This window comes from Eubalaena glacialis, chromosome 13 (assembly GCF_028564815.1).
Source record: "Eubalaena glacialis isolate mEubGla1 chromosome 13, mEubGla1.1.hap2.+ XY, whole genome shotgun sequence".
NCBI classification, from domain to species: Eukaryota; Metazoa; Chordata; class Mammalia; order Artiodactyla; family Balaenidae; genus Eubalaena; species Eubalaena glacialis.
This window is the reverse complement of record NC_083728.1, coordinates 87,617,267-87,729,332: the sequence shown is the minus strand read 5'-3', so window position 1 is coordinate 87,729,332 and position 112,066 is coordinate 87,617,267. Positions and strand designations below refer to the sequence as shown.

The window sequence follows — 112,066 nt, the reverse complement described above, 5'->3', positions numbered from 1 at the left end:
AACCCCATGAGGAAGGCAGAGACAGGAGAGGATCCCCATTTTGCAGAGGAGGAAACCGAGATCCGGAGAGATTATGAATGGGTCTAGCCCAGGTCGTAAGACACTGAGAGGAAGCGTCAGGACCAGGAGCCAGGCTCTCGGACTCTGGGTCCCTCTTCTACTAGAAGCAAGGATCACGGGGAGAAGAGAAAGCAGAGGGAGTGGACAGAGGGGAGGAAACAGCTTCAGTCAGCGAGGCATGAGTCCCATCCATTTCTCGCTACCAAGTCTTTCCCGCTCCATCCCCTGCCCCTGGTGCCCACTTCCTCCCTGGAAAGGCAGAAAGTGCCTATGACCCTCCCCACCACCAAATCTCCCAGCACTGGGGCCCACCTCATCTGCCTCCTGCAGCGCCAGCTCCCACCTTGACTGCAGCCTCTTGGCTTTGGGTACCACTGGCCCGAACGCTCTTCCTGGGCCTGAGCATCAGGCTGACCAATGCATCCGCCTGACCCCAGCCTCCAGGCCACCTGGGATTCTCCTGGGACTACTCAGTCTACTGGTCTCCCACAGTAGGTGATTGTTGCTACAGCTGAGTTAGCTAAATGAGGCCTCTCAGACACTGGAATCTAGGCTGACTGTTAACTACATTATTTCCAGCTGGTCAAGGCTCATTCCTCTTAAAATTCCATCATAAAACTGTGACATTATAAAAGATTATTGGCAACAGAAAAACAGATAGCAGGATGGTTTCCCAGCCTATGTGAGTCATGCCCAAATGTCTATAAACTCCCTCCTCGATTCTAAAAAATGAGTTATTAAAAAAATTATACCACCCACACACAATTTCTGGTTTTTAAAAAACCTTAGCTGTGCTGGTCTCTCTATCTTACCGATGAGGAAACTGAAGCCCAGAGCAGATGAGCAAAGTGCCCAAGGACGCACAGGGAAGCCAGGACTGGCTGCAGTTTCCTGGAGTGATTCCCAGGTTCTTCCACATCCCAGGGTCCCTCACACCTATTCCTGCCAGTCTTGTCAGGTGACAAAGCCTCTGGGGCCTTGCCCGTTCCGGACTCCCCAAAAGGCAGAGCCCGTGGCTCCCTCCCACACCACATTCCTTCCTGTCCTGCCTGAGCACCACCCCCCCACCCCCAGACAGGCTGGAAGCGGTGACCGTCCAGCTCTGCGGCGCCAGAGGGAGGTCAGCAAGAGCAGCCTTCAGAGGACTTATTGCCTAACCTGGAGGGGCTGGGGATCAATTGGCTTCCGCTGCTCTTCCCTGGGTTAACCCTTTCCTGGCTCTGTCCCTCTGTTGAATGCTCTCCTAACCTGTTCTGGAGGAAGGGGAGATAGGGGTTTGGGCTCGGCATCCTTTATACCCCCAGCTTTGATATAAAGGGGCAGAGGATCTCTCTTTTTAGGGGTTGACCCTTGCGTGGGCTCTGTGGGTGCTCACTTGGGCAGAAGGAGTCCCCAGGACTCCGAAGGGGGTGGGGACTTCCCGCTCCGACACCTGGGGCATGACAGCACCGGCCCCTCCCTGACAGCTCATGAGAATGGCTGGCCCAGACAACCCTGTCACATGTCAGGGGCCAAGGCCAGGCACCCTGGGCATAGATTTGATAGTAGGGACGGGGGCTGCCAAAGTAAAGGGAATGAAACTGAAGATTTCTAGGAACACCTGGGTGTGGGATACAGGAACTCTGGATTCACGGTAGTTCAGCTTGCTGCCAGGCCAGCCCACCAGCCAAGATAGAGCCATGAGCAAGCGTCAATGCTGTTTTTAAAAAGCGGCAAAACCACCCTCTTAGCTGCATTCTCATGTAGACTTGCTATTGATGAAACTGATAAAGGCAGATCTGCTCTGGCTGGGATGGGACCCCGCCCCCATTTGGATGCACTTCAGGGAAACATGGGACTTGGCAGGACACCACGTAGGGACCGTCAGCACCATGCCTTTCTGCTGGGCAGTTGACATCATTTCTCTAGAGCTCAGTTTCCACATGCGGAAAATGAGGACAAGAATTTTGCGATGAAGAGAACATGAGATTGGCACATGAAACAGGCACGTGAAAATATGCTCAACATAGCTAATTATTAGAGAAATGCAAATCAAAATTACAAGGAGGTATCACCTCACACTGGTCAGAATGGCCATCATCAAAAAAATCTACAAATAGCAAATGCTGGAGAGGATGGGGAGAAAAGGGAACCCTCCTACACTGTTGGTGGGAATGTAAACTGGTGCAGCCACTATGGAAAACAGTATGGAGGTTCCTCAAAAAACGAAAAATAGAGTTGCCGTATGATCCAGCAATCCCACTCCTGGGCATATATCTGGACAAAACTATAATTCAAAAAGATACATGTGCTCCTATGTTCATAGCAGCATTATTCACAATAGCCAAGACATGGAAAGCACTTAAATGTCCACCGACAGATGAATGAATAAAGAAGATGTGGTACATATATACAATGGAATACTACTCAGCCATAAAAAAGAATGAAATAATGCCATTTGCAGCAACATGGATGGACCTAGAGATTATCATGCCAACTGAAGTAAGTCAGAAAGAGAAAGACAGGGACTTCCCTGGTGGTCCAGTGGTTAAGACTCCAAGGCAGGGGGCCTAGGTTCAATCTCTGGTCAGGGAACTAGATCCTGCATGCCGCAACTAAAAGATCCCGCATGCCGCAACTAAAGACCTGGCGCAGCTAAATAAATAAATATTATTTAAAAAAGAAAGAAAGACAAATACCATATGATGTCATTTATATGTAGAATCTAAAATTTGACACAAATGAACTTATCTATGAAACAAAAACAAGTGAAACAGACTCACAGATATAGAGAACAGACTTGTGGTTGCCAAGGGGGAGGGGGGTGGGGGAGGAATGGAGTGGGAGTTTGGAAGTAGCAGATGCAAACTATTATATATAGGATGGATAAACAACAAGGTCCTACTGTACAGCACAGAGAACTATATTCAATAGCCTGTGAAAAAGCATAATGGAAAAGAATATGAAAAAGGATATATATATGTACAACTGAATCACTTTGCTGTACAGCAGAAATTAACACAACATTGTAAATCAACTATACTTCAATAAAATACATTTTTTAAAAAAAGAGGGAGAACATGAGATTCAGTTAGGTGAGCGGGCAAGAATTGCTGTTTCTGGCTCCTGGAAAGCTCTCGATCCACTTGCATCCCCACTCCTGCTACCTTGACATCAGCGTCCATCGGTCCCTCCCATCTCTCACCTTCCACAACCTCCTCTCCCGTCTCCCTAGCTCTGCCCAGCCCCTCCTTGATCCATATCCACCTGGGGATGCTGGAGCAGCCTTTTGAAAATGCAAGTGGAATCAAGTCACCCCCACTGCTTCAAAACCTTTGGTGGCTCCACAAAGCTATGGCATTCAAGGTCCTCCAAGACAGGGCCCCTGCCTACACACACACACACACACACACACACACACACACACATGCTCAGCTATCCTCCAAGTGTCATGCTCCCTCTAAGCTTGAACATTCCCTCTTCCTGGAATGTGCCTTCCCAACTTCTTTGCCTAGTTACCATCTCTTGGTATTTTTTTTTTTTGGCCACACCGCGTGGCATGGGGGATCTTAGTTCCCCGACCAGGGATCGAACCTGCGCCCCCTGCAGCAGAAGCTCAGCGTCTTAACCGCTGGACCGCCAGAGAAGTCCCTCTTGATACTTCAGAAAGCCCCTCAGGTGTCACCTCTTGCCAAAAGCCTTCCCTAACCACCTCCCTTCCCTTCCTGTCACCAGTGACCTGAGTCACGGACTCCTTTTCCACGCTCCGCTCCGTAGCAAAGCACTTATCTGCCCAGCCCCAGGAAGGCACATTGATACAAGTGTCAAGCCTGGCAGAAGGTGGGAAGGGGTGGGCAGCGCAGAGAGGGCTAGCGTTGGCAGGGCTGGGAGGTAGGGACTTGCTGGCTGTGGGCAGCACCAGCAGGGAGCTCGCGTGGGAGGGGCACTCCTGTGACCTTCTTGCCACCAGAACGTTCTCCATTCACCTCCTGCTTCACAGATAAAACAGAAGCTGCTACATGTGCATCGGCATGGTGCATCCCCCCACCGCCCCCCATCACAGAGCTGGCTTGCCCCTCCTGCTGTTTTCCTTCTGGACTCTTCCCACCCACCTTCCCATGAGTATTTACACTGGCTCAAATTTCTCTTATTTTGAAAAGGCCTTACCTCGTCCTAACTTCGGCACCTGCCCTCCGAGTCTCCTCTAGATGGCCAAACAGCCCCAAAACGCTGTCCCCTCCTGGTGGGATTCCTTCTTCAACTTGCGCTCCCTCCTTGAACCCTCCAGTCTGATTTCCTCCCAACCAGGCCCCTCAAATGGCTCTCACTAAGGTCCCTATAATGAACCACATCTGTTACACAGGAAGGCCTGGAAACATCTTTGTCGTGCGCATAAGTATGTAGAATGCATGGAGAGCCCGGCCACCCCCTCCCGGAGGGAACCACCATGAACAGCTGTCTGTGTGTCCTAGTTCCATCTCTACACCTCTACTCAAAACACGTGCATATGAAATTAACACAACATTGTAAATCAACTGTATCTCAGTTAAAAAAAAAAACAAACACATACATAAACATATACCTTTGTTTGGGGAGTTTACATTAATGGGATCATACTATAATTTTTTTTTTCCTGTGACTCACCTCTTTCACTTAATAATACATCCAGATGCTCTTTCCACTATCAGAATATATGACCTACCATGATTCCTTTTTTCCTTTAAGTCAGGAATGAACTTTAATAAACAGTATCATATTATTAGGTAATATTTTTATGTTATTTTTTAAATTGTGGTAAAATATACATAACATGAAATTTATTTTCTTAACTGCTTTTAAGAGCACGGTTCTGCAGCTTTAAGTACATTCATATCGTGCAACCACTACCACGGTCCATCTCCAGAACTTGTTCATCTTCCCAAACTGAAACTCTGTCCCCATGAAACAGTAACTCCCCATTCCCCCTTTCCCCGGGGCACCCACCATTCTACTTTCTGTCTCTATGAGTTTGACTGTCCTAGATACCTCATATAAATAGAATCATGCAGTATTTGTCCTTCTGTGACTGGCTTATTTCATTAGCATAATGTCCTCAAGGATCATCCAGGTTGTATCAGGTACCAGAATTTCCTTCCTTTTCAAGGCTAGTATTCCATCGTATGTATATACCACATTTTGTTTATCCACTCATCTGTCTATGGGCCCTTGGGTTGCTGTCACCTTTTGGCTATTTTGATAACGCCACTATAAACATGGGTGTACAAGTATCTGTTCAAGTCCCTGCTTTCAATTCTTTTGGGCATATACCCAGAAGTGGAATTGCTGAGCAATATGGTAATTCTCCTGTCAATTTTTTGAGGAGTGCCATTCTTTTTAATACCTGTATAATATTCCTTCATAGAAATAATATTCCTTGAATACGATCCAAACACACATCTCCTGGCAAACATTTAGGTAACCTCGATTTCTTTTCCTACTGTAAATGATGCTGCAATTAACGTCTTTAAGGTAGGTACATCTTTGTGAAAATACGCACGTATTTCTGTGGGAAGACTCCTACAAAGGTAATGCTGTGTCAAAGGTAAGCACATTTGAAAGTTAAACCGTCATTGTCAAATTATCTTCTAAGACGTTTTCACCAACATGCAGTCTTAGCATCAATGTATTTGAGTGTGTCTACCTGCATCCTGGCCAACGCTCAATGCTTCAATCTTTTAAATTGTTGTCAACATGAAAGTTGTAGTTTTGATTAGCATTTCCCTTCTTATAACAGAAGCAGAACATTTTTAAAATGTTTAATTTAATATTTATTTATTTATTTTTATTTGGTTGTGTCAGGTCTTACTTGTGGCTTGCTGGCTCCTTAGTTGCCGCATGTGGGCTCCTTAATTGTGGCTCACCTGCTCCTTAGTTGTGGCATGCAAACTCTTAGTTGCGGCATGCATGTGGGATCTAGTTCCCTGACCAGGGATTGAACCCGGGCCCCCTGCATTGGGAGCGTGGAGTCTTAACCACTGCGCCACCAGGGAAGTCCCAGAAGCAGAACATCTTTTCCAGTGTTTACTGGCAGCTTGTAGGTCTTCCTCTGTGACTTGTCTTTTCAATTCTTTGCCAAGAAGCATTTTCAGTCCTCACTTTACTCCATCTTTCCATCGCCTTCGACACTGTTGCTAGCTATAGAACTTTAGGTTTGAAATGGTTTTCTGTTGGAATTCTGCAGACAATGTTCCACTGCCTCATAGAATCCATGGTTGCTATTGAAAAGTCCCGTGTCATGCTGATTCCGGATCCTTAGTATGTGACCTGCTTTCTTCTGTCTGAAAGTGTTTAGGATCTTCTCTTCAGCCCTGATGTTCTGAAATTTCATGACATGCCTTTCATGGGTCTCTTTGCATTCATCGTACCAGACCCCTTTTAATCAAGAGACTCATACATCTGTTCCGGGAGATCTTCTTCTGTGGTTTTTCTTAAGTAATTTCTTTTCCTTTGTTCTTTCTTTCTTGAACTCTTCTGGTTGAATGTTAGGCTTCCTGGACCAACCCTCCAAGTCTCTCTCTTCTTTCTTTCTTTCCTTCTCTCTTGCTCTCATTTTTATTTCTCTTGATTTCAATGTATAACTCTTCTACTGGATTTTAAATTTCAGCCCTCATAGTTTTCATTTCCCAGAGCTTTCTTGTGTTCTCTGTCCAGTTTTCATGGCATCCTCAGGAGGATGCCAAGTGAGGAGGGGCGGGGGTGTATAAGGTGGCCTGGGCTCCTCACTCTGCTTTCCTCCTCTCCCCTGAGAGCTGCCTCTGAGGTCCCGCATGGCTCCTCCAGTCTGGACTCTGGTGCTGCTGCTGGCGGCTGCCTGGGGCCAGGGCCACATGCCTGCCCCTGCCCGGTAAGCTGGGCTCAGGGGGCAGTTGGGGGTGGCTCTGAGGAAGAGCGAGGGGCAAAGCTGGGAGGGGCAAAGCTGGAAGGGGCAAGTGGGCTAGCGATGAAGGGCACAGCCCTGGGGAGGAAGGCGGGAGCCTGATGGGTGTGAGAAGGATGCTGAACAGGAGTGGGTGGAGCCCCGCAGCCCACAAGCCTGGACCTGAGACGTGTGAGCAGCTCAGTGAGAGCAGGACAGAGCTGAAGTGCGAGGAGAGAGGAAGCAGGTGCAGAGCCCGGGAGACAGGTCTGAGGATGGCAGGGGAGGAGAGAGAGGTCGGGCCCGCAGAAAATGGACAAAACCCAGAGCAGACTCAGCGGACAGAGAGACAGCAAGTAGGAAGCAGCAAGAAATGATGGGTGGCTTGGTGTCCCGGAGCTTGTTTGAGGGGATTTGAACAAGCAGGACTTGAACTATTAAAACAAAGGGCTGTTATACGTGGCCCACACCACCTGGAAAAGGGCAGCTGGCTTCTCTGTGGAATTTGTAAGGTGTTGCGCATCTGTGTGTTCAGTTGGGGCAACAGCATCCCTGACACCCACCTGGCAACATGGGACCCATACAGTCCCTACTCTATGGGGAAAACTTGGGCGATAGCACAGGAAGACCTCGACCGGAAGGAAGGAGATTGTTCAGGTTCAAATGCTTAGGCGCTGCAGTGAGAATTCCCGTACAAAGAAACTGGTTCTTTCTCATGCGAGAGAACCCCGTGTGACATCCAGGGCATAGAGGGGTGGAGGGAGCCAGTGGGGATGTGAGGAACCTGGAGGGGAGATGCTTTTTAGGAGACAGATGACAACTTAAGGTGAGAAGGCTGTGAGTGACCTTTTTGAAAACCTTCAAGTAAATATATGTCACTGCATACACGTGGACACAATATGGATAAAAAGAAAGGAACAATCCTCCAGAAAGCTCACAATCCTGGAGGCTTAACAGTTTTTGGTAATGACAAGGATCACATTTTTTTTTTTTTCTCTCTGTCTCCAAATCAACGCCAAGGAAAGAGAAGCCTCTGGATTGGAAGCCCGTCTCTCGCAGCTCGAGGGAAAACTGTGAGTTGGAACCCAGGGCTGCTCAGTCCCTCCCAGGGGTGGCCACCCCAGGTGCCCTCAGGCAGGGTGATGACATAAATATGTAATAAATGTGTGAAGGGCAGCCCTCAGAGGATGGAGGGTGGAGGGAACCGGGGAGGAGTAGAGTACAAGTCCCGCCTGAAAGATCCACATTCAAATGAACAACAACAAAATGTATGCTGCCCAGACAAGCCTGCCTGACTGGAACATCCGTTTGCAACCCCTGACCTAGTCATTCTGCCCCTCACCGACCCCAGCCCTGAATTTCTCCTGAGAGGACTTATTTCTCAGCTTCTCTTTCCCAAATCTCTGCTCTGGACCCTAAATCTTAGTGGCCACCTTGCAACCCTGCTCTGCTTCCCTCCCCCCACCTCCTACCCCCCCAGCCCCATTGGCTCTGCAGCCGACCCCCTCCCCTCTGCCCTCTCCTGGCCTCATAGTGGCCCTTTCTTCCCAGCCGTTCTCACCCAGTGTGATTTTGAGGATGACTCCAGACCCCTCTGTGATTGGAGCCAAGTGTCCAAAGATGACGGGGCCTGGACTCGGGCCAGTGAGCCCTCCCCCAACAGCAGCACCGGGCCCCCCGGCGGGTACCCCAGTGGAGGTGAGGAAGCCGAAGGTTTAGGGAGGCATCTGGGAGGTGGACGCTGGCGGATCTGGGTGCAGGGAGGCAGCTGGAAGTGATACCTGGGCTCTGGGAAGGGGGGGTGCACAGGGCCTCACCATCCCTGGCTCTGCCTCCCCCAGAGGGCTACTTCCTGCACATGGACTCCAACACCTTCCGCGCGGGTGGGGTGGCCCGCCTGCGCAGCCCCCCCGTATGGGAGCAAGGCCCCCTCTGCGTGCGCTTCGCCTACTACATGTTCGGGCTGTCGTGGGGAGCCCAGCTCAAGCTGCTGCTGACCACGGGCCCCAAGGGCAAGCGCCCCAACGTGCTCTGGAAACACATGAACACGCAGAGCCCCTCCTGGATACCCACTGCCGTCACGGTGCCCATCGGGCTCATCCTGCCTAGTTGGGTGAGGCCGAAGGCACAGCCTGGGGTCCCAGTGGGAATCTGGCTGTGGGGAGTCCAGGAGGGGCTGGGCTGGGACAAGGCGGGGGCACAGGGGCTGGACCACCTGAATTCAGGCAGGAAAGTGGGAACCCAAGGCAAAGGGGCTCACAGGGTGGGTCATCCCCTCCTCCCTCCCACAGCTGACATTTGAAGGAGTCAGGGGCAGCACGGCTTATCTGGACATCGCTCTGGATGCCATCTCTATCCGTCGGGGCTCCTGCAATCAGGGTGAGCCCCCGTCCCTCCTCCTCTTTCTCCCCACGCCTGTACATCTGCCCAGGTGGCAGGAGTAGCTCAGGGACCGTGATCCTGGTTTCTTCCAGAGTTGGGGCGACTTGCTTCCCTTTACCTCCACACCCCACACCTTTGACCCCTGAAGCAGCCACATCTAAAGAGAGGTTCTCCTGGAACACAGAATTGTGGTGACACCTGTCCTAGAGTGACCAGCCATTCTGGTTTGCCCTGGGCGGTCCCTCTTTTAGCACGAAAGTGCTGCATCTCAGGAAACCCCTCAGTCTCTGGCAAACCTGGACATTTGGTCAACCTGGCTGTTTCCCCAGATCCATCCAGAATTAGCACTCTAGGCTGATGTTAGAGATTTGAGGGGAACAAATTCAAGGGAAGGAACATTCCAGAAGCTGCATGCCAGGAGCCAACACTTACTGAGCACAGGAACTGTGCTAGATCTGAAGTTTGGGCAGCCTAAGTAATCTGTGCCAGGAACACGCCGCTGGGGAGCAGGACCATATCTGGCTTGCAAGCCAGCCATGCCTCACATTAGGACCCAGCCTGGGACTCAGAATTCTGACTCCAGACAGAGGCATACTTTTCTTTTTTAAAATTTTTATCTTATATTGGAGTATAGTTGATTAACAATGTTGTGTTTGAGGCATACTTTTCTGCCTCCCCTTAGAAAAAGCTAAATCCTTCCTCTTTTCTTTTCCCTCAGTCTGCATGATGCAAACGTGCAGTTTTGACACTCCAAATGATCTCTGCGGCTGGAGCTGGATCCCGACGGCCTCTGGGGCCAACTGGGTCCAGAAGAAGGGGTCAACAGGGGTGCTGAATGTGGGGCCTGAGGATGACTTTTCTAGCCCTGGTAGTGAGTAATGGCCATGCTTCTTCCGTCCTTTGACTTTCTGAGCTTCTAGTGACCTTTGCGGGAGTTTACGATGCTTGCCTGACCACCCTACAATAACTCTCTTGGGATGGCCTGGGGTGAATATCAGCAACCTCAGACCTCCATCAGCTTAAGTTACAGGACAGAAAACAGATTCTAAGCACCCAGCCAGCTTCCCCCACTGCCAACCCAAAAGCCCTACCCGGTAGACCCAACACGGCCGGCTCCTCACCTCTTTTCCCTGGCACCCTTCCTTCTTCATTCATCCAACAAATATTTATTGAGCACCTACAATATGCCAAGTCCCAGGCCCTTGAGATGCATCAGCTTACAAAACAGACAGAGAACGGTGGGGGACAAGGAGGAGACAGTTCCTGAAACAATAAAGAAGTAAATTATATAGCTTTAAGATGACCAGTGCTATCAGAAAAAAAAAAAGTTGAACAAAGTAAGGGGATCGGGAGAGCAGGGTAGGGTGGGTTGTAAGTTTTAAATAGGGTGGTCAGAGTAGATCTCATACAGGTCACATTTGAGCACAAACTTTTAGGAGGTGAGGAAGTGAGGCATGAAATTATCGAGGGGAAGAACAGTCTAAGCAGAGGGGCCAGCCATGCAAAGACCCTGAGGTAGCAGTGGGTTGGGGGGTGGGTGTTGAAGTACAGCAAGGAGCCACATGGCTGGGATGGAGAGAATGAGCTCAGACGGGTCCTAGGAGGGGCAGACCATTGTCAGGACTGATTGTGGCTTTTATTCTATGTGGATGGGGAGCCTTTGCAGGATTTGGAGCAGAGGAGTGACCTTATCTGACTTACGTTTAAAAGGATCACCTGGGGCTTTTTGTATGAGAATCCACTGAAGGGACGGGGCAAGGACAGAGGCCATTCTTCTCCATCTTTCCCTCCCCCCAAATCCTTGCTCTCCTTCCTCTGATCTTTCCTGCTGCCTGAGGTTTGCTTTCCAGAAAGACCTGGTGAAAACCCCACCCCACGTTCATTCTAAGCCCCTGGAGAGCAGGGCAGGGCCAGCCCATCCCTGCATCCCCCTTAGTATTTAGCACCAAATCCCATGCCCAGCAGTTTCAGTAAATGTTGTTGGGTTTGTTTGTTTGTTTTTTCCATTTTCTCTCTCTTCCTTTTTCCACCTTGCTCCCTTCCTTTTGTTTTTCCATCTTTCCTCTTTTTCTCCCACATCTCCTTTTCCATTTCTCAGACGTCCCAGTATCGACACTGGTTGCGTTCTTTCACCATTTTACCCTTTCCCTCCTTCTTCCCTGTTGGTTCCTCTCTTTTCTCTCGCAGTTCTGCCCACTTCCTCCTCTTCAGCCGTCTTCTCTCCCTTTCAGAAGCCCACCTTTCCGGGCTTCACTCTCCAGGCAGAACCCAGTGGGGCGTCCGGCACGTGCGTGCGCGCGGTCGGAGGCCTCTTTAATTCCCCCCCACCCCTTCCCCCGGCTACCAGTTGCGTCACGGAGCGAGGTCCAGGCTGATTGGCTGCCTGAGCTGGCGGCAGGCGGGAGGGGATCCCTGCCGGTCAGCATCAGATCGGGACTCTCACCGCTTTGCGTGAATCAGCTGTGTCCAGTGGGTTAAGAAAAGGAAGAGGATGTGACTGTGGGGGGACCTCAAAAGTCTGAATCCAAAGAACAAGATTCTGGCTGCTTCTGAGAGGATGCCGCGTTTCCTGGGCCGCGCCCGCGTCCTCACCCAGAACTGCCAAGCACTTCTGGAAGGATCCAAGGCCTCAGCCAGTCGTGTGATGGGTTTAGGCCCATCTCAGTGCCGGCTGATCCTAGGCAACTGTTAGGGCTCCCCAGGGCCAGGCTCCCTGCCCTCGCAGCCCCTATGCCTGTGCCACCCCCCACTTTACTGGCCTTTTCCTTCCCAGGTGGCTTCTACATGCTCCTGGACCCCAAGAATGCAAAACCAAGGCAGAGATCTGCCCTCCTGAGCCCTCTGATCCAGTCCTCCGGCTGCCTGAGCCTGTCCTTTCACTACACCCTACATGGCCAGTCTCCTGGTGCAGCCCTCATGGTCTATGCTTCTGTCTTGGGTGAGAGTGACAACGTCATGGCATTTACACTGTCCTGAGGCTTTTCTTCCAGGGTTGGGTTGACGAGGAAACGTGGGGGCATCTCTCGGGGTCTAGGGAAATCTGGGATACTTGCAAGATGATTCTGCGGAGTGGAATTGGGGAGCGGAAGGCACAGGGTTCTGGAAAAATAGATAAAAACGCCAGGAGAGTGAGAGAGAGAAGGACGTGCTTGCACTTGGGGGAGGGGAATCCACTCCAAGTAATCCCTCTGCTACTCAACCTTCTGAGTATAGGTTTGAAGTCATTTTCCAGCCCCCATCATCTCACTGCTCTCTTGGCCTCCTTCCATTGTAGGCAGCATCCGGAAACACACACTCTTCTCAGGACAACCCGGACCCAACTGGCAGCCTGTTTCTGTCAATTACACAGGCCAGGGACAGATTCAGGTACAGAGGAGCAAGAAAGGGTCAGGTCTCCTTGGACATGGGAGGCGCACCTGATATTGACAAGGATTGAAGGTCTGGGCCCTGGAAGCCGGGTGCCTGGGTCCCTGAAGAGAGTAAAATCAAATGGAGGGGGGGCTGAACATTTGGGCTGTTTCCTCACTCCCAACCCCTTCTCCCTCTCTCTTCAGTTCACCGTGGTGGGCGTGTTTGGAAAGATCCCAGAGCCAGTGGTGGCGGTGGATGCAATCAGCATTGCTCCCTGCGGGGGTGAGAGCAGCTCTGAGAATGGGGGTTGGGGATGGGGGAGGAATAGAGAGCATGGCCCAGATTTCTCACATCTCCCATTTTGATCCCCCAGAGAGCTTTCCTCAGTGTGACTTTGAAGATGAGGCCCATCCCTTCTGTGACTGGGTCCAGGCATTGCAGGATGGCGGACACTGGACCCAGGGAAGTAAAAATACGCTCATCCAGGGTACAGGCCCCTTGGGAGTCTCCCTTAATGGAGGTGAGGAGATGGAGGACCCCTCAAGCCAACGAGTTACTGAACCTGCTCCCAGCTAGGGGGTGGGCTTGTGTGGTTGATGCAAGATGTAGGTGGTGAGGACGAGCCAGCGGGTGTTTACTGGGAAGCCGCCATGGGGCCAGAGCTGTGGAGGCGACAGAGGTAGAGTGAGTTGAGGATTCTCGTGGTTCTGGGGTCACTTGAAACCCCCAGAAGATCCAGGTATAGTGCTTCATTGAGCCCAAGGCCTCAAAATCCACTGGGTCATTTTCAGTCAAGACATTTACTGGTGCAGCCAACAAAGGAATCTGAGTTGCTGGCTTGGTTTTCCCTTTCTTTCTGATCCTGCCTTCTTCAGTTAGAAGTCTAAAATGAGCAGAGAAAAAAACAAAACAAACAAACAAAAAACCCACTGCAATGTGGGGAGTTTGGGTGTTTGCATCAAATCCCCATTTGGAAAGCAAGATGTCACTCAAGAAAGCACCAGACTTGTCCTCTGGAGGTTTCTCACCTTGCCTGTTCCCTTCTTTTGCCCAGAGGGTCACTTTGTCTACCTTGAGGCTGACAAGTTCTCCCAGGCAGGCCAGTCTTTCCGACTGGCGAGCCGGACCTTCTGTGCCCCGGGTGTGATCTGTGTGGAGTTTACCTACCACATGTACGGCCTCGGAAACGGCACGAAACTCAGGCTTCTGTTGGGGAGCCCTGCGGACAGTTCCCCAACTTCTCTCTGGGAACGAGTTGGGTCTCAAAGCGCTGACTGGCTGAACGACTCCATCACCGTCCCTTCGGGACGTCAACAGCCCATGCAGGTGAGAGACAGAGAGAGTCGCTCTTTAAGTGTCACTGTGAGGCCAGGTGAGGGGGACATAACGCCTGGGATCAGGGAGCACAGCCAGGGCTGAGAGGACGGAACACTGGATAAGCAGCAGAGCAGAGGGCGCTCTGTGTTCCCTGTGAGGCTCTCTGGCTCCTGGAAGGGGCCCGGGCCCCCGTTGCACTGTTGAGGCCAGAACAAGGCGACATCTTAGCAGAGGACAGACCCTCTGCCCAGAGAGTTGCTGAGTTGACGGGGATTCACTTTCATTTCTTTCTTGCTTCTTTCTCCCTCGTACCTTCAGCTGATGTTTGAGGCCGAGAGGGGCACCAGCACCGCCTTCGTTGTTGCTCTGGATTTCATCTTGATCAGTCACGGGACCTGTCAAGGTAAGACAAAACCCCAGGTCCCGGAGAGGGGGCCGTGCTCCAGCGTGACCATCTCTCGGGCTTCTCTGTGTGAGCTGCTTAAAATGCAAGTCCTCTTTTGTGCTGAGTCCTCAAGCAGCTTTGTTTTCTATATTATGCCCACCCGTACCTTCCCAGCCCCATCAGAATGCTTGCTTGAGTGAATGTGACTTTGATGCCGTGGATTTCTGTGGTCGGACCCTTTACCTAGTGAATGGTGATCCTGAAGGGAAGGCCGATATCCTATTTGTTATGTGTTTCCTGTACCTGGCGCAAGATCAGACATATGTTAGGAACGATGTTTGTCAGTGTTACCTGAGTGGAGGCTGGGGCGGGGAGGAGAAGGAGAGGTGTGAATGAGTTACTGCTTTGAGCGCACCCATTCCAATTAGCTGTGAGTCAAGGGGGTGGTGGTACGATTCTGACTAAATTCCAGGGATTTATTTTCTTTGCAGGATCTGCGTCAGTAGCGCCTCCTTCCAAACCTCCTGTTACCCGCACTGGCCCTCCTGAAACCCCTGTCCGCACAGAGAAACCTGTGGCCCCTGAGGAAACACCCACCGTCCCCACTGAAATATCCACTGTCCCCACAGAGAAGCCTGTGGCCCGCACAGAAAAACCGACTGTCCCTAGTGAAATATCCACGGTCCCCACAGAAAAACCCACGGTCCCCACCGAAAGGACCACCATCCCCACAGAAAAACCCACGGTCCCCACCGAAAAGACCACCATCCCCACAGAAAAACCCACGGTCCCCACCGAAAGGACCACCATCCCCACGGAAAAACCCACGGTCCCCACCGAAAGGACCACCATCCCCACTGAAAGGACCACCATCCCCACGGAAAAACCCACGGTCCCCAGTGAAAGGCCCACAGTTCCCACGACACCCCAGCCCAGCCCAACTCTTGTACCCACCTGGCCAGCAGCTTTCGTGATGCCAAGTACCTCCATGACCACTGTGACCCAGGCCACCACTGCAACCCCGAGACCTACTCCAGGTGTGTGGTGGAGCATCGGACAAAGAGCTAGAGCTGAAAGTCAGAGACAGTGATGAGGAGAGAGGGCGGGGGAAACGGATGCTTCCAGTAGAAAACTGCAGTCTCAGAGAAGAGAGGAACCAGACACGATGACTTTAGAAAGAATGATGAGGACGACCCTGAGTGAGAGGGCCGGGGGGGTGGGGCATGGGGGAGTGGGAGTTGTTGGGAACCAGGCACTAGACTTACTATTGCTTTTTTTTTTTAATTGAGATATAATTCACTGCCGTAAAAATTCATCCTTTCAAAGTGTACGATTTGGTGGTTTTAGTATATTCACAAGACTGTGGAGCCATCCTCACTTTTCCATTTCAGGACATTTGCATCACCCCATAAAGAAAGCCCGTACCCATTAGCGGTCACTCCCATTCCCCCCACCCCCCAGCCCCTGGCAACCACGCATCTGCTTTCTGCCTGTTCGGTACATTTCATACCGTGGAATCATATAATCGGTGGTCGTTTGTGACTGGCTTCTTTTTTCTGAGCATATGTTGTTGTCAAGGTTCATCCAGATTGTAGTTTGTGTCAGGACTTCCTTCCTTTGAATAGCTGAGTAACGTGGGCCTCCTTCTTCAAGAAGAACGGGAGTGGGGGGTAGAGGGGAGACAGGAGGAAAGCCGGGGGCTTGACGGAGGCTGTTTTCCCCTCAGTGAGCTGCCCGCCGAACGCCCACTACGAGCACTGCGCCTGCCCGGCATCCTGCCAGAGCCCCACGCCCAACTGTGGGCTCCTTTGCAAGCCCGGCTGTGTCTGCGAGCCTGGCTTTCTGTTCAGCGACTCCCGCTGCATCAATGCCTCTTCCTGCAATTGCTTCTACAACGACAATTACTATAAGGTGAGACCCCAGGATGCCCAGGTCCTCTGAGGGAGACTGCGAGCCGAACACCTGGGGTCCGGCGCCACCTGCTCCCCAGGTGACATAAATTTGGATCCATGGGACATTCCCAAGGGGTCAGCTCTCGGGCAGCTGTGACACGGTGGTGGAGTCATTCATTCGGTGTGTGTTTTTTTTGCCTTAATTTTATTATTATTTTTTCTTGGCCACGCCACACGGCATGTGGGATCTTAGTTCCCCGACCAGGGATTGAACCTGTGCCCCTTGCAGTGGAAGGGCAAGAGTCTTGACCACTGGACCGCCAGGGAAGTCCCTTGGCTCTGTTCACACAGTAAATACTTGTTAAGCACCTGCTTTGGCCCAGCCTGACACTAGGCTGTGCGGAAGATCCTGTCATCCCGTGGCCCTGTCCTCGGTGCTCCTGGCAACTTTGATATTTCTGTATTTCTCCGTCCTGCACTGGCAGCCATGATGAATTAGACCGTAGACCAGCCAGGTGGTGCAGGGCCCTTATCTCCATCCTGAGGAAAGTCAGGGGTCCCTGAGTATACAGAGAGCCCTGGACACTGAATGTGTTCAGGCATTTTCAAGGCAGAATGAGGCATTCCAGAACCTTCTTCCAAAGGAACTTGCAAATTTTGATAGGCTAGGTCAAAGGAGAGGAGATAACTGTTCTTGTCTCTCCTAATTGATGCCCACCCCCATCCCCCCGGGAGATTCTGGAGGAGCACAGGCTCTGGGCCAGTGCTGTCCAAAAGGGATGGCGTGCAAACCTCACACAGCATTTACTTGTCCTAATAGCCACATTAAAAAAAAACTACAAGGAGGGAATTCCCTGGCTGCCCAGTGGTTAGGGCTCCACACTCTCACTGCTGAGGGTCCAGGTTCAATCCCTGCTCGGGGAACTAAGATCCCGCAATCCGCGAGTGAGGCCAAAAAAACAAAGAAAAGAAAAGAAAAGAAAAAGTACAAGGAAACAGGTTAAGTTAACTCCAGTCATCTACCCGTTTTAGCATGTAATCAATGGTTATCAATGAGATCATTTACGTACCTTTTTTTTTTTCTACTAAGTCTTCAAAATCCAGTGTGTATTTTACACTTACAGTCTATGTAAGTTTGCACCGGCCACATCTCAAGAGCTCAGTGGCATGTGGCTGGTGGCCATTGTATTGGACAGAGCCGCCCGAGAGTCAGGCCAATCTGAGCTCAAATCCCCGCTCCGCCACACGTTTGCAGTGACCCTGGGCGAGGTTCTTTCTTGACTTATTCAAATCTGTTCCCATGTCTATAAAATGGGCACAACAAGATTTTCTACCTCATTAGGTTGTTGTGAAGGTGAAATTAGATCCTGACACAGAGCAATTACTTAATAAGTGCTAATTATTATTGTTAGCAATTTATGGTAAATATATGTGACCTGTTAATTAAAAGTTCAGTCAGCTATTCATTAGCATCCAGTTCCTCTTCTCAGCTCCAGCGTTCTCCCCATGGGGCGTCCGAGTTTCTTGCTTGCCTCTTCGGGGGCCCCTTCCTCCTCCAGCCCTCTTGACCCGTCTCCCGGGCATCCCTGCGTCAGTGTTGGGAGTAGCTTCAGCTGCAGCCCGGGTAGAACTATCTGTCACAACCATCAGCACCAAGCATCTCTTCCCTCTGCCCCGGGAGACACATATGAACTTATTGTATGTTCACTTATGCATTCAGTAAACGTTTATTGGGTACCTTCAACCCTCTCGGCATTGGGGTCACCACAAATAGGGCATGTCCTTGCTCTCCTAATGCTGTCAGATTCCGGGGGGCACATAGGATGTTGGTTCGTTCTTTCGTTCCGTAAGTATTTATTAAATGAGAACTCTTTGCCAGGCACTGTGCTACGTGTTGGGGCTGAGATAGTGAGTAAAGATAGACATGGTCCCTCGCAGGGGCGCTTATCAGATAATCACAAAGATGAATATAAAAGTGCAGTTGTGGTAAGTCCTGGGAAGGAAAGGTACCCAGAGGTAGTCAAGGAGGTCTGGAGAGTCTTCCTGAGAAGGTAGCAACCCTTGAGCTGAACTCCGCTAGTTGCACAGGAATGGGTTAGAGAGAGGGAGAGGGACACGTTCCAGCACAGCATGTGCAAAGGGCCTGGGGTGAGCAGGAATATCTGGTAGGTGATGAGGAGAGGCGTCTGAGCAAGGTGAGGTCTGCAGGAGGAGAGGGGGCTACAGCACGGGGTGACAGAGGCTGCCCAGGAGCTACGGCCTCGTGACTCCGGCCCCCTTGCCCCCAGCCAGGGACAGCGTGGTTCAGCCCCAGCTGCACAGAACGTTGCCGCTGCCAGCCTGGCAGTCGGACGGAGTGCCAGCCCTATCAGTGCGGGACACGTACAGCGTGCCAGCTGAAGAATGGCCAGTACGGATGCCACCCCTATGGTGAGACCCTCCCCTCAGGCTGTTCCCGCCTGTCCACGTGGGTGTGACACCAGGGTCCCCATCCCTCGCTCGACCAGGGGAGCCCGGGCAGGCCACTGGGTGGGTGAGGTGGCCCTGGGGCCTGGCCTGGTGAACCAGCTTCACATGTCCCCGGCGTCCCCTCGGCAGGCACTGCCACCTGCTTCATCTATGGAGACCCTCATTACTTCACTTTCGACGGGAGGCACTTTACCTTCATGGGCAAGTGCACCTACATCCTGGCCCAACCCTGTGGCAACTCGACAGGTAGGACCCTGGAGATGCCCCCCCACGGCCTGGGCGTGGGGTCTGAGATCAGAAGAGCTGGGCATGGGTTGCACTGGCCGGCAGGAAAGGGCCAGAGCCGCTGGCAGGGGCAAGATGGGAGCAAGGCCGGCGGTAGAGCAAGAGATGACACGTCCATCCCCAAGCAGGACTTTGTGAGGACCAGACTATGGGGAAAATGTGGGTTAGGACTCCTCTCTGTATCCATCGCTTCCTTGGCCGGCTTGGACTAGGGCGCGCCTGGCAGAGGAGGTCCCCGTCCCCTGGGGGGACAGATTTGCGGCATGCAGCCCCACGCTGTTCTGGACGACGCCCCACTCCTGCCAGGGTCCTTCCTCCCCTCTTGAACCGTAGAGCCGCCACCTCTGTGGCCCTTTATCCTGGCAGGGCGCAGGGCCGGTTGGGGGTGGCACCCTCAGTGGGCGCTCAGAAATGCTTCTGGAATGAGCCCCTGGGCGCTCTCCACCCCTCTCCCCGCCCAGAGCCATTCTTCAGGCTGACGGTGAAGAACGAGGAGCGAGGACAGGAGGGCGTGTCCTGCCTGAGCAAGGTCTACGTGACTCTGCCCGAAACCACCATCACCCTGCTCAAGGGCAGACACACGCTGGTGAGTCTGTTCTCCACTCAGCCCTGCAGGGCTGCCGGCCTGGGCTGTGGCCTTGTCCCGCCCAGCTCCTCCGGCCTCCCAACCCTCCAGAGCATTCCACGTGGAGCAGAAGAGGTCATTAGCGTTGCGGTGGGGATGTGGGAGTCGGCTGGGGGTCCTCCTTGACCCCCGGATCTGTCTCTCTGTCTCCTCCCTCGGCCCCGCCTTCCAGGTTGGGGGTCAGCGGGTCACCCTCCCAGCCATACCTTCTAAAGGCATCTTCCTGACTCCAAGTGGGCGATTTGTGCAGCTGCAGACGGCATTCGGGCTGCGGGTGAGATGGGATGGTGACCAGCAGCTGTCTGTGAGCGTGCCCAGGTGAGGGGGCGACCCAGCGAGGCAGCTACCACTCCTCCCACTCTGCCCCTCCCTCTCCCGGGACCCTCCCATCCCCGGCCCCTGCCATCCCAGGCGCTAATTCCCAGTCGTGGGTAGGAGACACCTAGCTCAACGGGCAGGCCTCCCTTTGGTTGAGGAGGGGGAGGAAATGGTTTCAGGGCAGTGTGATAGTAGCAGGATATATACACAAGGCTTTGGGAATGTTCTAGAAGGAGTTGCTAATGAGTCGTGGGAGCCTTCAGAAGAGTGGTCCCTTGACTGCAGTCTTCAAGGATGAGTAGCTCCCCAGATGGCCAAACAAGGGAAAGAAACACTATAGAAATAGTGAACAGTCATTGCAAGGGAAATAGTAGAATGTCTTAGGGCCACCTTCTTAGGGCAAGAAGTTTGTTATGGCTGGAAGATGAGGTGTGAGCAGAAGCGGACGAGGGGAGGCGTAAAGATGGCTCGAGAGTGAGAGCTTGCAGTCCTTGCGCGCCTGGTGCCTGGCGTGGAACCCGTGTTCCGAGTCTGCACCACTTCATCCGCCACTCGCCTCGTGCCAGTGGCCTCCCCGACTCATCCCCTCTCTGCTGTGGTCCCTCAGATGCCGGAGGCCCCTTCTCTCCACTAACGCCTCCTCCTCCTCCTCCCTCCCCACCCCGGCCCCCCGCAGCACCTACTCCAGCAAACTCTGCGGTTTCTGTGGCAACTATGATGGCGACAGTAGCAACGACAACCGGAAGCCGGATGGCAGACCAGCGCGAGACGAGACGGAGCTGGGTAGCAGCTGGCAGGCCTCGGAGGATGAGGACCAGGAGTGAGGACCTCCCCGCCTCCGTCTCCGCCCTCCTGCTCCTTTGCCCCTTCGAGGAACCAAGAACCCCGACTGGCATCACCCCTTTTCTCCTCTCTCCTCTGCTGCACACCCCCACGTCTGTCATTCTTCTCCCCGCTCCCGTTCCCAGCAGAGTTCATTGCCACCACGTTCACCCCCAGCCCCACCATCAGTCAGTCATCCCCAGGCGATTCTGAGCAGCCCCGCCTCTTGCTCGTCCGGCTCCAAGTTTTCCCACCTCTTGGTGTTCAGATGTCCTCCACTAGGGGGTGCCGAGAGCCGGGAAACTGCTGGGGCGGGGTGGGCATGGAGGTGAGCCTCGGTCCTTGGGGCGTTTGGGGTGGGTCTCTTCCAGGTGCCAGGAAAAGCAGGCATCTCCCCCACCTTGCGACACTGCCTTGCAGAACACTGTGTCGGGGCCAGAGTTCTGTGGACGGCTCACGGTCGCTCACGGAGCTTTTGAGTATGTGCGGGGTGGGGGTGGGGGGCAGGAAGGGCCATAGGGGAGCACCAGGTCCTCCGTGGCAGGAGGTGGGAAGTTCTGCCCCCTCATTCCTTCTGACCTGGCCTCTCTCCTCAGGGCCTGCCTGCCTCACCTCAGGGCCTCTTCCTTCTTCGACAACTGCGTGTTTGACATGTGTAATTTCCAGGGGCTACAGCAGATGCTGTGTGCCCACATGTCGGCCTTGACTGAGACCTGCCAGGATGCCGGCTACGTGGTGAAGCCCTGGAGAGGACCCCAGTTCTGCCGTGAGTTGTACCAAGGTGCAGGGCCCCTTCCTTCCGACGCAGACGCAGTGGAGGGCCGGCAGCATCTGAGAGTGGTGGCACAGGCTGGGGCGGGCGCCCTGGTGGAACCCCTTTGCCTCCACACTGGGACAGGGAGATCTGCAGAGTCAGAAACATCCACTGAGAAAATCACACGGTCACCTGCAAACTCAGAAAACCTTCCCAGGGTTTGCTCCCAGCTGTGGATTTGCCAGGCAACGTTTTCAGCCTGGATCCAGCTTGGTTTTGTTACCTCTGATTTGGGCTCTGACTACACTTTGACCTCTTTTTGCTCTATTAAAGTCTTAATTAAAGCTCTTTGGGGAAAAAAAAAAAAAAGAAAGAAAGGTTTCCCAGCTACCTGAAGGTACGGGTATGCAGAGCAATGCATATGTGTGTAAATGCACATCCAGGTCGAGGGATGCACATGTAAAATACACAAAATGTGCATACAGTACAGACTGGTGGGTGGGATGGCGCATCATGACGGCCCCACAGCTCCTGGTCGTGGCCCAGCCCTCTGGGGAGCCTGCTTTGGGGCCTTGATGGGGCCACCTGGGTTCCCTCTGCTCCCCTCCACCCTCCACAGCAGTGCTGCTGAGGCTCCTGGGTCAGTCTGCTCCCGTGGTCCTGCCTCTTGGCAGTTCCCTGCAGGCCCCCTTCCAGGCCCAGGAGGTGGAAGCTGAGTTCCTCGGTGGTTTCTCCCACTCACTGTCTTCTTCTCAAGATGGGGCGGAAGCCTCTAGCCGCCGGCCTTCTGAACTCTGGGCTGGCAACTACCTCTTTCCTCTTCTCCCCATCCCGCCTCACCTGTGCTCCCCCCTCTGCCAGCGCTGGCCTGTCCCCCCAACAGCAGGTACACCCTGTGTGCCAAGCTGTGCCCCGACACCTGCCATTCCGAGTTCTCGGGCATGGCCTGCCAGAACCGCTGCGTGGAGGGCTGTGAGTGCGACCCGGGCTTCGTCCTCAGCGGTCTCCAGTGCGTCCCCAGGTCCGAATGTGGCTGCCTTGACCCCACGGCCGGCTACTTCAAGGTGAGCCGCTGGGGCTGGGCCTCTCTCAGCCCTGCAGCCAGAAGACACTCGTCCCAGTTCTGAAGTCTACGGCCAGCTTGTGGGCAGCAGAGAAAAGGCAGGGTGGGGTGGGGGGGTGGGGGGGTGGGGGTGGGGGGGCTGGGATTAAGGAACTTCGGGCTTAGGTCTAATTTCCCTTTTTCTTGCTTCAGTTCTAGTACTTTTCATCCCTGCAGACCGGGATGGAGTCATAGCACAGTTATTTCCCACGCTGCCCAGCAGAGCCTGGGACCCCCTAGTTCTCTCCCCTCCTATCTTCCCTGCCCGTCACATCCCCGAGTCACTTTCCCGGTTTCTCATCCTCTGAAGGCCCAGGCATGTCTGCATCTCACCTGCACTCTTTCTCTCCTACTGAGGGTCCCTTTCTCTGCTGAAGGATTTCAGCCGCTACCTGGGCCCCATCTTCACCATCTTCTCAGAGGCAGCACTTGAAGCTAGACCCTCATCCGTGAAACTTCTCTCCCTTCCTTTGCCTGTCCCTCACCCAAGGCCTGGGGATGACACTGACGTCCATCCCAGCCCCCTCCCACCTGGTGTCCACTAGGCTCTCCCTGCTCGGTGCCGCGTTCCAGGCTGGCCCGCGGAACTCTCCTCGTCTGCGCTTTGCTCTCTCAGTTTCACCTTCTTTTCAGCCCCTCCCCACTGCTCTGCCTCCCAGGCACTATGCCTATTAGCCACTTTCACCTCCTTTGAGGCCCTGTTGAAATGCTGCTTCCTCCTTGAAGCCCTCCTGAGAAGCATCTCTAAACTCTTGTGGCGAGTGCCGATTGTCTGTGTCAATGGCACGAAACTCTCCCTGGGTGCCCTGATTATCGTCTTTGGGTACAGAATGTGTTGAACCATGTGATCTATCTGTTTGCATGTTGACTGCCCTCTCTGGGCTGTGAGTTCTGTTAGGGCAGGGACCTCGTCCATCCAGCTCATTACTGAATCCCTCACGCCTGGCACAAGGCAGATGATAACTATCTGTTGAACTAGTGAACAAACAAATAATGGAGTGACTGAACGAGTGAGCGAATGCCAGAGTTTTGCAACTAAGCCTGGAGCTTTGGGATGACACGAATGCCTTCCTGGTGAGCAGGTCGGTGATCTGAATAGCAGTGCTAACAGATCAGGGGATAACTTCTTTTCCTTCCTTCGGTCCGTCCGCCAGGTAGGGGAGCGGTGGTTCAAGCCAGGCTGCAGACAGCTCTGCATCTGTGAGGGCAGCAACAGAACTCGCTGTGTGCAGTGGAGGTGCCAGGCCCAGGAGGTGTGTGGTCGGCAGGATGGCATCTACGGCTGCCACGCTCAAGGTGAGCAGTCGAAAGCAGGTGAGCATGGGGGCTGCCCATGTGGCCTCGAGCAAAGGCGTGGTCCTGTCCTAAAGCAGAGAGCTGGAGCGTAACCAGGGGTCTGGAAGGCAATTGCCCAGAGCCAAAGCAGCGTCTTCAAGGACCCAGAGAGTGAGGCTGGGGCAGTCCCTGACCTTGACCTCTCCAAGTCACACCGACCACCCCGATGAGCCATGGGTACCATTCCAATGTGGACTCGCCAAGATGGCAGCTCAGGGTCAGTGCCTCTCTGAACGCCATCTCCTCCTGCCCAGGGTCTGCCACCTGCACTGTCTCGGGGGACCCGCATTACCTGACATTCGACGGAGCCCTGCACCACTTCATGGGCACCTGCACCTACACCCTGACCCGGCCTTGTTGGTTGAGGTCCCCAGAGAATTACTTCATCGTGAGCGCCACCAACGAGTTCCGCGGTGGAAACCTGGAGGCCTCCTATGTCAAAGCCGTCCAAGTGCAGGTCTTCAACCTCAGAATCTCCATGATCAAAGGCCGCAAGGTCGTGGTGCGTGCCTGCGCCGGCCTCCCCGGCCCCACCCCCAGCCCACGCTGCGTCTCTTCTCCGCGTCTCCTTGCCTGCAGGCCCACCTGTCTGGCAGACGCAGCCCCAGTTTCTGAGACACACCCGCCACCCCCCCTCCTGCTCCCTGGTCTTGGCCTCGATGTCCTTGTCCCAGGTGCCTTTCCCTACAGTGTCTTCCCTGCCTCTGTAGCTGGACGGTCGCCGGGTGGCCGTGCCCGTGTGGCCTGCACAAGGCCGGGTGAACGTGAGGTCCAGTGGCTCCTTTATCCTCCTCTACACGGACTTTGGGCTTCAAGTTCGCTATGACGGGAACCACCTGGTGGAAGTGACCGTGCCCTCCTCCTACGCCGGCCGGCTCTGCGGGATGTGCGGTGAGTTCCTAGGGCACCTGCAGGTGAAGCCGGGGGAATGGGCTGGAGCCTATCCCGGTCCTGCTCATCCACACATCTGATTAGCCGTCCTTGGTGCTTGTCGACCTCTTACTTGGTTGAAGGCGTCGTGCGCTAGGGTAGGCATGAAGGGAAGCGGAAGATGAAGGAAGAGAAAGGGCTCATCTTGGTTGGTTGCGTGAAGAGGGAGGGATGCTTCTTGGTCCTGGGGCTGAGTTCAAGGCCTCTGCTGACTGCTCCGTCCCCCAGGGAACTTCAACAACAACAGCCTAGACGACAATCTGCAGCCTGATAAAAGGCCTGCAGTCAGCTCCGCGCACCTGGGGGCCTCCTGGAAGCTAAATGAGTTATCTGAACCTGGGTGAGCCGGAACGGGGCGGGGCGGGGGGGGGGAGGGGAGGAGCTGGACCACGGGAGGAGGCTTGGCGGGCAGCCTGGAGGTGTTCCCTGTGCGTCCCCAGTCTTTCCTGGAGTTGATGACTGATCTGTCTCTTGGGAAGTCCACCCTGAGATCTAACCTTTTGCTTTCCTGCTGCACCTGCTGACCTTACTACTTGAGGCCATCACTCTGTTCTCCTCTCCTGTCCTTATTCCCCTCCCTGTTTCCCTCTCCACTTTTGCTTTGGCTTTTGGAAAGCTTCCTCCAATCCTAAACTCCTGTCCTTTCCCCTCCTCCTCTGTCAGCTGCTTTGCTGCGGGTGGCAAGCCCCCCAGGTGCCTGGGGAAGAAAGTGACGGACGCCTGGAATAAAAACTGTGATATCTTAATGAACCCTCAGGGTAAGCCACGCTCCCCCGGGGCTGGAGACAGAGGAGGGGCACTGAGCAGGGAGGGAGGAAGGGTGAGACAGGAAGTAGTGGCCCTCAAGAGGCAGGCAGAGGGAATGCAGAGGCAGTGGTCACCTGGGAACGCTGACGGACGTGTGGGGTTTTTTGCATCTCAGGCAGTAGGTTCTCAATAATTGTGGGTTTTGATGGAAATGGATGTTGAATTTGCCCCAGAGCAGCCGCGTGGTTCTGCTCCCTCCCCAAGCTTAGCCTCACCTACGTTTCATCCAGGACCCTTCTCCCAGTGCCACGGGGTGGTGGCCCCGCACTCCAGCTTCACCAGTTGCGTGTACGGCCAGTGTGGGACCAAGGGCGACGCCTTGACCCTGTGCCGCTCCCTGCAGGCCTACACGTCCCTGTGTGCCCGCGCAGGCCAGGCCCTCGCCTGGCGGAACCCCACCTTCTGCCGTGAGTGACCTGACAGCCAGGAGGAGTCCCCGAGCCCTGCCCTCTCTTCCTCTCCCCGAATTCTGCTCCTTCACTCTTCCCTTCGCAGCCTGGGCCCCCGGGCCCCATGTGGGACCCTCCTCTGTTCCCCTCTCCCCAGTCTCTCTGAGCCCAGCCCCCATCCTCTACTTGTCTCCCTCTTCTGGGAGCCTCCATCCGATTCTCACTTCACCAAAAAGTTCTGATCTCCCAGGAATTCCCTGGTGGTCCAGTGGTTAGGACTCCAGGCTCCCACGGCAGGGGGCACCGGTTCGATCCCTGGTTCAGATCCCACATGCCATGGGGCGTGGCCCCAAAAAAAAGTTCTGATCTCATTTGGTTACTGCCTCCTCCCCTTCTTCCCTGGGCCAGCTCTGTGACCTTTCTTCTTTCCCAGAAACGCTTTTTTTTTTAATTGTAGTAAAACATACAGAACATAAAAATTACCATTGTGACAATTTTTAAGTGTCCAGTGGCATTAAGTGCATTCACCTTGTTGTGCAACCATCACCACCATCACCCCCAGAACTTTTTCATCTTCCCAAGCTGAAACTCTGTCCACATCAAACACTGTAAGTCCCCTTCCCCTCCCCCAGCCCCTGGGAGCAACCACCATCTACTCTCTGTCTTTGTGAATTCGACGACTCTAGGGACCTCATCTAAGTGGAATCACACGGTATTCCTCTTTTTGTGACTCGCTTATTTCACTTAGCATTATATCCCCAGGGTTCACCATGTTGTAGCAAGTGCCAGAATTTCCTTCTTTTTAAGGCTGAATCATATTCCGTTGTCTGATTGGACCCCATTTTGTTCATCCGTTCGTCTGATGGACATTCCCAGGAACTCTTTTTTTTTTTTTAAGATTTTTTTGATATGGACCATTTTTAAAGTCTTTATTGAATTTGTTACAGTATTGTTTCTGTTTTATGTTTTTGGTTTTTTGGACTTGAGGCATGTGGGATCTTAGCTCCCCAACCAGGGATGAAACCCTACCTCCTGCAGTGGAAGGCAAAGTCTTAACCACTGGACCCCCAGGGAAGTCCCTCCCAGGAACTCTTGATGCCCCAAGGTCAGAGAGCTGGAAATCACTCTTCCTTCCTAAACACCAATTTCTTCTTAGCTCTGAACTGCCCACTGGGCAGCAGCTACAGCACCTGTGCCAACCCCTGCCCGGCCACCTGCCTCAGCCCGAGTACTCCATCATACTGCCCGTCCTCGCTGCCCTGTGCCGAGGGCTGCGAGTGCCAGAAAGGCCACATCCTGAGTGGGACCTCCTGTGTGCCCCTCAGCCAGTGTGGCTGCACCAGCCAGAGGGGCTCCTACCACCCGGTGAGAGGCCAGACCACAGGGGGTGCCCTGCCCTTCCCAGCTCCCCGAGTTTGGGGGCCAGAGGGCTCAGAGCCAGCAAAGGGGTAGGGTGGACCAGTGCTGGGGGCTGAGGAGCAAATCCAGAAGCCAAGAGCCTGAGAAAGGCTAGCGATGGAGGCGGGCAGCCAAGGGAAGCGAGCCTCATGGGGGCCCTGGGATGCGGGGGGCTCCGACCATCTCTGGCTTCCAAGTTTCTGTCGGCTCCATTGATGCCTGCGCCCCACAGGTCGGGGAGAGCTGGTACACGGACAACACCTGCTCCAGGCTCTGCACCTGCTCGGCTCACAACAACATCTCCTGCCTCCAAACCGCCTGCAAGCCTGGCCAGATGTGCTGGTCCCAGGATGGGCTGATACGGTGCCGGGCGGCAGGTAAGCCTCCACTGAGCGTGGAGGAGGACCTTCAGCCACCAAGACGAACTCTCCCCAACTCCCCCTCTGTCAAGAAGGGCTCCTCGGGGTTCACTCATGGTTCCCGTGGCAGCCGTGGACTTAGACGGGATATTATAAGTCTCTCCCTGGCCGAGTGACACCTGCTTCACCTCCTCACGTCTTGACTCTTTTCTCTGTCTCCTTCCCTTCGGAGGTTCCCTCTCCTCCACATCCTTTCCTTGAAGCAGGGGAGAAGGCCTGTTCTTGCTAGAGGCTGGACCACTCCTCAGCCACCTGTCTGTCCTCCAGGGATGGGAGAGTGCCGCATCCGCGACACGTCCCACTACGTAAGCTTTGATGGCAGTTACCATGTGGTTAGGGGCACCTGCACTTACGTCTTGGTGAAAATATGCCACTCCACCATGGACCAGCCTTTCTTCAAGATCAGTGGCAAGAATGGGAAGCGGAAAGACCAACCCCACACTTTCTACCTCCGCCAGGTCCACGTGGACATCTTTAATACCCTGGTCACCCTGAAGAAGGACCAAGTGCTGGTGAGAGAGGCAGGCGGGGAGGACGTGGGCTCTGGGGACGGGGCTCTGGTCCTTCTTCCTGCTCACGGGTCCTGCCCTCCTCTGTAGATCAATGGCACACAGGTCACCCTCCCGGCGACCACCCAGATCCGGGGAGTCAAAGTCATTTCCAGGGACGGCTACACCGTGCTCACCATCAACATCGGGGTGCAAGTCAAGTTTGACGGCAGTGGTTTCCTAGAGGTCGAAATCCCCAAAGCCTATTATGAAAAGGTGAGGAAAACACCTGGGTCTCTTCGTAGGGGAGTCAGCCTGCAGGGAGGGGGGCGCCTTTCTCTTTAAGGGGATGCCAACAAAAAATGCCCTCTGCCATCCCTGGCGCTGAGGATCCCTCGATCCCCTCTGCCCACCCAGACCTGCGGCATGTGCGGGAACTTCAATGGTGAGGAAGAAGACGAACTATTGATGCCTAATGACGAACTAGCCCTGGATGACGTCACGTATGTGGATAGTTGGCAAGACAAGGAGATCGACCCAAAGTAATTGCCCCCGAAGACTCTCTGCCTTTGCACAGGAACAAGAGTTGGGATTCTAGACTGTATGGCCCACCTGGGATGGGAAGACTAGAGTGGTCCTTTGTGCGTGTAACTTGACAGGCGATGGCGTCTGGGTCCCAGGAACCTATATGGGGAAACGAGAAAGTCTTCCTGTCTTGGCTTCGAAACGTGGGAGGAGACCGAGGCCACGTGGAAGGCTGGCCAGAGCCCAGGCCAGCTTCCCGGTGAAGACAGGAGGGGTCTTCAGGGTGGTTTGGGAGCGCCAAGTCATTATCATAGATGAGGCAGTGGCTGTCCCTAGGATGACCCCCTTTGCCTTCCCAGTTGCCAAGAAGATGACAAGAAGACTGAAGCAGAACCTCAGGAGAAGCCAAATACAAACTGCCGGGCAGCTGACCTGGCAAGAGCCCAGGAGCAATGCCAGGCGGCTTTTCAGGCTCCAGCCTGGGCGAAGTGTGCCACCCGCGTGATTCTCAGTCCCTTCTTGCTCAGATGTACCCACAGCCTCTGTGAGTTTGGAGACCTCAACCATGCCCTCTGCCAGTCTCTGCAAGCCTTCGGGGCCGCCTGCCAGGCCCAGGGGATCAAGCCTCCGATCTGGAGAAACAGCAGCTTCTGCCGTGAGTGTGTCCTCAGGCCACCCGCAGACTGCTCCCAAACCCTCTTTCCGTCTGTGTATCTCAGAAAGCTCCCCCATTCAACATTTCAGTTGTTCCCGACCTATTTCTGACCTCATTTTCTCTGATGTGGACCATTTACAGCAAGCTCTTAGCTAGTGCCCCATACCACCAGGACCGCACGGGCTGCTTGTCAGCAGCTCCTTTCCAAAAGAAATGTGATCATGTTAGGCCCCTGCACGGCTGTTGCCTGCAAGTCCAAGCTCCTCCCTGAGATGTTTGAGAGATTCTGCAAGCTGTGCCCCTCCCCCACCCCCCTTTCCTGTGCGCCAGCGTCACCTGCATCAAACCATCCCATTCCCCACACAGGCCTCGCTTTCCCACACACCTCCCTGCCTTTATACATACCACGCCCTGCACCCGAAAGGTTCTTTCTTCTCCCCTCCTGGCAGACTCTGAGGTATCCTCCTCCAGCTCTTTCCTTTACAAAAATTTTTTTAAATTATTATTCACATACCATATTCTTCTACCCTTTAAAAGTATACAATTTACTGATTTTCAGGATCTTCACAAAGTTGTACAAACAGCACCACTATCTAATTCCAGAACCTTTTATTTTTATTTATTTATTTATTTATTTAGGTTGCGCCGGGCCTTAGTTGCGGCGTGCGTGTGGGTTCTAGTTCCCTGACCAGGGATCGAACCCGGGCCCCCTGCATTGGGAGCGCGGAGTCTTACCCACTGGACCACAAGGGAAGTCCCCAAGAACATTTTAAATTTTTTTTTTTTTTTTAAACTTAGCTTTTTTTTTAAATTTTTTAATTTATTTATGGCTGTGTTGGGTCTTCGTTTCTGTGCGAGGGCTTTCTCTAGTTGTGGCAAGCGGGGGCCACTCTTCATCGCGGTGTGCGGGCCTCTCACTATCGTGGCCTCTCTTGTTGCGGAGCACAGGCTCCAGACGCGCAGGCTCAGTAATTGCGGCTCACGGGCCCAGTTGCTCCGCGGCATGTGGGATCTTCCCAGACCAGGGCACGAACCCGTGTCCCCTGCATTGGCAGGCAGATTCTCAACCACTGCGCCACCAGGGAAGCCCCATTTTAAATTTTAAAACAGTGATTACGGTGTTTTTCCTATGTGATGCATTCCTATGGTTCAAAAACTTTGAAAGTATTAAAAGATTCCCAGTGAAAAGTCTCCCTCTCGCCCTGACCCCAGGGGCCCAGGTCCCAGCCTGCTCTTTTCAGCATCTGAGTATTTTTCCAAAAGTCTTTTATTTCTGCACATACAGACAAATGCAAATTTATTTTCTGTATTTTCTTACAAACGGCAGATGGGACACAGTAGTTTGCACTTTATTTTTTTTCACTTGACAAACTAGCTTGGCGGTCCTTCCCCGTCAGATATGTAAAGAGTGTCCTCATTCTCTTTTGCAGCTGCGTCATAATTCATTTATCATAATTTATTTAGTCTTCTAGCGATGGACTTTCTAGTTGTTTCCAGTCTTTTGCTATTGCAAACAGTGTTGCAAGGATAACCTTATGCAGATACAATTCTCTACGTGTGTGTCTCTTATCTGTAGGATAAATTTGTAGACCTGGAATTGTTGGATCAAGGATTGTGTGGATTTGTGCTTTTGAGAGATGTTGCCAAATGGCCTTCCATAGGGGTTGAGGAATTTACATTCCCACCAGCAACATACGAGAGTGCCCATTTCCCCACAGACTGGCCAACACACAGCATTATGGTGCTTTTGGATTTTTGCCAATCTGATATGTGAAAGATAAAAAGAGTCTTAATTTGTATTTTTCCTATTATGAGTGAAGTTGTGCATTCTTTTATATGTTCAGGAGCCATGTGGATTTCCCTTTGTGTGATTTCTTCATACCCATTCACCATTTTTTCCACTGGTTTGTTGGTCTTTGTTGAAATATTTTATAGATGTCCTTTGTCTACTACAGAGAGTAGCCCTTCATTAGTAACACGAGTTACAAAAATTTTTTCCAGGACTCTTTTTTTCATCTTTCACTCTTTTTTTTACCATGCAGAAAAAAAAAAAAATATATATATATATATATATATATGTATTTGTGAGGTCAAATATAATAGTCTTTGTTTTATGGCTTCTGCAGGTTGAGCCTTAGTTACAAACGGCTTCCCCACTCTGAAGTTAAAAAAGAATTTGCCTACGTTTTGCTCTAGTATTTGTATGGTTTCTTTTTTTGTTTATATTTAAATGTTTGATCCATGGGGATTTATCCTAGTGTGTAGGATGAGAACTGAATCAACTTTGTGTTTATTTTTTCCCAGTATTATTAAATGACCAGTCTCTCTTTTTCCACTGCCTCAGATGCCATGATTTATATTAAATTCCCACATGTATTTGGATCCCTCTCTGGGCCTTTTTCTCCGCTTCCACTGCTCCATTTATCTTCACTTACTAGCAGCACAATGTTGTGGTCACTGAGAGTTTAGATAGTGTTTAGGTTTCTGGTAAAAGGACATACACTACCTACTGTTGTTTTTTTTTCCAGTTTTTTTTGTTTTGTTTTAGAATTTTCCCAGCTTTTCTGCTTTGTTTATATCCTCATTTCCACGTTAATATCATCTCGTCCTATTAAAAAACAAAACAAAATCCTGTTGGTGTATTTTCTGGGGATCATATTAAATGTATAATTAACTTAGGGAGGGACTTCCCTGGCAGTCCAGTGGTTAGGATTCTGCGCTTCCACGGGGGGCACGAGTTCGATCCCTGGTCGGGGAACTAAGATCCCACGTGGCACCTGGCGCGGCCAAAAAAACTAAATAATAATAATAATTAAATTAACTTAGGGAGGACTGACATCTTCCCATCTGTGACCATTTCCATTTGTTTGCAACTACTTCTACTTAAAGGGCTTTATTTAGCTCCTCCAGCACAGTGGATACCTCCCTGCCCTGTGCTCCTGTCACACCTCGTACACACACACGCCAGTCACATGCTTACTGACCAGATGCACCAGGGTCGCGCTGCTGCGGCTGCTGGCTGACCTCGGATTCCCACGCCGAGTGGGGAGAACCATTCTTGCTCTTCTCTGTCCTCGGAGCCAGCACACAGCCCACACTCAGTCAATGTTCCCCCCCCCACCAACCCCTCCAGCTCTGGACTGCTCCGCCCACAGCGTCTACACCACCTGCGTTCCCTCCTGCCCTCCTTCCTGCTGGGACCCAGAAGGCCAGTGCAAAGGCTCCAGAGTTCCCTCCACCTGCGAGGAGGGCTGTGTCTGTGAGCCCGGCTACGTGCTCAGTGGATGGCAGTGTGTGCCCAGGAGCCAGTGCAGCTGCAGGGACGCCCAGGGCAACTCCCTCCCTGTGAGTGGGGGCAGGAAGTAGGGGTGGGGGCAACACACCTTCGGGATGCCATGTTCTCCTTTCCTGTGCCTCTCTCAGCCTGGGCCACCCGCGCCTCTACTGCTGGCCCTGGGCGTGAAGGCTGGTGATGGGGCAGGGTGGCCTCCTGCCAGGTCTGGGCTAGAGGGTGCGTGGTTTGGGTTTGGGGACTGAGAAATGCAAACCACAGGGATGCAGCCGGTAGGGTGGCTTTGATTTGAATCCTGATGGTACCACTCATGAGTCAGGGGACCTCTGTGACCTCAGTTTCCTCATCTGTAAGATGGGTTCAGCAGTACCTCCTGAGCAGCCTGTGTGAGACACTGAGCACAATGCCTCTAGGGGGCGGTACAGGTCCATAGGGGTGCAGATGGCACCGGGACTGCCTCTGGCCCGTGCCAAGTGAGCCATCAGACTGTAGGCTTAGGCTGAAGTCGTCGAAGAAAGAGAGCTGGCCCTTCCCTTCTCACTCCCCGTTCTCCCTGCGGCGTCTGCAGGCGGGTAAGTCCTGGTTCTCCAGAGGCTGCTCCAAGAGGTGTGCCTGCAGAGCGGGCGCCGTTCAGTGCTGGCCCTTCACCTGCCCCTCGGGCTCCCGGTGCCAGCCCAACGAGGACGGCAAAGACTACTGCGCACCTGAGAGTAAGGGGGGCCCTCGGGGAGGTGGAGCCAGAGAGGCCCGGGCTGGGGGCTCTGGAGAGGGAGGGACCCGGCGCGGGCAAGGGTGGGCCTAGGCTCTCAGGCTCCTACCAGCTCCCTGGTCGCCTGCATGATCCTCTCTGGGATCTGCTATCTTAAGGGCAAAAAGAGGGAACCAGGCAAGGAGATCCTCTCAAGCAGGGAGAGGGAGAAAGTGGAAGATCAAGTCCACGGGGAGCCCAGGGCTAAGAGGGAAGGTGACAGGAGGCCCCAGGCGGGTGAGGGGCTCTGGGGCGGTTACATCGCTCAGGGTGCCTTCTTAGCATTGGCCCTTCTTTTCAGAGTCAGAGCAATGCACAATTTATGGGGACCCCCGTTACCACACATTTGATGGCCTCAGCTACCGCTTCCAGGGCCGCATGACCTACTTTCTGATCAAGACCTTGGACGTGCTCCCTGATGGGGTGGAGCCCTTGGTCGTGGAGGGCCGCAACAAGGTGTATCCGTCCTTCAACCCCATCTTCCTGCACGAAATCATCGTGGTGGTCTACGGCTACACAGTCCAGCTCCAGACGGAACTGGGACTTGTAGTAAGAGCCAGGCCAGGCTGGGAGGGTCTGGGGAGGCAGGTCGGGCCATGGGAGGCCACCTGGAGCAGGTGAAGCCAGGACTCTGTGTTCCCTGGGAAGTTCCCAGCAGAGGCTGCCTGGTTTTGGAAATCAGAATCAGTGCCACACTCACCTCCTTGGGGGGAGGCAGAGGAGGGCAGTGGGATTACATACAAGGTGGGAGAGAGGCAGGGGGAGAGGGAGAAGGGAAGCTCATGCAGTGTGAGGGTGGAGCTGTGCTGAAGAAGTACCAGGGCACCCACCTGCCAGTTTCTTTGCAAGGAAGGGGCTGAGGCTGCAACAGGAGCAGACCTCAGGGAGGCCTTTGCCACTCCGGGTAGCAAAGCTTCCTGCGGTATCTTGTTCCCTGGAATGATGACACTGAGAGGTACCAAGATGTGCAGAGAGACAGAGGCCAAAGCGGCAGAGGGTCACCTTGATTCAGGCCTCCGTGCCGCTCCTGTCTGCCTTCTCCAGGTCAACGGTCAGAAGATGGCCATCCCCTACGAGCCCAACGACCAGCTGCGGGTCATCATGCGAGGCCATCGCCTGTATCTGATCACAGACTTTGAGCTGGTCATCAGCTTCAATGGAAAGAACAATGCAGGTACCTGAGCGTGGGGACCGGAGGGCCGAAGGGACATTCCAAGGATGGGGGTAGGGAAAACCACGTCTTGGGCCGAGCGTGGTGAAAGGACCCCTGCCTGGGAGCGGGGCCCCCGAGCTCCAGGGGAGGACGCAGGAGGGGTGGGAAGTGACGAGGTGGGGAGTTTCGATTCTGGGCTCCCTTCCTCCTGCAGTGATCTCCCTGCCCATCACGTACCGGAGGCTTGTGCGCGGCCTGTGCGGCAACTACGACCAGAACAAGAGGAATGATTTTATGCTGCCCAACGGTGCCCTCACCCAGAACCTCCTTGTCTTTGGCAACAGTTGGGAAGTGAAGAAGACCAAGGGAGGCCTCCCCCGCTTCTCAAGGTGAGAGGGCTGGGGCTCTGAGCAGGGAGGCCCAGGCCCGGGGGTGGAGGGGCGATGAGCGACACCGTAGTATCTGTTTACACCCTGCTCACCCCCATATCCTCAGCAGAGGAGGAACCCCGAGGTCTAGGGCTCAGACTGGCCTGATTCTCCTAATCCCATCGTTTCTTTCCCCTCCCACTGCCTGTGGGGCACCTGCCCTGTGGATGCCGGTCTGTGCCCGAGCCCTCCCCTCCCATGCCCTCCCCAGTTCTTCCTAAGTTCACAGCCGTGGTGGGCCTCACCTGGCTCTTCACCATCTCTGCCCCAGGGAGGTACAAGAGGAGGAAGTGAAAGAAGAAGAGGCGTCAGGCTTTCATGTGTCAGAATGCAGCCCAGCGCAGCTGGAGCTCATCGACCACACACAGGCGTGTAGGGTGCTGGTGGACCCCCAGGGCCCCTTTGCTGCCTGTCACCAGCCTGTGGCCCCAGAACTCTTCCTGGAGTGAGTCGGGGACCCAGGACACATGGGAATGGCCTTTCTCCAGGTCCTGGGGCCTGTTCTCTGATCGGCTCTCTGTTGGGCACAGTTGTCTCTGTGGCCTTGGTACCTTGTCTCTCTCTCTCACACACACACACACACACACACACACACACACACACTGCCTGGTGGGGCTTCCAGGGCCTCTTCTGTGGGGCTGGGTCTCCTTGCCTCCCCCTCTCTGACAGCACCCAACTGTCCCTGCCATCCCCCCAGGCACTGTGTGTCTGATCTGTGTGCCGCCCGGGACCCCATAGAGCAGGAGGAGCTGCGTTGCCAGGTCCTCAGCGGGTACGCCATCATCTGCCAGGAGGCGGGCGCCGCCCCGGTCGGCTGGCGGGACCACACCCGCTGCGGTGAGGCCCTGACCTTCCCCAGCAGCGGGCTCCTGACCTCCTCCCCCACCCCCGGCCATTTCCACCCTCTGCTCCGCTCTGACCCCCACCGGTACCCGCACCTTGGCTTCCTGCCTTGGTTCCCCCAACCCTGAACTTTCCCCTCGTCAACGTCCTCCCGAGCTAACTCCTTCTCTGCCCTCACCCGAAGCCTCAGCCCCATCACCCCGTCACCCCGTCCTGCTGCTTCTCGCCAGTGCCCATCTTTGCTCCACCTCATGCGCTGGTGTCACAGACAAAAAGACACGTAAAGCTGGTCCACTCTTCTGGCTCCCCTGCCTCTACCAAGCTCTGTGCTCTGTTGGGTGACCTCATTCCCCATATGTGGGGGGCCAGCCCCAGCGCAGCCACCTTCTGACTATGACTCTGTCCCCTCTGTCCCCTCAGCCTTGCCGTGTCCAGCCAATACCGTCTATCAGAGCTGTATGACACCCTGCCCAGCCTCCTGTGCCACCCTGGCAGCTCCCAGGGACTGCAAGGGCCCCTGTGTGGAGGGCTGTGCCAGCCTCCCAGGCTACATCTACAGTGGTGCCCAGAGCCTCCCCCTGGCCCACTGCGGCTGCACCAACAATGGCATCTACTACCAGGTCTGGGCTGGAAGTGGGAGGCCTCGGGAGAGCAGAGGTGCACAAGGAGAGCCAGACTCTGGAGGTGAACCAGAACCCCACCTCCCGCCCCTTCTCCCTCTCCAGCAGGGTGACAGCTTCGTGACCGAGGATTGCTCCCAGCGCTGCACCTGTGCCAGCTCGGGGGTCCTGCTGTGTGAGCCCCTCAGCTGCAGCCCTGGGGAGATCTGCACCCTGGGGAACCTCACTCGTGGCTGCTTCCGAGGTGAGCCTGGACCGGCCCTTGGCTTCAAGCTGCCCTCATACCCTTGGGAGTGGGCTGGGGGTGGGGGTGAGGGTGGAGGTGTTCCTGGACCGAGGAGCATCCCTCCCAGTCCTGTGCCTGGGACTCCATCTCATCAGTGTCAGGAAGTTCGTGGCATGTGATCCCACTCTCTCTTTTTCGGGAGGGCCAAAGGCACAGGCCCTGCCTTCTCTGAGCCTCTGCTGTCTGCCGGGCACTGTGCTGGGCCCTTTGCCCAGCCTTAGCTTCCCAGGATCTCCTTTAGTCCTTACTCACCACTTGGGGGTAAGCATAGCATCCCCACTTTATAGGTAAAGAAAATGGAGTTCAGAGAGGGTAAGCAGTTTCCCCAGAGCTCGGGGGCTGTAGAGCCAGGACTGGAAACCCGGCCAGCGGACCCTGGCGAGTCTCTGTCAGCTGCTGCTTTATTCCCTGGCGTCCCAGCCCCTAGGCCCCTCTTCCTGGCTGTGGGTGTCCTCTCAGAACCCCCTTCCCAACCCCTTCCATCCTTGCAGACAGCCCGTGCCTACAGAACCCCTGTCAGAATGATGGTCGGTGCCAGGAGCAGGGAACCCACTTCACCTGTGAGTGTGAGCTTGGTTACGGGGGCCACCTCTGCACGGAGCCTCGGGATGTGCCACCCACCAAAACGCCAGGCAAGAACTCTTCCCAGGCCCTGTATCCTCACGGCCCCTTCCCCACAAACAACGGCCGCAGAATTATCCCATATATATAATATTAACCTATAATATCTATTATAGATGTATAATAGATAGTATAGTATCAATGTCGTATATTACTATATGAAATATAATAATATAATATGATCCCTACAGATTAGCCGGATGAGTGTCCTCCAAGGATCTCAGAGTCCCTTTGCCCATCTCCTACCCACACACTCTGGAATCTTCTCTCTGACCCTGAGCTCCCCACTTCTGTGATCTGTATGCCTCACCCTGCTGTTATTCCCCTCTCTTGTGTCCCTCTGAGCCTCCAGTACCTTTTCTTGGTATTCTCCATCCCAAACTGTAATTCCTGTGAGCCTCTGGGCCAGCGGTTCTCCAACTTTGTCCTCGTGCCTAAGATCGGGGTGGAGCAGGGGTGTCTTGTTTACCTTGTTCATTCCGGGACTCATCCCCAGAGATTTGGATTCAGTAGGTCTGGAGCGGGCCCCAGAGATCTGCATTTTTCACAAGCTCCCAGGTGACCGATGGAAGTGATGCCTGGGCTACTCTTTGAGAAGCAGTGACCGACATAATACCCTGGACTCTAGGGGACCAACTGGATAAACATCCCCTTAGAAGGTTCATGGGAGTTGTGTGTCCAGAAGCAGGAGGGCAGCGCCAAAGCCTTGAAACCCCTGGGAGCAGCAGCCTCCTAGAGGGAGAACCGGCCACCAGGGATGTAGGGGATGCAGTCCCTCCAGGGTGGCAGCCGAGGACTGAAAGGGAGTGTCTCTGCCACCCCTTCCTATCCCACATCCCTATTTCTCTTCCCCACGCCCCAGAAGCCTCCAACTTTGTGGTCACCCTGTTGGGATGGCTGGTGCCTGTGCTGGTCATAGTGTCAGCAGTGACCGGAGAATGCATTTCCAGGAAGAGGAGGAGGTGAGTTTCAGGAAAGGGGAAGAGGAGGGGCGGCTGGGAGGGGAGCAAACATGGGGAGCGGGCGCCGACCTTCAAGCTGGTGTCTGTTCCCCACGCCCTCTAGGGAGAAAATGCAGAGCCAGACCAGAGGCAAGCTGCCAGGTACCGGTGAGCACCAGCCCCACCGTCCACAGCTTTGGCTCCGGGAAGTCGAGTCTGCTTCTAACACAAGGTTTTCTCGCTTTCTCCTCAGATTTTGCTCCAGAGCATGCCTTCAAAGTCGCTCAGTTCTGAGTTGTCCACAGAAGAAGGAGACATAAAATTATTTATTTTTGAGATGTGAATTTGTACATGATTCTGGTGGAGAAAGGCTCTGTGAGGGGGGTCTTGAGGGGAGAAGTAGGAGGGAGACGGGGTGTGAGGGTCTAGGGCTGGGGGCTCCACAGAGTGTCCAGAGGGGAGGGGAACAGAGGTCTGAGGAGGCGAGGGGCTGTCTGTCCCTTCGACAAAGCCACGTGAGGGTGGGCCACCCGCCCTCCGGCTTCGGGGATACAGGAGAAAAGACTTCACCCCAGGAATCCTCGTTCTTGGTGGACTTGGCCTCAGAGCTCCCCACGGGCAGGTAGTGAAAGGTGATCCTGAGGTTCTACATTTCTAACGATGAGACTAAGGCGCTGGGCAGAGGCTAAGGACTGGGAATGTGGGTTTTTCCAAAGGGTGAACCGGCCGGCCTGTGACCAAAAGGGCCTTGGGGTTCCTATGGTAACTGAGGGTGGAGCCTGAGGGCCGCTTGGGAAGAGTTTGGAGCTCCGTCCTATTGGGAGTGAGCAGCTCACCTCAGCCAAAGGCCAAAGTGCAAACACTCCCACCCTGACCCCTGTGCCTCGTGCCTCTCACCAGGCAGGTCCTGGGGGAAGGGGTGGGACATCCCGCTTGGGCTCTAAGAAGAAAAAGAAGGTTGCCAACTGGGGGTGCTCAGGATGTGGGACCCCCAAGGACAGGGGACGCCAAAACAGGCAGGACCCTGGGTTCTAGAAAGGAATCCTTATTCTGTGCTTATCCTCCAAATGACCCCAGCAGCCACCTTCATGTAAGGAAGCAAGACCCAAATTGGTTGGGGAAAGGGCTCCAAGGGAGGGGAGCCCCTGGCCAGGCCACCCTGCCCCTTAGCTGGGGGGAGCAGCTCACACTCTGGAGCTTGTGACAGGAAGGCTCAGGCGTTCTGGAACTGGGCTGGCCGTGCTTTAACCTGGGCATCACGAGGCTCCCAGCGGCATGCCTGCCCCCACTGAGCTCCCTTCTCCTGCTCTTCGACCCTTTGCCTCTCTGTTCTTCATCTATATCCTGCCCTCTTGATCTCGGTTCCTCCCCTCACCCAGCTAAGGTCTCCTTATCTAGCCTGGATGTCTGGTTGGCAGCGAAGGAGGTGGCCTGGACCAGCATCCTCGAGATAGACTTCCTCCTTCCGGAAGTAGGGGGACCCAGACCCCCGCTGTCATCGGCAGGACCGTCTCCCACCCGCCCCCTTTTAGGGGTACAACACCTGGGCCATGTCATCGAGGGAGGGGACAGAGGATTCCAGAGTATTATACTCCCGAAGGCAGTTGTAGAGGCAGGAAATCGGGGACAGGATCACTGCCGGAGGCTTCCTGGGCTGGGAGAGGCAGAGATTGTGATTTGGGGTCCTGTACTGACCCCAACACGACAACAGGGGGCAGTTGAGATGCAGAAATGGCAGGGCTGCACCAGCTTGACAAACCTGACCCAGTCCAGGCCTGCCCCTGCAGGTGTCCCCTGGGGCGGGAAGGCTGGGAAACCAAAGATGCTGAGAAAGACATCGGGGGATTGACCCCCATCCTCATCTTCCTGTTTGGGAGGGAGAAGTTAGGGGAAGATACTCAGGTGGTTTCCCCTCCCTTCCTAAGAAGCTGGGAGAACCTGCCTGGGCAGCATCTTGAAAGGGGGAATTGTCCTCCCAACCCAGTGCAGCGTCTGTACACGTGTGTGTGTGTGTGTGTGTGTGTGTGTGTGTGTGTGTGTGTGTGTGTGTGTGTGTGTGTGTGTGTGTGCTTGTGGGGGGTCCACGTCCTCCACTCCAGCCTCCGCCCCTCCTCCACAGCCGATGCAGACACTCCCCCCACATGGCCTCTGAACCAACCCCAGCTGTCAACATCTGGCCCACATCTGTCTCTTTCATGTGACTGGACCTCCACGCCAGATTCCCCCCTCCCCCCTTCAGGGGGCTGTAGGGCAGGGCTCTGAGCTCAAGGCCTCCCCTGCCTCACAAAGCCCCCTGCCAGGGCTAGGGAACCAGGGCAGGGGAGGGAAAGCAACCCCATCCCAGAGGTGCCCCAGGCTATTGGCAGAGCCATCTGGAGCCGTTAGAAGCAGCTGCCGATGACTCATCTTCCACTGCCCCCACCCTACCACCTCAAACACACCGTGGGGCTGGGAACCAAGCACCCAGCCCCGTCTCCAGACCTCCGACCCCTCTCAGCCTGGCTCAAAAGCTCCTTCACACCAGTCCCCACCGTCCACAGAAGTCTATTCCGTCCCCCCACCCCACTCCCAATCATCCCCAGAGCCAGGACACTTCCCATTTTCTTTTATTTATACAAAACAATTGTTTTAAATATAATTTAAGAACCCCTCCAAGCACCAGTGTCTGTCTCTTGTTTCTACCACCATTGCCCCCCACACCTCCTCATGGACACAGCTTAGGGGTACTTGGGGGGGCAGGGAAATGTCTGGGGTTGTGGCGTGACCAAGGCACTGTTCTGGAAACAGACACAACGATGGGTCCCTGTTTCAACTTGGGCAAAGGAGGCGATAAACAGGTCCCCTCTAACACAAAAAGTTACGACAAGGACGGTAAAAAAAAAAAAAAAAAAGGGAAGGAAAAATAAAACCGAAAACAAAAAATAAAACTCAAAAACCTTCAATATGAAGGCAGCAGATGGGGGAGGGGCATTTACAAGGGAAAACCGAATTCGGTGGAGACAGCAGCAAGGTTGGGACATCCAAGTCCAATGATTTTGTCACTGGGCTATGACGCCCCTTCCTGCCTCACGACTCGCAGGCTAGTCCCCCCTTCTCTTTGGTCTGCAGGGCCGCTGCCCTTCAAGGTGAGGAGGGGCACCTGGGGGCCCTAATTGGGGATCAGAAGGAGGCCGTGGGGATTGTGCCCAACCACCACCGGGATGTTGGCAGATTCCGGGCACTTCTTTTCCTCTGGTCAGACCCAATCCCGAGGGAAGGGCTCCCACACCCTCAGTTTGGGGTTCCCCGCTTGGGGAGCGTCTGATTTCTACACTCCCATACGGCAGAATCCCCAAATCCCGTCTCTCCAAATTGCCAGCTCCCCGCCCCCATGGGTTCAAAGTGCAATCCAGTGGGGCCCGGGGATGGGAGCCTCTTGGGTCCCCACCCGATTCTGCCCCAGGAATAAGGGGAGCGGTGTCCCCAGCGTGGGAGTCCCTGCCGCTCCAGAGACGGGGGGCCAGGCGAGGAGGCGCAGGTCAGTACTGGGGCGCTGGTGCTCCCGACCCTCCTGAGGCTCCTGGCTTGGCCTGGGACTTCATGTGCTGGACACTGGCCAGGATTTTTTTCTGATGCCCCGCCAGAGTGACTCCGATTCGGAGCAGGTCCCTGGGGAAGAATGAACAGCTAGGTGAGGCCACTGGTTTCCCGGGGCGGCTCTCCTACCGAAACCCCATCCTCGCCTCGGGATTGTCCGCCAATCAGAATGGCCGACGGGGAAGGGGGCTGACGTCAATAGTTGCCAGTCAGTTTCCGGAGGATTTGGGCGCCGCCACGGTTCTGCGCAGCCGCAGTAAGGGGCGGGGCTAGGTACCCGCGGGGGTCGAGAAGCAGGAGGTGGGGCGGGCTGAGAGACAGAGAGAGAGAGAAAAAGAGCTGGGTGTGTGGAGAGGAAGGGGCGGGAGAGGACAAAAACAAACTGCTCCCAGCCCCATCCTGATGCGGGGAGACGGAGATAAGGAAAAAAGAAGAGGTGAGAAATGGAGAGCAAGAATCCGTGTCAGGGAACCCGTGTCAAGGCGAGGCTGGAGCAAGTCAGGGAGGAGGTGCCCAGATCTGGTGGGGCAGACTGGCCCGGGACCTGCCTTCCAGGGAGAGGGAGGGCCTCCTGGACCCTTTGTGTCTGGATTTATATTCCTTCTATTTCTGTGATTCAAACCTGGGGCAAGAAGAGTCGTTGGGAGAGAAATGGAAAGGCAGAAAGGAGGACCAGGGAGATGCCAGCTAGGGAAAACCAGTATTTGGGAGGCGTTGGAATCATAAAACCATTTAACATTAAAGCTGGAAAGGATCTCCAAAACCTAGTCCAACCTTCTCCTTTTATGGGTGGGAAAACATCCAGAGTTGACACGTCGTTAATGTGAGAGCAGGGTCTGGAATGTAGATAGATGCACAAAGATAGATACAGATTGCGAGGTGGGAGCGAGATGGCCCAGGGCTGAGATGGTGCAAGGGGGTGAGGCGGGCACAGCTGACCGGGAAGAATCCTGGGGCTCTCAGCCCCTGCAGCTGTTACTGCTTTGGCAGGGGAGGGGCTTTAGAAAACAGAGTTGGCACCAGGAGTTGACCCCAAAGGCCCCTGCTGAAACTTTGGGCCTGATTCTGGTCCCCAGGCACCACCCCTCCTGGCTGCTTGGCCCTCACCACCCCCCCACCTCCATCTCCTGCCACGACTTACTCAGTGGAGATCTGGCTGACCAGCTCGAAGGAGCCAAACCCAGCGGCTGCAAAACTTTCTTCGTATCTTCCCATCTTGATGGCTCGAAGCCACTCACCCACAGAGCCAAAAGCTGAGTAGTGAGGCTGCCGCTGATCCAGGAGGGGGTGCGAGGCCCTGGGAGGCAAGGATGGGGAGGACACACTGAGAACCAGCCTGTGTCAGGGTGGGGACGTAGAGCCCAGCCCTGGAGAGGTGGACAGGGACCATCCCACATACCACCAAAGGGACGGATACTTCTCGGGGGGAAGCGAGGTTCTCAGGGGATGGCAGAGTGCAGGAAAGAGGGCCCATCCTCTGGGGTCCTCACCCGCCATTCTCGCGGGCCACGATTTTGAGGCTGGCAGGGTTCCGAATCATCTTGTCGAGGGCACTGACCACCTGGGGGAAGCGGGGCCGCGCATTCCGGTCTTTCTGCCAACAGTCCAGCATAAGCTGATGCAGGGAGGTGGGGCAGTCTGGGGGCGGGGGCAACCGGTAGTCCTGTTCAATGGCATTGATCACCTGGAATGACAGAAGCACTGGGTGAGGACGTCAGGGAAAACGAGGCTGCCAAAGGACCCCAGGGAAATGGCGACTTAACAAACACTGGGATGGCTGCTACAGCCCCCCCAGAAGGGCAAATCTGGGGGGTGCTCCTGGCCAGGGCCGAGGCCACTGGCTGTGGCTCAACGTCCCGGAAGGTCTTGAGCTATGATCCAGACATGTAACTTCCCAAGGCTGCCCTCCATCACTGTGTCCTTCTGTGACCAGATAGACTGTATCAAACTCTTGGATACAGCGATCAGCTCGTCACAGTGCCACCCTCACCACCTCAAGGACCAAGCAGTGATGAGCTCTCTGAGAACCAACCCCCCCCCACCCCCGCCGCCATATCCCAAGAGAGAGGACGTTCCAGGAAAGCTTGGTAGGACACTTACATCCTGATTGCTCATATCCCAGTATGGCCGTTCCCCAAATGACATGACCTCCCACATCACAATCCCATAGCTCCAGGCATCACTGGCAGATGTGAACTTCCGGAACGCAATGGCCTCAGGGGCTGTCCATCGGATGGGAATCTTTCCTCCCTAAAGATGGGGGAGGAAAAGGTGAGCTGAGGGACTCACAGGACTCGGGCATTCTGCCCCCCACCTTTGCGTTTCCCCCAGCTCAGGCCTCCTTTTTTTCTGGGACCCAAACACCCAGCTCCCCAACTCTGTTCTTTTCCTGGACACCTGGTAGCCAGGTTCCTTAAGTTGACCCCCCTGCCCCCACAAGGTCTACTCTTACATCCTGTCTTGGACCAGAGCTGTCAATCCCTCAGCCTCCCAACTTTCCAACCTGCCCTGCTCACCTGGCCCTAAGAACCTAGTTCATATGCCTGTGCCCCAGCCTCACCAGAGAGCTCGTGTAGGTGGGATCAGAAGAGTTCTCCTCCAGGAATCGGGAGAGGCCAAAGTCTGAAACCTTGCAGACGAGGTTGCTGTTGACCAGGATGTTGCGGGCAGCCAGGTCTCGGTGGACGTAGCTCATCTCAGCAAGGTACCGCATGCCCGAAGCGATGCCCCGTAACATGCCCACGAGCTGGATGACGGTGAACTGGCCGTCGTTCAGCTGGAGATGGACATGGCGGGGGCGTGGTTAGGACAGCTCACCCACCACTCCCCCTTCCTTCCATGTTCTAAACAGTATTTGTCCCTCCCAGACCCAACTCACAGACCCACGTGTAGGACAGGCCTGATGACATCCCAGGTAAACCGCCCCCTTTCTTTTTTAAAAAAAAATAAATTTATTTTTATTTATTTTATTATTTTTTAATTTTATTATTTGAAATCTATAGACGGTTTATTTTATTTTATTTTTTGGTCGTGCATGCAGGATCTTAGTTCCCCGACCAGGGATCGAACCCGGGCCCCCTGCATTGGGAGTGCGGAGTCTTAACCACTGGACCGCCAGGGAAGTCCCTCCCTCCTTTCTTTTACCCTGAGTTCTCTCAGTTCTTACTATGGTATCGTGACACAATGCTTATAATTGTCCCGCTTTCAAATATTCGCTTTCAGTCTCTCATAATTAGATTATAAGGAGATATTTTAAGATTTTCTTCCATTTAACCTAGTACAGTGCTTTACATCCAGGAAATACTCAACAAATGCTTTTGATCTATGTTCTCGTTATTTGACAGCAACAGAGCGCTGACAGTTACGAGTGCACTCTGAAGCCACCCTTCTACACTTGGAGATGCGTGCGTTGGTGCTGATCCTGCCACAGTCTCACTCAGCCCTCTTGGACCAACTGTATGCAGGATGCAAGAGAACAGTGAGGAATCGGGTGTGATCAGTGACCACAGCACCAAATCCAAGGTCTAAAGCCCGACCTTGAGCTTTATAGAGTTGGCTCTCACCAGGTAAGCCAACCAGTCACAGACAGTTAACTCAGCCCATCTTCTGGGATCAGCTAGCACGCAGGGGACCCTCGGCAGCCCTCCAGGGCCAGCAACACAGAGTTCAGAAACCGAATTCTGAATCCATCCTCCAAGCCTGCACCCCCCCCACCCACGCCTCGCATCTCAGTTGGTGGACTCACTTCTAGACGCTCAGGGTAGGGACCTCGGAGTCTCCCGCATCCATGGCTTACAATCCATCAGCAAGTTCTGCCGGCTTTGCCTCCAAAACGCACCCCAAACCAACCACTTCTGCGCATTCACAGCAGCCCCCATGGCCTGAATGATGCCAGTCATCTCATCGGCTCCTATCCCCCAGCGTCCGTCAGAGGGATCTCCTTAAATCACCTCCCTCTCCTGCTGAAAAGCTTCCCCTCAGACTTCTCATCACATCCAAATTTCTAAGCTCACGAGGCCCAGCCACCAACCACAACGTAATCCACTATCACTCCTCTGCTGACCTGGTTCAGCTTCACCGGCCTTTCTGCTTCTTAAACAGGCTGGGATCCCGCCCACCCTGGGTCGCTACTCTTTGCCCCCGACACGCTTCCCCCCCACCTTCTCATGGCTGGCTTTCTCATCTACCCAAACGTCATCTCTTCTAAGATAGACCCCCTTCCCTTTCCTGCAACTGGACAATGGAACAGACTCCCGTATCCACAAGGGAGGGTCAGGCCATCCTGGCACTGCTCCAGGGTCTGCCTCAGCATCCCTCGTGCTGGGAGCCGGGTAGCCTGTGTCTCCTGGTGCGGTGCCACGGGAAGTACACAGCTCCCCCTGATGTGGGCTGGCCACAGACGTTTAATTTTGAACTTATCACAACATTAGACATTGCTTCCCTTACAGGAAACACAGAGAAACAAGCTAGATGACCCCACAAGGAAGAATCCGATAAATCCAGAAGATAAGACATTCAAGTGGACAAGTGGCCCAGCCCTTCAGTGTATCAGAACCCCAACAAGGGACTATCCTGGATGTAGAAAAGGCTCAAAACAATAACCACAGGTGCAATGCTTGATCCTGAACTGGATGCTGGGACATTTTGGGGACAACTAGAGAAATATGAGCATCAAGTGGGCATTAGGTGATACCAAGGAATTGTCGTAATTCTGTTAAATGCAATGTTACTTTGCTATGTAGAAAAACGTTCTGGGGACTTCCCTGGTGGTCCAGTGGTTAAGACGCCGCACTTCCACTGCAGGGGGAGCAGCTTCGATCCCCGGTCAGGGAAATTCCGCATGCCGCGTGGAGCGGCCAAAAAAAAAAAAAAGTTTTGGTTTTTTACAGAAGATGCATAGTAAAGTTTAAAAAATAATAAAATTTCATACAATTTTGTTAAGGTAGCAAAAATGAGCTCTTCTCTCTCATTTCTATGATCTTGTTTAATTTTTTTCACATCTGAAATCTTGTTTACTTTTTGTAAAACCTGGTTTGTACTTGTTAATCTTCAGTCTCCCCCATTACGCCACCAGCTCTCCAAGAGCAGAGATGTTCACGGCTCTGTCTCCCGAGGCCCAGTACAGTGGCTGGTACACAACGAGGCGCTCAGTAGATATTTGTCACGAGGACAGATGACAACCCCTCCTTATCCCAGGGTCAGCCGGCCCCACAGGGAGACCAATCCCAGGACTCAACCTTCCCTGGTGGAGAATGAAGGGTAGAGGGGCAGGGACGCGGGACCCACCGTCTGTGCCGGGTTCTGAGCTCCTTGGCTGCACTGCGGGAGCACAGGGTGGGTGCGGAAAGCTGGGAGCAGGGGGTCTCACCCTCAGGAAGGAGTCCAGGGCGCCGTTCTCCATGAACTCGGTGAGAATCATGACGGGCACGCTGTTGGTGACCACGCCCTCCAGGCGGATGATGTTGGGGTGCTCGAACTGGCCCATGATGGAGGCCTCGCTCAGGAACTCCCGCCGCTGTCGCTCCGTGTAGCCGCCCTTCAGGGTCTTGATGGCCACGCAGCTCTCCTTCTTCCCGGGGGCCTTCAGCCGCCCCCGGCACACCTCCCCAAACTCGCCTTCAGGAAGGAGGCCGAGGGTCAGCTCTCCTCCCCCGCCCCCCCCACCCCGCCCCCAGGTCCGGCCCTGCAGTCCCTCCCCGCCCCCTCACCCCACCGCCCCCCCCTCCGCCCGGGCACCCAGGCGTCTTCCTCTCACCTGCGCCGATCACCTCTTCAATCTTGACATAGGAGACATCGATCTCTTTTGCAAATTCCCTCACAGCCTCATTAGGGTCTTCGTAAGTGAAGGGGTCAATGTAGACCTTAGTACCTGAGGAATCACGCGGGGCTCGTTAGCCACCACTGCATTCAGATGCCCTGGTCCCTGGCTCACAGCTCTCGCCCCAGCCCTATCTCCTCCAGGATGGGCCTACCCACCGTGCCCAATGAGATACTGTCCGTGTTTGTCTGAGTATTCAGCTTCTCTCCCATTGCTCTGCTTCCTGTAGCCGATGGGAAAGAAGAGGTAAACTGAGTCACACGTCTCGATGTTCCCAGAGGGGAAGGATGGGAACCAGAGACGATTCCAGGTGAAAACAGGCTCCGGGGGCATCGGGGGAGGCTTGCCCTGGAGCAAGAGGGCGGGTGGGCAGCTACACGGGGCTTCACAGGGGCCTCCAGGTGGCCAGAGCCCTCACCTGAGGCAAAGAACAGCGATGACGATGACCACGAGGACCAACACCACACCCACGACCGCCGTGCCAGCAATCAGGGCCAGCTGCTCCCGCCAGCTCTCATTCTCTGGAGAAGAACTGGTGATCAGGGGGACCCGGCGGGCCCGTGGGCTCCACTCAAGTCCCTCAGGGCAAGCAAAGAAGTTTCTCAGCCTTGGTGGGTTTGATTTTGTTCTGTTATAAATACTGGTAACCACAAAAAGTCCCACTTGAACAGAAGGTTCCAAAGGCTAAAAATGAAAAGGTTCGTAGCCAAAACGTGGAAATAACCCATATGTCCATCAACGGATGAATGGATAAATAAAATGTGCCACAGCCATTCAATGGAGTATTTTTCAGCCACGAGACGGAATGAAGTCCTGATATGTTCTACAACACGGATGAACCTTGAAAACATTAAGCCATGTAAAAGAAGAAGCCAGTCACAAAAGACCGTATTGTATGACTGCATTTGTATGAAAGGTCCAGAACAGGCAAACTACAGAGACAAAAAGTAGACTAGTGTTTGCCAGGGGCTGGGAGGTAATGGAAGAGTTATAAGCATCTCTTTTTGAGGTGCTGAAATGTTCTAAAATTAATTGCAGTGATGGTTGCACAACTCTGTGAATATATTACAATTCAATGAATTATACATTTTAAATGGGTGAATCATGGTGTATGAGTCATATCTCAATAAAATTGTTAAAAAAACTTAAAAGGTTTAGAAAACCATTGGGCCAGCATACAAAAACTATCAAAGTGTCACCTCAGTTAATCCTTGGAGCCCTGTGAGAGAGACCTCATATTTCCATTTTTTTGGATGAGAGAGCTGGGGCTCAGGGGTCAAGTTTTTGCTAAAGGTCACATAGCTGGAGAGCCGCTGAGCTGGCCTTCACACCCAGCTGTTGGTTTTGGTTTCTACGTCTTATCCCCAGGCCAAAACGCCTCGTGGTTGAGAGAAAGAGAAGCATGGGGCTGTGGCTTTGGGGGTCCTGAGGGCAGAGCCAAGGCCTCCCGCCTGGTGGGGGACAGCCAACCCCACCCGCATCCTGCTCCCCGGGCTCACCGTCCAGCTGGGTCTGGCTGTGGTGCTCCTGGCCGAAGGGCCCGTAGCCAGCCTCGGAGCGCGCCCGCACCTGGACCAGGTAGCTGGCTCCCCGCTTCAGTCCCCGCAGCTCTGCCCGGTTCTCCGATGTCTTCAGGAACCGCACGCTGCTGGGGCCCTCTGCGCCCTGTTCAGGAGAGGGGACTGGCCGTGAGCCAGGACCCCCAGATTCCACTGCTCTTTCTGCCTCCCCCTGCCCTGGGCCTCCATCCCTAGCATCTCTGTCTTGTTGAGTGGCAGGTGCGGCCTTTGTGCTCACTTATGTATGCACTGTGCCTTGTGCTTTGCATTAATTATATCATTTAATCCTTGTAGCGCTTCTGTGGGATAGATTCCATTATCCTAAGCATTTTTTGGGGGTAGGGGGGCCTCGCCGCGTGGCATGCGGGATCTTAGTTCCCCGACCAGGGATCGAACCCATGCCCCCTGCAGTGGAAGCACAGAGTCTTAACCACTGGACCGCCAGGGAAGTCCTATCCTAAGCATTTTACAATGAGGATATTAAGCTCAGAGAGGCCAAGGGGTTGATACAAGGTCACTTAGCTAGTATGTGGCAGATGGCTGCAATTCAGGCGTCCTGGTCCCTGGAGCGGGTCCCGCTGCCCACCCCCACCCCTGGGGCGGGGCCTGGTCTCACCTTCTCGTGATACTTGACCTCGTAGTCCAGCACTGCCCCGCTGGGTGCCCGGGGAACAGCCCATGCCAGGCTCAAGCTGCTGGGTGATGACCGAGTCACCCTGATGTCGGACACCGGGGGCGGCACTGCGAGAGACAGACACCTTGGGGCCCTTGATCGTGGCAGGTCTGTCTCTCATCTTTCCCAGCTCCTCCTCTACTGGCCACACTTGTCTCGGTCCCCCAGCTGCTTCCGGAATTCCTTCTGGCTCTCTCTGCCCTGCCCTGAACTCTCCAGTTCACCTTTGCATCCTTTTAATTCTCTTTCTGCCTCTTGCCCCAAAGGCCTTGACCTGCTATATTTCCTGGGGACCCCACTCCCCAGCTGCTGCCTTTTCCCCCTCAGGCCTTTAGACTGTCCATATCCCTCGCGAGCCTTTCCCACCAACGCCTCTCCCATCCGACCACAGGCTGCCCTCTGCCCCCAGCCCCCAGTCTCACCCTCACGGTCAGTGGTGACATTCACAGCCTCAAATGGAACTGGCCCGCTGGCTAAGGAAGACACCCCGTTCACGGCGGTGACCTCGAAAGTATAGGTGAAGTCAGGACGCAACCCACGAATGGCCACCCAGGGCTCCACCAGGTCCCGGGGGCCGGGGTCGAAGGTCAGGTCTCCCCCGCAGGGCGTGCAGGAGCCCCCGGGGCGGCACTCCCGGCACCGGAGCGCGTAGGTGAGGTCCTCTCGGCCTCCCGACTCGAGGGGGGCGCTCCATTCCAGGCGCAGGGAAGAGCCGTTCAGGCGGGGAACCACGCTTCTCGGGGCGGACGGAGGGGCTGCAGGAGACCAGGACGTCAGGCAGAGGCTGAGCAGACGGGCAGGGGACGGGCAGTGGGACAGACAGGCAGCCACACTGACGTCTTGTCTTGGCCGGGCACCAGGCCAGGGTCAAGAGGAGGAAGGTGTGGGAGGATGGGACTGGGGTCAGGGGTCCACCTCAGGGGTCACTGGCCACTTACTGGTACAGGGTGCACCTCGGGGGTCTGTGCGGGCCCGGAAGTACCCGATGCGACACTGGCAGACGGGTGAGCCAATGGTGTTGGAGTGGCTGTTGGCTGGGCACGGCTGGCAGGACCCCTCCCCAGACAGGGGCTTGAAGGTGCCCTGAGCACAGGCTGCAAGAAAGCGTCCATCAGAAACTTGCATCAGAGACATTCAGCAGTAGGGTTGGGGGGAATGGGGACCAAAAAAGGACATTCGGCAGCTATTGAAGTTGCATGAGGTGCAAAAGGGAGAGCAGGGAGGGAGGAGCTCAGAAACCTCGCCTCTAAGAGGAGAAGACCTCCCTCCAGACCAGGGGTCTGAACCCTGACGTGTACCCTCGGCCGCTCCATGGCAGCCTGGTGAAACCCAGACCCCTGCTCCGAGGAATGATTTTAAATGCACACCACAAAATACACAGATTACCAAGAAAACCAAATAACTGAAAATACAGTGATCAAAACATGAAGAAACTTTGCAACACAGCAATGTGTGTGTTTCTCTACTAACAAGATACAGCGGCAAGGGTGACAGGCAAGGAAATACTGAAGTCACAATGAGCGAAAAACAACATTTTGCCATTCTTGCGTCATCTCTAATGGGCTGTGAAAACACCTAGGATTTGAATGGGGCCCAAGTCTCAGGTCCTGCTCCGACCGCTGGGCTGTGGCTGACACTCCGTAAGAGGAGTGGCCAATTCCAGGTAAAGATGAGTGCAAAGAAATGGTCATTTTTCTTCCCTTCCACCAAAGTTCACAGATCCCCTACATTCTATCTACGAAACCCAGGTTAAGAAACTCTGCTCTGGAGAAAAGGCTACGTGAGAATTCAATATCAGTAAATTAGATGAAACCATAATGAACAATACTACAGACCATGAAGGCTTTGTCCTCTGAGTCCAATAAGGTCCCCCAGCCCTGAGGACAGTCCCACAGCCCGGGAAGGAATTGGACATAGAAGGATGAGTGTGGAAAGGATGGAGAGCTCAGAACTGTGCTGGGAGCCCTGAAAACACGCCCTCCAGTAACGGAGTGTCCAGGAGAATAAAGAACTTTTAAAAATGGAAATTTAAGAAGTGGGTCCAAGAGCAAGGTACCAGCCAGCGCCTCCTGCAGAGATGGGCAAGCTTTGTGGGGGAAGTGCTGGCCCTTACCTCGGCACCTGGTATTCCCCTCGGCGGCCTCAAACCCTGGAGCACAGCTGCAGCCCGTGACCGGCTGCTCAGCCCACTGGCCATCCTCCCGGCAGTAGAGGCTCGGGCTGGGGCCAGGGGCGGGCACGGCATCGGCCACGCAGCTCCCCGCCACGGGCACCACGAGCTCACGAGGCACGGTCTCCGGGAAGCGGGTGAGGTTCACGGTCAGTTGGGCGCACTTTTTATAGAAGAGGTGCAGGGACAGCAGGGCCATGCAGGCGCCCTGGTCCTGGAAGGCCAGATAGAAGCCGGCCTTGGTGAGCGGGCCCAGACGCAGCGTCTTGACGTTCACCTTCCCGGTGGCCTCGGCCCCGGGGCGCTTCCGGGTCAGGTGCTCAGCAGCCACTGTGTCCACCTGCCAGGTTGGGGAAGAAACTCACTGCCGCTGTCCTCCACTTCCCCAGGACCCCGCTGGACTGTCTTCTTCCCAGCTCACCCTCTCCCTGACCTGCCTGGCTCCTGTTCCAGAACCTTCTCTCCACCTTTCCCAACGTACGCTTTCCTGCAGGCCCCAACATTGTCCATTAACACCCGCCGAGCTCCTGTGATGCATCCAGCCTCTGTCCTGCACCCCCTTTCTGTGCATTCACTCATCCTACAGACACTTATCAACATCTGCTCAGTGCCAGGCCCTGGACTCCACGCCAAGGAAACAGAAATGAAGGAAACGCTGATAAGCTAATGATAAATTAAAAGTATGATGAGTGCTACGGCAGGCGGGACCCCAGGGCAGGGCACATCAGCAAAGGCGTCCCAGGGGGAACCTCGGAGCTGGAAGTTACAAGACGAGGAGTTGGGTGGGAAAGGCAAAGAGAAGGCATTCCAGGGTGAGGCATCAGCTGGTACAAAGGCAGGGGTCTGTAAAGGGGCGAAGTGTACTCAGAGAGAGGAAGTGTAGGGGGGCCCCAGCACATGGAGTAGAGCGGCCGTTCCACCTAGCAGACCACCCTCTTCCCTCCTCAGACCCGGGCCTCCTGCTTCTAGCCCCCAGCACCTCTAGACCACAGGCCGGCCCCAGACCCCACCTTGGCCTGGGGCACCTGGGTACCTTGATGTAGGGGTTCTCCATCCAGGCTGGCGTGTGGGCCGTGGCCGTGTCCGCGTCGCTCTCGAAGTAGAAGACGGTGAAGGTCTCCTTGCAGGAGCGGCCAGCCCGCGGCAGGGAGAGGCACTCCAGCATGGTGAAGCGCAGCGTGGCGTACACGTGCACGGCGCCGCGGCGGGGCACCCAGCCCGTGCGCAGCCAGTGGGCCAGGCCCGGGGCCCGCTGCACGTCACACACCTCGTAGGTCCGAACGCTGTGCTGCTCCTCATCCAGGCCGCTCAGCTCCTCCCACTGCGGGGAGAAGGGTGGTCAGCCTGGGGGCTGCTAAGCGGGTGGGTGAAGGTCAGTGCCATAAAGCCACGAGGGGCTGGGGGGACCCCCGGAGAGCAAGGGCTCAGAGGATACCTGCTTCGGCTGCTGCGATGGCTGTGTGTGTGTGTGTGTGTGGTGTGTGTGGTGTGTGTGTGTGGGGTGTGTGTGTGTGTGTGTGTGTGTGTGTGTGTGTGTGTGTGTGGCCTGGGAAGCAGGAGCACAGGTGGCTCCCCTCCCTCGGTTTCCCTCCAAGCCCCAGCTCTTACCTGTCCCTCCACCTGAGGGAATGTCACCCACTTCAGATCGGCAGTTTCCAATTTTGTGTTCAGTAGGGTCTCTAAGACAGACAGACAGACAGAGTCAGTCAGCGCTTGGGAGAGACACCAGGAAGCCCAGATCCCTGGGAGCTGAGACAGACAGACAGGCCGAGGAGGGGAGCAAGCCCTGCCCTCTGCCCCCCCAGCAAGCCCAGATTTCCAGCCTCTTTTCTGAGTGCCAGCCCCGCCCCTGACAGCTGACAGGCACGGAGCTGACCCTCGGGACTCCCAGATCTAGGCCTCTGTGAACTGCTGTGCCCCAGAGGAGAAGGGGAGACACAGATGCTGAAAGGGGAAAAAGGCAAACAGCTCAGAAACGGCTAAACTAGAGCCCAGACCTGACCCTGACCCCGAGGTGGGGTACAGGGACACCCCTCCCGCCAGGGCCTGCCTCAGCCTCTGCAGTCCGTTCCCAAATCCAAAGGAGGTGCTGCCTCCATCCCCGCAACTCTGCTCCTCTTCCAAGTCCCCAGCACCCTTCAGACCAAACACCTCAGCCCTTCAGATCCTTGAAGGTGGTGCTGACCTCCTGAGGCCCAGCCCTGACCCCCAACTCCCTCCCCACCGGCTAGCTGCCCTCGGAGGAGGAAGTGCTGGAGGCCAGGACGCTTGGGTTCCTGCCCTTGGCCCCTGTCTGCAGAGGCCTCACATCTGGATTTGGTTATGGGAAGGAAAAGGGGAGGAGATTTTAGGAGTGTGTGTATGGGGGGGTGAGCACACCTGGCTCTGCTCTGGTCTCTCTCTGGGGAGGGGAGGGGTGGGGCTCTGGCAGAAGGTGGGGATTAGGAGAAACTGCACAGTACCCCGCCGCCCCCCCACCCACCCCCGGCTGAGGAGGGTGGAGGGAGGGTAGGGGAATCCCCTCGCAGATTTGTGGGTGGGGTGCTGCAGGCCTGCCCTGGGAGGAGCCGAGAGGGGGCCCCCAGGGGAGCCAGCAGCACACCTGGGACCAGGGCCCCCCTCCCTGGTGGGAGCTGCAGGAAAGAAGGGAAGGCAGGTGGGTGGGGCAGCCTCCTCCCAGGGACCAGGTGATGTCCACGGAGGGCAAGGGGTCAGGCGGGACCCCGGCCAGGCAGCTGGGGGTGAGGCCTGGGCCCTCATGGATGGCGGGAGACAGCCCAGCACACTGGGGACAGGATGCCCGGGTTCTGGGAAGGGGGTGGATAGAGGCTGCCGTCTCCACCCTCCATTGTTCCAGACTGGATAGTGTTTTCCTGTCTCCAATTTACACACTGTCTCTGTTTCAGGCTGTCCCGGGCGCTCTGAGCGGCTCACTTTCTCTCACCCTCTCTCCGTCTTGCCGGCCTCCCTCTCTCTTTGATCTGTCACTTCTTTTGCCTCTCACCTCTCTCTCCCGCTCTCCGTCCACCTCCATTTCTCTTTCTGATTGTCACTCTGCTTTCTGTCTCCCACCTTTCACCATCCCTGGGGCACAGAGCCTTGGATAAAAGACTGAACTCTTGTCTCAGTCTCCTCATCTGTAAAATGGGAGCAACAATACATCCCACCCACAGGGTTGTTGGAACCGTGAAAACATAAAGCACTCAGCATGGGCCTCGGGCTCGGAAAGCACTTAGGTAAAAGAAATTAGAAGTTACTCCCTGTTCCTCTTTGCATCTTTCTTTCCCTCTCACCACACGTCATCCCCACGGGTTTTCTCCCTGCTTTACCTTCCCCTCTCTCTCTCACAGTTCTTTCCCCATCTTTCCCCGAGCCCAGCAAGTCTCTCCTCTTCCCCCACACCCAGCCTTTGATCCCCAGCCCAGCCGGGGGGAGAGGGGTTTCTAACTGCCTTTGATTCCTCCTCCTCAGTAGCCCCCCATGGCCCACTCCCCAGAGACCCCTTTGATTCCCGGCAGTGAAGGAGGGGAAGGAGGCAGCTCATTGAAAAGAGATTAGGGCCATGGGAGGAGGGTTTATAGGGCTCTTGGCTCCCCCTCTAGGGGTTGGGGGGAGGGCAGAGACTCATGGATAAAGTAACATTTTGGCGGGGGGGGGATGCAGAAAAAATAGACGTTTACGAGAGACAAGCAGACAGTAGTTAAGCTGAGTTCAGGGGACACGAGGGCTGTGTAGGTCAGTTTCTGCCGGCCTAGGGTTAGAGGAAAGGACTCTGGTGGGACTGGGGCAGGGTCTAGACAGCATTTAAAGGGCTGGGGTGCAGCTTGGGGAAACCAGGGAAGGGGCCTCCCTGGCGCAGGGGCCGTGGCTTTGGGAGAGATTTGGAGGTTTGGAGTGTGAGTGCGGAAGGTGGCCATCCCCACGGTGGTGTGTGGAATTGTAGGGTCAAGGTGTGAATGCTCCGGAATGGGGGGGCGGGGGTAGTTTTATGGCCTAGCACAAAGTTCTGTCTTGTCTTCTTGTTCTTCCAGAAATGTTTCCTCCTGTTTGGCAGAGGTGGGAGGAGGGACAGAAACTTTGGAGAGAGTTTTGAAGATTGGAGCAGAGAGAAAAGGAAAGGCTGCCAAGGGCGTCTGGAGTCAGGAGTAAGAGTGTGGGGAGCCGGGACCGGGGCATGTCCCGGGACGGAGCTCGCCTCCATCTCTTTCCCAAACAAAAGAAAACTCCACTCCCCGCTGGGCCGCCTCCTCCCCGCCCCCCTCCCGGGCTAGCACTATTGGTCCGGAGTGTTCGCTGTTGGGGTGCCGGGTTTGGGGGAGACAGATGTCGGCCCTTCCACCCCGAGGCCCATCTTCGGGGGGCCCCAGAAGTGGCGGGGTGACTCCAAGGAAACTCACCTTCTAAAGCGGCTACAAGCGAAGCCCAGCAGAGCAGAGCCCGGAGCTCCATGGCGCCGCCTCACTCTGGTTGGATCCGATCCGAGTTTGGGGGGCGCTAGCCCCCCCAGGTCTAAACCCCCCCCCGAGCGGGTGGACGTCGACTCCCCGCGCTGAACTCGATCGGGGCCCTCAGCGCGGGCCCATGCGGGCGCGCCGGGCACCCGGTGGCGGCGCCCAGGTGTGGCCCCGCGTCCCAGCCGCGCGCGCAGACGGGAGGGCGGGGGGCGTCCTGGCAGCGGCCGCGCCGGGCGCGAGCAGAGCAAGACGTGGCTGGAGTCGGGGTCCCTCCGAGGCCTCGGGGTCCCCCCCCCCGGGTGGCTGGGGGTGGGCCGGCCGCTCGCGGTCTCCCCCCCTCCCTGGAGTGGTGCTGCTCGCTCCGCCGGGCCGAGTGCGCTCCGCGCCGGCGGGGAGGGTGGGAGCGGAGCGGGGACGGGAGAGGGAGGGAGGGGACGGCGGCGCGGGGCCGAGCAGGCTGGGGCTGGGCCGGGCGGCGCCTGGCCGGGGAGGGAGGGGCGCGCGGGGAGCGGGGGGAGTTACCCCCCAGCCCGGGCTAGGCGAGGGGGCCGGGGCGTGCTGATTGGAGCGCGCGCTGCTGAATAATTCATGAGGGAAGCGGAGCGGGGCGTCGAGCTGAGCAGGTCGGGAAGTTGGGAGAAAGTTTGGAGAAGGGGGAGGGGCGGCGGGTGCGGAGCCCGGGGACCGCCCAGACCTGCCCCGTGGCCGTGCGCCCCTGATCCGGACCGCGCGTGTCGGGGCCGGAGCCCAGCGACCCCCGGGGCAGGTCCGAGCCCGGCAGACACCAGGGAGCAGAGAAACACACCCCGCAGCATGGAGGGCCGCACGCTCGAAGCCCTATCCGATCTTCCTGCGGACTTCAGATTCTTCTCCTGGATTCACCCACCACCCCCTCGCTGGCGCAGGGGACCGTGTTTGGGGGAAATCTTTGAAGATGGAGGGTGGCCCAGCGGGCCCCAAGGCAGAGGTCTCAGCTTAGATACGCCTGGAGCGAACGTTCACACAATCATTCAACAAACATTAAGTATTGGGGACCTACTGTGCGCGCAACGCAGCGCTGAAAAATGTGCGGAGGAAGAGGGGCACCTGGGTTGAGATGGGGAGTATAGAAAATCGAGGAAGCAAGGGTAAATAAAAGGTAGTTGGGTCCGAGAGAGTGAGGGGTCCAGACGGATTCCCAAATCATCGTCCTCACTCTCACCGTCGCGATTAGGAGGGCTCCGCGACACCCTCAGTCCTGACCCCTGGGGCTCGGGCCGGGGCTGCTGCTGTCTGTCTTTCCTGAGGCTGTTTCCTGTCGGGCTCCTGGGGGCCCTCGGCATGGCTGGGAGGGCCTTTCCTCTCGTCGCCATCCACCCCCTACCAAATCTCATCAGTTAGAGGGGAGGGTCCAGGAAAGCAGCTCCTCCCAGAAGAGCTGGAAGGAAAACGCTTAGACTCAGAAGGTATTTAAGGGGGGCCGAGCATAGAGGAGCTGAGCAGCCGACAGAGGGAAAGAGGAGTCCTTGGTGCTTGGGGGGCTGCCAAGCCCCTCTAACCCACAGCGAGGACAGCCAGGCCTGCAGTGACCTCTTGTCCCAGCGCACTTATCTCGCTGCCACAAGTGGTGCTCTCCACACCCCTGCCCTTCCTCGTAGCCCTGCCTGGGTCCTGCTCCGGGGTGGGGGGGTCACAAGGGGCAGGAAACAGCCAGCTTGGCTGGAGCCAGGCAGACCAGGCCAGGGCTGGGAATTCCCTCCTCCCTCCCCGATCCAAGCCCAGTATCCCTTCTTATTCAGTTTCTCCTCCAGGTTATCTATCTCTTCCCAACGCACCTTCCCCTGCTCTCACTCTGCACTCATTCTCTAGCCTCTAAAAGTTATGATTCTGTCTCCTCCTGGGCCCTGCCCTCAACCCCCCTCAGGCTCTTGGTTGCTTGAATTGTCTCCTTCGATGGGGGATGCAGTTCATCATCATGGTGGGGGGGTCGGTGCATGGCCTGAATGGAAGAGAAACCCAGGTGCACAGAGAAATGAGGCTGGGTGGAGCGAGGGGCTGATGAGACCGGAGGGGTGAAGAGATACAACATCTCACCGCAGATTCAAACCCTGTATTTCTGACCCCCTGAGCACCAGGACACCCTCAGCTAGAGCGAGCAAAGCATCACAGTAAGAAAATACCCAGATGATCCCATATCATAGGTCATCAGCCCCCATCCCCCAGCAGGTAATTCAGTTCCTAATACCTAGTGTATACCAATCAAGGAATGAATAAAATGAAACCTTTATTGAACACCTACTGTGTGCCAGGTGATCGCCGTGCCAGTTTGCAAGATTTGTAAAACAGGGCTTCTCACCTCAAAGGTCTATACTCTGGTGGAAATCCCATTATTTCCCTCTTCCATGGAGATGGTAGCTGAGATCTTTCACTCCTATCCTCAAAAATCATCCTCGGTCTCTCCTGGGGGTGTGAGGTCATTTCCTCCACCCTTGGACCACTTCGCAGGCAAGCTAATTCAGTATCCACTGAGTTTCATCACACAGGCGAGCGTCCATGTCACTACCTGGTTTGATGCTTGCTCCACAGACCCAAACAAATCTCGAGCCCTCCTTCCTTCACTATTAGAGCACTTAGAGTACTTCACTGTCCTCCCAGCCCAAATGTGAGGCTGTCATCCCTGTTCCCTGTCCAAGATCAATATATTGGTGTGGCAGTGCCTGTGTGGAGCACATCTCTCCCCCAGCAGCTGGTAGGGTTTTCTTTTTGCTATCCACCTTGTTACAGTTGTTTGGAGTGGGCTTGGAGTTCGGACTTTTTTCTATATGTAATAAACAAACAACAAACAAATCATCCATTTCACCATCAGTTGTAGAAATCGTCACTCCTTTTCCCATATCCCAGTCCCCCTTGTAAGGCCCACCTGACCCTGTCAAGTCTAGAGTTAAGTTTACCTGAGAGCTCAGCAAGTTTAAATTTAGGTACCCCTCACCTTCCAGGCTCCTCCCACCACCCTGGTTAATGAGTGCCATCAATTTAAACAGTTTTCAAGGTGACTCACAGTAGGAGAATGTTTGAAATGGCCCCAAATCTCACACCTCTTACACGAAAGGAATTTGATAGAGATTCTGACAGTACCAATAATAAGCTGTAAAGCTCAATGAGGTTTTTATAAACTCTCAACAATGAAAGAAAAAAAATTGAATCGGCCATACTAGAGAAAGACAGAGAGACAAAGAGAATAGAAAATAATATGATAAAATCATTATCGTATGAAGAGGTGGTCAAAGAGTTCGTATCTAAGAAACAGGACATGAAATTATTATAGCGATGTGTTGGCAGCTACTAACTACAAATATTACGGTGTTTTTCTAGATTTTGTAATATTTATGGTGTTTATCACCTTAACATTGCAACTGGTTGTGATTTCTCAATCTAGGTAAACATTAACTTTTACACCTAATTTTATATTCATGGTTTTGTTTTTGTTTTCTTAAGGAGGGTTTCCCCAAATTGTAAAAACATCAGGACCGGGCTTCCCTGGTGGCGCAGTGGTTAAGAATCCGCCTGCTGATGCAGGGGACACGGGTTCGAGCCCTGGTCCCAGAAGATCCCACATGCCTCGGAGCAACTAAGCCCGTGCACCACAACTACTGAGCCTGTGCTCCAGAGCCTGCGAGGCACAACTCCTGAAGCCCGAGCGCCTAGAGCCTGTGCTCTGCAACAAGAGAAGCCACCGCAATGAGAAGCCCGCGCACCGCAACAAAGACCCAACGCAGCCAAAAATAAATAAATAAAATAAATAAATTAAAAAAACAAACAAAAAAACCCATCAGGACCCAAAAAACCTGAATCCACTGCTCTTATGACCACCACAAACCTTCCTGAACTCATCATATGCAAAGTTGTAATAGATACATGCCTTGATTAATTTATTAGTGATTGTATATTTGCTTGTATGTGGCTCTAAGCTTCATGAAAGCAGGTGCAACATACGTTGTGTTCACTGCTTTAAGTCCTATGCAAGCCTTTCTCATAGTAAATGCTCAATAAATATTTGTGGACTATTTATCCCCTTATTGATTAGTCATTCTTTAATTTACTCAACAATAATTTTTTTTGTGTGTATATATATATATATATATATATATATATATGGGGTTTTTTTTGGCCGTGCCGCAAGGCATGTGGGATCTTAGTTCCCTGACCAGGGATCGAACCTGTGCCCCTCTGAAGTGGAAGTGTAGAGTCCCAACCACTGGACTGCCAGGGAAGTGCCCCAATAATTACTTCTTGAAGAATTACTATGAACCAGGCCTGGAAACACAAAGTTATCCTCTACCTTCTAGGACTTGACAGCCCAGGGGTAGAAACTGCCATAAAACCTCAACAGAACACAGGAGGCTATGTGTGGAGCATAAAGGGTGGCAGGCAGAGAGTCCTATGGGATCACAGAGGAAGCACACGAATCCAGCCTGCAGGTTCAAGGTGAGCTTTCTGGAGAAGACGATGCTATCTGAATGAGTCCTAGAGGAGATTGGTGGGAAAGGTTGCTTTCAAGGCAGAAGGAACAGCAAGTACAAAAGCATGGATGCGGTGAGATTGTCCTCAAGCTGCCAGCGTTCACATCGCCAGGGTGTGGAGTGCAAGGATAGTGACAGTGGATGAGCTGGACACCTAAAACCGAAGGGTTTTTGGCAAAGAAGCAACATCGTCAGATTTGTTCCCACTTGTACAACTTTGGAGAAAAGGTTGAAAGTGATCAAGGTTGAAGGCAGAGAAACCAAATGCAGTTCTCCAAATGACAGTGAGGGCTTGAACTGACATGGATGAGTGTGGGGGTGGGGAGGGGGGAGGATTCAAAAGATGTCAAGGAGCTAGAGTGGGCAGGACCTGGAGCCTGGCTGGGAGGGTGAGGGATTGGGCAGCTTGGTAGGAGCTAGTGAAACGGGGAGGAAGATGATGGGCATGTTGCGTTTCAGATCCCTGTGTACCATCCAGGCGGGGCCAGAAGTGAGCTAGATCTGAGCTCAATGGGTCTGCAGCTCAGAGACAGATTTTTGGCTGGAGATACCAGTTTGGGAGTTATTGGCATACGATGGCAATGGAAACTGCGGGGAGTGGGAATAGGGGTGTGGAGGAGGCTGTAGAGATTGGGAAGACTGAGGAAAGCTTTACTACTTCACCTTTTTTTTTTCCTAAACAAGCATTATCGAATTTAAATCATCACAGGAACCCCGTTAGAGGATGGGCGTTATTATGATATCCACTTTAAAAATGAGACAGGCTCAGAAGGTTAAGTGACCTGTGCAATGCACTCAGCTAGTAGCCAGCAGGTGGGCCTGACACCGCACTCAGCATACAGGACAGCCTTCCAGCCCCACCTCCAAGGACCTGTAGGACACACGTGTCCTTTTCCTCCTTCCTCTCTCACCCAGGCCAGGTTGAGGGCACTTCCCTCCCTCAGCCTTGGACCCTTTCTCTTGTGGAGCCCCTACTTCCCACTAGACATTAAAGGGGTGTGATTTAGCCCCTAACATTCGCCAGAGCCTGGCCCAGCCAGCCCCCAATCTTGGTGCTGGGGAAGAGGAAGGGACCCTGAGCACTGATGGAGTGGCAGGGGACTGACACAGCCAGGACCGGGAGCAAGCAGCAGTGCGAGCTGGTAAGAAGGAGCGCAGGGGAAGGGCAGAGCTCACCACAGAGGCCAAGGCTACCAGAAGGCAAGGAGGTAGAGAGAACGGAGGCAAGGGGGCTGGGGACCAGAGCTTAAAGGGAGGGCTGGGGGTGGGTAGTGCGGGGGGGAGTCGGGGAGAGGTAATGGGAGGCTCATTGTCCCAGCAGGGGGAAGTCTTTTGTTTCCTCTCTTCCCTTGGCAGCCTGACAGGATATGAGGCCAAGCCCCCCCCTCCATGCCAGCATCCCCCCACCCACTGGACAGGGCCCTTCCCTTACCATTGTATCCTTGACAGGGATGGGGGCAGGGGGCAATGGCTCTAGGTGGGAATACAAGGACTATTCGTGGCTGGGGGCTAGGCTACCGAGGTCCTGAAGGGACCAGAAGCCCCCGGGCTGGTTCGTGGAGCTTGGCAAGGAAAGCTCCGTGCCTGGGGAGGAGCAGGAAGCCAGGCCAGGGTGGGGCCTGCACCGAGGGTAGCAGGTCGGGCCAGGGGGTGGTAGGCTGGGCCCAGAGGAGATGACGCAGCCCTTCAGGCCTCTCCCAGCCCCCACCATTCCAGCGTGGGGGCCTGAGAGCTCACCTGAAATCCAGTGTTGACATCCCCCCCACTAGGGCGGTTGGGATCTGGTAGAGCCCAGCGAACTCCGGGGTCCGGCCTGGGCCCTCCACCGCCGCTTTCCTGTACTCCCTCCCTCTCTCCCCAGGATTCAGGAGTCTGGCCTCCCGCTGCGGTCCTCCAGGAACCCTGGAGTTTCATCCATCCCCTCCTCTCCCTCCTGGGTCATTTTGCTCCATCAGCTGTTCCTGCAGGAAGGGCGCCCTGCTCAGCCTCGCCTCTCTTCCCGAGCCTTTTGTTTGCTGGGTCTGCAGGAAACTGTAGGGGCGGTGGCCAAGGGCTCATCTGCCCCTGGGGCCTGGGGGAGGGGGGGGGGGCCCGGATTCACGAGACTTAATCCTGGGGAGCTCACGGCGGGGGTAGGGAGGCTCGATCTTCCGGGAATTAGCATTCAGGGCCTGAAGTCGGAGTTGGGGCACCCGGGGGCGGGGATTGGACGTCCTATCTCCGAGGGGCGGTCCGGGTGTGTGTTCGGGGTTTCCTAGAACTGGAGGCTGGAGGGACACCCCGAGGTGACCTAATAGGTGGGAGCCAACACGAGGGGAGAAAAATCTAGATACTGAATCCCACAACCTCGTCCTACACGCCTCGGATCTCGGGAATCCCAAGCGGTGGGGAGACGGTAGGGAGGTCAGACCGAGCAGTTTCTGAGGACTAGCTAATTCCTTTCTCTTTAAAAAATGGTGGGGAGGAGGACCAGCACGTAGCCTATGAATTCACGCCTTCCCAGGACGCACCCGCAGACTAGGCGGCAGCGCGGACGCTCTAGCAAGCTGGCGCCCTCTCTTTGTTTGCCTTCTCTCTGAGGCCACCCTGGGCGCCGCCATATTCCCTTCCCAGCGGGCGGGGCGGGGCCAATGCAGTCACGTGAGGAGCAAGCCCTCAGGTCCGCGATGGTTCCCAGAACCGTCAGGGAATGGTTCCTGAGGTCCACTCGAGTGCCAGGAGCTGTTAGAAGTACCGGAGCTAGAGCAGCGAAGAAAAGACAAGTTCCTGTTTCGTGGAGCTTAACTTTCTGTTGGGAATAGACAGTCAATGAACAAGATACACAAGTAAACGACATGTATTAGTGTTAAGCGCTATGGAGAAAAAAATAGGAAAGTGGGATGGGAAGGAAGGTGTAGTTCAGTTTTAAATGGGACTGGCGGAGAAGATTTCACTATGAAGATAATATTTGAGTTCAGAAGACAAAGGAGGCTCATGCCCTGTGTGCTCACAGGGCGTTCTTGGGAACAGCCCAGAGGTCGTTGTGGGGTAAGATCAGGAGATGAGGAGAGGTGAGGGCAGGATGCATATCGGGTTGGGCTTCATGGGTAGGGTGCCCATATAATATATAGACCACTCTGGGTCACTTCTGAGCGAAGGATATGCTGTTAATACTTAACGCTAAGGCAACAGGCACGAACTGGTAGTTGTACTGTAGTCGGTGAATCAGAAGGTAAGTATGGTTACCTTAAGGGACTTTGCTTTTTACTCTGAGGAAAATGGGAAATCACTGGACAGTTTTGAAAAGAGAAGTGTCATGAATGGATACTTGCTTTAATAGCATCCCTGTAATCTGTTGAGAATAGAATGTAGGGGCCAGGGCAGAAGCAGGCACACCAGTCAGGGGGCCGCCAGTCAGGGAGCTGTTGCAATAATGCAGGCAAGAGATGATGGTGACTTGGACTAGGGTGGTAAATTGGGGTTGGATACTGGTTGTATTTTAAAAGTAGAGGCCAAAGGAATTGCTGACGGGTTGGATGTGGGGTGTGAGAGAGAGTATTCAAGCACAATCCCAAGGTTTTTGACCTAAGCAACTGGGCAAGTGGGACAAGCACAAGAGGAGTAGGTTGTAGGGGTATGTTCAGGCGTTGGATTTTGGATATGCCAAGTTTGAGTTGCCCGTTTGATGTCCAAGCAGAGATGTTAGTATGTTCTTGGAAGTCTGAAGTTCAGAGTAGAGATCTGGGCTGTAGATACACCCTTGAGGCACTGTTATAGAGATGGGATTTAAAACTAGGGGATTGGATGAGATCACCAAGGGAGTGGGTGTAAGTGGTGAAAAGATGTCTGTGGACTGAGCTTCCAGTGCTCAGTGGAGCCTCCAGTCCACAGTGGCCTCTTGGCTGTTCCTCCAACACCTAGCAGTGCTCCAGAGTTGAGACAAGAGATGAGGAAGAACCAGCAAAGGAGACTGAACGGGAGGATAGTTGCATTTACCAGGGCTGTGATTTTGCCAGGAGGTGTAATAAAGTGAGAGAGGGGCAAGGGAGTGCTTCTCACTGACCGTGAACTTTAAGCTGGGTAAGAAGGGAAGTGAGTGGGGGACAGTGGGCAGAGGGCAGGATCAATGGATTGAGGGTCTGGTGAGGTGGAGGAGTGTTCGGGTCAGGGCACGACAAAGACCCTCCCCTTGACCAAACTTCAGTCAGGTTCCTCTGAACCTTCTTCTGGACTAGGCCTCGACCTTGGCCCCCATCCTTGCTGGGCCTTCCTAGCTCAGTTTAGAGAGAATCCACCCACCCTTCATATCTGATCACCCTGGCCTGCCTTCAGCAAGGATCCTGTTAAGTCCCTTTAGCTAGAATCCCCCGATGCTTGGTGTTTCCTCCTAGTAATTTTCCATTCACTGACCCCCTCATTCTGCTTGTTGGCTGTAAATCCCCAGCTGATTTTGCTGTATTTGGAGTTGAGCCCGTTCTCTCTCCCCTATTGTGAGTCTTGACACCTATTGCAATAGCTCTGAATAAAGTCTTCTTTACTGTTTTAGCAAGTGTCAGATTATTTTTTTTCCTCAACAGGCATAACTAGAAGTGGTGAATGAAAAGAGGAAAGGGTACATTACTGGTAATGACAAAGTCTAGGCATCACCATTGGGTGGGATGGAGGGTGAGATCTATGCAGAAGTGGAGTTTAAGCACCTGCCAGCCCAGGGTGTTGGAAGTCTCATCCATGTGGATGTTGAAATCACCGAAAATTGTGACAGGAGGGATGTTGGAGAGACCCAGGAGCCAAGCTCCGTGTTGTGGGTAGCAGAGATGACCACTGAAAATGCCACAGTTTAACTGCTCATGAGACCTCTCCCTGGCAAAGCCACATTTGTTCTGCTTTGAGCCCTTTCCTCTCCTAGGGAAAGGTTGCAGACAATTTACAGTCCAAGGCCAGTGGCAGGAAAAGCGGTGTTCATTTCCTGAGGCTCAAATGACAGTGTAACCATGAAGGACTCTATAAAGTTAGGAAATTATTACTGAAGTTCTCCAAGCTTCAATTTGCTAATGTGAAAAATGGAAATCATAGCGGGATCTACCTCACAAAGTGGTTATGCATATTTCATGTAGTACCATATGCAAATAAGTTATTGAACATTTCGGTACTGTTCTCAAGTGCCTATTAGTTTATTGAACACTCACAGCAACCTTAACCGGGAGGCTCTAGCTAATCCCCATTTTACAGATGAGGAAACGTTGCCAGGTGGTGCCGACGTTGATGGCACCTGTAAAGAGTGAGGAGTGGGTCCTAACTCTCAGAGGTTCAAAAGTCTGGAGGGGACAACCTTGCGGGGAGGCACGAAAGCGGGCGGGGGACCAGGCCGACCTACGGCGGCTTGCGCCTCCAGGGCTCGCCCGGATCGGCGGCCAATGGCTCCCTCTGGTGGCGGAAGAGAGGAGAGCAGCCAGTGGGCTGGACAGGGCGCGAGGGGAGGGCGCCGCAGGGGCGAGGGCTGAGGCCAGGACCTGGTGGGCTTTGCAAGGATCCGCGAGGCTGTTGGAGTAGGACCCCGGAAGACGTGGGCCGACAGGGCCCCGCGTTCCGGGTGGCGCACCTGGGCCAGGTGTTGTGGCTCCGCCCACCTGCCGGAGACCTTCCGCCGTCACGACACGCCCCTTTCAGCAGTGTCTCCTCCGGCCGCCTCCGAGCTCCGAGTGGGGTCCCACCCGCGCGGCGGGCGCCTGTTTGCACCAGGGTGATCGGCGCAGTGGGAGCCGTGGCCCACACCCTGCCGGAGACGCACGTTTGAGTGGCGACCCTGGGCAGCACCCGGGTCGCACGTGGGGCGGGAGCCGCGCAGGCAGCCGGAGCCGGGTGGGGCGGGGCTTCCCCGGGCTCGCCCACGGGGCGGGGCCGGGCCCGGGGACCAATGGGGCGCGTGTGTGCTGGGGGTGGGTCAGGCTCCGGGCCTGGCATCCCGGTAGCCACAGCTGCCTTTTCCGGCACCCGCGCCCCCTCCGCCAGTAGCGGACCCTCCGGCTCTCGGGGATCACCCCCCGAGCGGCTGCGTCCTCCGGTGGGTAAGTGAGCGCCCTGCCACACCCGGGCGGTGAGGGTGCGCCTGGCCGGGGAGGAGCGAATCTCGGCCCCCTCCAACCCGCCCGGGGAGAAAGTGGGCAGGAACCGGTGCGGGGAGGAGGACCACCTTGTGTCGCCGGACGGTGTTTTTGTTTTGGTCGTCGAGGAGTTGTTGGGGCGGTAGAGTCTGGGGGACGCCTGTGTGGGTGGGAGGAATCTGGTGAGATTAAGGAAAGAGGAGGCTGTCTGAGATGGGTTGAGGGAGAGTGTTGATGGAGGGTGGGGCTTTGGAAGATTCGGAAGTTTCTTATCGCCCGGGGATGAGGTGATTGCATGGAGGATCCTGGGGGGCGGCTCAGGACTCCGGAGGAGGGGGTGAGGAGGGCCTCCTGCCCATCACTCACTTCCCTTTTGGGGGATTTGCTTCCTCTTGTGCTGCTAGTGAAGAAGGCGGAGGCTCTTTGCACCTTTCCAGAGCCACTGCCATCCCTAGTCTCAGGGATGCGGGGGAAAGGGTGTGGCCTCAGGAGCTGGGAGGGGCCATGCTACCCACTGCTGAGCCTTAAGGGTCTGCCATTGTTGGGGCAGTGGCCGGGACCAGTCTGCCCTCCACTAACTCTTTGAGTTGTTGGTGAACGTGAGTGTGTCTGTGTGTGTGTTTCCTTCTGGGGGAAGCTTCTGGGTGTTTGGTTAGAGGTGTTTTGTGGGGGGCTCCACGGAGCTGCCTTCCACTCAGCAAACTCTTTGCAGGCTTCATAACCCATTGGCAGCTTCCTCTGCCCGCTGTCGACCATGGCCAGTGAGAACTCTCCTCTGCTGGCCTACCGGCTCCTGGGGGAGGAGGGGGTTTCCTTCCCTGCCAATGGGGCCGGGGGTCCTGGAGGGGCGTCTGCCCGGAAGCTGTCCACCTTCCTGGGTGTGGTGGTACCCACGGTCCTGTCCATGTTCAGTATAGTTGTATTCTTGAGGATCGGTGAGTGGCAGGGGTTTACTTGGGGGTGCAGTGGGGCGGGACTGGGATGAGGTTGGGGGAGGGCCCTGGGAGAAATGGGCGGATGAAGGGCTTGGGGTGGGGTGGGGGGTGCGATGCATGAGCCGCCATCTCACCTGCTTTGCCGCTCCTGTCCCAGGGTTCGTGGTGGGCCATGCTGGGCTGCTGCAGGCTTTGGCCATGCTCCTGGTTGCCTACTTCATCCTGGCACTCACTGTCCTCTCCGTCTGTGCCATCGCTACCAATGGAGCTGTGCGAGGGGGCGGAGCCTACTGTATCCTCCAACGTCGGTGGACAGGGGTCTGGGCTCTTCTGTCTTATAGGGGGGAGGAGAGGGCCCCCTCCCTGCATCCTCTGGGGGGTAGGACAAGAGGGGACAAGTTCTAATGAATGTCCAGCAGACAGGTTGGTATGGGGAAGGTGACAAACACGACCTGACACGTTAGTGTCACTTTCCAGTTCACCAGGTGTCTTCCCAGCTGCCATTTTGGTTCTAATGGACAGTCCTGTCAGTTAGGTAGTATTCTTCTTATGGACGAGGAAATTCAAGAGCATTCGTGACTTGGGCAAAGCCACGTGGCTTGGGAGTGGCTGCAGTGGGACACACTGCCTCTGGGAACAGTCCCGTGTGTTCAGGGAGGTGAGGCCTGGAGGGCCAGCTGCACGGTGCTTTGTGCCCGGGCCCTTCCTCACACTCCAGTTTCTTTTCCCTTAACGCTCACCCCCTGCTTCCACTTTCAGTCATGATCAGTCGGACCCTGGGGCCTGAGGTTGGGGGCAGCATTGGCCTCATGTTCTACCTGGCTAACGTCTGTGGCTGTGCCGTCTCCCTGCTGGGGCTGGTGGAGACCATGCTTGATGTCTTCGGGGCTGGTTTGTGCTCCCCACCCTGGTCTGGGCAGCTCTGAGGATTTGCCGGGTCTGGGATTCTGGGATCATGGCAGGGAGAGAAGCCCTCTCCAGGAGAGATGCATAGCGGTCCTTTAGCTCAACTTTCTTGAGCTCCTGCTGTGTGCCCAGCCTCGTGCAGACATCCAGACATCCGAGAGAATGTCCTGGCCCGTGAGGAGCTTCCCATCTAGTCAGGGAGGCCAGATTAACACTCCTAAAATTGACAGAGCAAGATTGGTGGTACCCACCAGGCAGGGCTAGGGTGCTGGGGTACAGTTGGGTGGGGGAGTGGAAAAGATGGCCTCTCTGAGGACAGGTGGGCCAAAGATGGGGTCTCTTCCTGCTTTGAGTCATGGTTGGGGTCCCTCCTTGGGCGTCTGGCTTTCTAACTCTGTTCCTTCCTCTCTACAGATGCCACGGGTTCCAGCGGGCTCCGCATCCTACCCCAGGGCTACGGCTGGAACCTGCTCTACGGCTCCTTGCTGCTGGGCCTGGTGGGCGGGGTCTGCACCCTGGGGGCCGGCCTCTATGCGCGTGCCTCCTTCCTCACATTCCTGCTGGTCTCCGGTTCCCTGGCCTCTGTGCTGGTCAGCTTTGTGGCTGTGAGGCCCAGGGACATCCCCTTGACCCCTAGGCCTGGCCCCAACGGCTCCTCCCTGCCGCCCCAGGTTGGCCACTTCACCGGCTTCAACAGCAGCACCCTGAAGGCCAATCTGGGCGGTGAGCTGGGTGCAGGAGCCCTCAGGGCGAGGGGCGGGCGTGTGTGTGTGTGTGTGTGTGTGTGTGTGTGTGGGGCTTGGAACCCCTGGATGAGAAGAGCTGTCAGAGAAAATCAGGGGCGGGAGGTCTGGACCTGGAGCAGTACAGGTTGATTAAGGTCTGTTGGGCGTGTATTGGCCGCTGTCTGTTTGACCCAGCTGGGCACGAGAGTGACCACAAGACACTCCCTACCTTAGAGGAACTTGTTTAGTTGGAGAGATAAGATGTGCATTCAGGAAACAAATTGCATAATAGGACCGAGTGTGATTCAAGTAGACAAGAAGCACAGAGGAGTCCAGAGGAGGGAGACCTGGGTATGGGCCGGGGAGGGCGTGAGCCGGTGGAGCTAGAGGTGGCGTGAGCGGGGTTGGGAAATTCAGATAGGAGGTGGAGGGAAGGCGTCTTAGGAAAGAGCGTGGATGAAGGCCTGGAGGGAGGAACGGAGGAGCATGGGGAGAAGGAGGTGATGAGGTCAGCTGAGCCAGAGCCAGAGACGGGTCAGGGCTGGGGTCTTGGTGAGTTGGTGAGGGTGGTGGGGAGGCAGTGGGGGGGAGGTTTAGCACGTGAGGAGAGGGTAGCAGGGCCAAAACGCCCGGATCCCTAGGACGGATGCTGATCCCCTCTCCTCCCTGGGAACGATTCCCCTCTCCTCAGCTGGCTACGCCAAGGACTACACCACGGGGGCCACGATGACCTTTGCTAGCGTCTTTGCCGTCCTTTTTAACGGCTGCACAGGCATCATGGCCGGGGCCAACATGTCAGGTGAGAGTCCTGGGGGGAGGGGGGCTGCCTTGCCGCCTTGTGCCCCTACAGGGCACTGAGGGTTCAGGGATACAGGGCAGGGTGGAGGGTTGACCTCCCTCCCTTTGCTCCCTGCCCTCCAGGGGAGCTGAAGGACCCCAGCCGGGCCATTCCTCTGGGCACGATTGTTGCTGTTGCCTATACTTTCTTCATCTACATCCTGCTTTTCTTCCTCTCCAGCTTCACCTGTGACAGGTGCCTGGGGAGGGGGTGAGCCTGGTCCTTGAGGGGGTGGAGTGGAGGTGTTGTCACACCTGGATCACCAAGGGAAGCACGGGCCGGGGCGGGGGGTGGGGGGCAGATACCCAAGTTGTTGGGGGGTGTGGAGAAAATGGGGACTGTTCCTCCCACTGGGAGAGAGTTAGAGCTGCTGCCCCGGATGCGGAGGGCTGGCTACATGGTAACAGCCAACCCGAAGCCAGCATTTGCTTTGTGCCTGGTACTATTGTAAGTACTTGGTTTGGGGGTGGGGTGGGGAACAGCTTTCTAGTCAATTTGTATTTCCATAAATATTTGGCTTCTTGTGCACGTACTGTTGGGAATGTCCACCCTGTGATTAAATCCAAAGCAGCCCAACGACAACCAGTGAATGCCAAGTCTAACCCCTGGGCACACTTGATCTATTAATACGGTCCTTGAGATCAGGGCTGGGGTCAGTTCAGAATATCCAGCGCTTAACCTCAGCCAGTGTTGTGAGAACTGTTCTCACCAGGCCCCTAGGATGGATGCACGTTTATTATCTGCATCCTCCTCCTTTCCTTCCTGTAGGATCCTGCTGCAGGAGGACTATGGGTTCTTCCAAGCCATCAGCCTGTGGTCCCCGCTGGTGCTGACCGGTATCTATGCCACATCGCTCTCAGCCTCCATGAGCTCCCTCATCGGCGCCTCCCGCATCCTCCACGCCCTGGCCCAGGACAACCTCTTCGGTGTGCTGTCCCCTGACTCGTGCCCGGCTCTGAGCGCACCCTCCCGTGTCTGTCTCGGTCTCCCCCTTGGCCCAGGCTGATATGTCTGCTGCATTTCCGTTTGCACAGGAGTGATCCTGGCGCCGGCTAAGGTTGTATCCCAAGGGGGGAACCCCTGGGGAGCCGTGCTCTATTCTTGGGGCCTAGTGCAGGTAAGCTTTCCTCTTCAAGCTGCCCTCACCCTCACCGTATGCCCCCCCTGGTTACACTCGCGGGACCAGGAAGGGTTAGACGCGCACTGGGAGACGTGCCTGAAAAGGCAGGACGTGTTGGCGTGGGACGGGGAGCGGGGCGCGTGGATGAACGCCCAGCCTCTTGGTCCTTGTGCAGCTGGTGCTCCTGGCTGGGAAGCTGAACACGCTGGCCGCTGTGGTCACTGTCTTCTACTTGGTGGCCTATGCTGCCGTGGACCTGTCCTGCCTGAGCCTCGAGTGGGCCTCGGCCCCCAACTTCCGGTGAGCGAAGGAGATGCCTGTGTCCTCAGAGAAAGAGAGGGAGGAATGGGAAGGCCTGGGACCAAGCAGGAAGAGGCTGCGGATGGAGTGGAGTGGCTCGCTGTCGGGGCAGCCCTGAGCGTCCTTCCTTCTCTGTCGGCCCCCAGCCCCACCTTCAGCCTCTTCTCCTGGCACACCTGCTTGCTGGGGGTGGCCTCCTGCCTGCTCATGATGTTCCTCATCAGCCCCGGGGCCGCTGGCGGCTCCCTGCTTCTCATGGGCCTGCTTTCTGCCCTGCTCACGGCTCGAGGAGGCCCCAGCAGCTGGGGTTACGTCAGCCAGGCCCTGCTTTTCCATCAGGTGGGGGGAGCTGGGGGGAGGGGGGAGGGGAGGGGGTGGGATGGGAACGCCCACGCCTGGAGGAGGCCTCCTCTTCCCCCCGGCTGCCGCTCGTTCTGGCCCAGGTGGTGAATGGGGGCCGCGCCCCGGAGCCCTTCCTCCTATCACCTCACCTGGTCCCCAGGTGCGGAAGTACCTGCTCCGGCTGGACGTCCGGAAGGACCACGTGAAGTTCTGGCGGCCGCAGCTGCTGCTGCTGGTGGGGAACCCCCGGGGTGCGCTGCCTCTGCTGCGGTTGGCCAACCAGCTCAAGAAAGGGGGCCTCTATGTGCTGGGCCATGTCACCCTGGGAGACCTCGGTCAGTGCCTCCACTCACCCCTCCGCCCCGACCTCTCTCTCTCTCCCGTTCCCAGAAGCTCTTTGTGTTCTTTGTGCCCCAGAGGCCTCGTGCTTCTTCCCAGATGACCCTCCCTACCAGCCATACCCCTGCCCAGACCTTTCTTTTCTGCCCACGTGGACTTGGACTCTAGGAGAAAGTACGTGAATCTGGCCCACATGGGCTGCCTGCCTCCTCCACAGACTCCCTGCCCTCGGACCCCGTGCAGCCGCAGTACGGGGCGTGGCTGAGCCTGGTGGACCGGGCCCAAGTGAAGGCCTTCGTGGACCTCACCCTCTCGCCCTCCGTGCGCCAGGGGGCTCAGCACCTGCTGCGGATCTCAGGTCTTGGTGAGCTGCTCCTCTCCGGGTACCCTCGGCCCCCCACTCCGTGGCCCCTCTCAATCTCTGCTCCCCTCCCCCAGAGAGTCAACCACAGATTGCAAACTCCAAAAGGAACCCACAGTCTAGTGCAGACAGGACTTGGCTCTCAAAGATAAAAGACAGTGTGTGATAAGGTCTCCGAGGTGACGCCTTAAGGACTAGAGATGGAACAACACCGTTTGTCTGTTTTCTTTCTGACCCATGCTTGGGGCACAGGCTCTGAAGAACATGTTGTCTTTCAGGGGGCAGTGGGAGGAGTACTTGAGGTGGGGCTGCCCCATCAAATCTAGGGTAGATGCTTTCTAACCACCAGAGTTCAGAGAGAGGAAGACCACTGTCACCGATGTGGCCGGCAAAGGTTTTGTGATGAGATGGTATCTCAGCTGGGCCTTGAGAGGAGCAGAGAAGTACGGAGTGGCTAACGTGGCCCCCAGAGACTACAAAGGGGTGTGTGGGTCTGATGCTGTCGCATGGAGTGGAACAGTCCCAGCTCCGTGACTGCGTCTTCGTGCCAAGGCCTCCAGCCCAGCTCCCCAACTTCCTCCAAATCCCTGCTCAGCGCCTCCATCTTTCTCAACCCCGGGACTGGCGTCTGTGCCCACTCTGAGCGCATGCTTCCTGCTCCACTTACAATCTGGCTAAAGTTCAAGTGTTGGACATTGCCCTGGTCGGTGTCAATCAGAACCCTGGAAAATGCTCAGGAGGGGGTGTGATTAGTTTAATTTGCAAGATCAGCTGGAGTTCCCACCTGCCAAGGTGTTTTAGGGATGTTATCAAGCATTGTTAGCTAGAACCTGGAGCATCTGAGGGCTTGTCTCTCCTCAGCCCCACCTTTTGTTGGGGAGAGACCCTTGGTCTCTGGACCAAGAGACCACTCCTTTCACGCAATTCATCCTGCAGAAAATGATTCAAATGAAAAGGAAAAGGTTTCCTTTAAGTGGTCAATCCCCCAGCATGGAGAATTTGATTTACTGGCAGATTTTGAGTACAACTTTTGTCCCGTGAGAAGGGGTCTTAGAGGAGGTCTGAGTCTTCCTGTAAACTCAGCCCTGGTACAGGGGAAATTATCTGATTCCATATTCGTTGTTCAGATACTAAAACCCAGGAGCTGTCAGCAGGGACTGGGGGCTTTGTGGTTGGTGCACCACCAGCTTAGTGGCTCAGAGAATGGGCTCTGGTGCTGGGTACATCGTGTTCACTTGCTGGCCCCAGTGTCTATCAGCCATGAGCCTTTGGGCAAGTGACTTCAGCTCTCTGGGTCTCAGGTTCCTTATCTGTAAAAGGGGGTGAGTAATAGTTCCTACCTCATACTGTTGCTTCAAGGATCAGATGAGTTAAAACACAAAGTGCTTTCAACAGGATGGGGGCTCCAGTCAGCGTGCAGACGGTGGCTCACAGGGGACAGTGCTTTGGACACGCTGTTGTTAGGGCTTTGCAGTCATAGAAACAGATTGTGCAGCCCCAACCCTGAGTTCTCATCCTCCCCTAGCAGGGTCTGAGCGCTGTTTCCCTGGGGATTGAGGCCATGAGCTTGACTAATCAAGGGGTCCCATCTGCCAGTGGAGTCAGACTTGTATCTCCTATCATGAAAAAGGTGTTGAAGCCCAGAGTAAATACATCCTACTGCCCCGGAACGGAAGTGCTTCTTAGTTACAAGAATCCTAAGGCGAACTTTGCCTATTTAAATGGGGGCGATTAGTCATGGAGATAAATCAAATAAATGCATGTGAAAGTGTTTGGGAAAACTAAAAGTCATTATGCAAATGTGCATAATGTTGCCTTAAGAGGCCGAGCACAATGCACATGTCATACCTGATGGCTGACACACCTTGCTGTCAGCGGGTGGGAGTGGGCACCTATTAGCATAGTGTGAACTCAGCCGTGAGTCTGATTCCCATGGGTTCCTTCCTGCCTACCCCAGGTGGCATGAAGCCCAACACGCTGGTCCTGGGTTTCTACGACGATGCTGCACCCCAGGACCACTTCCTGACGGACCCAGCTTTCTCTGAGCCTGCGGATGGCACCCAGGAGGGCGGGTCCCCGGCCCTGAGCACCCTGTTCCCTCCACCCCGGGCTCTGGGAAGCCCTCGGGCTCTCAGTCCCCAGGACTACGTGGCCACAGTGGCAGACGCCCTGAAGATGAACAAGAATGTGGTTCTGGCCCGGGCCTGTGGAGCCCTGCCCCCCGAGCGGCTAAGCCGGGGATCTGGGGGCACCTCTCAGCTGCATCACGTGGACGTGTGGCCCCTCAACTTGCTGCGGCCCCGGGGCGGGCCTGGCTACGTGGATGTCTGCGGCCTCTTCCTGCTGCAGATGGCAACCATCTTGGGCATGGTGCCTGCTTGGCACAGTGCCCGCCTGCGGATCTTCTTGTGCCTGGGGCCTCGCGAGGCGCCAGGGGCAGCCGAGGGGCGGCTCCGGGCACTGCTGAGCCAGCTGAGGATCCGGGCCCAGGTGCAGGAGGTGGTGTGGGGCGAGGGGGCTGCGTCGTCCCAGGAGCCTGAGGAGGAGGAGGAAGAGGACTTCGTGAACGGCAGGCGGGGAGATGCTGAGGCAGAGGCCCTGGCATGCAGTGCCAACGCCCTGGTTCGGGCCCAGCAGGGGCGTGGCGGAGGAGGGGGGCCTGGTGGCCCCGAGGGCGGGGATGGCGAGGAGGGGCCCGCCACCGCCCTGACCTTCCTGTACCTGCCTCGGCCACCTGCTGACCCTGCTCGCTATCCTCGCTACCTGGCGCTGCTGGAAATTCTGAGCCGCGATCTGGGCCCCACGCTGCTCATTCATGGCGTCACCCCTGTCACTTGCACTGATCTCTGATGCCCATTCCAAGTAGAGAGTGTCCAGGTAATTGTAATCGGGTGGCCCACCTTGATTACAGGGTGAGGAGGGGAAGGGCCGCCTTCCATCCGCCTGGCACATGGGACTCGGACCCTGGTGGAGGTATTAGGGGATCCTGGTCTCTGGCATCTCTCGGTCTCTGGGAGAGGGGCCCCGGTGCACTAACTAACGCAGGGCAGCTGTCTCCGCCACCACGGGGGAGGGCCCCCTCCCCCGCTGCCCTCCCTCCCTTCACCCGTGCCTTGACGGGGGCTGGGTCTCCGCTTGTGACTCTAGGCTACCTCAGTCTCCCCACCTCGCCCAGCAGACTCCCCGACCACTGGGGTTTTGATGTTTTTGTTCTGTTTTATTTTTCTAACTGCCGAACGTGAATAAAAGATCAAAACACTACGCATTGGCCGGGCGTTTCTGGAGGGGGGCGGGTAGCTGGGACGGAAAGAGGGAGAAATCTGTATGGGGGATGGGGAAAGAGGGGCGCTGGAGCATCCCAGGGGCGAGGGGGCCACATGCGGGACCCGGGGCTCCGGGCCTGGGGGAGATGGAGGCTGCCCGCAGCCCCCAGACTCAGGCTCCTGAGGAAAGTCCTCCCTGCTCGCAGGAGGGGGCCCGACTCGGGGAGGGACGGCAGTTTAGGGCCTAGGGGGCCACGTGACCCTCCCCCAGGAATGCGGTGACGTCACCGGGGGCGTGGCCGTCCCCAAAATTAGGGAGGAAGGGGGAAAAAAAAGCCAGAAAAAGTTTCTTTCCTGGAGTCCCAAGCGAGGTGTGGGACAGAAGAAGGGATCAAAGTCAGAGGCCCGGGGCTCCGTGGGGCCCTGACCGCTGTCTGGAGTTCCCCTTTCCAGGCCATGTCCGGGCCCACCTGGCTTCCCCCGAAGCAGCCGGAGCCTGCCAGAGCCCCTCAGGGGAGAGGGCTCCCCCGAGGCGCCTCAGGGCCGCCGGCGGCCCACGGAGCAGGTAAGGCAGCCCAGTGCGGCCGAGGAGGCCACCGGGCCACCAGCGCTCACCTCTGTCCTGTGGCTCCTGCCTCCCGCTGAGCCCGCCACTGCCGCCCCTTCCCAAGCCCGGCTGGACCCCGCCGCCCCTGCCCCCTCGCGGCCCTCCCTGCCTCCTGCCCCATCCGCGGACCCCAGGTGCGGGGGTGGGGGCGTGGGGGAGGGGAGAAGAGGGACCCAAGACGGCGGCGTCCACAAGTGTCACCCTCTCCTTCCCCAACCCCACCTTCGCTCTCTCTTCCCTCAACCCAGCACTCCAGCCCCACCCCAGGGTCAATTTTTGCCCCCTCCCATCTGAGCAGTGTTACCAGGCCCCTGGGGGACCGGAGGATCGGGGGCTGGCCTGGGTGGGGTGCCATGGAGCACCCCAGCGCTCGCAGGTGAGCACGGGGATTGGGGGGTGGGGGGGCTTAGGGCAGGAGAGGAGACCGTGTGATTTGCTTTCTCCCTGCTTTTGCTCCATCCCCAGGGGCTCCCCGCAGACAGGGGGGGCTTGCGCCCAGGAAGTCTGGATGCTGAGATAGATTCCCTGACCAGCATGCTGGCTGAGTTGGACGGGGGTCGAGGTCACGCCCCAAGGCGGCCTGACCGGCAGGTGACTCTCCTGTCCTGCCCCTGTCCCTTCCGGTCCTTGTCCCCTGCCCCTCCCCCCCCAAGCCTGGCCCCTAATCTGAATTCTCACCCGCCCTCCCCCTCTGTGTGAGTGATGCCCACACCAGCGTGGAGGAAGCTGGGCCACCAAGACTCACTAGGTTGTCAACCACTTGAGGGAGGCCCCTTGTCAAAACCAGTGCTTGCCTGGGTGCCACATGGGGTAGGGGGTTCTACAGATGTGTGTCCTAGAATGGGCCCAGCTCACTCCTTCTGGTCTGCGTTTCTCCCCAGGCTTACGAGCCCCCTCAGCCCCCTGCCTACCGCTCAGGCTCAGGCTCCCTGAAGCCGAATGGAGGGGGTGTTCCTCCCCCGCCGCTCCCAGCATCCCCCTATGGGGGCCCCACTCCAGCCTCCTATGCTACGGCCAGCACCCCCGCCGGCCCTGCCTTCCCTGTGCAAGTGAAGGTGGCACAACCAGTGAGAGGCTGTGGCCCCCCCAGGCGGGGGGCCTCTCAGGCCTCTGGGCCCCTCCCGGGGCCCCACTTTCCTCTCCCAGGCCGAGGTGAAGTCTGGGGGGCTGGCTATAGGAGCCACCGCGAGCCAGGGCCGGGGGGCAAAGAAGAGGCTGCTGGGGTCTCCAGCTCTGCAGGAGGAAGAGGAGGCGGGTACGGGTCCCAGGTAAGCCCCCGGGCACTGGGATTTGGGGTCCTCAAAGACAACTGGATGCTGACTGGGTGGGGTGTGGGTGGGGTTTCACGTCCCGATTGTCAGAGGTCTGGGGCGCTGGAGCTCTGGATCCTCTGGGGGTGGGGGCAGGTCAGGAAATAAAGGAGGGGAGGGACCTAGATCTGCACACTGGCTCCTGGAGGGGCACCCCTGGCCCTGGGCTGGGATGTTCTCCGATGAACTCTCTGGGTAGAATTGCCTGGTCACCCTCAGTGACAGCATCAGGAGCTAGAGGTAGGGCCAAGCCCCTGATTCTCACCTCCCAGGTCCCCCTGAGCCAGCCTCCCGAGGAGGAGCTTGAGAGGCTGACCAAGAAGCTGGTGCACGACATGAACCACCCACCCAGCGGGGAGTACTTCGGTGGGTGAGCTGACCCTGGGCAGGGCGGGAAAGGGGAGGTGGGGCTGGAGAGTCAGAAGGCCTGTGGATCCAGCTTCCCGGCCTGTGCAGATTGACCCTGTCCCTCCCCGTGTCCCCAGGCCGGTGTGGTGGCTGCGGAGAAGATGTGGTCGGGGATGGGGCCGGGGTTGTGGCCCTGGACCGCGTCTTTCACGTTGGCTGCTTTGTGTGTTCTACGTGCCGGGCCCAGCTCCGGGGCCAGCATTTCTACGCCGTGGAGAGGAGGGCATATTGTGAGAGCTGCTATGTGGTGAGTGGTTGGGGCTTAGGGGGGTGGTTTCCAGTCCAAGATGGGAACTTGATATCCGAGCCCCAAAGAGGAATAGGGCTTGAAGCGGGGGGACTAAAACTGATATACAAGAGGAGATGAATGAAGTAAGTAGCAATACACTGGCTACTGGAGAGGAAGGACGATATTCCCTCATACGTGTGAGGCATTTATTTTATTTTAAATTAAAGATTCTTTTGGCTGCATCGGGTCTTAGTTGTGGCACATGGGATCTTTCGTTGCGGCACACGGGCTCTTCGTTGTGGCGCGCGGGTTTTCTCTCCTCCAGTTGTGGCTCTCGGGCTCCAGGGCGCGTGGGCTCTGTAGTTTGCGGCACGCAGGCTCTCTAGTTGAGGCGCGTGAGCTCAGTAGTTGTGGCGCATGGGCTTAGTTGCCCCACGGCATGTGGGATCTTAGTTCCCCGACCAGGGATCGAACCCGTGTCCCCTGTATTGGAAGGCGGATTCTTAACCACTGGACCACCAGGGAAGTCCCGAGGCATTTATTTTAGATTTAAGGGTATGTGAGGCAGATATTACTACTGAAGGAAACTGAAGCTCAGAGAGGTTAAATAATTTGTCCAGGAAGCTGCAGTGCTGGGGCTTGCACTCAGATCTGTTCAAGGCCACCTTTCACTGAATCACATGCAGGGGGCTACAGACACAGATGGGTAGGCTGGCAGGATGCCTGGAAGGGCTGCCGTGGGTCTCCCCAGCCCCCGGCCTTCCTGCCCTCCTTCCCGACAGGCCACCCTGGAGAAGTGCTCCACGTGCTCCCAGCCCATTCTGGACCGGATTCTGCGGGCTATGGGGAAGGCCTACCACCCTGGCTGCTTCACCTGTGTGGTGTGCCACCGCGGCCTCGACGGCATCCCTTTCACTGTGGATGCCACCAGCCAGATCCACTGCATTGAGGACTTCCACAGGTCAGCGGGGTCCCCACCTTTTGTCTCAGGATGTCTGGCCTGGCCTTCCCCATCTTCCGCATCTCTCCTTCATATCCCGGTACCAGCTGCTCCTGTTTCACATCCCTGGCCATGCCTCCTTCTCGTTAAAATCACTCTCTTTCCCTAAGATCCAAGACCCTACCTACCTCTGGCCTCTCCCGTTCCCTCCTGCATCCCACCTTCTCTGGGCTCCGTTGTTAGTTCCCTCTAACCCTGGGGCTTGACAGCCTCCTTGGTTCCCTTCCACCCCAGGAAGTTTGCCCCAAGATGCTCAGTGTGTGGTGGGGCCATCATGCCTGAGCCAGGTCAGGAGGAGACGGTGCGAATCGTAGCTCTGGATCGCAGTTTTCACATTGGCTGTTACAAGTGTGAGGTAGGAGGCCTAGGCAAGGGAAAAAGGGTTATTGGGGTCTGGGGTGCTGAGCACGAGGGAGAAGGAACTCAGGGGTCCGGGCCTAATGGAAAGCTGTTGCTTCTTTCCGAACAGGAGTGTGGGCTGCTGCTCTCCTCTGAGGGTGAGTGTCAGGGCTGCTACCCGCTGGATGGGCACATCTTGTGCAAGGCTTGCAGTGCCTGGCGCATCCAGGAGCTCTCAGCCACCGTCACCACCGACTGCTGAGTCTCCCCAGGAGCACCTGCTGTGTTCTCCCTTCCCATCAACCACCCTCCCCAACATCTACCTTTATAACTTTGTCACCAAATGCTGTCTTCTCTTCCTCCAATCATGAAATAATAATCCCTCGAGTTTGTAAAACACTTCGAAGTCTGTTGTCTCATCTGAGTCTCACAGCAGAACAACACAAGCACGGTTGTTGTGACTGCCTGCGTTTTCGGCTAAGAAGTGACTTCCTGGGACTTCCCTGGTGGTCCAGTGGTTAGGACTCTGAGCTTCCACTGCAGGGGGCACAGGTTTGATCCCTGGTCGGGGAACTAAGATCCCTCATGCTGAGCAGCACGGCCAAAAAAAAAAAAAAAAAAAAAAAAAAAAGTGACTTCTTAAGGTTACATCGCTCCCAAATGGCAGAATCAAGTTCAGAAGGGTCTTCTTAGTCCTGGGCCAGTTTTTTTGCAACTCCACTGACTCTTTTTAATGTGGTTTCTGTAAAGACACCCCTCCTCTCAGCGCTGGGAGCAAGGCTGCAGCACGTGCAAGGGAGGCAGCATTTCCTATTCTAAACAAGTCTTCACACTCAACTCACTGAACAAGTGGGGGGGCGGTGCATTTAATCTGGGGCAACCCAGATCCTGCTTGGTGGTCAGGCCCTAAACCTATAAACGATCTCATCAAAGTACTGGTTGGGGTTTGCCACTTTTGCTTAAAGATGGGGTGCCTTTCTGGAAGAAGAGCAGGAACAATGGATTTTGCAGGTAGCACGTGCTGAGGCACCAACAAAGGCTGGTTCTCTGATGGGACCACAAAATGGTAGAAAATGCTTTAAAATGGTTGCCGTATCCGCTAAGCGCCCGCACTCCCCAAACCCATGCCCTGCGCAAGGAGAGGGGGGAACCACCCCCGATGAGGTCCGGAGGCTCCGTGATCAAAGTTGGGGAGAAAGCGGCTGGACGCGAACTGTTTCAGACCCCGGGCACATCCGGGAAAGCGCGATCTTCGACCTCGGCGGGAGGAACCTTTCCCTCACGCCCAGAGGGTTCTATCGCCCTCCCGAGGCTACGCTTGGTCCCGCTCTGCTCCCGTAGTTCCTCTCGCCCGCAGTTCTCGTCCTGGAAAGCGCGCGAGACTTCCGGGTCCCCGCCCCTTCCCATCAGCCCCCGGTACTCCCCGCCTTTCCCTCTTTGAGTTGGTTCCAGATCACGCACCGCGGGTTGTAGTTTGTGAGCAGAGGCGCCGTTCTGCGGGTGACGCAGGCGCGGCTAGGGCGGCGCGCGCCGACCGTCCATCCTCTGCTGTCCCACTTTCTTCGCGTCTACTCGGCCCCGTCGCTGAGAGCGCCGTGTCTCCCTCTCACACTCGCAGTCCCCGTCGCGCGCCCGAGGCAAGGGGCGGGCCCAGGTCACCGGGAGAATCTGCTGGCCTGAGCGCGAGACGAACGGCCGCGACCGCTCCCTGGTGGGGGAGGGGAGGGGCCTGGAGAGCGGGGCTGGGGCGGGCAGCTGGGACAGGGGCCTGCGAGTGGGCGGGGAGGTGGGCGTGGAGGCCCCTGGGGGCGAGTGGAGAGTCGGAGCCCAACAGCTGCCGGGGCCGAGGGCTTAGGATGGCGGGGACAGCGGAAGGTTGGCCTTTGCGTAGGGAGGCGGGCGTCCTGCTCCAAGGTGTGGGGGGGAATCCTTTGCTCCTGTCGTCATTGTTCAACACCCCGATTATCCCTGTCCGGGCTCCAGGCCCCTTCTTTCCGCGCCATGGGTGACAGTGATGACGAGTATGATCGAAGGCGCAGGGACAAGTTTAGACGAGAGCGCAGCGACTATGACCGTTCCCGGGAAAGAGATGAAAGACGTCGAGGGGATGATTGGAATGATCGGTAAGACACTGCTTTTTCTTAATTTCGTCCCCCGTCTTATTCTCTTGCATTCAAGTCTCGTTGCAGTTCCCTTAAGGTTTTATTAGAGCGAACCATATGAAATCGCTCATACTTGACCGTTTCATGTGGTTCAGCCTATTTGCTCTTGGCCAAGGAGCTAGCTGTGGCTTGATTTTTGAAATGTCTAGCAGATCAAAGCAATAGAGGTAAGAGTTTGAGTATGAAAAACGAGTGTTTGGGTGTGTGTTTTATTGTTTGTAAATTATACCCCAAAAATGTTGATTCAAAAAAAGTAATATTACAGAATTGACTTGACTGGAGACGTTTGTCAGACCAGTTCCCTAGCAGGATATGTAAATTTCTTGTAATTGTCTAGCCTAAAAACTGAAAGAGTTCTTTGAATAGTGATGGTTGGGTTAATTGATTAGGTTTGACTCAGCTGGTGATTAGCTTTTTGGGATGTTTTTGAGTTAATTATGGTTGAGGTGTTTCTGTTAAGAAACAACTGATAAGGGCTTCCCTGGTGACCCAGTGGTTGGGAATCCGCCTGCCAATGCAGGGGACATGGGTTCAAACCCCGGTCCAGGAAGATCCCACATGCCGAGGAGCAACTAAGCCCGTGCACCACAACTACTGAGCCTGCGCTCTAGAGGCCGCGAGCCATAACTACTGAGCCCGCGTGCTGCAACTACTGAAGCCCGAGCACCTAGAACCCATGCTCCGCAACAAGAGAAGCCACCGTAATGAGAAGCCTGCGCAATGCAACTAAAGAAAGCCTGCGCGTAGCCACAAAGACCCAAAAATTAAATAAATAAATAAATAAATAAATTTATTAAAAAAAAGAGAAACAGCTGCTATTTAAAGGAACTGTGGAAGACTTTTATCTAAGGGACATCACAAATATCTAATCGGTGAGCTGATGGCGCAGGCTTGATTTGGAAACAGGTTATCAGGAAAAAAAGAGTTTGAGGTGGCTTATTGCAATAGCATTTATTCATTCAGTGTTGTTTTGAAAAGTGAGTTCAGTAAATCGTTCAGTCAGTATATCTCTTCACTGTGGAGACTTTATGTGGCACTTTGTTTTGTTTAGTATCTTCTAAGAAAGACGACAACCAAAGGTGTTCTTAATTCTGAAGCTGGCTAAGGTATAGTTATTGCCCTTAAGGAGTTTACAGTCTGGGGCTTGGAGTGGGGGGCAAAATGGCCTTGGGTGTATTTTGCAAATGAGTATATATGAGAGGTCATGATGAAGATGTGAAATGTTGAGGTAACAGATCTGAGGGAGGGGACAAGTGGTGGAGGTGGTGTAGGGGAGAGTGACAGGAAAGGGACACCTAGCAAGGCTTGGAAAGCTGAGTGGGGATTCCTCAGACACAGGTGGAGTGTGCACCTTGGAGTTGGGGGCATAATGTTGTGCACAGAAAAAAGCATATGTTCTAGTTTTTTTAGAGTAGTGGTTCTCAAAATCCCTAAGAGGTCTTTGAGCTTACAACTATTTTTTTTTTTTAATTTATTTTATTTATTTTTGGCTGCATTGGGTCTTTGTTGTTGCGCGCGGGCTTTCTCTAGTTGCGGCGAGCGGGGGCTACTCTTGGTTGCGGTGCGCAGGCTTCTCATTGGCGGTGACTTCTCTTGTTGCAGAGCACGGGCTCTAGGCGCCCGGGCTTCAGGAGTTGTGCCTCGCGGGCTCTGGAGCACAGGCTCAGTAGTTGTGGCGCACGGGCTTAGTTGCTCCGCAGCACGTGGGATCTTCTCGGACCAGGGCTCAAACCCATGTCCCCTGAATTGGCAGGCGGATTCGTAACCACTGCGCCACCAGGGAAGCCCCTAAGCTTACGACTATTTTTTATTTTCTTTTTAATTTTTATTATTTTTCAAAAATTCTTTTTCATTATGGTGTATCACAGAATACTGAATATAGTTCCCTGTGCTATACAGTAGGACCTTGTTGTTTATCCATTCTATAGATAATAGTTTGCATCTGCTAAGCCAAACTCCCACCCCATTCCTCCCCACCCCCCGGCAACCACAAGTCTCTTCTCTATGAGTCTGTTTCTGTTTCATAACAGTTCAGTTGTGTCATAGTTTAGATTCCACGTATAAGTGATATCATATGGTATTTGTCTTTCTCTTTCTGACTTACTTGACTTAGTATGATAATCTCTAGGTCCATCCATGTTGCTACAAATGGCATTATCTCATTCTTTTTTATGGCTAAGTAGTATTCCATTGCATATATTTACCACATCTTGTTTATTCATTCATTTGTCAGTGGACATTTAAGTGGTTTCCATGCCTTGGCTACTGTGAATAGTGCTGCTATGAACATAGGAGTGCATGTATCTTTTTGAATTACAGTTTTGTCCAGATACATGCCCAGGAGTGGGATTGCTCCATCATATGGCAACTCTATTTTTAGTTTTTTGAGGACTCTCCATACTGTTTTCCATAGTGGCTGTGCCAACTTACATTCCCACCAACAGTGTAGGAGGGTCCCCTTTTCTCCACACCCTCTCCAGCATTTGTTATTAGCTTACAACTATTTTTATAGTAATATTAAGGTAGATAGTATTGTTGTTTTCACTGTATTGACATTTGGTACTATAGCAGTGGTGGGTAAAACTGCTGGTGCCTTAGCACAAATCAAGGCAGTGGCACCAAACAGTTAAAAAAAAAAGTTTCACTTCATGTCATTGATGAAGCAATAAAAATTTTAAACTTTATTAAATTGGATTCTTGACTATATGGTTTTTTAAAAAAAAATTTATTTATTTTTGGCTGCATTGGGTCTTCGCCGCTGCTTGTGGGCTTTCTCTAGTCGCGGAGAGCGGGGGCTACTCTTTGTTGCGGTGCGCGTGCTTCTAATTGTGGTGGCTTCTCTTGTTGCGGAGCACGGGCTCAAGGTGTGCAGGCTTCAGTAGTTGTGGTGTGTGGGCTCAGTAGTTGTGGCTCGAGGGCTCTAGAGCGCAGGCTCAGTAGTTGTGGCGCACGGGCTTAGTTACTCCGCGGCATGTGGGATCATCCCGGACCAGGGCTCGAACCCGTGTCCCCTGCATTGGCAGGCGGGTTCTTAACCACTGCGCCACCAGGGAAGGCCGACTATATGGTTTGTAATACACGTGATGATAGGAAGTATGCATAAAGCACTTCTGCATATAGTATGGTGGTTATCTTGAGGAGGAGCATTTGTGGGATTGAGTTGTGAGCTGAACTAACAGTCCTCATCTCCCCCCCCCCGCCGCCCCCTTCAGGTTTGTTACCTGAATGAAAGGCTATCAAACAGTGCTTATTCATATCTGGGTATTTGGTAGACATTTTGAAAAAAGCTAAGAGAACTTGTTACTTTAAGGAAAATTGTCAGTTTTGTTCCCAGTGAGGAAGTGGAACTTTCCAGTGTAAACTAAAATTTTGGAAAACTTGTATCTACCAATGTCAGCTTGACAGCTTCCCATTACTTTAAAAGACTTTTCTGGTGAGATAGGGAGTGATACTAATGATTATGATATTTTGATACTGTGTAATGAGATGTGTGAAGATCTTTTCAAAGAGCAAGGTAGAATAATGAATTTTAATGTAGCAGAGTACAAAATGTTCATTGATTTAGTTTCAGATTCAACATTGCAGCTAGCCTTTAAGAAGCTATCTCTTGCCAAGTTTTGGGTAGTATCAAAAACAAAGAATATCCCCAGCTATCTGAAAAGGTTATTAAAGTGTTCCCTTTTCCAACTACATATCACTGTGAGGCCAGATCTTCATATTTTTCAACCAAACAGCGTATCATAATAGGTTGAATGGAGAAGTATATACTATGAGAATCCAGCTGCCTCTATTAAGCCAGACCTTGAAAAGATTTGTAAATGAAGTAATGATGCAACTTTTCTCATTAAAATTTTTTTGTAAAATAGCTATTTTTTATAAAAATATATAAATGTGTAGTTTATGTTATTATATAACTTCAAAATTATTAGATTTTTCTTTTGTTCTAATTATGAATACAGTTAAGTATTGATAGATCTAAGCCACATAAGCAAAAGCTCTTTCAATCTTCAATAATTTTTAAGAGTGTAAGGGGGTCCCAAGACTGAAAAGTTTGAAAACCACTGGGTTATAGCAGAGGATTTTCTTTTTTATTTTGTTAAGATGGAGATGGGGTTGGCTGGTAACTGGTAGAGAACCTGGAATGACAGCCAGGAACCAAGGGTTGGTTTTTTTTTTTTAAATAAATTTTATTTATTTATTTTTGGCTGCGTTGGGTCTTCGTTGCTACATGTGGGCTTCTCTAGTTGCGGCGAGCGGGGGCTACTCTTCATTGCGTTGCGCAGGCTTCTCATTGCGGTGGCTTCTCTTGTTGCAGAGCACGGGCTCTAGGCACACGGGCTTCAGTAGTTGTGGCTCGCCGGCTCTAGAACGCAGGCTCAGTAGTTGTGGCGCATGGGCTTAGTTGCTCCGCGGCATGTGGGATCTTCCTGGACCAGGGCTCGAACCCCTGTCCCCTGCATTGGCAGGGGGATTCTTAACCACTGCGCCACCAGGGAAGCCCGGAACCAAGGTTTTGAATAGTATTTTGTACTGGCATTTAAGCAAGGGCATGGCATGGTTGGATTTGTGTTTGAGAAAGATCATTTTGACCTTGGAGTGGAGGAAGGGGAGAGACCAGAGGTAGGGAAGACAAACCAAGGCTGCACTTAAAGGAGAAATGGCCAGGACCAGGGCACATGGACCAGGGCAGAGTTTGTGGGGATGGCATGGAAAAGGACAGCTTTCATAGGATTTGAGGCAGAGGATTAACAAGCCAGTAACAAATTAGTGGTGAGCGTGACACTTGATAACTGGATACCTGGCGATAATGTTGGTGCAACTGAGAGTGGGAAACAGGAGGGGGGAAGCAAGTTTGGGCCCATAGTGATAGAAGTAATAGGCTCGATTCTGACATGTTGATTTTGAGGTGACAGTGGCCGTCTGGGAGGGGTTGTTGATGTTGGTCTGAAGCTCAGGAAGAAGGCCAGGCTGGAGGAGTTGGCAGGCCATCAGTTTGTGGGTAATGGTTGAAGTGATGGAAGTAGACAAGAGGTTTTTTCCTCTTAGAGGGAAGTTTTATAATTTCAGGCTTTTAGTCTCGTGTCTCAGATACGATGGGAAGGGCCTGTCCAAGAGTGTGATCTTGGGATATCCAACTGTGTCTTATTTACTGCTACTTGTTCTTATCTCCAGAGAGTGGGACCGTGGCCGGGAGCGCCGCAGTCGGGGTGAATATCGTGACTATGACAGGAATCGGCGAGAGCGCTTCTCCCCTCCCCGACACGAGCTCAGCCCCCCGCAGAAGCGCATGAGGCGAGACTGGTGAGATGGCCACGGTTTCTCTGTCTTCTCTCCTCAGCCTCAGTTCTACCTGGGCCTCAGCTGTCTTCCCTCACTTCTGCTGAGAACTTTCTTGGTCATTTCCTTTTCTCAAAATTCCCATAAACCCATCTTTTTTGGTTCCTCTAAACCCCTGGGTGAGAGACCACATTGCAGGTGTGCCCCTCCCTCTGTCCCATCTGCCTTTGTGCTCAGGAGACATGATGGCCTTCTCTGTCTGACTTTTGTGTCCCCCACCCTCAGGGATGAGCACAGCTCTGACCCATACCACAGTGGCTATGAGATGCCCTATGCTGGGGGGGGTGGGGGCCCAGCCTACGGCCCCCCTCAGCCCTGGGGCCATCCAGACGTCCACATCATGCAGCACCATGTTCTGCCGATCCAGGCCAGGTAAAGACCTGCGGTTCTGGGGTTCTCGCGAGAAGGGAGTCGGTAGGCCTGGGGGATGGATCGGGGCTGCTGAAGACCACGGCTGGAGCCAGGAGAAGTGGGTCAGGCACACTGGCGTGCCCGTGGGGGTGGCCGCAGCTGGCGCCTGGGGTCATGTCCCTGGTGGGCGAAGGAAGGGGGCAGCTGGCTACCTCGGCCCGCCATCCCCCCACCCTCTTCCCCCACAACCAAGACTTCCTGACCGGGCCCCCCCTCAGGCTGGGCAGCATAGCAGAGATCGACTTGGGTGTGCCGCCACCTGTGATGAAGACCTTCAAGGAGTTTCTCCTGTCTTTGGATGACTCTGTGGATGAGACAGAGGCAGTTAAGCGCTATAACGACTACAAGCTGGATTTCCGGAGGCAGCAGATGCAGGATTTCTTCCTGGCTCATAAAGATGAGGAGTGGTGAGTGCCCCTCCTCTCCTGCTATCTTTTCCCTGGCATGTTTCCCCTGGCCCCGCCAGTGGAGCCTGCAGCCCTGTCCTCTTCCCATTTTCCCCAATCCAGAACTTCCTGGGGGTGGGGGATGGGAAGCGTCACAGCACTGGCTGATGGGTTCTCCTCCTCACTTCCACGTCCGCCACGGTCCCCACCCCATCTCCCTTCCCCACCGTCCTCAGCGAGTGAGACGCCTCCAGGCAGCTGGCCAGAGCCGCCTGTTCCCCTGGGGCAGCAGACAGACTGCTTCCCACTCGCTGATACTGGGTCATTGTCATCCCTGATCGCCGGGACCCTGTGTGGCTGTGGCATCCTCCCAAAAGCAACGAGTGAATCCAGACAAGAAAAGCAAAGATCTCAGTGTCGTTTGACAGAAAAAGAATTTTGATTTTTTTCCTTTTGTGGATGTTTTAATTTTAATCAACCATCTTTTCCCCCCTTCCTGCTCCTCCTCCTCCTCATCCTCTTTCTGCTCCTCCTCCTTGAAAAGAGCCAGAACTGGGAACTACACCCGCTCATCGACGGAGCTCGGAGCAAACCCACCTCCACCCCCACCATACCCAGCCCATACATGAGCCCCCTGGGCTGACGGCGCTGCCCCGGCCAGGCAGACAGGCAGGGCACTGCTGTGCACAATGCAGCGGTTTAGCTGAATGTGATTGCTCAGGCAGCTAGTCAGTCAGGGCCGCCACCGCGGAGTCCCGCGGGGGTGGGGCATCCGGGCCGGGCGCCCCAGCCAGGAGCCAGCCGGTGGCCCACCAGCCAGCATGGGCCCTGGGCGCGGCTAGTTAAATCTTGAGCTCTGTTTGACCAAGCGGCCAAGGTAAAGATCCTGGAGGTGACGCCTGCGGCTTTCCTTTCCTCTTACGCTCAACTTGTGGTTCTGTTCTGTCACTGTCTCCTCTTTCTTCTTAAGCTGTGTCTTTGTCTCACTTCCTCGTGAACCTTTCATTCTTTCTCCGTCCTTGTTCTTGCTCCTGCCTAACGCTTCTTTCTACTGTTTTTTTTTTTTTTCCTCCCCCTAGTCTGTTTGGTCTTTAGTTTTCCTTTTTGTTTTTGACTTCTGGGACTTTCTGTCACTTTCCCCTTTCTTTTTTGCATATCCTAATTTCTTCTGTCCCTCCCCCCCCACTCCTGCCCCCCTTCCCAGGGTCCTAATTTAAGTGTTTCCTTTTTCATGATCTACCCTAGCCCCCTCCCCGTCCTCTCTCGATCCCTGTGGGCAGTACCTGAGGTTATAAGGGCTCTTCAGTTTCTCCCTTTGGTCTTTCCCTGTCCCTTCACCATCTGCTTATCTTCCCAAGGGTGGAGAAAGGTATCCTGCCTTTTTTTGGCTTTTCCTTTCTGGTGATTTCAGGTTTCCCTGTCTTCCACCAAGGGATGGAGGGAGCTGGTGGGAGCTGTCCTTTTAATGACTCTAGTTTGGGGTTGGCAAGGAGAGGGAGGCTCTTTGGGGACTACTATTTCCTTAGCGTTCCTCTGGGAAGCTTTGGGAAACTACACTTTTTAAAATTTGTGTTTCCCAGATACGCAGGGCAGTCAGTCTGCCTCCAGCCCTGGCTCCCCCTGTAGCCATGCTCTTTCCAAATCCAGAGCTCTTAGCTCCTGGCTCTTCCCTAGATCTTCTCAGAGCATAACCTCTGGTTCCTTTTGGGGGGATTGGGTGGTTCTAGTGCACCCCTCTCCCCTCGTCTCTGCTTTTATGATCTTTTGTGGGTGTGAGAGGATGGGGGCTTTCCCCTGATTTTCCTGGGCCCCTCCCCATGTCCTGGCTCTGGCCTCCAGTGACTGTTTGGCCTCTTCCCTCCCCACTTCCTTCCCAGGTTTCGGTCTAAGTACCACCCAGATGAGGTGGGGAAGCGTCGGCAGGAGGCCCGGGGGGCCCTGCAAAACCGACTAAGGGTATTCCTGTCCCTCATGGAGAGCGGCTGGTTTGATAATCTTCTGCTGGACATAGACAAAGCTGATGCCATTGTCAAGATGCTGGATGCAGGTGGGTGGATTGGGAGGGGTGGGATTGTCTGGTGACCAAGGTCTTGGTTGAAAATGGAAATAGATGGACAGAAAGCCAGAGGCTGGAGGCCAGGGCCCTTGGATGGTGACCTCTGCTCCCTTTGTTGGTAGCTGTGATTAAGATGGAAGGAGGTACAGAGAATGATCTACGCATCCTGGAGCAGGAGGAGGAGGAGGAACAGGCAGGAAAGCCTGGGGAGCCCAGCAAGAAAGAGGAAGGCCGGGTTGGACCAGGCCTGGGGGATGGAGAACGCAAGGCCAATGAGAAGGATGACAAGAAAGAAGATGGCAAACAGGTCTGAGTGCTGGGGCTTCTGGGTGCTGCCTGTGCGGCCTGGGGAGGAGAATGGAGCTGTTTCGGGGGTTGTGTCTCGGGTGGGGGAGAGGCGAACTTGTGGGCTCAGCTGTGGAGGGTGGGTGGGGCCCTCTGACAAAGGCTGATGGGGAGACCAACATCCCTGGTGATTTGTCTCTACCTGTAGGCTGAAAACGACAGTTCTAGTGATGACAAAACTAAGAAATCCGAGGGTGACGGGGACAAGGAAGAGAAGAAAGAAGACTCTGAGAAAGAAGCCAAAAAGGTAGGCTCTCCCTTGCCCAGGGTCAGTGTCGGGGCTGGGTCCTGGTACCTGACTCATCTCCCCTTGCTGTGGCTCTTACAGAGCAGCAAGAAGCGGAATAGGAAGCATAGCGGTGATGACAGCTTTGACGAAGGCAGTGTGTCCGAGTCGGAGTCAGAGTCGGAGAGCGGCCAGGCCGAGGAGGAGAAGGACGAGGCTGGTAGGTTTTATTTTCTTCGCTTCTAGTCCAGTCTCTTCACACTGAACGGTGTGGCGGGAGGTTGGTGACATTGATGGGAGGGTGGCCTTTTGGGGGGGACTGGTGCGGGGAGGTTTGACAGCTTCTCTATCCTCTCCTCCTCAATTGACAATAAATTTTCACCAACTCCCACCACTTCCTGCATAGAGGAAGCACTCAAGGAAAAGGAGAAGCCCAAGGAAGAAGAGAGGGAGAAGCCTAAGGACGCTCCTGGGCTGGAATGTAAACCCCGACCGCTGCATAAGACTTGCTCTCTCTTCATGCGCAACATTGCGCCCAACATCTCCCGGGCTGAGATCATTTCTGTGAGTGGGGAAGAATGGTACTGGGGGCAGGGATGACGCCCAGGCTCCATTCCTTCATGTGGGGGCGACAGCGAGAAGATAACCTGGCACTGCTTCTGACCTACATCTCTGTTTCTCTGATGGGGAGGCCCCCTTCCCATGGGCCCACGCCCTTCAAAGAGGCTGGCCCTGGTTGCATGGTTTGCTTTCAAGTGCTGTTATTCTTAAGCCCTTAATTGTTTCTTCCTAGTCCAAGGAAAGATGAAAAGGCAGTTCCCCAGGGTTCTGAGGACATGGGGATTGGAGGAAGAAGTGAATCCTTGAATCACAAAGTGGGGCTTCTGTTTCTCTGCTTTTCCAGCTTTGTAAAAGATATCCCGGCTTTATGCGTGTGGCGTTATCGGAGCCCCAGCCCGAGAGGAGGTAAGGAATGGAGGGAGGTGTGACCCTGGATACCTTGGGGAAAAGGTGCAGGGAAAGATTGGTGGACAACATCACCTCCCTCCCAGGATTATGCTGACATTTTCTTGTTTAGGTTTTTCCGTCGTGGCTGGGTGACCTTTGACCGCAGCGTTAACATTAAAGAGATCTGCTGGAACCTGCAGAATATCCGAGTGAGTCCTGGGAGTGGGACTGTTGAGGAAGAGCAGGTGGGGCTCCCCACGCTCCCCACAGTCTCTGATTCCTTTGTTCATTGATGGCTTCATTCGTCTGCTCCTTATTTCATCCATTGAGTCTGCTCACGTGAATTGTGTGCAGTTGTCTCTGGGTTTGGCTCTGAGACTGTTCCTGTGAACAAGACACCCCTGCTCCCTGTCCTTAGGGAGCTCAGTCTAATCGCTAGCGCGCTCGGTCGGGCCAGTCTTTGAGTGGCTCTTCTTGGGCAAGTGTTGGTGAGCCTTCTGTTCCCTGCAGCTCCGGGAGTGTGAGCTGAGCCCTGGTGTGAACAGAGACCTGACCCGTCGCGTCCGCAACATCAACGGCATCACCCAGCACAAGCAGATAGTGCGCAACGACATCAAGCTGGCGGCCAAGCTGATCCACACGCTGGACGACAGGACCCAGCTCTGGGCCTCGGAGCCTGGGACGCCTCCTCTGCCAACGGTTAGTGACTCCGCGTGGAACTTGTTAAAAAGCCGCTGGTTCCCCCTCATCTGCTGTGGGCACCTCTGGCCTTACCTGATCTGTAGCATTGACCCCCCTGTACCCACCCCCGTCTTTGCCCCTCTCCTCCTGGGCAGCATCTCCAGCTTCCAACAAAACAGATTGGTATTAGTGATCATTTATCGGCTAGGGCAGAACACATACACAAATTAAGACAAATAATGAGGCAAATGTAACGGCCCAGCTGAGCCCTGAACTCCCTTCTGCCCCACATCGCCTTTTCAAATGAGAAGGTTCCTAGGCTACCCTGAGGAGTTTTGTCTGCTCCACCTCTCTCACCCTACCAGCGTCTGCCCTCGCAGAACCCCATCTTGAAGAATATCACTGACTACCTGATTGAGGAAGTGAGTGCTGAGGAGGAGGAGCTGCTGGGGAGCAGTGGGGGGGCCCCTCCTGAGGAGCCTCCTAAGGAAGGGAACCCAGCAGAGATCAACGTGGAGCGGGATGAGAAGCTGATCAAGGTGCCAGTGGGTGCAGAGTGTGGGGCGTGGGAGAGCCTGGTTCGGGGCGGTAGAGGGGCAAGTGTATGGGGAACTCACAGCTTCTCATTTCTCTTAGGTTTTGGACAAACTCCTCCTTTATTTGCGCATCGTGCATTCCCTGGATTATTATAACACGTGCGAGTACCCCAATGAGGATGAGATGCCCAACCGCTGTGGCATCATCCATGTTCGGGGGCCCATGCCGCCCAACCGCATCAGTCATGGAGAAGGTGAGCTCCCAGCTTTCCCACTCCTGGTTTCCCTCTCTCCCAGCTGCCTCTGGCCTTAGTTCTGCTCTGGTAGCAATGCTCTGCCACCCTCTCCTCTAATCGCCGCCTCTGGGCTCCCTTCTCCAACCTGCTCTCCGTCTGTTCCAAAACCACAGTGCTAGAATGGCAGAAGACATTTGAGGAGAAGCTGACTCCGCTGCTGAGCGTGCGGGAATCTCTTTCAGAGGAAGAGGCCCAGAAGATGGGTCGCAAAGACCCTGAGCAGGAAGTGGAAAAGTTTGTGACCTCCAACACCCAGGAACTGGGCAAGGATAAGTGGCTGTGCCCTCTCAGTGGCAAGAAATTCAAGGTCTGGGATGTTAGACATTTGTGTGTTAGGACTGTGGGAGGAGAGGGTTCAGCCGGGAAGCCTCCTCAGAGCCTGGGGAGGAACTGCTCATTGGGATGAGACGGAGGGGAGGTTGAGTGTCCTTGCAGGTTGGGTCTGGGGAGCTAGGGAACCCTCATTGCTGACTCAGTTCTCACCCCCTCCTCTGTTCACCCAGGGCCCTGAGTTTGTCCGCAAACATATCTTCAACAAGCATGCAGAGAAAATTGAGGAAGTGAAGAAGGAGGTAGCATTTTTTAACAACTTTCTCACTGATGCCAAGCGACCAGCTCTGCCTGAGATCAAGCCAGCTCAGCCACCTGGCCCTGCCCAGAGTAAGATACGATCCATGAGGGTCTGCCCCATTCCCTCTCCCTTGACTGTTGAGAGACTTCTGGTTTTATTTATGTATTTATTTTTGGCCCTGTTGGGTCTTCGTTGCTGTGCGCGGGCTTTCTCTAGTTGTGGTGAGCTGGGGCTACTCTTCGTTGCGGTGCGCGGGCTTCTCATTCACTGCGGTGGCTTCTTTTGTTGTGAAGCATGGGCTCTAGGCACGCGGGCTTCAGTAGTTGTGGCTTGCGAGCTCTATAGAGCGGAGGCTCAGTAGTTGGTGGCGCACGGGCTTAGTTGCTCCACGGCATGTGGGATCTTCCAGGACCAGGGCTCGAACCCGTGTCCCCTGCATTGGCAGGCGGATTCTTAACCACTGCACCACCACGGAAGCCCCTCCTGGTTCTCTTTAACTTGTATCCTGAGAAGTTTCTACCCCACTCTCAGGCCATATTGCTAAAACGCCAGCTGTCCATCTCCCGCCACTGCCCCCCCCCCCCCCCGCCGCAGTAATTCATGTCCCTGTCCGTATTGTACTCCCCCCAGGTCTGACCCCGGGACTCCCCTACCCACACCAGACTCCCCAGGGCCTGATGCCCTATGGTCAGCCCCGGCCCCCCATCTTGGGCTATGGAGGTAAGTGTAAGAGGGAGTTGAAAGGACCTGGACTGGGGCTGGGAGAAAGAAAACTTAGCTAGGATGTAGTTGAGGTCACAGCTTTTCAACTCAACACTGATCTTGTTCATAGCTGGTGCTGTTCGCCCTGCAGTCCCCACAGGAGGGCCTCCATACCCCCATGCTCCCTATGGTGCTGGCCGAGGGAACTATGATGCCTTCCGAGGCCAGGGAGGTTATCCTGGGAAACCCCGAAACAGGTGAGACTGGGCTAAGATGTCTAAATTTTCTTGGCCCTCTTCACACTCCCTTTCAGGGACCCTCAAATCTCACTCCATCTTACCTCTTTCTTATCTCACAGGATGGTCCGTGGAGACCCACGGGCCATTGTGGAATACCGTGACCTGGATGCTCCAGATGATGTGGATTTCTTTTGAGTCATATACGTTTCCTCACTCCTGGTATCATCTATACTTGTGACTGCCTTGTCCCATCCAGCTCTGAGAAGTTTTTGTACGTTCAGCCCTACTGCCAATAAAAGCACTTGCGTGGTGACTCCTGGCTTAATGTATATATGTAATATATTTCCCCAGATTCTCCCAAAAATTAGCTGGGGCCATGGTTGGCTGGGCCTTGCCACTTTAGTGACACCAAAGATCCCAGGCTCTGCTGGGACTTCCTGGGGGTCTGACATCAGGCAGCCTCTGCCTCTGAGATGGGTTAGATCAACGGGTATGGTGCTAGAGAAGGCTCAGTTCTGGGTCCTTAGCCTCAGTCCAGGGTGGGCAGCTGCTTTTCCGAGTTACAGCTGGTCAAGCACAGGTTGTAGAAGGAGTTGGGGTCAAAGGCTGTGCTCACCTCTCGCCAGCCCACCCACCCAGCAGCCTGTAGTTCACTGGGGTTTTTCGGGGCACCCCAGCAGTGAGGGTCCAATACCAGGACGTAGGCTTCCGTGCCTGGCCCCAGGCACACTCCCAGCAAGGCCTTTGACCGGGCATCCGCATCCCCTCCAACCATTACAGGTCCCCCGCCCCCTGCGAAGTGGGAATAAAGCCTCTCCAGTTCCCCCTGAAGCCCTGCTCCACGGGGCACGTGACATAGGCGCCCTTGGGGACCCCCGAAGTGGTCAAGGCAGAGGCTGGCCTCTACACAGCCGATCCAGCTCCGAGAGCCCCGGAACCCGGGGGGCTTGTCGCCCATGTCCTCCAGGGCCGCCTGCACTGCAGCCAGTTCGGGTACGCCCGCCGGCCGGCCCTCTGGCCACGAGCACAGCGTTTGCAGAGTGCGGTAGCCGCAGCCCCAGCCCCGGTCGTCCACGCCGTCGCAGCCGTAATGATAGTAAATGTAATGGCCCGAGAGGAGGGCCAGGCGAGCGCGGCCGCCGCCGCGGCCGGGCGGGGCCAGGCCCAGGTGGACGTCCTTCAGCGGTTCCAGGGCGGTGGGCGGGAGCGGCGGTCGCCGGGCCGGGCAGATCCGTCCTCCAGGCGGCGCGGAGCGAACTCCAGGGAGAACTCTGGGCTCTAGCGCTTCCTCTCGGCCCCGAGTCTTGGGCTAACTGCGGGCAGGACCGGCGTACAGGCCCTGGGGTCGCTCTCGTCCGGGCCCAGGTTTAAGCGCGTGGCACGCCCCGCTGCAACCAGCACCAAGTCGCCGCGCGGGGCTCCCACAATGCACCGCCGCGTCCGCGCCGCCGTCCTTCACTGCGCAGGCGTGAGCTCCACCTCGCTGGGCGGAATGTACTCGCCGCAGCGGCTGATTGTACTCGCCGCCGCGGCGGGGGCGTGGCGCGGGCGCCCATCACCCCACCTCTCAGATCCGCTCTTCCCGCCGGCTTTAGCACCCATCCCTCCATTCACTCAATCCCAGTGGTTGAGGCATTCTGCCCGGACCCTAGCTCCCCAAGCGCGCACACTCCTGTGGCTGTAACAGTTTATTGGCAGCCCAGAGGGGCGAAGGCACCGCGGGGGAGGGGGCTCGGCCCGAGGCATGCAGAGGGCGGGGAGCCCCAGGGGAAAGTCGGGGGTGGGTGGGCAGGGTCTAGGGATCCTCTGTGTTATATCCCAACCCTTAAATAAATAGTATATACAGCTGAGGGGCCGGGCGGAGTGGGCAGGGCAGCGGGACGAGGGGGTCCCTCCTGGGTCACAGGTCTGAGCAGCGATCCTGCTTGCTGTAATGGTCAAACTGGTTCTTCCAGTGCACCATGTAGGAGCTCCAGCGGTGGAACTCAGCCTTCCACTGGCGCTCAGCCTCGTCCAGCGTGTCTGCGGCCAGGGTGCCCGGCAAGTGGGTGGGGGGGAGGACATGGGGAAGGACGGGAACGGACATGGAGGGGGGCGTGAGTTCAGGGAGGACACACGGAGAATGTAGGAGACCACGTGGGGTGGTGGAAAGAGGATCAGGAGAACATGCGACAGACGGAAGACCAGGGGAAGGACGAGGGTAGAGGCGGGGCCGGAGAAGGATGGCGGGAAGGAGGAGGGAGGGGAAGAAAATGACCGGAAGACAGGGGGACAGAAGGGATCAGAGGAGGAGGATCCGTGGGTTGGTGGGGAAAAGAGAAGAGACAGAAATGGTTGGCGGTTATAGCCCCACTGGGGGGTGCTATCTAGCCCTAGGGCCTCCCTCCCACCCCAACACCAAGCTCAGGCTCCAAATAAAAATTTTATAAAAAAAGAAAATTGGCTTTTTCATTTCCATTTAAACAATAAAGGCGTGTGGATCCCTGAGATGGGTCGTAGGTGTCCTCCCATCCCCCCACCCCCACCCCCAGCCCTGTCCAGTTTGAGTTGCTCGGTTTGAGGAGGGAGGGGGCGCTGGGTCGGAGATCCCTGAGTGGAGCCCTTCCCCACAGTCCGACCACTCATTAGAGGAGGGGCCCCCTGAGGCCGGAGAGGGAAGAGGCCGTGGTCACAGCCGCAGGAGCCGGGAGAGGAGGAGGAAGAGGAGGAGGAGGAGGGACAGGGGGAGGCCGGGCCTGGGCCTCGGGGCAGCCTCCCCATGGGCGGGGCCTGAGCAGGTGCAGGGGGCCTCCGAGGCTGGGGGGAGAAGAGAGGGGTTACACCCGGCCGGCTCCCAGTTCCCTCTCTCTCTCCGCGCCCCTTTTCTCCCCCGCCTCCTCCCAGACCCTGCCCGCTGGCCCCTGCGTACCGGTGGCACTGAGCAATTTGGGTAGGAAGCGGTTCCAGAAGGCGCAGGCCTGGGCGCGCAGGCCCCGCCGCACCTCTAGCGGCCGCAGGTTCAGGCTCACGTACTGCTGCGCTCCCGCCGTGTATGGTGGCCACTGCGGGGCTTTGGGGTCCCGGGGGTCATTGGGGTCCCTGCGGAAGGAAAGGGAAAGCTCAGCCCCTGGGGGCTGGGGAATGGAGATGGAGAGTTGGAGGAGGCAGGCTGCTTCCTGACCCGTGCCGTTCCCTCTTAGGCTCCAGGGAGAGCCCCGTCTCCTCCCTCCCACCTTCTCCTTCATCCTTTCTCTTTTCCAATATGCTCCGTCCTCTGGAGTCTTCCCCTTCCTCCTGCCCTCCCTCTTTCTGTTGTTCCTCTTTTTATTTCCCTCAATTTTTCTGCTCCATCTTTGTTTCTCCCATTTAAAAAATTGCTATGATTTATTGAGCCCTTACTATATACTCAGGCCCAGTCCTATCTCTACAAACATCATGTTTACTTCTGCGGACACCCATGTGATGGGATATTTATGGTCCCCTTCTTCAGACAGGTAAACTGTGTGCGTGTGTGTGCATTCGTGTGTGTCACAGCTAAAAAAATCATCACTGGTCCAATTGATCCAGTTCTACAGTCCACGCTCCTAACTGCTCTGGTAACTCCTTTGTCTGTCTCTCCTTGTCTGTCTCTTCTGTTCTCTTTGCCTCCCTCAGCTCTGTCCTTGTCTCATCAGGATCTGCCACCTTGCCTTCCTCCCTCCTTCCCTTCTCTCGGGGTCTCCTTTGTCATTCTCTCTCTCCCCCTTTGTCTCCTTTCCTTTGTGAACTCGTCCCCCGCCCCTGCCCTTTCTGCTTGTCTCCCTCCCTCTCTTGTCTGTTCCGCCCCCCCCCCTTGCCTCCCTGGCTCCTGGAGGCCCTCCTCCCCTCAGCCCCGCTGACCCGGTGCGGGCAAAGTTGGCCCAGTATCTCATCAGTCGTTGGGCAAAGGTTCTCTCCTCGACAGTGTAGTTTAGCGAGGGTTCCAGGGGGAGCCCGAAGATAAACTCGATCTCGTAGCCGTGGGGCACCCCCATCCAGAGGGGCCAGGAGAGCGTGGATGCACGGTGTTCAAAGATGTAGGCATAGACGCGAGCGCCTTGGGCGGCCAGTCGCCCAGCCAGCTGGGCTACGGGGCACACGACGTTGTGGTCGCCCACCACATCACTCATGGCCTCCCTCAGGCGCGCCGGGTCCTCAGGGTGCAGCCAGTCTGTGTAATGCAGGACCACAGCCTCGGCAGCCAGGTCACTTGCCTGGGGGACCCCGACCCGCACCCCGGCCAGGAACTGGGCCCGGCTGATGAGAGACTCGTTGTCTTTGCTGAAGCCTGGGGCCCCGTAAACCAGAAAATAGGAGCCCTCATCCTTCACCACACCCACCAGCACCTGAGGGGACAGGATGGAGGGATGGGGGGGAGGGGAAGCACAGACAGACAGGCAGACAGAAACAGATGGACAAAGAGCCAGAGAGATGAACAGTTATAGACCCAGAACCAGGGAGGAAGAGAGTTCGAGATTGGGGAAGGGAAAGAGAGAAAGAGAAAATATACCCACATTTCCTTTCCTCTCTGTCCCACTGACCACCCTGGGATTGAGCCCTCAGGGAAGAGGAGCGGGCCATGGGGCCCAGAAGCCTGGGCCTTTGGGAGTGGGTTTTGAGGAGCCCTCATGCCTGGGTCCCCACGGGGAGGGGCAGGTGGAAGAATAGGCCTAGAGGAAGCAGCTCCACCCCCTCCAGCCACTAGTCACCTGCAGGCCATGGAAGTCTCCAGCATTGATGAGGGCTTCGGGCGTGTCACTGAGGAAGTCTCCATCCACCACAGGCACGAAGGAGAAGCGGAAGACGCTTTCCTGAGGCAGCACATGCCACTCGTGGTCCACCAGATCCTGAGACGGCCGCGTCCGCAGGCAGGCCACCAGGTCTGTGTCATTGCCACCAGCCCCACCAGGGGGACAGCCCACGAGGCGGGCCAGCAGCGTGGCCCTGCGGCGGGCCTCTCCCACACCCACTGTGGCCCAGGGCCCATTGGGTGCCCCGCTCTGCAGCACGGCCCTGTGGAACAGGCCCCGGCTGGGTGGGGACAGCAGGTGCATGCCCACGGAGGCGGCACCTGCGCTTTCCCCAAACAGAGTCACTGACATTGGATCCCCCCCGAAGGCTGCTACGTTCTCCTGCACCCACTGCAGTGCCAGCCTCTGATCCAGTAGACCCACATTGCCTGGGGCCTCCCGGCTCCCCGGCAGGGCCAAGAAGCCAAAGGCTCCCACCCGGTAGTTCATGGACACCAGCACAGTCCCCTCGGCCTGGGCCAGGAAGCGACCATCATACACGTCCAGGGAGGAGGCCCCGCTGTAGAAGCCACCCCCGTAGATCCAGACGAGGACAGGGGTGGGGGACGCAGGCCGGGGGTACGGTGTCCACACATTGAGGTAGAGGCAGTCCTCGCTCAGCTCACGGTTGGGGTTCCACATCTCGGTGCCCTCAAAGCCGGGATACAAGGTGTCCACATATTGGTAGCAGACTCTTTGGAAGGCTGTGGCATTCAGCACCCCTGGCCAGGGCCGCTTGGGCTCTGGTGGCAGAAAGCGACGGGGGCCCACAGGTGGCTCTGCGAAGGGGATGCCCAGAAAAGCAGAGACAGGGCCCCCAGGGGCCATTAGGCGGAGGCCCCGTAGCCGGCCCCCATGCACCGTCACCAGCAGCTCTGGGTCCTCTAGGCCCTCAGCCTCTGCCCCTCCTCCCAGGAGGAAGAGGAGGAGAAGGAGCGGGGAAGCCAGGGAGGGCGTGTGCAGGGGACACCACGGGGGCCTCATGGCTGCCAAGGCAGGCAGGCGTCTGCTGGGAGAAAGAAAGGCAGAAGGTGAAGGCTCAAAGCTGCCAGGAGGGAGGAAATGATTAGGTAACACTCTTGCCCAGGGGTTATCACTGAGCTGCAGAGGAGGTGGGGCAGGTTGGCAGAAAGGAGGAGAGAAATGGAGGGAGGGAGGGAGACGGGCAGAGACAAGGACACAGGGAGAAGCAAGAGGGGACAGAGATCAGGCACACACACACACACATACACCCAGACGGACAAATGCAGGGAACAGAGACAGACCTGCCAAGCAATACCCTCCCCTGCCCCGCAGAAGACCCACCGCCCTCACTTCCTTCCCCCAGCTGGGTGGACTGCCTTGGGCCCAGTGCGAGCAGTGCTGCAGGGCACCAGCACCAGAGGCCGCAGGCCACCAGACAGGGGCGGGGCCCTCACTGACGGGAGGCGCCGACGGGGGAGCTTGAGGTGGCGTGAAGGCTCAGCCTCTCATACAGTTGGCCAGGGCCGGACCCTGGGGGGGTGTGGGTCGGGCATTCAGGGTGTGGGAGTCGCAGTTCCCGGGGTGCCCCAAATCCTGCCTACTCCACACCCTGCCCCACCCAGCCCCGCCTCATCCACTGTCTGACACAGCGCGTTGGTACCCGCGGATGCCCGTCAACTGCGCACCCCCCTCGCCTAGCCTCAGCCAACAGGCTCTCTAGCCCTGGCCCCACAAGACTCGAGTCCCCCATGCATCCGATGCTGCGGTGCACGCTGCCGCCAGCGGGAGGCAGTAGAGACCGAGAAAAGGACGGCGCTCCCCGCCCCGAGTCCAGGAGCCGGGAACTTGGGGCGGGGGTCTGGGGGCTCGCGGGCATTGCCGAGGGGTCTGAAGGGCGAGCCGGGACGCCTGCGTTCTCGGAGCTCCGGAGATCCCCGGCTGCAGGGGCAGGGGCGCTATTTTGGGGCAGCAGCTGCTGCGGTTCCGGCATCTCCAGCCAAGGGATCAAAATTCCCCGGGTCGGAACTCCCCCCTCTCCCGCCGGTCACCCCTCACCGAGCCCTCGCCGCCCTGAGCTGGGGTGGTGGTGATGGAGATTAACTAGGAAACCCGAGTGGGGCTAATTATAATTCGGGGCTTCCGCTAAGCCTCCCCTTCCCCTAAAATAGAGACGGAGTCCCCGCGGGAGGGGGACGCCTGGGCCTGGGAGGGGGCTCCGGCTGGGAGCTGCGCAGGGGCGCTGAGGTCGCGGGATCCCGGAGGGCCCAGCCGGGCTCCAGGAACCTGCGCAGCTCGGATTCCGCCCCCAAGCAGGGGGCATCTTCCAGTGGCCCCAGACTTGGGGGCGAGCAGGGGCAGCGGTGCTCGGGGGTCCCCACAGGAATTCGAGAGCAGAGGCGGCAGCTGGCCCTGCGGGATGCTGTCTCCCGCGCAGGCAATCGTAAGTATGCGGCGGTGAGGGAAGAGTTAAGGGTGAGTGTGGGGCGTCGGGGGGCGTCGCTGGGCAGGCCCCGGGGCGCGGTGGGCGTCCTGTTTGGGAGCCTGGGTCCCTCGGGGAGCGCACCGCTCCCGGGACGCGGAATGGGCCGCGGACCGGAGGAGGGTCCCGGGCGGGGCGGGAGACTCACCTGAGGCGGCCGGGCCGGGCCGGGCCGCGCCGGGAGCTGGAGGCGGCCGATGTTCCCCAGCGCAGGCTGAGCCGACTCTGACAGCCGCCGCCTCCGGCCCCCCGCACACACCCCCTCCGGGCCGCTCGGCGCCCCCGCCCGCCCCCGCCCACTGTCTCCGCCCCCGCCCCTCCCCGCCTCCCCGGGCTGCCACCTCCTCTCCCTCTCCCTCTCTCGGAGCCCAGACCCAGAGACCCCGGGGTCCAGACGCACTCCAGTGACAGACGCCGACAGACGGACAGACACGCAGTGACAGACACGACAGAAAGACCCTCAGCGGCGGAGCAGACACCCACAGGGACAGACAGACGGACAGAAGCCCGCGGAGACAGACACACGCAGACGGACAGTCTTATGCAGTGACAGCCAGAGACAAACGCAGTGACCGACATTCACAGACGGACGGACACACTTGGACACATTGACAAGTCGGGGCTGGGGGCCGAATAAATGAGCATCCCTGGCCACGACAGAGCAGGGGTGGCATGGGAGGACCGGCACGTGAAAATGAGGCTGAGGACCCCCTCAGGGGCCCGGGTGGCACCGGTGGAAAAAGGTGACACCTGTGAGAATGAGGATGTGAACATGAGATCACGAGGGGACACGAAGGGGACCCCCGAAGAGGGAGGAGGCCCCCGGGGGGAGGGAGAGGTGACTCCGGGACACCCAAGGAAGGCCAACGTGGTGGCACGCGCGAGGCTGCGGGGTGAGGCCGCCGCCGCAGTGGAAACTTCCGGAACCCCCGCGGGTGGGTTTGCGCTGGTTCCCTGACGGGTGACCTCGGACTTCTCGTCACCAGGGTCCGGTCGGGGCATGACATCACCAGGCCAGGCTCTCATTGGCCGCCGCGGCCGGCAGGTGGGAGCGGCCTGGCCTGGGCTCGCGCAGCCTGGTCGGAGGGGCCTGGGCCGCACGGACCCCCCCAGGTCCCGCCCTGAGGGGGTCACCCATGAGGACGGTGTGGCCACGGCGGCGTCCCCGCGCGCGAAGTGAGGTGGAAAAAAATCGGTCTTGGTGTGCCCGCGCTAGCTCGCCGCGCGTAAGCCCCTTGCTCTCCCGGGGTAGATGGCTCGGGAGCTCGCTGCCCGGTCACTGCGTGGGAGACCGCCCGGCGCGGGCGAGCGTCGGGGTGTGCGTGCGTGCGCGCGCGCGGCGGTGCGGGGTGATGCGTGGGGCGGGCGCATGCGCGCACGCTCACTCGGCCGCCGAGCGCCCCGCGGCGTCCGACTAGGCCGTCCGCCGCCGCTAGGGGCCGGGTGGCACCGGGTCTCGGGGTCTCGCGAGGACCGCGGGATCCGCGGGAATCCAAAGACGTGCCAGGCCCTGGGCCGCTTGGTCTCGGCTCTCTAAGATGGGCGACCCCCCCCCCACCCCAGCCTACCCACCCGTCCCGCGGGAACCGGCCCGCGCTGGGTCCACTCTCCGCTTTCGGGTGGCGGCCGCCAGGTGGCGCCGAAGGCAGCCGCTCCAGCCTTGGAAACTGGGATGGCCCATAAAGGCCTTGGGGGTGATGGGGGCTTGCCTCCTTGTCACTCTCCTGAACGGGCTGTGCCACGCGGTCGCCTCACCTGAATTCTGTAGTCATGAAGTCCTAGGCCCGGACCACGGAGATAAGCGAGGTCAGGGACAGCTTATAGCCTGGGGTTGTCATGAACTAGTGATAGCTCAGAAGGTGAAAAGACAGGGCGTGTTCTAGGAGTTGGCCCAGCAGAGACCTCGGAGAGGTGAGTGCTGGCTCCTGCCCGCTTGGAAATGGCATCAGTGGGGCAGTACCTGTGGGAGAATCCATGGCAGGTAAGGGCAAGGCAGGTTGTGGAGCTTTCTTTTTTTTAAAATTTAATTTAATTTAGTTTTTTTATGCAGCAGGTTCTTATTAGTTATCTGTTTTATACATGTTGGTGTACACATGTCAGTCCCAATCTCTCAGTTCATCCCCCCACCCCCGCTCTCCTCCCTTGGTGTCTGTACGTTTGTTCTCTACATCTGTGTCTCTATTTATGCCTTGCAAACCGGTTCATCTGTACCTTTTTTCTAGATTTGTGGAGTCTTCTGAAGCCAGTCAGACTTTATTTTGGCGGGGGGGTGGGGCTGGGGGTGGAATATGGAAGGTCAGCCAGTAGGAGAGGGAAGGGGAAGTTGCACCTGCAGATGCTTCAGATTCTGGGGCAGAAAGGGCATGCAGCCAGTTATGTCAATACCCTTCTCCTCCTTCCCCAGGCGTGGGGAGGGCCGGGGCAGGGCTGCACTAGGGAGATGGGTGGAAGGGCAGGCAGGCCCGGTAGGAGGTTAGGTTGGGATCTGAGGAGGGCGTTCTGATCTTGGAGCCCCTACTGTGCTTCCCCAGGCCCTGGGTCAGGGAGGGGTCAGTTGAATGTCCAGCCAGAAGAATCTGCAAGTCTACGTGGAGTCCTAGGGCGTGCAGGCCCTGCGCCTGCTCGGGACGTGCTGCAGAAGGAGGCCAGGGCTCTGCAGCTGCACACAGCTCTGGGAGATGTGCCGAGGAGACACGGTGTGTCCTCAGCCAGCAGTTTGTCCCAGGATTGTGAGCATGGAGGAGATCATGCAGATTGTGTCCCCATCTCAGAGAGTTTTAAAATTAGCAGCTGACCACCGGAGAGAGCCAAGATAAAGGGTGCAGGTGTTGGGAGATCCACAGGGCGTTGGAGCAAGCCCTGGACTGGGTTCTCCATCAGTGTCCTGCTGACTGGCAGGGAGACCTCTGGAGGGGCCACACTCCTTGTCTGGGCCTCTGTTTCCTGCCATATAAAAAGGTGGATTGGACTTGAGTATATGTCAGACTCATGGGGCCACTTAGAGGGGCTGGGCCATCTGGTACTGAGTGGAGTCCTTAAGTCTGTGTTTTTAACAGGTCGTCAGCGCTGTCCCATGAGGGTGGGCTGAGGACTGCACGAGGAGAAATGCTGGACGAGTTGCCCTCACAGTCAGGCCAAACTGACCTCCTCAGGATCAACAGGCTGCGGGGGTCAGCAGGAGGTGCTGTGAGCAGTCAGCGGCTACAAGAACTAACAGGGACACCTCTGGCCACCAAGGGAGATGGACAAGGACTTGAGCTGGTTCTTTAAAATGGATAGAACTTCCGGGAACAGTTCCTCTTTTGACCTTGAGCCTCTCTCCAACCTTTGTCAACACAGGGACCTCACCTGTCTAGCCATGACACCTGTCCCTACATAGTCCAGCATGTTCACCTCCCCAATGTCCTCTGTGACCCCACCCTACACAGCTGCCACTACAGAGATGTCCTTGATCCATTTCTTCCTTCACCATGTCTGTTTATCCAGGAATCAATCTGACTTCTATCACCAGTGCTGCCAATTCTACTGATACTTTCCTTGCATCTCTGTCTCCCACCTTTGCTAACACAGGGAACCCCTACTTCCATTACAGTCCTTGACCACCTCTGCCAACAAAAAGGATTCTCATCTCCTCTGTTTATCGGCTAGGATTCAGTTCAGCTATGTGAGACAGAAAACCACACAGTAATGGCTTGAATGAAATGTAATGGAAATGTATTTCTCTCTTAGATAAAAGGGACCCAGAAGTAGGCCATGCAGGGTTGGCAGGGTGCCCTTGATATCGGGGACCTGGTTCCTTTACAGAGAATTTTGTTACTTAACTGTCTTCAGTATGTAGCTTCCACTGCATGGTGTAATATGGTTGCTGGAGCCTCAGCCATCACATCTACATTCCCAGCCAGCAGGAAGGAGGAAGGAATGAAGAAGGGCATCGCTCCTCCCTTTAAGGACATTTCTTGGGAATCACAGACACAGCACTTCAGTTTCTATCCCACTGGTCAGAACTTAATCCTAAGGTCATAACTGGCTATACAGGAAGTTCAGAGATGTAGTTTTTGTTCTGGATGACAGGTTACTCATCTAAAACTTGGCTGTCCTAATACTAAGGAAGAAGGGGGGGGCAGATACTGGCGGTAGCAGACGTTTGCCAAACCGCACGAAGGCTTCCTTTGCCTCGTCAGTGCAAGACTGAAACACACTTCTAAAATGTTTCAATTCAGGGATGATGTCCCCCACCCCGGTACCCCCCTTTCCCGCTCCTTTTTTTTTTTTTTTACCGGCCGCACCCTGCGGCTTGCGGGATCTTAGTTCCCCAACCAGGGATTGAACCCCGGGCTCACCGCAGTGAAAGCGCGGAGTCCTAAGCACTGGACCGCCAGGGAAACCCGCCCACCTCCTTTCTTTCGTGAACGTCCCCACCCTGCGATTTCTGTGACTTGGGACCTCTGCTGTCCCCAGCTGCTTCTCCACGGACACGCACTGGTTCTCGGGCGCTGCGAGGTGGTCATCCGCTGGAGGGCGCTGGGCGTGGGCCTGGCCGGCCCCGGCGCTGCCGCTGCAGGTAGCGCTGAGCGTCTCCGTTGCGCGCTCCCGGAGGAGGGACCGACTAGGCGGAGGCCAGTGAGAGCGCGGGGGGTGGAAGGGTGAGGGCAGCAAACGGGTTCCAGACGCGGCGCTCCCACCGGGGTCCTCCCATCACCCCCGTGCTCATAGCGAGTCAGGGGCGCTGGTTCAGGCCAAGGATGTTCTCCAGGACTGCCCCCACCTAGGGCTGGAGGGCGCCTGATGTGACCTCTGCCACAGTCCACGGTTAAGCCAGGTTGTTGACCTGCAGAGTTGGGAGCCTGAGCCATGCGGGAGACTTTCCTCCCCTCTCCCCACCCCTCCCTGTGACCCCTACTGAAGGTTGGCCTAACATTCATACTTGATCCAAGTTTCATCATTTCATATGATTCCTCCTTGGACTCACCCGTCCATCCTGTTTTTACCTTTCTCCTCTTTTGCTAGTTTTGAGTATTTCACACATTTTTAAGCCGGTCTCTGGATAGTCTAATTTTATTTTCACAGTTTTGTTAAATATTTAACCAGTTCACAGTTTTTCCCATGCAGTTCATCAAACATCCTTTATTTTCTCCCCTTTTCTAGCTGAGGACAGGGTGGAGCCGGGGTTTCATATCCCTGTGACCCGGACTGATTAATTATAGACATCAGGACCCCCCTGGGGTTGATTTCCATCCATAAGCTGTAATGGTTCCGAAAGAAATGAAAAGTGTAATTTAATTCACAGTGAGTGCATTTAGCCCCGTGTTATCATTTATCTGCTCTGTGTCAGAACCCTGAAGGAACTCAGGATCCAGGAGTGTGACTCAGCACCCACCTGATGGATCCTGGAGCGCTGACCTGTTGCCCGCTCAGATCCTGGTTTCACACAGGCTTCAGCCAACCCTGATGATGGATTCGGTTTAAATGTTAGCAATGCATCTTGGATGACTTCTTGCGAACAGCTGGAAAGGTTGAACTAAGTACTATCTATGACACCCAGGGAGCTCCTGTAAATGTTTCCAGCTGCTCCTGGCTGCCCTGCAGGTATCAGCCAGCCAATGAGAGCCATCCCAAAGCAGAGGTTCCTTGAATGAACCTGGCTGTGGTCCAGGGACACCAAGCATCGGATCCAGGAGTGGTGCAGAGGCCAGCAGGGCCTGTCTGGGGCTGACTGCAAGGTTAGCCGCATGGCCAGTGGTCCTGTGGACAGCTGTAGCCCCAAGGTGAATGTCTACAACATGGGGACACCAGAGTGGGGTTGGTGAGTAGCCCAGACTCAGCGTTACTTCCACATTAGCATTTACTGGGGGCTTGTTTGCCAGCTGCTGGACTGATCGCGTGGCAAAGCATCATCCTATTTCATTCTCGCTCACAACATTCCAAAGGGATACATCCTGTAATCCTTACACGTTAACAGTCAGGAAACTGAAACTGACACACAGAGAGGTTAAGCATTTGTTTACTTTCATCAGCTGGTAAGTGGAGGCCCTGGATTTTGGATGGGAACTCTGGCCTGAGATGGGGTTGTGCTTCAGAGCCAGTCACCTCTTCTGTGACTTCCAGAAAGTTAACTCCTAGAGTCTGAGAAATGAAAAGGGATGGGGGTGGGTCCCTGCGCTTCCAGGGACAGCTTCCTACTTGCCTCCCACTCTCCCCTCCTCCCTTCCTGCCTTCTGTCCCTCCCTCCCTTGCTCACTCCCTCCTGGGATTCTGCCTGTCAGACCTTCCAGCTATCTTGGACCATGAAGACGATGGGGTCTGGGTGAGAGGTGCGAGGGTCTTGCCCCAGCGTTTTGAGGGGCAAGAGCGGAACCAGGATAAACTCGGGGGGAGAAGGACAGGTGATGGTCTCTGCAGTTTCCAGGGATGCTTCCTCCTCACAATTGGGGACCTCACACCTCCACTCCACTCCACTCCCACACCCAGAGACCCCTCTCTACAGCAGGATACCACCCTCCTCAGCCTGGCCAGGGCCTGAGGGCATGGGTTGCCCATGGTCAGAGGAGGTTAGCGCTTTCTGAGTCGCTCTCAGGACCCACAGCCCAGTGCAGCCCCAGGCCCCACCTCTCTGACTCTTCCCTGACCACTGATGAAATACTGTAGAATTCTTTTGGGGATGTGTTTTCTTTCTTTGGTCTAATGCATGGTAAAGTCTGCATTAGAATGTTCCATTGGCACCTGCAGAAAAGATCTATTCTCTGTTTTCAGGATACAGTATTCATTATATAGATCAATCAGATTTGCCTTAGTATGTTATTCAGGCTTTTTATATTCTATTAAACCCTTTCTACATTCATTTCTTTTTTGGTTCATTTGATTTATCCTGGGCTGAGAGAAATGAATTAGTTTTCTGTTACTCACATGCTTCTGTCTGTTTCTTCTTATATTTTGTATAAGTTTAGCTCAAAAAATGTTGATGCTTTGCAAATTGGTGCATAGATGTTCATAACTTTCATATCTTCATTGTGAATTGTACACCCTGCCATTAGAAAGTGTCTTTTGTGGTACCCAAAGCACCGTCTATAGAAGGAAACAAATGGATACATTGGATTTTGTCAAAATTAAAAACTTTTGCTCTGTGAGAGACACTGCTAAGAGAATGAAATAAACTACAGAATGGGAGAAAATATTTACAAATCACACGTCTGAAAAGGGACTTGTATTCAGAATTTATAAAGAACTCTCAAAATTCAACTGTAAGAAAACAAACGACTCAACTGAAAAGTGAATAAGACTTGAACAGATACTTCACCAAAGAGGATATATAAATGGTAAATAAGAATATCAAAAGATGTTCATCACTGCTAGTCATTAAGGGAATGCAAATTGAAACCACAGTGAAACACCAATACACACCTATGAGAATGGCTAAAATTAAAAAAGCACTGACACTTGGTAAAGTGCTGATGGGGCTGGAGAGCAAATATACATTGCTGTCGGGAGTGCGAGATGGTGCAGCTGCTCTGGAGAACAGTTTGGCAGTTTCTTACCAAGTAAATATACACTCACCATATGACCCATCAAGCCCTCTCTTGGGTGTTCGCACTAGCAAAGTGAAATTTTCAGTTCACACAGAAATGTCACACACTGGAAACAATCCAAATGGCCCTCCAGCGGTGAATGAGTAAATAAACTGTGGTATATCCATACCATGGAATAAGAGATAAAAATAAAAGAACTGCTATTGATACACCAATAACTTGGATGAATCTCAAAGGCATTATGCTGAGAGAAAGAAGCCAATCTCAAAAGATCCATTTGTGTGACGTTCTCACAAAGCTCAGGGATAGTGGACAGATGAGGAGTTTTCAGAAGTTAGGGGTGGGAAGAGGTTGTGACAGCAAAGAGAGCACGGAGGGAGGTTTCTGGACTGGGAGAATTGTTTTGTGTTCTGATCGTAATGGTGGCTGCGTGAATCTAGACCTGTGTTAAAATTCATTGCATTGTACACCAAAAAGTCAATTTTACTGTATGATAATTTTTTTAAAGTAAAAGAAAACCAATTTTAATGAGTTGGAATTTAGTTGAATATGAAGCCTCATAGAATTTGCCATCTCTATTTCTGTTGAATAGAAAAAATTTTGAGCTGCTGAGTATAAAAAATTTTGAATAAAAATATTTTTGGTGTATTTTAAAATGGACACTTACTGCCTTTTTCTACAAAAATGAGAAGTATAGTAGGAATTATACAGTACAATTAGGGAATGCACACAGTACAACATTAAAATGTTTGGATTTGATACTTTATATATTTTATGAGTTACTCTATGATCTCAGTTTGGATGGGGAAGCTTTGCATGTTTTAACCCATGTTTATTTTCGGTTTCATTTAATCTGAGATGAGTGATAGGTGGAGGCATCTTGAAATAGAAAATTATAGATTCAGATTAACAATTTATAGGCCTGCACACAAATTGCATGGGTTACCAGAGCAATACCAAACAATATTCTTCTGTGGGGTTTCTGTTTGATTTTTAGTTAGAAAAGATTCTAAGGCATGGCAAATAAGGTTAAAAATTAAGTTGTACAATGTTATATCTCAATGTAATTTTAATGTAAGAATTGAAACCAGGATGTACTTCAGTCCTTGGATTTTTCCTCTTTCCCTTTGTATTGCAACTATGTCTGTGAATCAACATACTGGATCTTTGCTATTTTCAAAACATTGTGCTCTAATTGCTGGCACACAGATTGCCAAAATTGTGAGCCTTGGATGCCTTGGCAGATATTCCAAAGAAAAATAATAAAAATTTATAGAAAGGAAGTAAGGAATAAAAGAATAATATTATAATACAAAAATAATAACTTAATATTATGACCTTCGCTTTCTTGTTTGCATTTGCCTAGGAAACTTTTGGCCATCAAAAGTTTCTGAATCAAGAAAAGAATCTAAAAAAGAATGATATAAGTATATGTATTTATAATTGAATCACTTTGCTGTACACCTGAAACTAACACAACATTGTAAATCAACTACACTCTAATATAATTAAAATATTTTTTAAAAGTTTCTGAATCACTTTGAGATGTGTCTTTTGTATGCAGTAGAGTTGGGTTTTCCTTTTTGTGCCATTGTTAAAGTCTTTTTACAAAGTAGGTGAGCTTAATTCATTTTCTTTTATTTATATGACTTTTTTTTTTTTTCTCACATTTCCCCCCCTGTGCTTTATAACTTAAAAACACTTTTATTGTTTGGGCTCTGCTTTCTTTTGTGTTTGTTTCTTCTGATAATTTGGAATATTAAATTATTTTACTATGGTTACTGTTATAGAATATGTAACTTATACCGTAGCTGTAATTCTGTTTCTTTAGGAATGAATTCCCTGCTATGAGCAATAATTAGATCAATATACTTTTCTTCTTCTGCCTTCCTGTCCTTCACTTCCTTTGTTTGTATTTATTATCTTTTTATTTTTTAATCTTTTAGTTTTTTTAGTGTAGTTGATTTACAATGTTGTGTTAGATTCTGGTGTATAGCAAAGTGATTCAGTCATACATATATATAATCTTTTTCACATTCTTTTTCATTATAG

At 55.2% G+C, this 112,066-nt stretch overlaps 7 protein-coding genes across 11 annotated transcripts; 4 read left to right on the top strand and 3 right to left on the bottom strand.

Annotated features, from left to right (window-relative positions):
* The first annotated feature begins 11,946 nt into the window (after nucleotides 1-11,946).
* Nucleotides 11,947-38,858, top strand: ZAN (zonadhesin). The gene is made up of 41 exons (XM_061209209.1): nucleotides 11,947-12,254; nucleotides 12,591-12,682; nucleotides 12,871-12,949; nucleotides 13,041-13,187; nucleotides 13,722-13,993; nucleotides 14,303-14,387; nucleotides 14,861-15,406; nucleotides 16,096-16,280; nucleotides 18,550-18,691; nucleotides 18,860-18,976; nucleotides 19,477-19,601; nucleotides 19,813-19,958; nucleotides 20,635-20,778; nucleotides 21,152-21,259; nucleotides 21,377-21,546; nucleotides 22,396-22,598; nucleotides 23,791-23,932; nucleotides 24,226-24,473; nucleotides 24,682-24,862; nucleotides 25,130-25,241; nucleotides 25,565-25,659; nucleotides 25,939-26,115; nucleotides 27,254-27,462; nucleotides 27,728-27,872; nucleotides 28,182-28,426; nucleotides 28,514-28,678; nucleotides 28,820-28,944; nucleotides 29,287-29,582; nucleotides 32,716-32,927; nucleotides 33,443-33,584; nucleotides 33,924-34,171; nucleotides 34,667-34,796; nucleotides 34,990-35,164; nucleotides 35,475-35,648; nucleotides 35,901-36,040; nucleotides 36,467-36,666; nucleotides 36,772-36,910; nucleotides 37,444-37,584; nucleotides 38,436-38,535; nucleotides 38,639-38,676; nucleotides 38,768-38,858. Exons 1-41 carry the CDS (start codon nucleotides 12,047-12,049, stop codon nucleotides 38,806-38,808), a joined length of 6,789 nt encoding a protein of 2,262 aa, XP_061065192.1. The 5' UTR covers nucleotides 11,947-12,046; the 3' UTR covers nucleotides 38,809-38,858.
* A 2,246-nt stretch (nucleotides 38,859-41,104) lies between these two features.
* Nucleotides 41,105-57,243, bottom strand: EPHB4 (EPH receptor B4). The gene is made up of 17 exons (XM_061209271.1): nucleotides 56,708-57,243; nucleotides 53,919-53,989; nucleotides 53,344-53,631; nucleotides 52,254-52,650; nucleotides 51,079-51,234; nucleotides 50,563-50,895; nucleotides 50,084-50,208; nucleotides 49,408-49,573; nucleotides 48,327-48,429; nucleotides 48,067-48,131; nucleotides 47,846-47,959; nucleotides 47,459-47,706; nucleotides 44,651-44,866; nucleotides 44,191-44,340; nucleotides 43,581-43,774; nucleotides 43,232-43,387; nucleotides 41,105-42,162 (listed from the first exon to the last, which is right to left on the bottom strand). The coding sequence occupies exons 1-17, from the start codon at nucleotides 56,757-56,759 to the stop codon at nucleotides 42,033-42,035; spliced, it is 2,964 nt and encodes a 987-aa protein (XP_061065254.1). The 5' UTR covers nucleotides 56,760-57,243; the 3' UTR covers nucleotides 41,105-42,032.
* Nucleotides 57,244-67,135: 9,892 nt separating this feature from the next.
* SLC12A9 (solute carrier family 12 member 9) lies at nucleotides 67,136-76,470 on the top strand. 2 transcript variants are annotated; one of them, XM_061208734.1, is made up of 14 exons: nucleotides 67,218-67,307; nucleotides 68,056-68,278; nucleotides 68,436-68,570; nucleotides 69,038-69,169; nucleotides 69,599-69,907; nucleotides 70,601-70,708; nucleotides 70,831-70,942; nucleotides 71,516-71,673; nucleotides 71,782-71,864; nucleotides 72,043-72,167; nucleotides 72,314-72,506; nucleotides 72,670-72,844; nucleotides 73,066-73,212; nucleotides 75,167-76,470. In XM_061208734.1, the coding sequence occupies exons 2-14, from the start codon at nucleotides 68,098-68,100 to the stop codon at nucleotides 76,057-76,059; spliced, it is 2,751 nt and encodes a 916-aa protein (XP_061064717.1). In that variant the 5' UTR covers nucleotides 67,218-67,307; nucleotides 68,056-68,097; the 3' UTR covers nucleotides 76,060-76,470. The 2 variants fall into 2 exon arrangements, with proteins under 2 accessions (XP_061064718.1, XP_061064717.1); XM_061208735.1 differs by lacking the exon at nucleotides 68,056-68,278 and having other exon boundaries at nucleotides 67,136-67,307.
* Nucleotides 76,471-76,778: 308 nt separating this feature from the next.
* TRIP6 (thyroid hormone receptor interactor 6) lies at nucleotides 76,779-80,764 on the top strand. Its single transcript, XM_061209290.1, has 9 exons — nucleotides 76,779-77,037; nucleotides 77,328-77,455; nucleotides 77,545-77,670; nucleotides 77,961-78,347; nucleotides 78,662-78,755; nucleotides 78,875-79,044; nucleotides 79,809-79,987; nucleotides 80,261-80,381; nucleotides 80,496-80,764. Exons 1-9 carry the CDS (start codon nucleotides 76,929-76,931, stop codon nucleotides 80,625-80,627), a joined length of 1,446 nt encoding a protein of 481 aa, XP_061065273.1. The 5' UTR covers nucleotides 76,779-76,928; the 3' UTR covers nucleotides 80,628-80,764.
* Nucleotides 80,765-81,792: 1,028 nt separating this feature from the next.
* SRRT (serrate, RNA effector molecule) lies at nucleotides 81,793-95,574 on the top strand. Of its 2 annotated transcripts, none has more exons than XM_061210227.1 (20): nucleotides 81,793-82,076; nucleotides 82,349-82,488; nucleotides 87,700-87,828; nucleotides 88,090-88,236; nucleotides 88,494-88,682; nucleotides 90,539-90,708; nucleotides 90,840-91,024; nucleotides 91,211-91,309; nucleotides 91,391-91,508; nucleotides 91,695-91,852; nucleotides 92,193-92,254; nucleotides 92,367-92,445; nucleotides 92,747-92,935; nucleotides 93,283-93,456; nucleotides 93,554-93,707; nucleotides 93,863-94,056; nucleotides 94,253-94,409; nucleotides 94,951-95,040; nucleotides 95,153-95,279; nucleotides 95,381-95,574. In XM_061210227.1, the coding sequence occupies exons 2-20, from the start codon at nucleotides 82,367-82,369 to the stop codon at nucleotides 95,454-95,456; spliced, it is 2,619 nt and encodes an 872-aa protein (XP_061066210.1). In that variant the 5' UTR covers nucleotides 81,793-82,076; nucleotides 82,349-82,366; the 3' UTR covers nucleotides 95,457-95,574. The 2 variants fall into 2 exon arrangements, with proteins under 2 accessions (XP_061066210.1, XP_061066209.1); XM_061210226.1 differs by having other exon boundaries at nucleotides 94,939-95,040.
* On the bottom strand, nucleotides 95,354-96,646 carry UFSP1 (UFM1 specific peptidase 1 (inactive)). The gene has a single exon (XM_061210228.1). It carries the CDS (start codon nucleotides 96,217-96,219, stop codon nucleotides 95,791-95,793), a length of 429 nt encoding a protein of 142 aa, XP_061066211.1. The 5' UTR covers nucleotides 96,220-96,646; the 3' UTR covers nucleotides 95,354-95,790.
* A 303-nt stretch (nucleotides 96,647-96,949) lies between these two features.
* Nucleotides 96,950-102,705, bottom strand: ACHE (acetylcholinesterase (Yt blood group)). Of its 3 annotated transcripts, none has more exons than XM_061208601.1 (5): nucleotides 102,640-102,705; nucleotides 99,968-101,054; nucleotides 99,120-99,604; nucleotides 98,170-98,339; nucleotides 96,950-97,283 (listed from the first exon to the last, which is right to left on the bottom strand). In XM_061208601.1, the coding sequence occupies exons 2-5, from the start codon at nucleotides 101,030-101,032 to the stop codon at nucleotides 97,162-97,164; spliced, it is 1,842 nt and encodes a 613-aa protein (XP_061064584.1). In that variant the 5' UTR covers nucleotides 101,033-101,054; nucleotides 102,640-102,705; the 3' UTR covers nucleotides 96,950-97,161. The 3 variants fall into 3 exon arrangements, with proteins under 3 accessions (XP_061064584.1, XP_061064582.1, XP_061064583.1); XM_061208599.1 differs by lacking the exon at nucleotides 96,950-97,283 and adding an exon at nucleotides 97,930-98,057; XM_061208600.1 differs by lacking the exon at nucleotides 96,950-97,283 and adding an exon at nucleotides 97,930-98,057 and having other exon boundaries at nucleotides 99,968-101,057; nucleotides 102,640-102,692.
* Between the last annotated feature and the right edge of the window lie 9,361 nt (nucleotides 102,706-112,066).

Bases quoted from the DNA above. Each gene is read 5' to 3' on its own strand.
- ZAN (XM_061209209.1), top strand. From the start codon at position 12,047: ATGCCTGTGCCACCCCCCACTTTACTGGCCTTTTCCTTCCCAGGTGGC. The intron at 12,950-13,040 runs GTGAGAGCAGCT...TTGATCCCCCAG, and splicing joins CAGCATTGCTCCCTGCGGGG to AGAGCTTTCCTCAGTGTGAC. The intron at 35,165-35,474 runs GTGAGAGGGCTG...TCTCTGCCCCAG, and splicing joins GGCCTCCCCCGCTTCTCAAG to GGAGGTACAAGAGGAGGAAG.
- EPHB4 (XM_061209271.1), bottom strand. From the start codon at position 56,759: ATGGAGCTCCGGGCTCTGCTCTGCTGGGCTTCGCTTGTAGCCGCTTTA. The intron at 50,896-51,078 runs GTAAGTGGCCAG...GGTCTCCTGCAG, and splicing joins CCGAGGTGCACCCTGTACCA to CCCCTCCGTCCGCCCCGAGA. The intron at 44,867-47,458 runs GTGAGACCCCCT...GTCCATCTCCAG, and splicing joins CCCTGGACTCCTTCCTGAGG to CTGAACGACGGCCAGTTCAC.
- SLC12A9 (XM_061208734.1), top strand. From the start codon at position 68,098: ATGGCCAGTGAGAACTCTCCTCTGCTGGCCTACCGGCTCCTGGGGGAG. The intron at 71,674-71,781 runs GTGTGCTGTCCC...CCGTTTGCACAG, and splicing joins GGCCCAGGACAACCTCTTCG to GAGTGATCCTGGCGCCGGCT. The intron at 72,507-72,669 runs GTGGGGGGAGCT...CCTGGTCCCCAG, and splicing joins AGGCCCTGCTTTTCCATCAG to GTGCGGAAGTACCTGCTCCG.
- TRIP6 (XM_061209290.1), top strand. From the start codon at position 76,929: ATGTCCGGGCCCACCTGGCTTCCCCCGAAGCAGCCGGAGCCTGCCAGA. The intron at 78,348-78,661 runs GTAAGCCCCCGG...CTCACCTCCCAG, and splicing joins GAGGCGGGTACGGGTCCCAG to GTCCCCCTGAGCCAGCCTCC. The intron at 79,045-79,808 runs GTGAGTGGTTGG...CCTTCCCGACAG, and splicing joins ATTGTGAGAGCTGCTATGTG to GCCACCCTGGAGAAGTGCTC.
- SRRT (XM_061210226.1), top strand. From the start codon at position 82,367: ATGGGTGACAGTGATGACGAGTATGATCGAAGGCGCAGGGACAAGTTT. The intron at 88,237-88,493 runs GTAAAGACCTGC...GCCCCCCCTCAG, and splicing joins GTTCTGCCGATCCAGGCCAG to GCTGGGCAGCATAGCAGAGA. The intron at 92,936-93,282 runs GTTAGTGACTCC...TCACCCTACCAG, and splicing joins GGACGCCTCCTCTGCCAACG to CGTCTGCCCTCGCAGAACCC.
- UFSP1 (XM_061210228.1), bottom strand. From the start codon at position 96,219: ATGGGCGACAAGCCCCCCGGGTTCCGGGGCTCTCGGAGCTGGATCGGC.
- ACHE (XM_061208599.1), bottom strand. From the start codon at position 101,032: ATGAGGCCCCCGTGGTGTCCCCTGCACACGCCCTCCCTGGCTTCCCCG. The intron at 98,340-99,119 runs GTCAGCGGGGCT...TTCCTTCCGCAG, and splicing joins GCCAACTTTGCCCGCACCGG to GGACCCCAATGACCCCCGGG. The intron at 98,058-98,169 runs GTACGCAGGGGC...TTCTCCCCCCAG, and splicing joins CAAATTGCTCAGTGCCACCG to CCTCGGAGGCCCCCTGCACC.